The 123,360-nt window shown below is 42.8% G+C and overlaps 2 protein-coding genes across 2 annotated transcripts; both read right to left on the reverse strand.

Moving 5' to 3' along the window:
• Nucleotides 1-18,239: 18,239 nt before the first annotated feature.
• RAB28 (RAB28, member RAS oncogene family) lies at nt 18,240-79,881 on the reverse strand (the record flags this gene model as incomplete). The annotated part of the gene is made up of 7 exons (XM_084266713.1): nt 18,240-18,921; nt 25,440-25,517; nt 28,359-28,462; nt 59,282-59,411; nt 67,287-67,375; nt 72,575-72,671; nt 79,804-79,881. The coding sequence occupies 7 exons, from the start codon at nt 79,879-79,881 to the stop codon at nt 18,829-18,831; spliced, it is 669 nt and encodes a 222-aa protein (XP_084122839.1). The 3' UTR covers nt 18,240-18,828.
• A 25,144-nt stretch (nt 79,882-105,025) lies between these two features.
• On the reverse strand, nt 105,026-106,367 carry NKX3-2 (NK3 homeobox 2; the record flags this gene model as incomplete). Its single annotated transcript, XM_084266743.1, has 2 exons — nt 105,026-105,501; nt 105,950-106,367. 2 exons carry the CDS (start codon nt 106,365-106,367, stop codon nt 105,026-105,028), a joined length of 894 nt encoding a protein of 297 aa, XP_084122869.1.
• Between the last annotated feature and the right edge of the window lie 16,993 nt (nt 106,368-123,360).

Raw genomic sequence — 123,360 nt, forward strand, 5'->3', positions numbered from 1 at the left:
CGCCTTTCTTTCACATGTGTACTGCTCAGGAAAACCTTCCATATCTTAAGCAGTAGCAGGTTTTACTCTGACTGCCATCCGTGGATTGATCTTAATATCCTGAATTTCAAAGGATCCATTTTGATGGTTAAAAAGATCCAGAAATTCATTTAATGGACATGTAATTGCTGAAGAGGCTACAATTTTAAAGCTATTCATCATGCTTTTAAGTAGTTTATTACATGTAACTAGCCCATTTAAAATTCAAGGAGCTTTGATTTCACTAATATTAATATTTGTCCTGAGTTAGTACTAATGATGGATACTCGTGTGAAACGATCCCTTTTCCTTCATATATCTGACCTGCAACCACCCAAGCTGTGAGCCCACTGCAGATGCACCAAAGAATCCATCTTAAGAGTCGCAGTCATGTGTAGTTATTCCTCTTTGCTTTGTAAGTTATCAAAACAGCTGTAGGAGTTTGGGGGGAAATGAGCAGTTTTATATTATTGTGTATTCTAAATAGTTGACTACTCAGCCAAAATAAACTTTGGCCTTCTGGTAGCTTTAAGGCAGTATTGGCACATGTGAAACAAAACATACAACAATACATACCACGATGAGTGCCAGATGTTCACAGGAGAAAACACACAGCTGTTGGGCTTAGATCACCTGAACTGTTTTAAAAGCCAAAGGCACCGGTCACCTTTGTTGAGCTGTCAGATTAGCAGAGGGACTGCAAAGACTGGAAGCAAGGAAAGGGTCATCTCAGTTACACTGAAGAATGCCAATTTATGCCTCATCACCCAGCTGACATGTACAATTCCTTATGATAGACAGGACTGAAAGGAACTAATTTGTCTTAAAGGTACTGCTAGTCACGTTGAAATAATCTGGTTATAGCTGAATCTGAGGGTTTCTCAAGGTTACTGAGAAACCCAGCTGACTCCAGTTCTGTTCTTCTATGCAGAAACAGCATTGAGCAACTCAGCAAGAGGTTCTTGGGCAAGTCTGAATTTCACCATGCCATGAATTACAGGCAAATGGGCTGCAAACCTCTCAGTTCTTTGTAATAATACAATAATAGCTAGGAATGAGGGTTATCTTACGTACACAAACATAAGACAAATACTGGGTGATGCATATCCCTACAGTAGAGTTTCAATAAAGATTAATTTTGCAGATTTATTGCAACAAAAAAAAAAAATCATTAAGCTATTAAAGGTGGAGTTACCCCAGTGCTGAGACAAACTCTGGCAAAACTGGCCCCCAGAAAGGCACTTCCCTTAAAAGGATACAGCTACAGGACTTTAAGTCATTTTGATGAAGACCAGTTGTAAGAATAATCACAACGTTCCATTCCCTGTGCTGAACTACAGTAAAAGCAGTAAATATTTTCCTCTGTTTTCTCAGCATCCAAACAGCAGGATCCTATTCTTCTAGAAGGATTCAGGGGTTACGGTGTTCAGATCAATGATCTGAAATTCTGTTGGTGTGCACAGTCAGAAACATAAGCACACTATTTTTAAATCACAATAATTAGCTGAATAATCTATTTTTAAGCTTAGTTTTGTTGAGCTCTTACGCTGTGTGTGTATCCAGCTTGACAATCTGTCGTGTTTGCCACACGCTTTTTCAGTTATTTCTCTGAAGTTCAATGGACCAGTTCCACAAGTGTGTTTATCTGCTCATATTCAAATTTCTATGCTAACTCCCACTAAGATTTGGAGATTAAACACTTCCAGATCCTTAGAAATCACAGATTCTGCTGAACTTCTCACCTCTGCTCAGGACAATAGTTTTGTTCTCACTTTCTCTTTTTGTTTCTCGAGTTCTCGGGGGGTTGGTACTCTATGATCCTTGGGGTCTCTTCCAACCCATACCATGATTCTATGATTCTAGAAGCATCCAACAGAAACACACAGGTTTTGAAGGAGCTGAGCTATGCTTATGGTGAATCTAGGATTTTACAGCTAAAAGCCTTAAAGGTGTTTTTTCAGTACAAGTTTACTCGGGGGCAGGGGAGGAAGCCAAATCAACCAACTCAGAAGACATATGCAATTGGTGTCTTTAGGTTTCACGTGCCTTGCACAGCTGTAAATGCCTGGCAATGGAATAAATGAACACAGACACAACGTGCAGGCAAATACTTCACAACCATAAGTAGTATCACTGCAAATACTGGAGCTATTCACGTCCATCTATGAAGAAGTGAAGACAACTATCCTTGCATGTTTTATTCTCTCACCTGCTTGCTAATTTTATTATTTTTACATCATCCAAATATGAAATAAAGCTCAGAGAGGTGTTCTTGCCTGTAGTAAGTATGTGTAAAAATGTGCTCGTGATTAGCACAAAGAAACAAAGTTCAAGCAAAAGCAAACCCAGCTCCTATCCATGTCTCAATTACTGATCCCTGTATGTAGCTGACACTACCTACGACAGATAGCAGGTCTAGGATGCTTTCTCTACTTTTGTCTTTCTGATGAAGTCAAAAGTATGCTCCACACAGTGCTAAACTCATGAAAGATTTGAGTCCAAGAGCCCACAGATGAAGTTCCTTGTTCTCAGTCTCCACAAACCTTTAACACACCCGTGCTGTGTTTCGATTCTGTGAGTGGCAAAATTATGCACAGAAGTTTTTAGCCTCTGTGTATCCCACACTTACTCTGTCCTCACTCAGAGCCAATATGCTCTAATATTTGTCAATAAGCCAATTAAGTTCTGGTAGAAAACTTGGGATGTATTAGAGATTTGCTGAAAAGTTCAGATCGGTCTTTATGAAGTCAGATTTTATGCATGGAGTCCATGAGCCCATCTGCTTTCTGTGGGGTATGAGAGCCGATGAGATTGTTACAGTTTCACATTGGTCCCTAAATAAACACTGCAGTTCAATCCATAACCTCACTGGTCTACAACATGCTTATTACCACAGGTCTGACACCACCCCTCTGAAGATGTGATTACCAAAACCAGGTAATATAAAATGGATATACAATATGGAAATTAAAATAAAATCAAAACTATCGTCATCAAATGTAACAAATATCTTAAATATTTTCCTGGCTGTATAAATCTCATGGGTGGCTCCATAGAAACCCTCCCTTTCTATTAAGCCTAATAAATTCAATGCTTCCTGGAGTTGTTGCCTCAACTGAAGATTTTAATTGCTGTAACAGCACAAAACATTTATTCATACATCTGGTTAAGATTCAATTTCTTTGACAAATTTAATCAGTGTAATTATCTATTTGACAGAAGTGTAGTTAGACAAGGAGAAACCTCAACAAGATGTAATTTACATGCTTCAATTAATCTTTCTAAAAATTTGTACAATCTAACAGATGGATCAAACTCTATGCAAGTATTTGACCAAAGGCTATAAATCAACAGTGACATGTTTTCTTTCAGGCAGTAGCTTGAGAAATTAATATTGTTTCACAAAGTAAGACAAAGGAATTGTAAATCTTACACTTATAATAGCTCCCTTCCTCATAAAACTATCTGCTACCTAGAGAATATTAATGATGTAGCATTCTTAACCATCACAAAGAAAGGATAGGTTTAAAATATACCTTGTTCTTGTTAAATAATTTTCTTTTGTTCCTGTAAAGAACTTCATAGTCCTGCATCACTGCAAATTAATTCACAGTAGCACTGATGAGCAAATAGCAAAATTCCCCAAAAGGCAAACAGCACAGTTACTGTCTAATACCACAGCACACTGCCAAAGCAGAGACAATTCTCCAATCTCATGTTCTTCATTAACATTTAGAAAAAATGTGAAAAAAAATTGTGACATGAAAACAAAAACTGATCGAGGGAGATGGTATTGTTCTAGAACAGGCTCCAATAGGTGATTTGTGCTGTACAGGAGGGAGGACTACATCACTGCTGACCCTGCCCTGTTACAGAAGGCACCACACTACTGATTGCCCATGGAGGCAGCGCCTGGGCAGCCCTGGCCAGGGAGTCTCTACTGCTCCACAGCATTGATACCACCATGCTGGGGCTCAGCACACCTACAGCAGGTTACTAGAGACCAGCTCTGAGGGTACAGGCTGAAAGGCTCTTGGTTTAGACCAGCCTGGATCTCCCAAGCTACCTTTAGAAGGAAAAGTAAACTCACTGCCCCACACACAACAACCAAAATACACTAGCTGAACTGCAATGGTCTGTAGCAGGTCACTGTGTTACTGCTGTCTTACTGCGGGCAGCACTGTGTGACCACTTGGCCAAGCAGAGACGTTCAGAGCACCCAGAGGAACTCCCCACCATCCTCCCCCAGAGGTGCAGAGGGACACCTGCCTAACTAACTGTGGTGTCACCAAGGAAGGGGGTCATGTCCTACCCGAGCTCCTGCAAAGCCTTGTAGAGATGGCCAGAACTGCTGCCTCACACAGAGAGATGCTGCTGATCAGCTGAGTAATGACATCTTCCCACAGATCAACCTAAGCAGCTTCAGCAAAAGTAAATAAAACACACATCTCTTCCCTGCTATGAGAACGAGCACCGTGTCTGAGTAGGATGCCCAATTCGTTCACTATTTAGGCAGCCTTTGAAATAACACCTTACTCACTAGCAGAGCACGCTACGTCGCTGCTGTCCCAGTAAGTCTGGGACAGTAAGTCTACGATCCAGTAAGGCTGAGTGACAAGTACAACTTCCTACTCTAAAGTACCGCAAGTGAGAAGCCACAGGAAGAAAGTTTATCCAGCATGAAAGTCTCTTGGTTGTGACCTTCATCATTCTGCACTGAGAAGTTACAGGAGCTTTGACAAGAAGGAAGGAGCCAGCAACGTGCAGCGCAATCCAGACTGTGCCGCGTAGAACTGCGTGGGAGAGAGAAGTTCATTTACATCTTCCACTTGTTGCATACATCTTTCCATCTGCCTCTGAGTCAGCACCATCCCCCTCAAGGCTGATACAAAGCTCAAGAGGAAACGAAGCTGCTCCAAAACGTTTTCAACCTTAATTTATCAAGCCAGTATTTAAAAACATCTGAAGTTCGCTCGACTCTAAAGAAAAGGGGGCTGGGGGTACTCCTTCCTCAACCACGAGTGTACTTCAAAGGTGCACTCTTTTCACTTCAATGCAAAAAGCAGACCTGGTGCTCTAAAGCTACAAAGCCCTAACGCCCTTGATGTCTTAAAGATTATTTAAAATCAAATCAAATCAAAATTAATACCAGATGGGGAGGGGCAAGGAAGCCAGAGAAACTGGAAAAAAAAGATATATTAACATTCTGTTTTATCTGCAGTTATTTTTGGCATTTCATATTGGTACTTTAATTTTTTTAGCCTTCAGTCTGCTATGACTAACTAATTCCAAGCTTAACTGGTAGTGACTATTGGCAATTTCGCTCACTTCTCAGATAATCACAGCAGTTAATTTTTCCAGATATTTTATTTAATAGCGCTAGGCAAATACATCAAAATTTATTTGCAAGTACTACTCCCTTGTCAATTACTACTCCTGCTGATTCACCGCACTGGTATTCGCACCCCGCGTGTTTACTTAGGCCTTGGATCCCGCTCACGCTCATGTTCACAACCTACCGCTCCCACGGAGCCAGCCAGCGGGACTCTGCACGGAGTGAAAGCTCCCCCGTGCAAGCCATGGGTACAGGCAGTCGGGCCTTGCATGTACAAGGGGAGAATCCCTCTTCTTTAACAGCCTAGAAATAACCAATTACAAATCCTCAAGCAACTTGGAAACAGAATAGGACAGCAGATTTTCTGGTCCTAAGCCTTCCATCAGGAAACCAAAAGGAGCAGCGTGCAAAAACCAGTGAACGGTCCCAGGGCATGAGGAACTTGCTGCAACTGGCATAAGGAAAAAAGAAAAACCCCCCGAGTCTAAACTTCATTCACACAGATTGCTGACTGAATATTAAGAACACACAGATTCCCAGTGCAGTCTGTCTGTAGCAGCTTGGGATAATCTTGAGGGATGTATTTAAGAAGCCGACAAGGTCTCTTTTTACAATAGTTCTTGCTCAATCTCACTGAAAACCCAATTAAGATGTAAGATGCTTTTCTTTAAGGGCTACTGTATGTCATGTGGCAGCCTCAGCTCCACCACAGCGTATTTATTTATACATGTTATATTCAGTGTATACTACACTATATTATATTCAAGGAAGCCATAGGGAAGGACATCAGGGCTCCAAAAGCCAAACACTGAATAGGTTGCAAGAAGCCAGAGCTCAAGTCGCCCGCTCTGCCATAGCACCTCCTGCTCACACACATGCATTTTGACACCATCTCCCATTACACAACCACTCACTCTTTTCCCAAAAGAACCCCTCCTCTCACCCAGATACTGCATATTTCCCTCCCTCACCCAGAAAAATGCCACATATTCTGCTATTTACTGCATGAACGCCTTGCTGTGAGGGCAGGGTTCATTTCCTCAGCAGCCAAAGTGGTGTTGCACATCCCCATAGCAACTGAGTGATTGTACCACACATGTATTTTCACAACAGCCCTGTCTCCATCACTCCACTTAGTCCCAATCCCCTTGGCAAGCTGCTGCCTTCCACAGTTTCTCACACTCCGGTCACCCAATTCCTTGTGTAACCTCGGTCTCAGCCACACCTAGAGAGCAAGGTTTCCATTCAAGTCATAACTCCATCCAAAACAAAAGTAAAAAAAGGTGGGATTTAGGCCTTACTTCCTTGAACCCCTTCTGATGAAGCTCCTCTCTTGCAGACCCGCTCAAGAGGACAAACACCATCCCCAAACAGCCAAAGTTTAGCAAAACTCTTTTTTTAAAAAACTGAATGCAGGGAGTTGGGAGGGGTAATGTAACCTGGTAAATCTTTGCAGAAGAAGCTGCAGCAGCACTGCTGATAGTTTTTATAAAACACCAGCTTCTTGTGCAAAGGAATGTGAACTGGGATTAAAATCCCACCCTGGAATAGAGCGCTGCACCAGCTTGGCAAAGGTTGGGGGGACCTTTGTTTTACACCACTTTAAGGAGCGGTTCCCAGCAAGTCCTGCTGAGGAAGGAGAGGTAACCTACAGAAAGCAGGCAGTGCTAACAGCAGCAGGGAAAAGTGCTGTTTAGGTGTATTTTCTACACTTCTCAAAAAGCAAAACATACCACACGTTCTGAACCGACTCTTGCCATCTATCCCTGCAGGTCTGAGGTTTTCAAACTATAACAGCAATATGAAATTAAGAGCTCAAGACTGTTTGGGGTTTTTTAAACTTAAACAATGTTACAGTTTCGTGTGTCTAAGGTAATTGGGAAAAATATTCTTGGAAATCTTCTCCTGTTAACACATATGTTGGGCAGTGAGATCAACACATTCCTGCATGCCGAGGAACAACTTGTGCCGATGAGCTGGTCACTCACTGACACAAATCCAGATTGCCTTTATAGGACTTGTGTTACTCTACATCCCTTCTGCAGGTTCTCCTCAACCCAACCAGCAGTTGTATGTCAGGACCCAGGCTGGATAAGCCAGACACATCAGGTGTGGGAGCACACCTTGGATCAAACATCCCTTCCATAGTGTCTCTGCTCACAGGTTACACCAGCTTCTAGGAGGAAGGCACAGAGTGGTGCAGGGAATGCTGCACTAATTTAAATCCTTACTGTCCTGAAACCTAGCGGCCTGCTCTCTGCTGGCCTCTCCACCACTGAGTCCCAGCATCTTCTCTAAGCCTGGAGAAAATCCTGGCACCATCTGCACATCTCAGAGTTCACAGTCTGAACCTAAATGCTCAAGGCCAAGGCTGATGCTCTTTAGGCCAGATGCTGGAGGCCTGTCTGCACACCTTTGGGCACTGCTGTACCTCTGAAGCTCCTCTTCACAGGACACCAGCACAGCTGAGGACCTCATAAACCCACATGAACAGTTTCAGTTTTGCTGACCAAGCAATGCCTCTAACTACAGCAGCAGCTCTGGTAGCAAACCCCTGTGTGAGACATGAGGCAAAAAGCAACTTCTTTTATCATCTCCTAAAAGAACCACCCCAGCAGCATCAGCTTCTAAAGATCTCATGGCAACCAGGAGCACTCAGTCTTCACGGGAAGTGTCTCCACCTCGTAACCTCAGAGACCACGACTTGCAACTTTAAGACCAAGTAAAACATCTCAAGTTTAAAAATAAAATAAAATAAAATAAAAAAAGGAGCGCCACACTGACAAAAATAAAATCAAAAACAAAAATCCGTGGGTTTATTTCAGCTTAATCAAATCCCTGTGACTTTTTAGAATGTTTATTCAGCCGGTCTGGATTAAAAGTAAGATCATCAGATGTAAGACTCTCTCATAAATTACAAATTGAAAGGTGAATGACTCTGAGTGGAAATGGTAACCAATTAGTATCTGAGGCAGGAATCCAACTCTTACAAAATCCATCTCCTGACTATTAAGTAGCAGATTAAGTACTGCATGGATAAACCCTTAGTCCTTTATGCATCTATTATTTATTAAAATTCAAGGAAAAAAAAAAAAAAGCTTTGAAGACCACAGCATCTTAGTGTGGAAACAACTGTGAATCGAGCAGCCTCTACTCTTTTGCCCTAACTAGTTGTACTGCTGGTGGTTTTAACACTTTCTAAAACAGGCATCCTTCAGGGGAAGGATGTAAGCCCCTTCTATTAAGCTTCCAGCTATCTCCTTGGCTTGTGAAGTAGTAATCTGGGATTGAAGTAAAAGAAACCTTGTAGTATCACCACACAGGAGGAACGGCTTTCCCAGGGTAGTACTGTGTGTCCATAAGAGAACCAGAGAGAGAAGCCCAGGTCTCCTGGCCATGATCCAAGATCCCCATCTGTGAAAACTGTCTCTCTTTTTAAATGTCTGTTGACAGCATTTATCTAGAATTGCTTTTCCAACTGAGTATCTGCCTAGATGCCATCAGCAAGCACCAAAGCACCAATGTTTCAGTCAGTAACACGTAAGTTCCCGTGCAGTTAACACAAGCTAGCAGTGACAGTTTAGTTGATGCCCTCAAACATGAAAGTAGCATCCCCAGGTCTTGCCTCCTACATGGAAGACGTTGCAACACCACCACGCAGCTTCTTCTACTGTGGATATTACCTTTTATGCCACAGAAGAACCGTCCTGAAGAGTAGGAATCTGAGGACTCCATTTGGTCTCTCTGGGAATCCAGATCCCATTTGGCCTCCACCCAGAGATGTGAAAACAGAAAGGCTACTCAGCCTTTACCAGAAACCAGTAAGTAATTTTAATGAGCAAAATCTGCACCAAGCATCACAGATAGTGCAGAAGAGCAGACCTACAGAGTTTCTCATTTCCACCTTCTAGAAGTGCACCATACCTCAATTTACCCTTACCTTTCTGCATCCACGCTTGCCTCCTGACCCCTGCTTACAATGGCAACTCTCTGGGGCAAAGCCATCACTTCTTCCTGCATCTGAACAGCATCAAGCTTCAGGAATTCCAGATCACAAATGAGATTTTACCACTTTTTGATAAATATAGCAAATAAATATCCTCCCATATTTCCTCTAGTAAACAAACAAACAAAAAAAATCCCCAAAACACAAAGGGGAGAGGAACACTTTGATTTGAATGATTTGACCCAATGTATATCATTTATACAGCATAAGCATTTATATACACAACATACAGCAAATATAAATTAACAGGCTCTGCCTAGGGATTGCAGCTTCTCTACAAGTGGACAACTTCAGCTTTTATGCAGGTAGGCACAATTACATTAGTTTCTGGGGCAGCCTGATGCCCAACTCACTTTTCTCATGTGGAGAGGCTTATGAGCCAGGAGCAATACTGCCTGAGAAAGCTCCTAGCCAGTATGGGTTTGCCCTTGTGATACACTCCCTTCCTCGAGTCACTTCTTCACCCCCAGATGGAAAGAGAAGAGAAAAACCAGGTATGTTAAAAACAGCAACTGCTCTTCTCATGAAAAATGAAAGGCCAGAAAACCCAGGGAGGAATGTAAAGTATTTCTTTGCAAAAGATTTCAGATAGGCTGAAAGGGCACCACTGTGCTTTTCCTCTCTTTTCCCTGTGCTCTTCCCAGAAACCAGTACAGAGGGGAAGGGTCGAGTCGTTTTATACTGAAGGTAATCATCTTTCTTCATTTCATTTAAAAAAAATACCCCCAAAAAACAACCAAATAAAACAAGCCAACCCCAACACATTATTTTATAGAGAAAGAAGTTACAGAGATCTGTTTTGAGACCTTGGGGTAACTCCAGCCCTGCAATCAGATGCTCAGGCATCCAGTGTCTCATTTCGGGCCCCTCCAAAGTATCCCCTGTATGGAACACAGTCAGGTCTGTCTTTCATTGCCAGATGTTTTTTGATGAGGCAGCTGGCTTGGCAAAAAAGAGGGAAATTCTTCAAAATCGTTATTATCTTCTGAGTTTCTGCCACTAATAGCAACATGCAAGGAAAACAACGTGAAGTAGGAGCCCAGGCAAGGGTGTGTTTGCAAGATGACTGCAGGTGGAATCGGGATGGAGAGGAAGCCAGACGATGGTAAGAAGGATGAGAAAAAGGTCACTTTTCTTTACAACTTCTGCATGGCCCGAGGAATTCAGGTCCTAAAGAGCTACACGTTTTCCAGCTTGAGATTCCATGAAAAGTTTTCCTCACTGAAACACTGACCAGAGGTGCTTCGATGCCTCAGCTCACTGTCCCCTCCACTGTGCCTAAAGAGCGAGTGTCTGCTGGCCTTCCATTCTCTTCTGCTCCTCTTCCACTCTTCTTCAGCTGGATCATTTTCTGGGTGCAGATTATAACACAGCCACATCCATAAACGGGCCACTTCAGGGACATTGGAGTGAGGATTTACAATGCTGTAGGCCAATACTCCTGGGAACAGACAAGTGCTTTGGAGGACTGACAGAAAGAGCTGGTTTCTGTATCTACTCTCCAGTCATCTTCCCATTTCCCTTCCCACTCCCTGCCACTGCAGCCCTTATTGCACCATGTCATTAAAGGCAGAGGTGAGCTGTGGGCAGGCATGCCACTTCTGCACCACAGCAGCATGAGCTGCAAGGGTCCAGCATTTCACAGTGCTCTTAGACCTGCTTAATTTACTGCATTGATGCAGTCAACGTAGCCTGGAGACACCTGTACCTGAAATAGAATATTAATAATTGATAATTGTTGATAAGTTTTACCCACGTGACCAAATACACACTTCTTGCAGAACAGAAACATCTGAGTTAAAACAGTAGAAACAGGTGAGGGGAGAACCAAATATTTACCTAAACTGTGCTAACACCAAGACATATATACAAACATAAGCATACACTGATATTTATATTTATTCATGTGCACACGGGCATATGTGTGCATTAAGCAATATCACTATGCACTTCAGTAGGACACAGTAGAAGAAGCACTCAGAGAGATCCATGGTCATTGCTGAGGATGAATGCAGTTGGCAAGTATACATCAGAAACCACTGCCATGATGGAGAGGGGAGAAGGGAGGAGAAGGGACAAGGGAGGAGAAGGGACAAGGGAGGAGAAGGGAGAAGGATCCTGCTTGATGCTTGCAATGTCTGGACAAGGTGCCGACACTCAGGATGATGCAGAAAGATCCAACCTGTTGCCTCAACTAAACCACTACAGTAAGTTTAGACTCACCTAAAAGAATAACAACAACAACAACAACAACAATGATAATTTAGAAAAAGTAAGTTTGGGTCTTATCCAAAAGGCAGCAGAAGTAATTCAACTGCTGGTGACATGCGCAAATCAATTGCCTCTCAGCCAATTAACTTACACCTCTGTGACTGAGGAATCTGGCTGAACCTTCCCCAAGCACACCCAGCTGTGCTTCAGCATCACCCCTGGCTGTCACCTCGCTCTGCTGCTGGGACCTGGCTGGCAGTGGGTGCCCTGGGTGGAAGAGATCACAAAGCCATCTACTCAGCCCAGCTGATGACTGTACTGAGACAGTTACCCACCAGCCTTCAACTGCTGGCCATTGAGACAGATTAGCAGAAACAGGCATTAAAAAAGATGGGGAGCACTCTCCTACGACTCTTGATTACAGTCAAGCTTCACTGGCACAGATACAAATTGTGCTTTTAAGTCTGAGAATGCACAACCTGCTGAGTACAGGCTTATATGCATCTGTGAATTTCTGGGTGATAAAACCAGGAAAGAGGTTAAACTGGAAGACTTTCTTACGTCCTTTCTTACATCAGTGTGTGATTCCTGGGGGATATGATTAGTTCTTTTGTAGTTTATGCTAGGTTGTGAGCTCACTCACTGTTATAAATGGGTTGTCTGTATAATTGTTACCAATTACATGCAAATTGCTGCTAAATGGCACAGACAGCCCATTTGTGCCAAATGTTGGTTTACACTTTGCTCTCTTTCCAAGACAGTGGGGAGATAAAAAAGCAATTGGATTGATGAGTGGGATGTCAAATTTTCTCTCCAGTTTCCATTATGCAGTTAAACATTGCCTCACCCTCCTTTGACAAATACTGGCATATATCCAGAAATCACACTTCATTTTTTCCAAGATGGTGATCAAATGCCTCCCCAAACCTGAGCAAGAAGTACCCGTTCTTGTTTATCCTCTGTGTCAGATCTGCAATTCAGACACTACAAATGGGAGCTCCATGTTTCCCTGCACTATCAGCCCGGTGTTTGGGTTGCAGTGAGGCTTGCCAAGTGCCTCCAGATTCTCTGTTTCTGATTCTGAATGGTCCTGAGGAGCATCTGCTCCAAAAACAGCAACTCACCCAATGTCACGAACTGCTCTGATCACACAGCTGAGCCCTATTGCAACTGTTTGGGTAATTTTTTTTACCTTCTTTAGCATGCATAGTACAAGAAAATATCAGAAAAGAAACTGAATATATGAGAAATGCCTTTTTTCTTTTTATTTTTTTTTTAACTTGGGAGTGGCTTTACTTTATACCCTTCACAATGGGCAGAAAATTTAAGAAACAACACTGAAATTCCTGAAAGAACTTTAGCCTCAAAGGCATTTATTTCAATGCAGCCAGATTTTCGGTGTCAGCAAAGTATGCCAGAATGTATTTAGCTTCAAGTGTGTACTTAAATAGTATAGACTTCAAGGGAACTTAAATACATGCTTAATTTTGAGCATATGCTTAAGTGCTTTTGGTGAATAGTACTGAACCACTGCATTCACCTCTTTGTAAAGGAGAGAATGCTTTCCAAAGCAACATTTACTTCTCAGGGCACGGTGTGTGTCTTTTAAATCCTCCTTTGATGTTTCTTGGTCTACTTTGTTTTTAAAAGCTCACCAGAAATCAAAAAGGATTAGTAGGTCATGATCCTGCAAGCTACCTGGTATGGATCAGCCCAGGAAAGGACAGAAATGGAGTTTAGCTAGCAAAGGAAAAATGTTTGCCTGGAGCAGTTTGCAGGACCAGTTCTCTCAGGCACAAATGAGCTAAAAACAGCTTAGTATTTTATCATGTATTTACCAACAAAAATTGTAAAAAGGAACAGTAGAAAGCAGAATACAGGAAATTTAGCAGATCATAACAAGTGAAGGTGATCATTAATTTGCATTAAACACCTCCAACTGTACCAGTGATACCTCATACAACATAAGCAGGTTTTTCCCACTCGTGCTTTATATAAAAAACTTTCCTGAACCAAAGTATAATCACCACATTTTGATTTTAAAACAGGGGCTTGATTTCAGGTTTTTTATAAAAACACTGATTGCCAAGATGACATTAGAGAGTAGAGGTAGAAAAAGTCTTGAAAGTGAAATTAAAAAAAGAACTGGATTCCTATTTCCTCCAGAATTTAGTGCTCTAAATGTGGTACCTGAGCAAACACAAGCTCTTGACCTCAAATCTATATTCTTCTCCGAGGTTCATCCACTAGGATAAGGAACACTGTGTAGCGGTTAAATACAAAACAAACCTGAAATTGGTACCTTCTGAGGTTTGGGTCTGACCAGCCTTTGAAACAAGATTGCTTTCAGTCAATTGGTTATTTCAGCACTTGACATCACCCCCACATAAAACAAGGCAAATGGCCAATTAGCTAACTGGAAGGTTTCCAGTTCAAAATGGTGCCAAAAGGAACGAAGATGAAGTGGAGTAGAAAAAGAGGGAAAAAGGAAAAAAAAAAAGTTTAAATTGGCTGAACAGTCAGCTCTCTATGGGGAGCTGAAAATAGAAATCAGTTCATGGAACTCAGGAGCTTCACTATCTTCTATTTGGGGAAGATCAAACTTCGGCATTTGCAAGTTAAACAGGGATCCCCAAAGGCTTCCAGAGAGTACTTTATAAAAAGAGGTTTTATATAGGACCTGTGTATTTTGCAAATAGAACTGCAGCACATTAAATCCTAATCACATTCTATTCATAGCATCTGAAATCAGAGTAGAAATTTGCTTCCTACGGATAATTATCTGGACTGGAGTTTTAATCTCATATGTATGCCATTGCCCCTGTGCCAACATGGATAATTTGGGGCTTTTTCTTTTCAGCAGCATTCAGCTATTTTGACGTTTTAAGTGCTTCTGAGTTGGCTTTAAATAAAGACAGCCTAAAGAAATCAGATGATACACTAAGCAGCAGTACTTGAACTGAGAAGGGAAAGAATACAACATTGTAAAATAACCTCTTCACTTGGGAAATAATGCTCAAATTCCAGAAGGAAAAGTAGTTAATCATAGCAGCTTCATAAATACAAATGCTGCTTTAAGTCCATCCATCAGACCCCTCATACAAAGTCCTAAGTTACATCAGAAATGAATGCAAGTATTGTAAATGGGGAAACTTCTCCTGCAGAAAGTTTAGACTTCCCTCAATGACCAAACATCAACAGGACAGTACAGTTCTAGTTAGATATACCAGGATTTACTTCAAAAGATTTCAGCAGCACTTGCCCTTCCTGGCAACACGTGAATCTTTGGTTTTGGATCAACACATGAAATAGGGACACCTTCTAAACGCTACTTGCTCTTACAACTCGTATGAAAAGGCCACAAGCACCATGAAACAAAGATTAGAAACCTCTGGTGAAAAAGCAACCACATTCTTAGCATAAAATAAATGCAAAAGGAAAAAAAAATTATTTCAACTTACTTAAATTTCCACCATCATGAAAAACCAAAAGAATAGCCAACTTTAAATATTACAACAGTATTTTTTTCATTTTAAAATTATTATAAAATTTCGGCTACCAGGTTCACTACCTGGTGCATTTCCCAGTGTTTACTCTGACAGGCAAGCCAGCTCTGCATTTATGACCCAAAAGCCCTCTAGCTCCAGTGAAAGCCACACAGTGCTCCATGGAACAGGTTTTTATGGTAAATAGATGTCTGAAGATGCAGATAGATAGCACCAACAATTTTCAGATTCCTCGAGGTACACTCAGTAATCTTGTAAGCATCCTTTAAAACTTTTGTGGTTTTTGGGTTCTTTTAAGGTTATTCCAGTTAAAAAGAAACCCTGTGTGTTTTCATAACTTTTATGAACCGCCAAAAGCAGAACATGTTCAGAGAGGAGATCACGAACTCATCGCAGGTTCTGGCACTCACAGCAGCTGGTCGTAAGGGAAAATACCTTCACACCGCTGCTTGTGAGACTTCATTTGACCTCAACACATTTTTAAAAATAAAGAAACCAGACAAGAAGTTGCATGAGCCTAGGAACACTTCAAATACAGGCTCTGAAAGCACAGGCTGCCTAGCATACAGCCAGGCACCATGTACTTACCAGCGTCCACACATCACGCGAGACTGACCCCAGCAAGGAGCTGAACTGGGGAACAATTTTTAGCTGGGGAGCTGTTACTGAAATGATTAGTTACAACAGTTCTGAGCAGGCAGATCACTTCACCAGCGTGGATCTGTGTAAGATCAGGGCCTGAACATGTTTCTTCCCTGCATCTGGCCTCAGCTTCAGGAAAAAACATACTTCCCCCCTGCCTCCACCCCGCTCCCCATGTCACTGGACATTAAGCATATGTCGCCTCTCGTTCGGAAAGCATTGCATTATTTAACTTCATTACTGTTTGTTGAATTGCTTTCAACCAGTTCACACCTTGCAATAAACTTCTAAGTGCATTAATATGGCACATGCTTAAACTCCACCATATGTGAATCACGGGGATCAGCAGCAGGACGTTACTTTCAGAAGGAGACCAGGCATTGCCTGCCTCCCCTTATGCACCTCTCTAAATTTGCTTCTACCCCACCAGTGAGCCCTCCCCTACGGAACAGCATCTCCACCCTCTCTCCGCGTTGTTTAGTCCTCCAGGAATATCTCCTGACCTTCCAAGCTCGGCCTGGTGGAACTTGGACCATACTGGTGGCAGAGGCACCCCCAAATCTTTAACTACAGCTGCTGCAGCACTACAAAAGCAGCTAGCAAGCTCAGCTAAGGATTTAGACTGCAGCTGGAATCCGAAGGCTCAAGGTGGGGTCCCAAGGGCTGAGCAAAGAGCACAGCTCATTTGTAAGGATTAAAACGCAGACAGGTAATGGATCTAAATGGGGAGGGAAGGGTAGGGAAAGGCAGGGAGAGTGGAAGTCAGTATACAATACAGAAAATCTGAGGAGGTTAAGAGGGGCAGCAAAAGGACGGGCTAGGGGCACAGAAGACAAGAGATTCCTGCTTAGCGTAAATAATATACATGTATGGTAGGGAGGAAGAGTGAGAGCAGCTTGGAAATGTAAACAAAAATATCCTCAATGGATGTAGGGCTTTCACACAGAAAAATGGTGACAAGATCAATGGGAATAAAGCACAAAAGGATGTACAAGTCAAAGACAGCTAGAAAAACAGGCACAGAGACATAAAAGATCAGGATGAGACGGAGACATAAAATCCATCTGTAAAATACCTTGGACTGGGACACGTATCACAGCCTTTCACACTGCAGGATTACCCCACACATAAAAGTGGTTTGTGCTATTCAGGATAGCAACAGGCTTTGCATAGCAAATTGCAACAAAAGCATTTCCTTCTGAAAAGTGAGATTACAGAAGTTTTTAAGAGAAGCACTGGTTGTCTTTTAAGACCATGGTACTTATTATCACTTGGGAAGCAGGACTATGACGTTGCCTCCCACTAGAGAGACAGCTCCAGCCATGTGGCTGGGCCAGGATGTGCTCAGCTCCTCAGAGAGGGGGCAGTTCTCATGAATATTTGAACACATGGGTAGAGTTCAGGACACAAACACACAAAGAAATCTAAGGGTTCAAGAAAAAAAAACTTACCACATGCTTTAGGGGGTATGAACTTGCAAACTCACCAGCTAGTCCAGAAAAGCTGTTTGAACATAAGTTCTCATCTGGTGGTAGAGCAAGACTCTTCACCTTCAGGTGCATTTAACTATAAGGTAAAGCTACACAGTGGGACACAAACTCTGCAGGACAGGAGCAAAACCAGGGGCTGTAACACTGGAATGAATTCTTTACTGCCTAGTGATGAACAATTTCTCAATATCTCAGCCTGTTTCTTAAAATTCCCCATATTTGAATGGTAAAAGATTACAACACAAAGTCATTATCGTGGTTTTATAAAACTGTGTCAAGCTGCATGTTGAAGGGTTTAAAAATGAACTTAGCTTTTCAAAGAACTTAGAATATACCAAAATAACAGCACATTCCTGTCATCTGCAGTCTTTCTTTCAAAATAGTTAGAATAGCTCAACTATTTAATTAAACTATTAATAGTCCAATAGTTCCAACTATTAAACATTTGCTTGAACAGCTTAACAGGAACACTCTCTTGAAGTACCTTATCATTTTCACTTGTGATAGACATGCTTCCTTCAGCCTCATTAATTTTCTAAACCTCCAAAAGTTTTGTTGTACTTTATTAAAAAAACCCCACACACATTCCAGAGTTAAAACAGGAAAATATTTCTAGTTTGGAAACAAGTTGGCTTAATTTTTTTTCCTCTTCTTAGCTTTCTATTCAGATGTGTCAGCAGAGGACTGCATGCCTAAAAGGCCACTAGAAAAGGAACAGAGGAGAAATGTGATGATCACAGAGAAGACTGTCATTTACTTTGAACTAGAAAGAAAAGAATACCAGGCCAAAAGTCAGTTTGTTATTAAAAATGACTGATCCTAATTGATCTATCAACAGTTTCTAATGCATGCTGAATATATCACTCAACTTTTACAGCCTGGACTGTTGACTGAGGTTCATCCATATTCATGAAGATATATGAGCATATCTACTACTGCAAGAAGTAATGTTGATGTGGTAATAAAAATACACAAAACCACTAGCATTTTTCAAAGCATCCATGGAGACAACTTGAGACTTCAGGAAAGTAACTAATTTTATATTACAGCTTTATTTCAAGCACTGTATCTTACTGGATACAATTTATACATTTTGCACTATACATATATATATATATTAGCAGAATACTTTCCAAATTATCCCTAGATAAAATACGTTACGTACTTAAAATTATTCCAGCAATAGGTTTTCCAAGGTACATTTTGCTGAGTGTTCATGTCACAGGAGAAATCAAGAGAAAAAGAAAATTTAAAAATGCTTTGGCAAGAGACCCTTCCACGGTGATGTCTTTAAAAGCATTTTGAATGCAGGGCTTCCATTTTTATTCCGGTATCAGTCAAATAGATGGAGGAAACATATAAACAGTTCTCCTGCTTTATTTAAATATAATTTAAAAGAATAGAGATCTTAATCTTTCAACGTGTGTGGTCTCCATCTTTGAATTCTGGCCAGCTGAGAAACTGCCTGCTGCTTCTCAGCGTACGACGGTGCAACACGTTTTTGGAACCTCTAATTGCATTGTTGTGGTGGTCACTCTTAAAACCAGGTGTGTGGTAATCCCACAGCCTGTGTCAAGGTAGGAGGACGGTCAAAGGTACAAACACAGAGGAACTGCATGGTCATTGCACAGCACACATCGAGCTTCTAGGAGGATTAACTGTTCTTGTCACAGGCTCCTGACTGTAGTTGACAATATCTGCCTTCACCACCCTCTGTTATAAAAGAAAACACAGTAACAATCAGAAAATACAATCTTCCTGCTGGCAAAACATTCCACAGATATTTTACTATGAATATTAAGGGAGAAAAATTTGCCAAAACAGACACCATTAAGTTTTTTTCATTACCTTACAGAAAGTCTTATCAGGTGCTACTTCTCATCCTAAATATCAGAGTGTCCACACTATGCAGAAGGAAGTGCCTTGGTAGCTTTTCACACCATCACAAACAGAACACGACTTTTTTGCATAAGCAACAAATACAGTTTTACTTCCATGAAAATAGTTTTGTGTGGAAATAATAGAACAGTATTTGTTTATAAAGGCCATGGTATGCATTCTTCAAGAATAACTGCCTAAAGCGTAATCAGAAATTGTATGTAAAGTTGTCTCTCTGTCTTTAAGCACTTGATGAGAAAACATGGACAGAATTCAAAGCAAATTTCAAATACAACCATATTTCAAAGCAGTTTTGATAGACTGACTGACTAAGGATTAAATTAGCATAAAAAGAACCTCTGCATAGCATAAACATGTATTTTCTAACACGGATCCAACAGATATCACCCAATCTATTTACAAAGCAGGAAATGAGATTCAAATTTCGTGTCTATTTCCATCTGAGGCAGCTATGTAGCACTGTGAATATACAGCACTAAGGGCCTTCCTAATAAGGTAACATGAAGTATTTCAAAGTTTCTATGAACCATCCAGTTATTAGAAACATGCAATTGTACACAAGAGCTCCAAATTAACCCATTATTATGCGTATTACAACTGCTTACCAATAAAAAAAACATATTTTCCCCAGTAAAACTCACTGTAATAGTTCTCAGTTCCTGTAAAAGCAATGCAGCTTGAAAAAAACAAAACAAAGCAAAACAAAACCAAAGCCCCAAGTTTTCCATCAATACCTGAGCTACTGCATTGAGCAGATTTTGCTCTTGCAGTTGGAAGTGCTGTGACGTTGGTTATCTTCTTCAGGATAATTCACTAGTTCTGCCCTGACAACATGCTGTTAATCGTGTACCAACAGAATGGACAGAGAGCAGGGAGAAGAATGTAAAAAGAAAAGAGAAGGGAAAAAAATGGGAGAGATTGATCAGTAGTTGGAAAGAATGAATGAATGACATAGACTATGCAGAAGCAAAATGAAAGTGCATTTCTTTTCAGGCATCAAGATCAGCATGTCTAGCTGAAAGCATCACTATCAGCATCAGGGATGCTTCTCATGCTCCTTCAAGGACATGCCCTTTCAAAGCACCAGTGTGAAATATTCATACATGCAATCAGATAAGTCTATTAAAGCAAGAGAAGGGACAGGATAAAAAGGAAGGCAACTTAGCAAAAGAAAAGATGACAATGGCCTATTCCTTTAAGTCTAAGGCACTTAAACATTACATTAGTCAGCTTCCTAACAACAACTGCAACAACTGCATTAATCTACACATGCCTCTTTTCCATGGCATAACTACGCATTGTAACAAAAGATATTCTCAAAAACAATGACATAAATTAACAACCTCACATCTAATTGCTGCAAAGCTTTAACTTAGTTACTTCATATCAAAATAAAGTCTCTCACGTTTCCCCTCAAATGAAACTGTTGACATTTTTCTCACCAGTAATACAGTGTTCAGGCCACGGGGGGAAATTCATAGAACAATTTCAGCAAAGAAGTAACAGAGGCGGTAGGTGTGCTATGAAAGATACCCCTACCTTTACACAACGTATTTTCAAAGCTAAAATGATGCAATATATGACTAAATACTATTATTTTAAAGGAAACAAAATATAAATTGGATTATATAAACGTATAAACAGCATATGTTAAAGGTTACCTCTGCAAATGAAACCTCTATGTCAAACAAGCAACAATAACTGAATTGGCTGGTAAGGGATCTGGATTTATTAGCTGCTGATGTACTCTTCTTGAGTTGAATTGATCACATTCATATTATCTTATCTAGTGGACAACACTCATGATTTACTGGACTCCTGGCCTGATGTTATCAAGGGCAAGGTTGCCAAATACCATGTAAGGCAGTAGTTGGAGTCCTAGCATTAAACAGTGTTATCTGACCTCACAAGACCTAGTTTCTTCATACAAATCTTTGGACTAGAACTGAGGGGGTGGGGGGAAAAAGGGGGGGTGGATGGCAGGGGGGAGGGAGGGAAGCCTTGCAATCAGTAGGCAATTAATTTCTCCTCAAAACACTGGTCTAAATCCCATCCTGTAAACACAGGCAGGTTAGTGACCCATGCTTAGGCACAGTGTAGCAAGCAACTGACTATCATAAATGACTTGGATTTTCTCAAGGAATTTCATCTAAATAAGAGTAAAAAAAATACCATTGCAACATTCCTTTTATTAACTTAATGGTAATTAAAAAGCTGGGCTTCATTGTATCAGTTTTTATGTCAGACACTTCTCTGCAATGGTTCAAAGCCCTGCCAATCATGAGAAATAATCTTTCTTGGTGCAGGTGCTCTGAATTCCAGATCTGACTTATCTGCCAAACATTTTATTGCACAAAGCTGGCACACACACCCTAGTTTGCCAAAGTGGCATTCAGTTAAAGAGAAAACTACACATCACTTACAAAAATGCTAGCTCTTGCCAATGCCAAGGAACAAAGCTGTACCCCATGCAGATTTTACACTACGGTTGAAAGTAAAAAACACAGAAAGAAAAACATTTGATTAGTAAAGAATCTCTTGCCTCAATTTTCTTCAGACCTTTGCAATTTAAAAGGGAGAGTATTTTGAGGACTGAAAATAAGTCAGAATCTGCGATTTTCTTACTTTGGAACTGTTCCACTCCAAAAACATGCTCTACTTTCCAGCCACACATAAAGAGTAATCTAGTTCTTTGTTTCATCACAGTTTCGACCAAATAAAGGTTTGATTAACAGTCATCTCAGCATATTAACAGATAAGGTTTAGTAGCTCTAGCTGAGATAGTTTAAAAACTTACCACCCCCAAATGTCTGTCCTATTCCTCTGCTGGACATCTCTGCTGCCAAAGGAGAGCTGGTGGAATGCAACGTGTACTTGCACCTCATCCGCTTCAGCACAAAGTCTGGCAGCTTGACTTAAAAACAACTTTCAGCAGCAGTTTAAGCTAAGCTGCTCAACTTCACCCTGATGTGGCCAAGGCACATGATCACCTTCCATTTTCTGAGTCTTCTGTGGGAGTGATAAATTCCAGCAAAAGGGCAGTAACAAACGGCTTGGGTTGCATTAGTATCTTAAACTGCTGCAGCTGTTTTCTAAAACAATGTTTGATAAATAATTCCATTTCTAAGGCTTGCTCTTGCAGTTAATTCACAGTTTTGCTCTTAACTGAAAGGGGACCAAGAACTCCATTCATTTTTCACAAGAGCTTCTGCAGTTCTGCCAGTCAAATCTCAACAGGCAGGAGTCAAGGCCCACAAATTCATGCAAGTTAAAGAGCCGTGTTTGGGAATGTTACTACTTATTTCTAACCACCTGTGGGTCACTTCTAAGACCTTCCTAGTGACTGTAACAATTATAATTCATTTTAAACACAACAAATATAATCTTCAGGCAGAAAAGTTTTAAAATGTGAGAAATCATTTTTAAAGAGTATTCTCAAGATTAGACAATCAGTAACAATGAAGAAATGCATAATAAAGCACAGTTCACATACAGCATTTCAGTGTTGGCATTTCACACAAACTCAGTATTTCATCTCATGCTTTGTTACACCTAGGTTGAATGAAGCCATCTGATGATGTTCTCTGACAAACATGGTCAAGCAACAACCTCCTCATTGGTCAAAATAAGGAAATGTCACATTACACAAATTTGGAAAATTCAAAGACATCATGCAGTGTGTAAATAGCCCAGATCTGTAAAAACTGAAGTGTATTATTCTGTTTAAAAATGAAACTTAAGTCAAAACTTGCATACTTACTGGTTTAAAGATGACTTGCATTTACTATTGCATTTCCTGTTGTTTCTTTATAGCATTTATCTTGCATTCATCTATCTGCCTACTTACTTTTGTAGTCTAGTAGCTACAGTATTAAATGCCTACAAATTTTAAGGAACACATTCACATAGCTGTCCCACAACTTAAGGAAGCTCTGTGCTTCACAGAAACAGGGTGGGGGGGGACGGGATGACACATGGACAACAGGTAGGGAACAATCCCAACCCAAAACCCAAACAACAAACCACCCCTACACTATGTCACTATGTAACCTGTACCTGTCATACCAGAAGCCTGTGGTAAGCCAGAAACTTAGTAGTGGCAACATCATCTTACACCACCTCTTCCACCCAAGAGACCAGCTCCATGCTTTTGGAAAACAGCTTCAACACATTACTCCAAATTAGACTTTCCCACTGCAGGCTAACAAATTTCTCTCAAGAAATGACCTTCTATTCATCTCCATGAGGATATGAGGGCTAAAGTTTTCTTTCTCTGATTTTATGCAGAGACTTTACCTTTCCTATCTTAAGTGCCCAAGGTATTTGGTTCCATACAATCAAAGACTCGTTATGTTCTAAATAATTTATATGCAAATACTGATAGAGCTCAGAACAGATGGATAGTGCCTTAGTAGTAAAACATTGCTGAAAAGACACAATATTTATCTACCTACAAATTAGAGCTTTCTGAAGGTCCTTAGTGTTGCTTGTTAGGTATGCCCTGTATTTTAGGATGTTGCTGTTTGTAATGCAGCTTTCTAGTTAACCACCTCAACACAGACTAGACTGTAAACACCACTGGGCCAAAACACTTTCAGAAATTACATATTTACTGTGTATCTCACAAAGCAGGAGACCAAGCTGCAGGTAAGAAATGTTTTCCCTTTCTTTTAAATAAATTTGTTGACTTATTTTGTGGTACTTAAATGTTTAACATAGGTACTAACTAGCAGTTCCAGGTTATTACACCACTAGAACTTCCTTTTGGAAGAGCTTCTTTTTGGTTCAATAAGTACATTTAAAATAAGTGTATTATAATCTCAACTATCATTATATACTGAGGGTGACCTCAGTAGTATAATCTTTGTTTTTGAGATTTCTGAAACTGGGTTTGTATAAAAACGCTTTGGTTTAAACCTATGCACAGAGTCTTCCTGGCAGGAAAATTATTTTTAGAAGCAGGAACTAGGAAGAAGGAGGTGGTAAAGGAAAAAGGGTTATATTAGAAAACCTCTTGCTTGCTTACTGGTACAATTAAAAACATTTTCGATCTCCTACCTTTCACTGATAAAAACTAAGTGCTTCCAACTCTGGTAGATATAGTTAAGCAAGTACTCACATTTTAAATAACAGAGTTACAGTTCAAATTTTTTTAAATATTGAAAACATTAATTCATAAAGTCATAAACCAATATTCCCATTAGGGCTATTTTGCATACATCCATTACTGAACAGCACGAGTTCAACAAAGCTCTGCTACAGTTCAGAGAAGGACATGCAGCAGGGTTTTGCCACATGTTCACAGTGTATTCACATCCCAACTCACTGCTAACCAACATAAGAGAACGTGGGACAACCTTCTTGATGGCCTTCCCACTTATTGCTGGGAAACATTCTCCTCCTCCTCAGCCCTTTCTTACTGCAGAGCAAATGGCAGAAAAACTCCCAAGATAAAACAACACGAAGAAGAAAAGACAAAGTGCAAGGGCAGAAACTATGCAGCTCCTTTAGGGGAAGAGTATTTGGGACAAGTACAGTGAGAAAAAACAATTGCAGATGCCTGGAAGCCATAACAACAGATTTCCAAATGCATGATTTCACAGGCCTGCTTGCTGTTGAGAATGGGTATACCGAATCAGAACAGGATTCATTTCTCATCTGCACATCGGAATAAAACGGGAAACAGTGACTACAGTCATTATTCCTGCACTGAGGCTGACAGTGACTACTGAGGAAAGCATTCTTGTGCTGTATTGCACAGGTACACAATGAAAAGTAAAATCTGAGATTAACCAAACACAGGATTTGACATAGTTAATTCCTGACTCTGTGAAAGACAAATAGTATTTTTTTCTGTGTGACCATAAGATTGATTTAGAACATTTCCACTCACAGAAACTTATGTGTTCTATCACTTATATTTGTACCGTTCTAAAGTGACATTTGTTTCTAAATATCTAATGAATTTTAAAAGTACAATTATTACAAAACCTGTATTGATTGCATTAATGTTTAGGAATTAATGTGTATATACGTGTCTTCCGTGATACCTGTGTATATATGTATGTTTTAATTTCTAAAATAAGTACTATTTTTCAGCTCTCAAATTAAAGTTCTTTCCTGATTTTTTTGAACATACATTTCCTGTTTCAGCAAGTTTATCATGATGGGCAAAAGAAAGTATTTCTGTAGTTTAAAAAGCTGATGTGAAAGTAACTGTCTTCCGAACAATAGTTGCAGCTTATTTTAAAGGATAGTTATTAATTTGCAATGAGATTATTTTTTTAACACTAAATAAAATACTGAGAGAAAACATATTTGTGGAAAATCACCTGTGATTGTTCCAATTCTGCTTTGTTTAATTTGATGCCAAGTATGTCAGCAGCGATTCTCTGAAAACACAGGAAGACCTATGGAAAAAAATTAAATTGCACTTAAATGATTAAAACCAGACATCCTTGAGGTTCTTTCAAATATATCAAGCCATTCTTAAACTGTAAACAATGAGATATACAAAATTATGACCTGTGCAAAACAGATCTGAAAATAACTTCATCTGGTACATTCAATTTTGTTTAAAAATTGTAGAAAGTAACTCAACAATGGTACAAGGAAGGAACAGTATGCTGCGTTGTTAAGCAACACTTTTACTCTGCCTCCAGAGACCTGAGTTTAAACAAGCTTTTACACAACCCACCTCTCAAGTACTACACTCAGTGCTATAAAATATGAATAAGGGTATTCAGTAATGTTTAGCACAAAAACATACTACCAGAGTATTGTGCAGTAGAGAGGTAGGTTTCTGAAACTGAGAATAACTCAACTGTGCGTCAACTCCACCAAAATCTCTAACACACATTTGAAAGACATTAATACTACAAAAGCCAAGCAATGATACATCTGTTCTGAAGAGTCTGGCAAAACATTGAGTGCTGTACTGAACAGAAGGTCTCTAGGAAACAAGCAGGATGGTGTACAGCAAGCAACAGCCTTGCAGAGTTAGAGTTTGGACATGGTTTGACAGATAACACAGGGTGGCAATGCTATCTTAAATGACTCCTCTATTGCATCTCAATCCAGACCACCAATATCTGTATTTTAAATGAGATTAAAGATTACCACAGATGTTAAAGAGAAGCAGTTTATGCTTGCACTGCTGCTCAACACTGTATTGTCAAGCTACACCTACATGGTAATTCCACTGAGCTCCCAGTCCAAACTACTCACAAACATTGCTTTCATCCTGCAGCTGTCCTCACTGAAAGGCAAGGTTTGTGAAGTGCTTTAAGTTATTTTCAATGGAACCCACTTTTTACACAATCTTTTCTTACACCTGACTTGAAAACCAGTAACAAATTAGTGGCACAACCAACTAGCCATGATAGCTTCCAAGATAATATCTCTTTCTCCGAACTACTTTGTTGAGTACTAGTCTATTCTACCAACACTCACACAGCAAGAAAGGAGATCCTGGACAGGCTGACCTTTTCCAGAGACCTACTTAAACCCACACCTGGCTCTCAGGTGTACTGAGCTACATCACCTGCCATAAGGATGCTTAGTGCAGAGAAACATCAGTGTTCAGTGCTTTAGTTATGCAACTTGACAGACAGTAAGACAGTTATACTAAATCTTTCATGAAAGTTTTTCTCCCTTGAGGAGGCTTTTCAGCTTTCCTATGTACATAAAATTATCTTTTGCCAACCAGTCTGTTGGAAAGATCTGAGGTAAGCAAAACTGATCACTTCATTTATCTTAACTGAGTATGTAAGATTCCTCTAGTCTATATCCACAGTAGCAATGGACAGCCTCTTCTTAAATCACTGTCTAGGGTAAACACCCTGTCTTTCCTGCACAATTACCCACATACATGGAGATTTGGAAAGGTCAGTGTGTGCTAACAGTGAAAGAGTTAACTCAAATCTATACTGGAACTAAAAATGAACTACTGTGAACTATACTGCATACTTTCTTAGTAGATATTTACACAAATTTCTGGTTAATGCTTTCTAGGTATGTTCAGATTTACTTCTGGTTTTAAACAGTAAGGTAAAAACATTACAATCATTATATCCAGTGGGATGCTGCTGTAATTCATGAAGCAATTAGAAAGAGGTAATAAAGATTCCTTCATAATCTGTAATGTTAGGTATATCAACCTCATAAAAAGAGATGCTTTTATTGCCTATTAACAAATCCCACAAAAAGGTTGTCTCCTTGAGAAAGGAGTCAATTTTATCAGCAGCACACTTCATTGACTGAATTGATTTTTCTTGTTTCTAGCACCCAAAACCTGAATTTTCACACTTTAAACAAAAATTTATGCCACAGATTTAACACAAACTATAAGGAGAATCAGGATCCACTGCATTTGTAACAGCACTATTGTTAAACTTTAAAGAATATTATCTTAGAAAATTAGGTAAATCGAATGTAGAAGTTTCAAAGAGCTTAAAACAACAAGCAATTCCAGTTAAGTTACAAAATTATAGTTCCATATAATTGAACATGGTCTTACCATTCAGTAACATAAAAATAAAGTGAATTATGTTGTCATAAATAGGAGACAGATACAGGACTGTTTTATGGGAATGACAAATTCATCAGGCATGTGACAGAAATCAAGCAAAACAATACAGTGTGATTTAATTTGACTGATACAGTCAACTGAAAGAAGCTTTTCTTCCATAGGCTTCCAACTAAAACAAATAACACAGTCAGCTCAGAGTCAGAAGATTGCTCAAAAATGTGCTCTGCAAAGCATTACGAATACCAGAATGTTCAAATTTCAATGGACCTGCAAAGGAGTGTGCCTCATGGCTCAGGACCCCTATTAAAAACTTGGATCACAACAGGGTCTTCTGACATTATCAACTGTGGGAAGTTTCTGTACTGATGGTCTCTAAATGAGACTCCACCTGGATCAAAAGAGTTTGTTTCACTGCAGGCTGACAGCAAAAAAGACCCATTTCATCTCAGTTCTCATGCCAAATATATAAGGTGGGCTATTAAAATCTATACCTTAATCTGTAGATTGGATGAGAAGCCACTGTAATTGATAACTAATATATATACTTATAGAAAGATCTGTTTTTCAAGCAAGCAGGTAGGCAAAAAGGACCAGCAGCAGCCAAAGTTCTCAATGGTCGTATATGTGAATTACAATAAAACAGCTACATCACATCCCAGAGCAGCAGCTTTCAAAGCACAGACATCTACAAGGATTTTATGATTGTATTTTTCATACTCACAGAATCTCCTGTCTTGGCTGACACGAAATGGCTACTGAAATTGTTTTCCTGACAAAATCGCTGGTGCTTGTCAACCTTCACTGTGCGCATGTGCTCCAAGTCAACTAAAAAGAAGTTGAAAAAAAGGGAAAATTACTACAATGCAGCCCACTTGGTTACCTGTCTTGGAATTTTTCCCTTGGAACAACATTAATATTTTCTTTTACAGACGTATGCAAATATAAAGTTCCTTCTTTTTATAGTAATTTGCAAAAAAAAAAACCCAAAACTTAATTACCTCGTGTTAATTTTATTTACCAAACTCAAAATAAAACACAATTAAATTTACATGGTCAAATGCAACGAATTAACATGTGAAATAAAGGACAAATTTACTTCTGGAAACATAAAAGAAATGTGTAACAACTTCACTGCTGAGTCCCTACAAAATCCTGAGACAGTAGTAAATTCTGAGCATTCTGTTTGCACGGATGATGCATACTGGAGATTCCAGTGTAATCTAAAGACTTTTACAAAAGAGAGTCCCCCAAGCACATCTGAATCTACATACTTTTTCTAAGCTAAAAATGCAAATGAGCTATATGGAATTTTATTGCAGAACATGGCAGAGCAAAAAAATTCACCATAATAAAAAATGAACTGAGTAAAAACATTGATGCTTAGTTACTTGCAAATGAGGATTGCAGTTCCACAAAGGTATGGTTCAGAAACTTAACAACAGGAAAACGTGTATTTCAAGAGTCACATGCATTTTCATTTTAATCATCTCACCACCACTGGAAGGGAAGGAAAGCAAAGCTTTCCAATGGTATTTTACATTGAAAAGCACTGTTTGCTTCCAAAACAACATGGAACTCAAGTCTTGCACAGGTTTTATTGTGTGCATTCCAGTTTCTCCAAATCTGATCCTAAGGTAACTGGAAACTATATTGAACAGTTTCTCTTTTTATTGCATTACAGTTCCTATAAGGGTGTTGACTCAATGCCGTCAAATTATAAGGCAAATATATTCAGAAGGATTTAAGGACAACCAGGCTCTTTGAGTCAATACAGGAAAAAAAAACTTAAACTGATTTCCTGAGGAAGGGACCCAACTGACTTGTAAAAACTTGTAAATTTGCAAATCTAGTAAGCCTGCATAATAGTGTCATTTGATTATCAGCTGAAAAAATGCTCTCCTACTACATAAAAGGCTTTATTTTTAAATGATATTGGAGGTCTTTAATTTGTAGGCTCTGGAGATTTTCTCTTGGAGATTTTCAGTCTAACAGGGGATTCCTACACCCCATTTATAATGCTTACCTTGGTTAGTGTGGAGTTTTTGCCACATATTACTGTTCCTTGCACATCAGTAAGGCCTTGTTTATAAGAACAAGCCTAGAATCATCCAGTTACCACAGGCATTAATTTGTGAAGGACTAAAATACTAAGCTATTAACACTAATGTTTGTAGTAGTTTTTCATCATACTAAACATAGAATAGTTTCAGAATAGGCAGAACAAATAAATTTAGTTAGATAAAACCCAAAGTCGGTAACAGTTTTGTTGAAAACTCATGCAGTACACATAGTAGCTACTTAGCTTTTTTTCCTCTGAAAAATAACTACCAGAAGAGAGCCATTGTTGAACCACTCTTAAGAATAAAATACAGTGTACTGCTTAAACCATACCATTATTAACGATTATTTTTACCCTTCACATACTGGCTTTAATCGCAGCTTGGAAAACACAACAGTGAGATTACTCTTTTGGGAAAAATATGTACTTATTTTCTTTATTTTTATTTGATGAGCTCTTAAAAGGAACCCCAAGGCCCCATCAGGAGGAGTACTCTGTCCAGAACTGGGGCTCCCAATACAGGAAAGATGTAGAACTGTTGGAGAGGGTTCGAGAAGCCACAAAGATGATCAGAGGGCTGGAGCACCTTCCCTACAAAGAAAGGCTGGGGGAGCTGGGCTTGTTCAGCCTGGAGAAGAGAAGGCTGTGGGGGGACCTCATTGCACCCTTCCAGTATCCAAAGGGAGCAGAGAAACAGGAGGGGAATCAGGTTTTTTTAAAAAGGACAGGGGAATGAATTAAAGGTAAAGGAGGGAAGGTTTAGATTAAATATTAAGGGGAAAGTTTATTACAGAGAGAGTGGTGAGGGGCTGGAACAGGCTGCCCAGAGAGGTGGTGGATGCCCCATACCTGGAGGTGTTCAAGGCCAGGTTGGATGGGGCCCTGGGCAGCCTTGTGTAGCTCCAGGCCTGGAGGTTGGTGGCCCTGCCTGTGGCAGGGGGGTTGGAGCTCTATGATCCTTGGGGTCCCTTCCAACCCATGCCATTCTATGATTCTATGAACCTTTACCCCACCTCCATTGTATTTCTTTGACTAAATGTAAACTCCATAAACATACACACAATTGCAATAAAAATAAATAAATTGTTAGCATGTACACAGTATCCCTCTAAAATACCATGACATACTTATGCAAATCCATAAAGACAAGCTCACAAACTACAATCTCTCAAAAAATCTCTTTCCCAGAAAGGAAAAAATAGGGAGCATACTAAAAGGTAGATGAATTTACAAGAAAAAAAATGCCACTGATGTACTGCAAACCATATCCCTAAAATGAGTCTTGTTTTCTATTTGAAGAAATATCAAGAATAATATATTGATAGCAGAGCATATAGTTTGCTGTGGCAGAGAAATTAAAAGCACAAAGGATCCTAGAATCTACCAGACTGGAAGTGAAAATCAAGGTGAAATTATGTTTCTGAATTTTGTGTAATTCTCAGTCCCTCTCCCCATTTACAAGTATTTCACCTTGTGCCTTCTGAATCAGGGGCAGTCTGCTGTGAACTGTACGGTTACTGTTATGCCAGATAACTGCCAGGTAACTGTCCATGTGCACACTCAGCCCACAGTAAACTCAAGGCAATTCATGTTACATTAGCCCTCAATGAAAGAGGGCACAGTTTTAGTACAAGAAAAGGGTTTCAAGCGTTAATAAATATTTAACTATAAAAAGGTGCAGTTTGCAGTCAATGAAAGACGACTATGCTAACTCAAGTTACTTTGCATTGCCACAGGCTAAGGGCACAGTCACTGAAGATCAGCTAAAACACAGAGCATAGTTGCCCTCCAGTACCCCCTCCTTTTTTTGGTCAGCTCAACAGGAAGAATTCTTAGCACACTGGGAGATAAGTCCTGTCCAGCTTTTATTTAGACATCACAGCACAAAGACTTTAAGGAGGGATTTGGAGGAGAAAAATTATTTTCTAAAAAGATGTTTATAAGGAACGCAGGGACTTTATAGAAAGAAAACTAACAGCTGGCCAATGTGGGCTCATATGATGAGCCAATTAACAGCAGGAATAGATATCTTGGGATGAAGGATGATACTAGAATTCACTTAAGCCATGAAAAGTTTAAAGGCAAAGACAAAAAAGTTTTGGATAGAAAGAAAGAGAATCAGATATGTAAATATAGTTTGATTTTACAAACCAGCAAAATGATCTTGCAGAATATTCTAAATGACTAGATAACATTGCATTGGCCAAGAAAAAGTAATTACTAAAATTAAGATGCAAAATAAGGACGTTTTAACTGGGGTAATGGTTATGATAGGCCATATCTAACAGAGGTCTCAAAGAAAGAATCTGAAAGATTTGGACGCACATCAAACACAAACATTCAGAGAAAAGCTCAAACAAAGTTTACATGTCAGATGGAACAGTCATCCTCCTCATCTGAAGTAAATGAGAAAGACAATGGTAGGGGAAAAGAGCTCATTTTTTACCTAGAATTTAAATCAATGGCTAGAAATTCACAATGGGATGTCAAAGAGGGACACAAGGATTTTAGTTTGAAAAAACAGACATACTTATTTGCAAACACAGACATTACAGCACGCAAGTGCAACAAAACAGTACTTGGATTATGTGCTAGGACACAAAATCTGCTAACTGTATTAATAAATTATGTTTTCTGAGCATGAAAAGTCAAAGCTACCCCAAGATGTGTAGATTTTACAGAATGCAGTGAAAAGGTTTCTTTGATTTATCATGTCTTAAAAATGGGATCAAGACGAATGGCACTTGAAGGTAGCATGCCAGCAATCAAAATGACAAAGGAGTATAAGAACATTGCTAATTCCATGACTATACTGGAACTGCTTAGTGTATTTGCATTGAATTGAATACTTAAATAAACCAGATGAAAACTGAAATCAGGAGAAGCAGAGGGACATCATGAGTCATGAGAGATATCAGTCATTGTTTTACTGATTGGCCTCATAAAGACAAAAAAAGGGGCTCATTAGCCCCCCAAAGTCATTTTGATGTCCCTAAAAAAAACCATCCACAATACGGCTGCTGCCATTGGCTCTTTTTTATGCCTGAAACACACACTAAAAAGTTGGTGTGACAACTACCAAAAAACCCAAACACCCACCCCCTCACCCCCCAAAAAAAACACCCACAGAAAAGAAAACCCAACCCAACCACAGTTGCCAAATATCTCAGTTGTCTTAGTTGACCTCTTCTGCAACTTAGGTACAAAGTAGCCAGAGCTGAACCTTTTGCTTCTCTGGGATCAAACCAAACATTTACCTTTAAGCTTGGCTGGTGTGAAGAGTCATCTCCTTAACTAACAGATCTATGTATGTTTGGACAGACAGGCATCCCCAAAAGCTACTGGTTTGATTAGGAACTTGAGTATTTCAGACATGGCTTTCACCAAGCCAGACAGATTCAAGTGAAAAAAATCTCACCTTGTAGATGAAACCAGCATAGATCAGTGTCTGCTGCAGCAAAAGCAGGTATTTCTCGTGAACTCTGGAGAGTTCAGGTTTGATTTGTAGGTGAGACTAAGCAGAGAACTACTGAGGTGAAAAAAAGAAAACAGCATCTAGGAGCAAAGTATGAAACCCCCACAGAAATCCCAAAGATACTCCCTTTCAGGCATTCCTGAAGATGTGAGGGGAAAAAAACAGGTAAGAAGAAAACTGCAGAAAAGGAAAAAGACACAAAAACCATCATGGTCACCTCTGTGAAGGGAAAGGGATATTTCAGAAACAACAAGGACAAAATAGTCTGTTCAGTTTGGGACCAGAGAGATTTTACTGGACCACATCTTCATTTATATAAACAACATTTTCATCATCCACTGACTTCCAGCTGTTCATCACTTATTTGCAGTAAAAAGCTGATAGCCAGTCCTAACTTAAAATGGAGGAGGAAACTATTTTAAATGTCTGAAACACTACGTATCATGACAGAAAAATTCTGAGCAAACACTTGAGACAGCATAAACAGTTATTCAAAGTCAAATCTCTGTGTAACTTTACTTGAGAAAGTAAGAGCGAGTCACTGAAACTCAGTTTATTGGGTAGTAGCAAGGGAATACAAAGACACTAGATAAAGTATTAGATAAAACACAAATGGGTCCTTTACAACCTGCTTCCACACAGCCATTCAGTTTTGACTGAATAATTCTGCTATTTTTTGACTTGAGACCTACTTGAAACCACTAATGGTTAATGCTAAATAGGTTTCTCTTACAATATTTAGATATATGTGCCATTCTTGTAAGACAAAAAAAGACTTGCAACAAGCCACACAGAACCACTGTGAAAATAGAAATTACCATTTCCACCCCAGTACACCACACAAATGTGGAAAACCAACAGCCAGGCAGCTTAAATTCTCCTTTACCTCACCTGCTTCCCTGAAATGGCCCAGGAGATATATAAAGAGCTCACCAGAATTTCCATCAAGGAAAAAAGTGAGATACCAACCACACAGCTGTATTATTTTCATGTAACTAATGTTAAGACATGTATAACAATCCACCAGAGTAACACAACTGGCACAGACATGAAGCCAGCAAGCATTTTCAAATATGTCTCATCAGTTAGATGAACAATGATCCTGCTGGTTTTGTTACCTTGCAAAAAGCTGAAAAACTAACAGTAAACTGTCACTCAAGGAGATAACTGCACATACTCTAAAAAGACAACAGAAGATCATTTATGCAGAAAAGGAAGCCTGCTTCTCAAGCTATTTATCTCTCTTTCCCACAGGGCTGCCAGTCTCTTCTTTCATAGCATCACTGGAGAAGAACTCCATGTAAAACTAATTTCTTTTCTTTTTTAAAGCCGGAAAACATCCATTTTGTATAAATCTTCCTTTCAGGTAATTCTGGAAGAAACGCAAATATATAACTTGCACAGGTACTTCCAAGCAGCTGAAAAAATAGTGACAGTACTTGTTCAGAATGGCATAAACAGCTGAGATCCATGCATAATGCATGTTAAGCAAGTCTGAATGGTTAATAGTTTGTTGGCATTTCTCCTGGATCATGAGATTACACTTCTAAACTATAAAGTACTGTACAGTCATGGTAGATGACTATACCAGTGATAACTAACCCATTTTCTCAGCCATATGTAGGAAAAGAAACATGAGACAGTTCAGAGAATTTCAGTAAAGGGATAGCTCTCCTCCCCAATCTGACCATCTTTCACTTCCAAAGCTTGCCCTCATAATGTCTGTGAGGGAATCAGTTACAAAGGGGCAGTTCTCCTCTCTAAGCTAAACTTTTATTGATAATTACCATATTTGCCATTAAAATTGGTACTAACACATAAATGAATTTACAACTATATAGGTTTGTAGTTATGCATATAATAACTATTTTATATTTTAATATAATCAAGGTTACTTTTAAATTTAGAAGTAAACATCTATATTAATCAGGGCACAGCACAAAAATATATTCTTTTATAGTTCGCTGTGAAAAACGAAATATAAATCTTTCCACAAAGTATTTGCAGCTGTTCACACAAGGTATGCAATTACATAATGTTTAAATAATGAGCTATCACGATTAGCCCACACAGACATGACAAGTAAAATGCTTTAATAATTTATTAATTTGATTTACATGTGCTTAAAATTATGTACATATTTTCTCTTCTGAAAATACTCCAGGGTCATAAAAAAAAAGGGGGGGGCTGTATATGACAATCTCGTTTTCATCCTTGTTTTTGGTATAATTTCCGAATGATTTCTTAAGAACAAACCTAGCTTGAGCCCTTGAAAACCCAACAGAGTGATGAAGATAATACTGTCATACAGTGGTAGCTTCCTTCTGCAATACACTGATCAACAAGCACAGAAAGTTTCATTTCAGAGCACGAAGGTTCTGCCTCTCCCACGCCTAAGCAAAAGTGCATGAAAAAGGGAATAAAAAGGGGATTTCTCTAAGATGGGCCAAAATATCCACTGTGATGAAGAGTAAAACAGAAATCACGATGAATACCGGGAGCAGCTTTCTGGATAACAGGATTTACTGCTCAATTTATCACACCTTTACCCCACAACAGCTCAGCAGAGCATGGCTTGGCAGGTCCTGCAGCCCTGGCCGCAAGGAAACTCTCTCAGGTCCCTTCTGCCCTAAGCAGTATCACCCATTTTAAAATTCTAATTCTACCATCACTCTGAAGAAAACAGAAAAGGAGAGAAAAGATAGAAGAAAAAAAACAAACCTCCCTGGCTTTTTAGCTTTTTTTCCCCTCCAGTTTACCAGCAACCTATTGCTTTCCTACTGAAAGATGGGGCTTTTTCATTACACCTTAAGGCATATTTGAATGGGTTACTTGGACCTTCAAGCAAGTGCAGTTTCATTTTCTAGACACAAATGTTCTTTCTGTGTAAATAAAAAAGTCATCTTATATAACATATCTGATGTGATTAATAATAATCTGGTCTACAAACAGAATAACCACCAAACTTATGCTGAAATAGTAATAAAATAATTTGACAACAACTTGTACTGAGTCTGCAGTACTGTCAGACTTTGTGTGTTCCTTAGGTTTCTAAAAATCAGTTTTGATTTGGTACTTTTTAAATTACCACAACGCTCACTTCTCGAGTATTCAAACCTAAGCGGTGGAGTGCGAACTGCAGCTTTTTGTAGTTAAATTTTTATTAATAGTTTCAATCTTTTTCTCACACTCAAATTGTATAACTGCCAAGAAAAGAAACCTCTTTCATGGAAGTCCTGAAAACTACGCCACTGCTCTGATTTAAGGAAGCTCAAAACGAAGTATAAATATAGTTCCAGTACAGATTTTCTCAGTAATTTTTTTAGGTTATCAAGAAAACATCTAGAGTGTTGATCTGGTTATACTCATGTCAGACAAACTACATGTCACATTAACTACCTCCAGGAAGTTATTCCAAACACAAAATAAACTGTTTATGCCCCTTCTCAGATAGATAGCATGACAGATTGTTATTAGTTGAAGACAGATGAAATACATTAATTTGATTGCAAGCATGTGTTTACTTTCTCACTGTCATGTACACTCTACTGCTGATGCTTCCCTATGAGGACACAGTAACAAATCAAACGTTGTATTATAAGACTTGCTAAGGCAGAATAACAATAGCTGGTGCTGCACTTTAATACTTAAAAAACTATACTTAACTTTTCCAGCTACAACAGGAAACCACTGGGTTCAGAAAGAAAGAAAAAAACAGCCCTGATAGCTTAAAAACTCTTGTAATTTACACAAAATGTTGTAACACTTCCTCCTCTTAAAAAAATATATTATTAAAGAAAAATAGAACTCTCTAAATGCTATGATCTGAGCTCCTTCTAACCAAAAGACAAATTCCTACAGATGTAAGACAAGAAAATGTGTACCTAATCTGGGAAGTAAAAGGTGGGCACTTCCCGGGTCTTCTGCTAAAAACAGAAAAGTATCTTGCCTGTGAAGTGAGGTTTGCCTGGTTTTATGCATACTTCTCTTATGGGCCTCCACGTGCTTTTACAAAGCCTACGTGTAATTCTCTTTCCTCTAAAAGAATGACATACAAAGAGGAAAAATGTGTGATTAGCTCCTAAGAGTAAAGGCACTACACACAAAATCAGGTTGATAATGCTAATAGTTTGTACTAATACAGGACATAGGAAGAAGGAATGTGTTCTGCATGACACGTTCGGTTTGATCTGCATTTATGGAAGTAGCTGTAGTCTCAATATTAAGTTTCCTACATAAAAACATACCATATAAAATGAAAGTTTCAAATACTGTTAATTAATAAAGGTTTCCAGCCTGTTTCCTAAAGCTTAAACCCACAGTGGTTCTTGTGGATCTTTGGAAGACAAAAGCCTAATAAAGGTTAACATTTCCAAGATTTCAAATAGATTTCAACAAAAAAACCCAGAAGAGCACCCAGAAGCAAACATTTCCATCTCAGCACACCGAGGACAAAGTGTGACAGGAGTCTCACCTAATAATAAGCATATAGAATGTTAGGTAGATGACAGGCTGTTTTTAAGAAGATATGTTAACCTTTGTAAATACAAACAGCAGGCATCTTTTCATAGCAAAGTAAAATCTCTTATGAAGAAAACAAAAAAGAGAGGAAAATAAAGAATACACCCAAGTTTCTTTTCAAAACTACGATGACAGATGACTGGTTTACACAGCTTGAAGAGACAGTTAAAGAGAAAACAAGAATATTTTTTTCTCAGCCAGACATTTCCCATTTTCATTTCTCAATGAATTCTTGGCAGAAATTCTTGCAACCATTTATCACGTGACCGAACAGACCAAGAGATGCTGATAGTTAGACTGATCCCTTCTGCTCGGCACCTACACTCCTTGTACCTACCCCTAATGCAGACATTTTTGGAAACAGTTATTCAAAAAAAAAATTATCTTATTCAACAAATTGAGTATTATATTAGGATTAGAGCAACTCTGCCTTGTTTTGTCTTTTTAAAAGGGTATCATAAGGACACAGAAGGCACAAGAGGAGAACAGAAAGCACGCTTGACTGTCATCTCCCCACCCTGCAACTCGAGTGCCTAAGTACATCAAACATCTATCTAGATGGCAGGCAGTGGCATAGCAAAGAGACAGCCAAGTTGACTTGGTTAAAGGTTAAAGAGACATTAACCTGGGCACAAGGAGTTCAGACCTGGCAATACAGACCTCTGCAGATGATTTTTACCACCTATCTCTGTTCAGCGCCTGCAGCATCCAGACCCACATAAATGCAACCTTCGGGTAAGCTTAACAAACCACGGGAGGCTGTGAATGAACAATCATGAAACGCTGTTGTGCTGTGGAGAATGAACTTCAGAAAATGACTGTCACTCTCTCTCAAAAGCATCACCTCACAGGACTTTAATGTTCTCTGATTTACACCTTTGGTTAATTAGTTTTTACTTTCCATGAAGAAATTACAAGCTTGTTATGCAGACAGTCAAATTCTTACCTGACCGTTATCACCAGTTTATCAGCACTTTGCAATTACTACCAGACCATATAGTGACTAATTAACTTACTGGTAAATAGCTGAATATTAATTCTTATTTTTACAAATGGAAAAATAAAATATACATTAAAAGGTAAATTTAAAACCTTGCCTAAGGTCACATGAAGTTTCACTGAAACTTTGTGCACTAAAACACTCATCTTTCTTTAACACTTGTGTTCAGGCTTCCTAATCTTTCTGCAACTGTGAAATTTGATAGCAATTAGTTGTACTTCCTTACTATGTTAAAGCTGTTAATTTGAATTCAAATATCATTATAAATAGCCACTTTCTGGGGACACGGAGAAATGAGAAATTAGCTGGGACAGAAAAATCCCCTCCCTTAATATTTTTCTTGCTACATTAACTATAAAAATCATTGACAGTGATGAGCACAGCAGAGGAACGACACTAAGAAAGGAAAACAAAACCAACCTGTATTCACACAAGCCACAATCCAAGATGCCCAACAACAGCTGGAATTCCAGTGTCCACCAGCACACTCTAATACACTGGCATTAGACAGTGAAACATCTGATTAAACTACAAATTAAACAGTAATAGCATTTAAATGATGCAGTGATAGCATTAGGGTGACCACATCAGAGAAATTAAAATTCTGTTGATTAAGTACCGTAACTCAAATGCAATACAGCATTAAATACTTTTTTGTCTTTTTATCTCTACAATTCCAGCTGCAGCATGTCTTCTCATATTCTTAAAAGTTTCTACACATAATAAACACAGTATTTCACTTTTTGGATTCAGGATCCTTCAGAAACACAGTAATTAAACATACTCAAAAAAAAAATCACCCCATCAGGTCATTTTCTAATTGACAATGTTTTAGTGACACTAACAAGAAAAAACTTATACTATTTAAAATTCTACATCTTTCTCTTACCAACTTCCCCCTTTACACAGCAACGAACAAGAAAGGCAGAATTACCTGATTCATCACCTTGTAAGAATTTTTAGCACTACAATGACTTCAATATATATTTTTAAATATTTGTATGAAATGCCCTGGAAAAATTAATTTCTATGAGCCTATCTTTAAAAAAATCCATTTCCCTTTAGATTACACATTACTGGTTTTGATAGTAGTTTCCTAGCTTCCCTATACTGAACTTTAATGACTGCTCAAGCTCTCAGAAGCAAAACTTGCTGGCAGACAAAAAATAATAGATCTTTCTTTGATTCAATACGAAATTATTTTTATCGAGGTTAGTGAAACAACATAAATGTTTAAATTTATTTATTTAGCTGAGTTAGCAACAAGTGCAGGACTTTTATGGCCTTTTTCACAAATTAATTTCTCTCATATTATTAAATATACTTTTTAGGACACAGGATCAAAAAGTGTAAAAAAATTTAACAAATTCAACTATAGGTATTCTTATTTTTTAATTTAACAATTTCATGAACTCAGCAGAATGTAAAAAGAGATATTACAGCACTAAGACTTCTGAAATTCCAAGTTGAGTTCATTTTTTTTTTTAATGTTAAGACCTTCGTGAAGACATAAAGCTGTAATGTACTAAACATTCAGAAGATGGTGCTAGTCCAATATATCTGCAAGCCATGGATGGATCAGTATTCCTTTGCTCTCAAATATTTTCTCTAATTTTGATGCAGATACTACATCACTACTGAATTTATCAATCTCAGGAGAAGGTATGTCATCATCAGTTAAATATTAAGAGCACTGCTAAATGATTTATCGTTCTAAAATTCACAAAGAGTTAGTGGATTGACAGCCATCAAATATAAAGTTCGTTATAATTTCATCAACTCAAGGTCCTGGGATCTCAATGAAAACTCATACAACATGTCACAGACCTTACTTTCAGTCACTCACACCTGTCCACTTTTGCAGTCAACAGCAAGACTTTCTGGCCACAGATTCAAGCCCTACTGATGCAACACCAAAGCTAGAAAAATCTCACCTACGTGACCCACTCCCTGTTGTTGGCTCCCACCCTCATGCCACAGCACACCGTGCTCTCTTCACCTACTAAGGAAGCCAGGCAACTCCTATGAGCTTATGAAGGTCAATGAGCTGATCCACATTAAAAATAGCCATTTCTTTTCCTCAAGGTTCTGTTTAACCCAGATCAGGTCACAGAGCCGATTTCCCAAGGGGTAGCAGTGCTACTGGAAGCTGTAAACCAGCTTCACCACAAAACCAAGCGATTGTGGAACTGTGGTTTCTGTGAGTTCCAAAGGGCTGAATTCCTTGTCAGCATTCAAAAGGGCAGGCAAGTTACAGTGGGTCTCACTATTTCGTATGAAAAAGTGGGTTTTTTCAAGTTATTAGAGGCAGATATTTCCTTAAAAAGAGATTAGATGAGGTCTGCAATTATAGACAGAATACAAAAGAAACACCACCTACCTTCCCCTCACCAAATCCCCACAAAGCGTTAGATACATCTGCAGTTCTGCCTATAATTCAAACACTCTACAGTGCCTTGTGAGCTAGGTACAGTTGTACAAGTAATTTCTTCCAAAAATAGTAAATCCAGACATACTATAACATCAAGCAAAAAGCTTTATCTTTACATAGCAGTTCCTAAAACGGTGTCCTTAAAATAAGAGAGGAATGTATCTCAGAGTAATATATTTCATGAAGCCATGGAAATGAACTATGAATACAAAACTCCTTCCTAGAAAAAAACATTTACTTAATAAATAACACATCCTCATGGACCCACTTCAGCATTCTTGATGGCTTTTGCTGCATCCATCTATACAGACCATTTCCAAAGGTATCCTTCTGTTGATTCCATGCTGAACAGCCATGTTAATAAACTGGCTATCCTCTTAAGTATGATGCTTTTATCCAATACCCTAAATTACTTGCTCCTAACAGAGCCAATTCAGGTCAGCTCCAGGGCCCTTCCATGCTTGATTCCACTGTAGCTTCCAGCAGATGTAATAAAGAGTTGGAGACACTTAGCATTTCTCCTACATACCCCTCTTGGAGCTCTCCCACAACAAAAATTATAAATGAACATGAAATCATTCATTGGGATATAAAACCAAGCTTTAAATGTTCAAAGATCAGGCCAAGTCAGTATTATTGTTATTACAATAAACCTCCAGCATTAAGTAATTTCTAACATCAGTTCTTCTTCCAAACTTTCTTCAATGTAGAGGCAAGATTGGCACATATCTGAGTGAAATTACTCAGTTACTAGGCAATTTATTACTGCTTAACTGTTCCATGTGTATCAAATCCTGTTTGACAGCAGCCCAGTTTTTCTCCCATTTGGAAGCTTTCACAACTAATTATTACCAAGCCAAACTGTTTTCAACTGGCAGTTAAAAAATTAATAGTACAACTCAGCTTTATATTAAATTATTTTTTATAAGAAAGTAAGACCGCTTAGTAAGGAAACATAACATACTTTGATTAACTATAAAAGGAGAAATTAAAACTAAACATATTCAGATCCCTGATGATATTTATCAGCTGGTTCTTAAACTGAACCACAGCATTTCAAAGGCTACAAAGAACAGAATACAAACTATTTGTATTTTAACAAGATGAGTTCAAACCAGACAGTAGAAGTGGGACTGTACAAACCTCTTTCACATTTGCCAATTCACATATTTCATTTCACTAACCAGTCATTCAGACAAAAAAACCCACCCTTGAATTTCAATCAATGAATGAATCACTGTTTCATCATTCTATTGAAGAACTGTTCTTCATGAGCATATAGTTTGTTTCTTCCTGACATAAATTTTTATCAAGATGTGAACACTTCATTCCAAAACTTAATTAATAGGTTATCATTGATTTAGATACTGAGAAAAGGCTACAAAAGCTCTTCTACAATATTTGTATCTACTATTTTTCCAAAGAAAAAACAAAACCATCAAATAGCAGGCATGCCAAGACAGAATATACTCAGCTTGCAACATTACAGTACTGACTAGTGTCAGATGAGCAAGAGGAACCAACTCCTCAGGCCAGCTACAAGTGACTGAACAAAAATCATTACCAACTTTGTCCTAGGCTTTAAAGCTATGTAATGCATAGAGGACTCAAAGAATAAGTAATGTACTTTGCACGTAATTCAACTGTTACACATCTAACAAAGCAGGGTCCATATTCTTGCCAGAGCTAATGTAGCCATCAGGCTTTGCAGAGCAATCCAACTCCCACTTTTGTCTCTAAATCAAAAAAAATCAAATTAAAAAAAAAAAAAGCATAAAAAACTACACAAAAAAGAAAGCTCCCATCAAGAAAGTTCACTGAAGCGGCTGACCTGAGACTAGAGTTAGAGAAGGAGTTTCTTTAGCAGCTTATCATAAATAGAAATTCAATGTATGGTCCTATTTGTCTCTTTTCCTTTCAGAAATGAGAGCAGGAAATTTTTAGGGCATTCTGACTAAACACCAAAAAAATGAGAAAACCAAGAAATTGGAAGTGATAAACAAGCTTTTTTGGTTATTCTTGATTGCTAATACGAAATCATAATATATTTCAACATATAAAGAGAAAACAATGAAAAAATAACTTTGGAAGAATTTACACTGCTATCCAACTCATCTTCACACAGCTGCCCATGCAAAGAAAACATGGGCATATTGCAAAGAGACATGTCAAATGAAAGCCCTACTGAACCTTCAAACCCAAAACATTAGGCTGCACACTGTAGGTTACACTCTTGGGGGCAAAAGAGATACAAAAGGAATACAGCAAAGGTTTGCTCAAAAAATAAAATTGCAGCTTTGAAGAAACTTTAAAAGCATTTCTGATTATTATAATCAGAATTATAATATCAGCTGTGCTGCTCCACAAAAAAGGTCAAAAGATTTAACTAGGAAGCGTAAGTCTGGGGACATCTCACTTTGGTGGATCAGCACAAGTTACCACTCAAAGCTTGTTCTGTGGTTCTGTGGCACACACACATAAGCTTGTATCTGTATGACACACATAACCCAGGCCAGTGCTACAGCCATGCATTTGCCAGGCTTTCAAACTGAGGACAATTCTCCATCTCGGTGCATGCTCTGAATGAGTATCAGTGCATGCTGACACAGTAATTAGAGCTAAGTGAACTTACTGTCACCCTACCAGAGTGGGACTGATCACACCTCCTCAGAGTGCCAACATGTACATCGCAGTCTCGGTTAGGAAATAGATCAGCTAGGACACATCCAAAGAAAATTGCCTGTGAAGATTCCCAAGGTACATATACATGGTTATTAGGTGACAAAGCATTTTATACTCTAGCATTTTGTACTCTCCATAAAGACAAAATGTTCTTGAATGAACTTTTTTTTCCTCTCTGACAGCTCCTTCCAGTACAGAAGGTGGACTGAACAAGGAACAGTCTAAGTCTTTCCTCTTTCTTTTAAATATTCAGCATGATAAATGCCCTGCATGTTGTCCAACTGATTAGTCAGATTTGGTAACTCAAGACTCAAAAACGAAATCCTACAATTACCTCAAAATGCTTAAGTCATGAGCAGGAGCATAATGCCTGCAAAACACGACACGAGGGAAGCATTATCCTTCTACGCTTAGTCTTGGAACTCTGGAATTTCAATGAACAAGATCTCTCATTAGAATCAGATGGGGACAGATGTACGTACATGGTGGGTGGGCATGGGTGGACATCAGCCCCTCCAACCTCTCTAATGAGCAATTTCCCCAGATTCAAAGTAAAATTTCATAAAAAGTTAAAGAGAAATGGCAAGTTGCCTCCTATTACCACTGGCCTAACTGCTTGGGCTGCTGCTTCTATAAAACGCAGGGTTTTTTTTCAAAGAAAATTATTGTTAAAACCATTTGGCTCAACGTGAAGAGCTATTGAAAAGTACAGTCAAACTGGCAGCCTGCTCTTAAAATTCCCCCCACCACTTTTATAAGTATCGTTTTGCTTGTGGCTTTTAACAGCTGTTCACACACGCCTAAGCTAGATGTGAACTTTTATTTTCCCAAAACTAAATGGGAAGCTTTAAACAACATCTGATTTAATTTTTTTTTAATTAAAAGTGGAGGTTAAAAGGACCATGGAAACGGATGATGCAGCTGTGCTGATGCTAGGGAAAAGGATTCCAGAACAAGAAGTGAGGCAGAATAAACACGCAAAAGAAATTACATGAAACTAAGTGTGCATCACACTTAAGTGATGTTATTAGCTAATGGGAAGTTAACTCCAAGTTTCTTGAGAAATATTTTCCAAAATTAAATTAAGTTGTATTTTGCAGATAGAATTTGGCTAATCTACTACGTTCTTCCCTCAGAGCAATCCTAAAATTAACTCCAGAATGAAGTGGCTTCACGAGTTCCACTATTCCCAAACACATTGAGGAACTCAGAAAACTCAGACACACAACTCAGGACTAAGTCACTAATATAATATTTACTGGTCTGGCTCTCAAAATAATTTAACTTCCCCTGTATTTAGATGACTTCTTGGAATAATTAAACGTTTAGAATCTGATTTGCAATGGTACTGAAAGTGTGAAAGATGCAGGCAGGCATTCCTAGAGGGACTTATTAAAGCAGCAAAGCAATTACTGGGCAGCTAGACAACGGTTAAACCACATTTCAAAATCCCATCAGACAACCATCTCTACATTTTAGGTACCAGCATATTCACAGAAATTCTTCCCTCTTGGCCTCATTACTTAATACTCAGCAATAAATAGCAAATTCAAACAAACAGACCACAGAAAGGAGAATAAAATGCCCTGTTTTATTTCTACTTGTAGACTTTAAGTACAAAAGCACACAATGACAAAATAATAATTCCCGATATCACCACATATTTAAAGAATCTTTTCTACTAAACTCATAGGAAAAACATAAAAAGTATTTTTAAGGCAGAAAATTCATAGGATTATGAAGGAAATGCCACATTAATCCACATGGATTACATACCCTGCAGACTCTAACAGCTCCAAAAGAAATCTTTTCCAGTGCACTAGTACAGCTACTATTTAAACCAAAAGACTCTTAGTAGTTCATCCAGCAAGTTTATTCAGCCAGGGAAGCTGCTGGATTTTTAATTAGATGTCTAATACACTAAAAAAATATGCAAAGTAAGCCACACTTCTCAAAACATCATTATTAAAAAAATAAAAACCTGGTGTCCATATCAGGTTGATGAAGCAGCACTCCCAGAAGATCTACGAGCAAAAAGGAATACCTACAACATTAAGTGCATTCCCTTTGCACCAAGCACAAGGGACTAGGTGTAAAGAGAATGGAGAGGATAAAAAAAGCATAAGGAGGGAGGCATGTAATCCAGCCTGGACAGCAGAACCTAACAGAGGGAGGAAGGTAGAAGATTTTAGTGATGCAGTCATCTGATTGCCTCCCGTGTCCACCCACATGCGAAAGACTCAGGGATGAGAAATAAAGTGTTCAAAATATACATGAAAATCTGACCTAATCAAAACCAGGAATCCAGAATACTCTACTCAGGTCCAATAAAAAACACTACAACCTGGATTTCTGCCCGGCGTTCCTCTGGGACAGAACTTGATATTGTCTTTGATGATATGAAGCCTTAATTTCTGTTAGGTTAGCTCTTGCTGAATCCAAGGCACAGCCTGACAAATGAAATGCAGGTCACAAGTAAAATATTTTATGCAGGTGCATATAAATTACATTTGTGCACTTTAACACATCAAACATAACAACTAAAAGTTCACCACAGGTAAACACACCGATAAAGAAAATATATTCTAATGTTTCTGAACCTTCTACAAGTAAAGCCATGCTTTAAGAACTGAGATTAATACACTGCACACCACTGACAGATAAAATGATTCATAGTGCACCGATTAACATGATTGATACTAGACAGACCAGAAAGAAAATTCAACTTCCAGAAACACAAAGTGGTTGTAAGTTGACCAACAGTACTACCTTCAGCACTACAAATATACATAAATCAAATATAAAAGTATCAGTCAATGAAAAGACAGAAGGAACTATTAATGAACAAACATTTGGCAGAAATACAGTTCCTTAATATTCCACCAGTCAGCTGGAAAAAAAAAAAGTTTGGCCAGAAATTGATACACACTACAAGAAAGACCACAGAGAGGTACCCACACTATAAAATGCTCAAAAGCAGATGGCATGGAAATAGAAAATGTGTTGTTCCAATAGGATATTTCTTCATCTAAAGGATACCAGAAACTATCTTCTCACTCCTGTCAGTAAGTATGACTCTACATGTATCAGAAGGTAGCTCTGAAAAGAAGCACAGAGATTTTCCTGTCTTGAGGATTCTTAGCTGGAAGTGTTCTCTTCAGGTTAAACAACTATATAAGCACACAGAATCCTGCAACCTAATAAAGGCATAACTCAGTGAAACTATTCAAATTTGAATGGAAAGAAAGTGTAACCATTTTCATCAATAAAGCAATATCATCTGCTCAGGACAAGGAAAGTGGTTTTATTGCATGTTGGCTCAGTATTTCCTTTGCACCTTGGTTTCCTAATCTCTAACTGTCAAGAGACTGACTGCTAATGGCAGCAGGGCTGGGGATGTTAGCAGTCTACTCTGCTCGAGAGAAAAACTGATGGTCTTCTCACAATGATCTATTCTAGTTCAGGCTGAATTACCAGACATGACGAAAGAATTAAGAGTGCAGAATATTAGGACCTGTGCCATGCAGATTATCAAACAGGGTTTGCGGCTAAAATCTCTGAAACAAATCTTGGTCACACCCACATGGGGATAAACCAGGACATGCTTGTCAATAAGATAAAGGTGGAGGTTACTCTTCAGTGTAAACATCATAATTACAATAATCATTCTGTGATCATTAATTTTGAAATTAAGGGGGGCTAACAGTTGTCTTGTTAAAGAGCTAACCATGTATTTCAGCTTTGGAGAAGACAAGACATTTTCCAGGCCATTTTGCTCTCTAGTGCCTTGTTTCCATTATTAGTTCAGGAAACTTCAGTGTTCTTTCACTTCTTTTGAAGCCACCGCTTGAAACAAGTCAGGAGAAGGGAAAACTGTGGGATTGTGATGTTGCTATAGTACTTACTCTTCCATGAATAGTAATTACTCTAGCAAGTGTGTAAAGCAGACAGGCACAGTTGCATAAGGCTCAATACAAGTTTTATGAACTGCAGAAAAGCATGATTAGTATGGGGGGGGGGGGGGGGAAGCATGTTTCACACTTTTATTGTAAAGAACATGAGAATCTCACAGAAACTGCCAGAACAGATGTTCATAAATTGGACCCTTAATCTGCAGCACTTTCCAGGTTTTAAGCTATATCCACTGGTCTGTAGAACATATTCCTCTCTTTTTAATATAATTCTTCTGTTTAGTTTTTTTAATAAATAAGTTTATGACTTTAGTAGTGTTGCCAGCTGTTCAATTTTGATTTACTGACAGAGTCTGCTTTAATATATAGTGGCTTTTGTGGCTTACCCATATAGATTACATTTTAAGCTTCAAGATATCACTATAAAGCAGCTGGAAAAAGTACTGGCTGTGCTCAGAAACCAGTGTTATTGCCGTGGTGATCAACCTCTTAAACATGCAACTACACCAGTAACTATTCACTAAAAACCTTTAGGATACACTATTCCCAAAATAAAACTACAAAACTTATGGCATAAGAGGAGGTCATCTTAACATAGGTGGTTTTAAAAAGCCAGCCCACTAAAACAGCATCTAATTAGGTCATGTCTTAGCTGGCAATACAGATCACTACAAACAACTGTTGTTTATTGTTTCATTACATTGTTTCCTTTACTTGTACTGTGTAACTTCAAACAAGAAATATAAACACTTCCCATTAAAAAAAAAAAAAGCCCAAACATGCAAGTTCAACCATTATGAAGTTCAGGCATTTTCAGTAATGGTTCCTGATAGAATAAGCAGCAGTGTAGAAAGTTACAGTGACTATAGCATGAAGTTACTGCAGGATGACAAGAACTATCAGAGTAAAGAACAAAGTAAGTAACTTCTAGGAAAACCCAGAACCTGTCTACACCCTGAACTTGTATTCCTTATTTTGCAACTGCTTTATACAATGCTTTCCATAAAATTTCTTTACAGCACTATGTACTGAATACTGCTGTGAAAGAGCTGTCAATACTTTTCATACAGAACCATTTTTAACCTCCCAGAACTGCAATATAACCAGACTAGGCTTTTGTTCCTGCATTATCTGCAAGTGCAGGGTAATGTTATTAAAATAAGCTACTACAACATTATTCTTAGAATTGAACAATGGATCAAAGTGAAAAGTTCTGGACACTCTTTACAGTTAGACTAGACCAGAGTTATCAGTCAGAACAACTAGGTGGGTTTGTTTGGATTTTTTTCATTGTACAGAAAACTGCTTTTTCTGCTCCAAAAAGCATTTATATTTTTCCACATAAAACTAACTCCCTAAAAACTTCTAAGCAAGAAAACAGAACAGCTTGGTTTAAAAAGATCACTATTGTGCCTAATGAAAGGGGCTGGTTTGTCTTATGCTGTTTTCTCCCAAATTTGAATTTGCCAGTTGCACATTGCTCTCATGAAGTCTACCATACCCAGGAGAATGTGACACATCATGGAAGACCTAAGGGGAAAAATAAAACAAAGCCAAAACCAACCTTTATATCCACAGCACCAGGAGCACAGCCCATAGGAGAATGGGAGAAGCATCAGCACTACACTTCCCATGAGACAGCACAGTGGCATCACCAAATCAAAATACTTGAAGCTTTTCCTTAATGATTTTGAAGGGGGCTGAGGAGACCAAAATGCCACCATCTTCTTCTGCGTGGGCAGCAGAACACAACAGTATTTTTCATAAAATCAGAGAATCATTGTGGTTGGAAAAGACCTTTAAGATCATTAAGTCCAACCTTAAAACAGGTTTACTGGAAACAGTTTACTGGAAACAGTTCAGCTTGATGAACAACTTTCTTCCACCTGCATGCTTACAGCAAATTACTTTCTAAACTTCCCTAAATGTATAAAGTATGTTTTCAGCAACTGAGGGTGTCTTTCCACGGCATCAACGGTATTCTATCTGCACAAATCCTATTTCTTCCAGCTTCACTTTAAATTATTTACAACAAGAAATGCTTAAGGTTGCATTGGAAAGTTAAAGTTGCCCTCAGTATACATAATGACTATATCCCAGTATTTTTCAAAAGCAAGGCTTTCTTAAGACATTTTATTATTTAGTGTGTTCCATTCAACTACTTAGTTTGCAGCTTTTTTTTTTGGAGGTGTGTATGCTTAGCATCTGAAACAAAAGAACAATGATCCTGATGACAGTTTTCAAACTCTGTTATACAGGAATGCTTAGGAATGACTTGTCTAGTCAAAGCCACAAAAAGGTAATACTATTCCTACTTCTACACACCTGATTCAAAGCTTTACTGAATTCTACCACCTACTATTATATTACTATGACATATTCCTATTATCATACGTAATTAAGTAAACATACTGGACAATACTTAGCACAAAAGAAAGACCACATAATAGTATATGTATATATATAAGTAATCAAAAATATTACAGTCTAGGGGCTTGCAATGAAAACATCACAGTAAACTTGGAGCAGCTCATCGAAGTCACTAAATGCCCTTTACATTTACACCTATGTAAACAATCAAAATTTATCTTAAGGTCAGTGATTCCCCATATTGAACAAAAGAATTCAGAAACTGTGAGATGGCTCCTTTTACAGTTTTAACTTATTTTTTTTTATGTATTAAAAACATTAATCTGGATGAGAAGGGATGGTTACTCCATGTGTTTGGAGCATCAAAAGATAAATGTATGGATTGAAATTAAGCCTCCAAAGGTTTGGCAGAAATTACATATTTACAGTTCCCTTGACATATTCGTAAAAATATACTGTTGCACTGTTAAATAAGGAAGATAAAACTTTGAAAAGAACGAGTTCTGGGGGAAAAAAAACCCACACAACAACAGCAACAAAAAAAGGAGTTAAAGCTTATATATGTAATGACAATTTCATAGGGAAGTCAGTACTCTTTAAATAGAAGCTATGTATATTGTATATAAAGCTTCAAAATCAACAAACATTTTGAGGTTATCCTGCATATCATGAGGGCTGGAAGCACAGAGTATGAGTAACACCACTACCTGTGTTTAAACCACCTGGCTTGTCTCAGTGAACTATCAAGATCAAATAACGCCTGACAATGCCATAGTAGTTACACCACTGGTAAGAACTCCACAGTCTCTTATTACACAGACAAGTAATGAAATATCTTTTTTTCCTTCAAGAAAACCTGACCTGCAAAATAAACCAAACTAGATAGTAGAAAGAAACTGCAGCTCATTCAGAACCTTATTAAGACATGCCATGTCTAATACTGGAGCAATGAATAATTCATAACCAGAGGTGCTAATGTCATGAAGGCATTAATATGCTTAAAGATCTATCAAAGCACCACACATTTAGCAGAGTGTACATGTTCCTCTGCTGAAACAGGCATCATAAACTCAGCATGTCTTCTTGTATCAAGAGTACGGTGCTGTAACCGTGGACTAAACTTAAAATACATATTATATTCTGCTTCTCTAGCAAATCCCCAAGAAACATTATAATCTCCTGACAATTATACAATTTGAAAACATACATATAACATTCACCATAATTTTTCTTCTTCATTCTGAAATCTCCACGCACATTAGTTCAGACTATACCCCTAAGAGACACTGATGTGAACACTACTCATTTATCCATCTTCTGTTGTATTTTGTTCCTAAAGGATCTGAGAGCAAATTATTTTGAAAACAGCAACATTGCAAGATGATCCTACAGTATTATCTTAGCTTTAATCTCTACAAGAACATCAAACATTTAAAAACATTTTCAGGATAATGTTTTGAAATCGCATTTTTCAATGCACAATGTACTACAAACTCCTATTAATTATATTAATGGAGGTTATCCATTATGGTTATTCCCTGTGTTAGCACAGGCTCTAAACTGAGCTGAAATTACTGGTTACTTCCAATAAATGTTTTAAATTTTTATGGTTTATTGAAATAAATCAAAAAACCTAAGTTTTCCCTGCTGATGCAGAAGAAACTTCTCTTCCACATTTTCTGCCTGTACATAGTAGTAAACATATTCAATTATTATATGCTTTTCAGTTGAAACTGCAGAATACACATACTGTGCAAGTGTTACTGTAATTATTAGTCTTGACTCCAAAACTGTGAAGCATTACAAAAGTTTACTGACTTAACTAGCTTTTAAATGGAAAATAACGCTACAATAGCACTTGTCTTTTTCCTACTTTGTCCAAAATCCTACTACTAATGCCCTATTCACACTTGAAATTTAGTTATCCTCTCTCATCAACTTCCTTCAATAATAATATATGAGAATATATTTCCACAGTAGTTAATGGAGACATTCCTACAAATCAATGTGCTGCAGTGATACAGAAATAAAAGCTTATTTCACTGTAATGATGCTTCCAGACTTCCCTCAAGTCAGGTGGTTACTTGCAGTTAATGATCTGTGACATACCACACAAGTAGTCCTAAAAAGACTTATTATCCACTGCATGTGCAACAATATTTGCTTTATGGATGGCTAAATGAATGAAGACATTCAATGTAACTGTAAAAGTAAAATCAAAAGAAAACTTACTAGTAACATGTTTTCTTTGAGTAAAAGAGCTGTGAACATTTTCCATTAATACTTAACCTTTTGCTGGAGCAGTGCAACCACATATAATGCTTGAATCCATAAAGCCCAAGAGCTGCTCAGGGTTAACACTGATTAACTGCCCCCAATCAAATGTTAGAACTTTTAAAAATTTCAGAGCGCTTCACTCCCCTAATGAAATCAAATTGCATTTATGTCACGTGGCAGAGGCAGGAGCAGGGCAATTTGCAGAGAAAAGAAATTCTGTCCTAACAACCAGTATCTTTTTCAATCCCATAAAATATTCACAAAACTGACCGATTTTTAAAACTACTTATTTCATGCTGCACTGACCTACATTAATATACTAATAGAAAAGAATAGAAAATTAATTTTAAATAAGGTACAGCCCAACAGTATGGTATCTCCCATGACTCTCAAACTGGGCAGACATTCACACATTTTCTGTTTATAATTTTTTTCATTTACTAGACTCAGCTTTTGTCCACCATATGTCCACCGTAGATTAACTATTCCCTTAGGTACAATTAAGGGCTTTCCATTTGTTGTAAGAAGACCTAAGTATGAAGGACGCAGCCAGAAAAAACATTTCTACCTAAACCAAAAACAGAAGCACATTCAGCCTGGACTATGGTTTATGCAGCATCTTTTTTATTAGATGTATGTCTACATTGCTAAATAAACTACAGAGCAAAATCCATGGAAACAGTAAGAGATCTCTCAGCATTTCATTTGTGTATTGTTGCAAAAATAGGATATATATACTGCTCTAACCTTTGTATTTAAACAGTTTACTTCTACTTCCATATTTCAATGACATCCTTAAAGATTTTTTCTGAATTTAGGCATAACCATTAGTGAATGAGAATATATTATTTACTGACACTTCTGGCACACTGGTGGTTTGAGTTTCAACTACACTAACAATGCTTTACCAGGTCCTTGAACTTGGTCTTAGTTCTTGGTTGATCTCAGCAGGCAAAACTTATGTGTATAAATAAAAAACCAAAGTGCAGCCTCAAGTTTTTAAGTGCAGGAAGAAGAAACCAAGTTATTCACACTCAACCCAAATTTAAAAAGCCTAACATCAGAACAGCCTATCAGCTGGACTACCCTCACTGTCTTGTTAAAGTACCACATGGTCTGAATGAGAAAACATTGATTTTGGCAAACAATTTGTACAATATTTAATCTGTCCTGGTTCAAATGAATGCAAGTTCATTGATTTTCACAGCATATACCTGCTGTCTGGCTGTACAAATCTCAAACTCAGATAAGTGTTACAACCTGAAACACCTGAAATTGTGGGAAAGATGTACATATTATTCAGCTTCATCCCTGTACTGAATCCCATACTGCAGCAGAACACAAATCAAAGAGCAAGTTCAATACTAGGATAGCTAATCCTATCAGTGTTGAGCATCAGAAACTGGTCTTAAAACAGGCAGTGCAGAAAATTATGATAACAACATCTGTGGAGCAGCATGACCAAAAAGATTTCCCCTTTCTACTCTTTTTTTGTCAGTACTTTGGCACAGGACACTTGGCTCTTGAGAGCAACCTTCAAACCGTACCCTTTAGACATGCTCCAGTAAGGGCTGCAGCACTGGAAGAAAAGTCCAAAAGTCTAAAAATCTGCCTTTAACCAGGTGATTTAGTGGCTGCTATGTCCACTGTGATATCCTATCCAAGAGATCATTTCATGATCATGGATGATTATTACATGGAGATTGGGGCCAGATGGAGTACATACACCCAGATCCTTGTGATCCAGCCTGCCAAGTGTTTTTCCTTCTCAGACATATTCCATCATCTAAGTAAATAACACACAACAGCAAAAGACTTTCCTTATTTTGTTCTGTATCATCTTCTGTGCACTCAGCTACTTCCTAAAGAACAACACTTGTATCTCTGTGTGGCATATATCAGTTTAGTAGACTTGCCCACATGGCAACTCAACAGACATAATTAGATAGATCACTTTGACAGCATTGGTAGCCAGCACCATTAATGTTAATGTCAAGGATGATTCAGGATCAAAACCTCACAAGACAGATGCTCCCTCAGACAAGCAAGGCAATTTTTTCACTCAAAATGTGTATGGTCCTAGATTGCTCCCATCCCTAAAGTAATACAGAGCATGTTCAGACACTGGGTTGGAAATATTATTATGGTAAATAAAAGAGCATTTTCACCTGTGATTTTCCTTTTCATTAATTTTTTGTTTAAAATAATATTTTAAAATAAGTTACACGACCATTGAAACAAACCCATAAGACTGCAATTTTCTATTAATCTTACAAGTTTGGTGAGAGAAACATTCTATACATATTTTAAAACAGGGTAGCATTCTACATTTATTCAAATGAGTTGGTAAATTGACCGTAGCACAGGACAAGGTTTTCTTTTTAAGGGAGTCTCCACGTATACGTAGTTTACCCTCCAATCCCAGGAGCATGTGTGAGGCTCAGGTGACTGGACCTGCTGTCAGGCATACAGGAACTTTAGTTTAATCAAGCATAAAACTCTAAAGAACAAGGGTCTTTGCATTTACTGCTCAACACTCATCTTAATTACAGGTGAAGGACCTAACAAGTGCAAGGCCAAAGGAAACAAGAACAGAAAACAGCTGGGAGAGGTTGGTAGGGACAAGAGAATGAATGTATAGCTCTGAATTTCAATAAGCAAGGATCTCAAAAAGGGTATTAATGGAGAAATCTTCTTAGTACAATGGGGAGACCTAAGTGCAAACGGCAGTAAGGGACTGGGTATGTCCTGTTACCAGCCAGATTCACATTAGTACACAGTAAACCAAACATTCGTTTACAGGCTGAAAAATGTTTCTTTCTGCGCTCAGATAAGATAGGTAAAAACATTTACGTTGTATGTAAATGCAAGTTAAAGGGGACACTAAAATGCAACCTTTAAACTTCACAGTGTAACAGCATACCACTTCCTGTTCAGAGATAGCACTCCAAGATCAATTAATCATGGCTAAGACGAACAAATGGTCAACATTCTTAATTAGTGTTGATGCATTCTCCTCCGTGCCCTCATCTGTCATGAAGACTGTTTAAAAATCTGAGTTATTAGTCTTTATTGAGGAATGGATCTGGTTAATATCTCTTAAGAACAGAAATCATTCATCCATCCACTATACACTGGTACCTGATAATTTCTACCCCCTATATAAGCCACAGATAACCACCGCCCTAAGACCATCTTGGTGGCTATAAATCAAAACGAGCCTAGCTCCCAAGCAACCTGGGTTAATTTTTGTTTACAATTTATCCACTGAAAATGTTGCTACGACACTTGAGGAGTCTGCTTATAGATTAGTGCAGGGGAAAAATATATAAAGTAGTCGAGGTAGAAAGGAAAGAAACAACATCAGTCATACAGAACACTATAAAACCTCCCTAATTCACACTAGCTAGAAGATCCATTGCAATTGCTGAACTTTGTCAGTACCAAATTGAAGCAAAGATCCTAAGTGCACAAAACACAATTCATTCAATAACTATAGTTCAATTTATCCATAACAAGTCAAAGTATTTATAAAAAGTTTAAAATTACTGCATTTGCAGTAACAAAAGCATTTGTTAATCTTAACAAAAGGTTCGCTCCCTTATTTCTGGTGCAAATGAAGTGATATTAGCAAATAAGCATGCTTCATATTTACTTTGTGGCATTTTAATCTTATTTAATACAAAGTATATCACAAGGAAAGTTGATTTTAAGATATAAAATCAACTGTAAATTTTTGGATCATTAAGATCTTATGACTTACAGCTAGTAAGAAAAAGAGAAGTTCTACATTATATTTTACAATTCCTGTATTGTTTACCAAACAAAAACATCTACAAACCTACAGTAAGGCAGAATTAACTGATAATCAGGCACAAGGGCAGGAAGCAGATCTGGGAAAAAATCTGGACTCAAATCAGTTTTCTAGTCTCTCAGACCAAACGTGTAGGTCAGGCTGTGGAAAAAAATGTAAGGCAAGGAAGAAGGAATGAAAATAAAACTAAGCACCCAGGAGGAACTTAAATAAAGTACTGCTTTCACAAAGCAGGACTGCATCTCTGAAGATCCTGTTTTCCAAATCAGTGGGTAATGACAATTAGTGGGTAATGACAGTTCTTCACTTTAGCTAGTCCTGAAGAAAAAAAGAAAAAATAGAGAGAAGGGAAAAATAAAAAAAAATTAAAAAATAAAAAAAAGAGGGATGAGGAGGTCTCAATTCATACTGGTATATTATTTTCAAATAAATTTCTGATGGATGAGAGGCAGGAGACTGATTGGAGCTTTGTGTGTAGAATTTCCCTTCCCAATGTTTCATGAGTAATTCTTAATCTCTCACCATCACATCAGGACATTTTAATAAAGTGCCACCACTCTGAAGTTAATTGTCATACTTTACAGAGGCTCACAGTAGCTTACAGAATTCATGTTTCTAATCTATTGCAAGGTACAATAAAAGAGAATAGTCAAAACTAGGACTGATTCATTTAAATCAGCACTGAACAATTTCAAGCTTAATGGAATGCTGAAGAAATTCCTGCAAATTAAAAACTAACATAATGACTACAAATTGATAATCAAAAACACTAACAAGACATGCAGATTTATAGACAAGCTAGTACACAATTATGCACCATATATTGCTATACCTGAAGTAATTTGCTTTCAATGACAAAAATTACCCAAAGAAATTATTTCCATCTAACAGGATTCATGTGCACAGTTTTTTATCATTGTGAAGAAAAGTATTTTTCATTGTTTTCTTCCAAGCTTCATATTGGGTTTTTTAACTATACCTTTGTTCCTATTTCTGAAGCACTACAGCAGAGATCCCAGGTGTATTTGCTCCAAAATAAAATGATACATATTTCTTTCAGACAGTATTAGCACATGAAAATGGTCAAATGAGAGAGCCTAAGCCAAGCTAAGTATACTTTAAAAAGCAGCACTGAATTTAGATCAAGGTTTTTAAATGGATGGTTTCAGCTGGGCTTCCAAATTCTTATCTGGGTATCTAAATACCAACCCAATGCTTTCAAGTTATGAATGAAAAGCGATTTTTAAAAGCTTTTATCAGAAAAAAACGTTAAGCATTACCATAACTTGCCTGTGGATATAGACACTTCTGGTCTTGAATCATACTTGGGTATTTTCCTAAAGGATGTATATAGCATGGGGCTCTGGGCAATGTGGTCTAGTGGAGAGTGTCCCTGCCCATGGCAGGGGTTTGGAACTAGATAATATGAGGTCTCTTCCAAACCAAACCATTGTGTGATTTATGTAACAATAGGAGCTTGACTACAGTTACCTCTCACAGTGGAAACCCTCCCAGATATTCTTCTGCTATTTTCAGAAAAGCAATACACTTCTAAAAGCTTTATTTTTGTCATACTAAAATCAAGCAAAAAAACCCTCTGTAAAATATAAAATCTCCATAAAAATAAATTTTAAAAACCTCTGTAAGCACCATCCCCTGCAAGCTCAACATATGCAACAACAAACATCCTTAGGACCAAGTGAAAGCAATAGTTTGCCTTTTTTCCATATACAAGGTAGCAATCATACCATCCCTTCAGCTTTTTTTTTTTTTTCATTAAATTCAAGCCTTTCAACTAGTCAGTGTCAGCCTTTATGTGGAAACTCCTCCACAAAGCTGTACTCTGCCTGCAGATGCTCCCAAGAAAATACTTGGATTTTGAAGAATTGCAAGCATGTAGACAAGAAAAAGATATGTAAAAGACATAAAACACCTTCAAATGGAAACCAGAATCTGATTTTCTACCTGTATGGTACTATTCCAGCAATATTTATATTGTTATAGAATATTTTACTGCAAATAATAAGATTGCAGAACTCCAGCTAGGAAGTCCAATTTGGGGACAGAATATAAGTATCTTTCACTTGAATTTCAATAGAATCTGTATTATTGACTCTGGTCTGCTAGAATACAACATTGTCTATGCTATACTTCCAGAAATGCTTCCAGAATTTATGTATTGTAACTCTTAAAAGCTTTTCTCTTCCTACATGAAAATAGTCTTTCCTAATTAATATCATAAAATGTTACAGCATCACAGTAGCAACACTGCAGTGAATTGTTCCATATTAAAGTGCTGTTTCTACACTGTTTTCACATGCTTCTACACAACACTATCTTCAATAGAAAAAGGGTAAGAGAGCCAAGGTCAAGACCCTAGGTATGCTAATAAGGATATTTCTCTTAAGTTTTCTTCACTGGAAATGGAAAAACGTGGAATTACTCTAATGGGGAAATTAACTAGGTGATGGTTATTTAAAGTGGCATCCTTTGGTGGTCAGCAGAAAACCATTACATCATACTTGCATGAACAAAAAGAGGATGGGTTAAAAAATTCCCAGAAGAGCAGGAAACAAGTGACCATGTGCAAAAGTACAGATAGCATGCAACAAAAAGAAGCCTAGTAAGCAACTCTCAAATACTATGCCTAGAGCACAGTGTAGTTATTTTAAATAACATATACCATTATATACAATAACATATGCCGTAGAATACTTCATTTAGCAGTCTCTTGACATATGGAACCATGAGATATAAGTGTTATTAGATCCAGAAATGCTTCCCAGTTCTCTGTGCTAGATTTGTATTGTGGTTATATGCTGAAGCCCTATCAAGTTCAATCATGGGTGTGTTCTGCTCACCAGCTAAAGAAAAGATGGGCAGAGAGGCTGCAGGCTTGGCAAAGCACGACTCAGCAAGTCCCTCAACCTAACTGCCCAGAAACTGAATCCTAAGGTACACCCAAATGTGTCATCTGTACACAGCAACAACACACAAGACATCACTTAGTTTCAATTTACTAAAGATATATGCTCTGTGCGATTTCTTCAATAGAAAGCAAAATCTAGAGGTTTTCAATTAGTATTTAAATACTAATAACTTACTTTTATTTCCAACCAAGGCCACAAGTGGCTGTGTTTCTGATTCTTCAATCACTTTTTTTACTGCATTGTACCAATCTTCTAAATTTTCAAAGCTTTGGCCATTGGTAATATCATAAACCAAGAGAATACCCTAAATAAATAAAAAAATACATTTAAAATGTTACTGGCTAGAAAAATATTAAAATTACAAATTGTAATAATTATCATCATCATCAAATAAAGCATTAACAAATAATGGCATTGCGTCTCTTGAGGAACAATCAAGGAATTACAAACTTCTGCAATAAACACATTTTATTAGAGTATTTCTCCTGCATTCCATGTGTACCAAATTCAAACACTAACTGAACTACAAGGGCAGAAAAACTGGCAATTATTCAGTAAAGAATACAATTATTTATATTAGAAATGCTCCAAAACGTCTACATTTTATGAAAAACCCAAAAAGCACTTCATACTAGTAAAAATCTTATTAGAGGACTTTCATTTTAGCTGAAATTATTGTTAGCTTCACTCTTCCATATTTGAAAAAAATGAAAAATAAAAGCAGTTCAATCATACATTTCTGCATGTTGCCAGACTCTAGCATCTCTGCTCTCCTCTGGGAAGAAAGGCCAGATGCCTTCCTTCACTGTTGTAAAGGAAAAGCAAGAAGTACTGTGAAACTTTAACATTTCAAAGGAGAAACCAAAAGTGTGGTCAGAAATAAAAAAGAAGGGAGTGTCGTGTACTTCAGAGGTTTTGGGCCAGGTTACATGTAACAAATACTCAAAACAGAGATTACAGAGCTAGTATTTTATAATCTAAAGCACAGCCTATTAATAGCCCAAATAGAAATTAAGTAGGGGAAAAGGTGAACCAAGATCAGCTCTCACAAACCACTTTCCTCTCAACTATTGAGTCTTCTGTCCTTGCTTTCCACTACACCCTAAAAAAGTTTGTTGTAAATGAGGGAAAAAGTCAGAATTGGCTTCTGTTGCACTTGTTCTCATGGTGTTCACAACTGCAAAGGAAAAAAAAAAACCCAACAACTGCAAGCTGTTCCTCACCAAAAAAAAAACAAAAAACAAAAAACCCCACAAATATTCTAAAACACCCCAACACACTGCATACAAAATTAGCTGGTTCAATGACCCACTGTCAATAGAAAAGATTTTTTTAAGTCAAGTTTTTCAGCCAATTTTCTGGGCCCAGCTTTACTGGATAGTTTCATGAGGAGTGTCTTAGGTCGTAGAATAGAGTGCACACTTAGTGAATTAATTTCACAGCTGACAACAAACTGGTAGAAATTGCAAGATTATTTGAGAAGAATTTAGATCATATGATGAGAAACAATCCAAAAATAGGATGTAATTCAAAAAGTACCATGACAAGTTCAAAGGAAGCAATAATCAACTGTTCAATAGGAAACATCTGGCTTTGGAGCAAGTTCTGTACAATAGGATCAAGGAGTTACAGGACATAACAGTTGAATATGTCAAGCTTACTGAGATCCTTTCAATTCCTATTTCACTATGACAACGATACAAAACTCTCTTCTCCTTCAATGCCATCAACTCCTTGGCAAAATGAATTCTTGTTCCATATGCTTATACGGTTTCTACTAATTTCTGAGGAACTGCTTTCACTAGTTCCTTCAAAGAAATTAGGAATTATGACACCCATTTTCTTCCTTGCTATCTTTCCTCTTTTACTTTACCAATCAAATCAAATATGAAACATCCACTTCCCTTTCCCAGCTTTTGAACAATTTATTCCTTAATATCTTGAGTCTCAGTTAACTTCTCCTGGCTACATTTATAACTACCCAAATCCTGGGCATATACATATTTGTCTTTCATAATATAAGCCAGGATCTAGGAATGACATACTGATGCTATTACATGCTCGGTGAAAAAGAAGAAACACAAGCTGAAGGACAGGTATTTTAAAGGTTAAAAAAGCCCAGACATAATACTGGAAGTTGTAAATGAGAAGGCACACATGGTACACCTTCATCAGTGATCAAGTTCTCTCACCAGCTTTCAGAAAAGCAGAGCAGACTACCTAAACCATCTTAAGTACTGAAGAGTTTAATCAGAGTGAGATGCAAGATAAAGTTAATAAAATCTGAGCATTTAAGGTTGGCCAACTGTTTCTAACTAATTCTTCATCAAAATGCTACTCTGCTGCATGTCCTCTAGCCAACCGTGGCCCACCTATGCCTTTGGAAGAAAGGGTATTCACAGAGGATTTACTGTGAAAGAAATTATTGAACAAAGTTTGCAACTACAGTTCCTCTTCTCCCTGATCTAAAACATTGTCTCTAAAGCATATTCTGTTCTTAACCAGTCTTTTTTTGAATAATGCTAATGTTTCCTAGACTTAAAAAAACAAATATGGTGGATAAAACATCTCAGAGATGGGAAGAAATGGGAAAAAAAAAAGAGCAGTATGGCTCCAGGTCATACAGGATGCTTCTTGCTTAGACTTTTGCCACATTTGGACTCTATAAACAACTTAGCACAACACAGTTAATTAATGAAGAACTAGTCATCACTCCATAGCTAAAATTTATTTCACCTTTTTTTATTTAGCACAGAAAGCCCATCACTGCTTTCAGAAAAATATATCCTGTTTTCCACAAACTTACAGTTCATGGAGCACAGAATGACTAGATAATATAAAAGCTGTTATGTCTCTACCTAAGGTGGAAAATTAACACTGGCTTTTGTTACAAAAAATAGTGAATTTCCCTGCCATTTAGAAGGTTTGAAATACATGGAGGACAACATGCCAAGAACAGCATGTTAATTCTTTAGTCTCCAGCAACGTGGCAAATAGTCCCTGCTTGTGTAATTACACTCTGGTAAGAAAGACATTTTGCCTCCATTAGTGCATATGTGAGTGGGTTTTGTATTGGAATTATAGAGTATTTTCAAAAATAGGTCACTGGAAACTGAAAATACTGCAGAAATTATTTGCTGGTCTTTAGAGAAGGTAGAGTCTGCAGTACTCTTATTCTATTAACAAGCCAATTTATGAGGTCACATATGCCAACTCTTAAAGATACTTTAGATACAAGGATGGGGGCAGCAATTACAGGTAAGGGATGGGAGTGATTCTGAAATATTTACCACACAAATAGCAGCAATGATATTATACAGCAGAACTGTGATTATGAAACTGGTGTAACCAGACACTAGAAAATCAATGTTTAAAAGGTGTCAAGTTTATGTCAGGATTTGTCACAATAAAAAAAAAAAAGCTAAAGAAAACACTAATTAAGACCATGTGTTCTCTTCTTCAGTTTTATCCTCAGCTGCCCTCTTATTATTTCTGACTCTGGTATATGGGAACTAAATTAACTTTCGAATTTCATTACTATTCATTAAATACAAACCCCCAAAATTCTAAATTTTTTTCTAGTCACAGAATATTCCATTTAGCAAAGAGCAACTTCATTATGATATCTTGCACATCTGCAGAAATGCTGTTTTTACAAGTGAAAAGTTTGCAGTCTAAATATACTTACCAACTGTTGTCTGTGCTGACTACAGTCACATACATGCAGTTGAGTTGCCATCACTGAAGGAGCTGTCAGCCCAGCTGTGCTAACTGACTCTATGATTACTCTTAGACTCTCAAGTCTCAGATCATAGAATCACAGGGGTTGGAAGGGACCTCGAGAGCCCATCATGTCCAACCCCCCTGCCAAAGCAGCTCCCCAGCTTGTATTGCACAGGTCGGTGTCCAGACGGGGCTGGAATCTCTCCAGAGAAGGAGACTCCACACCCCCTGGGCAGCCTGTCCCAGGGTCCCTCACCCTCACTGGGGAAAAGTTCTTCCCCATGTTGGTGTGGAACTTCCTGTGCTCCAACTTGCAGCCATTGCCCCTTGTCCTGTCCCCACAGACACTGAAAAGGGGCTGCCCATTTCCCCCTGCATCCCATACTTAAGATATTTATAAACATTAATAAGGTGCCCCCTTCTTCTTTTCTCCAGGCTGAACAGCCCCAGCTCACTCAGCCTTTCTTCATGTGGGAGATGCTCCAGGCACTTAATCATCTTAATCATCTCTGTAGCCTCCTCTGGACTCTCTCCAGGAGATCCCTGGCTTTTTTATCCCAGGGAGCCCAGAACTGGACACAACACTCCAGGTGGTGCCTGACTAGGGCAGAGTAGAGGGGGAGGATCCCCTGCTTCGACCTGCTGGCCACACTCCTTCTGATGCTCCCCAGGATCCCATTGGCTCTCTTAGCCACCAGGGGAGGTAAATGTGTCAGTTTTAATTGCCACTGACAGAAAGATTTTTATTAGCACATTTCATTTATAAAGACTGAAGTGCTCTTTTTCCCCCAGGTTTCAGAGTTTTCCTGACCCATCAGTGACATTCAGCTACCAAGACAGGATGCAGCAACTATGTGGTTCTGAATGAGCAACACCAGAGAAGATTTTAAAAGGGGAGGTAAAAAAGCAACTGCTTCAGGACAGCAAGTGAATTGCTGTTTGTCTAACTGCAACCACGTAACCAAATTAAATAGGTTCCCATCCTCAAAGAACATCCCTCCTAGCATTCTATTTTAAAACATGGCACAAGAAATCAGGGACCTGAGTCAAAAAATGGCATCTTAAGTGTGACAACCAAAAGATCTACCCTAGGTAACTGATGAAGCTCTCGTTCAAAGAGGAGGAAACCTCCAGTGACAAGGTTTGCAGCAAAGTATAGATGGATGCTTCACTTTACTAGCCCTGGTATCCTGATCAAATTTCAAGCAAGATCAAATGAAATGTAAACTTTCTATTACGTTAACTTTCTCAGTTGCTGTAGATTCTCAAAACTTCCACTTCCAACTGGTCATCTCCTGAGCAGAAAACCAAGAATCCAGCCACTTGTGACTTCAGAATCTCATGATGATCAACCAGATGAAGTCTATTCAAGGTTCTCAGCATCTGCAAATACTGGATTAAAGCATGATGCATACTGTAGGCACACTGCAAGCTATTCTGCACGTGTGCCTTACATTTGAATGATTTAGATTTGGAGAACACCTGTAGATGAACACAATTTCTGCAACAGATCCAAATCATCTACTCAAGTGTATGTGTACAGCTTGTGTACTTTACAAACAAGATGTTTAAAGTCCCAGTCACACCACATATGCTGTCCAATTGCAACACACCACCAGCACACATACTTCTTTTGTAGCAACCTTAGTTGGAATCACTCCAACATTTTAATGGCTTTCTTGTACTGGGGAGCCCAAAATTGAACACTGCACTCCAAATGTAGCTTCAAAAGTGACAGAGAATGATAATCACTTCCCTTGATTTGCCTGCTTCATTCTTACTGATACTGTCCACTATTCAATTAGCTTTTACCATAGCAGGACTGCATTTGTTCCCAGTAGGTCCCCCACCTTCTTTTCTCCAAAGCCATTTTGCAGGATGACTGATATTGGAAAGGTCTTCTAGAGGTCATTCAGTCTAACACCCCTGTCCAAGCAGTGTCATCTACAGCCAGTTTCCCAGGACCATATCCAGATAGCTTTTGAATATCTCTGAGCATGAAGACTCCACAAGCTCCCTGGGCAATCTGTGCCAATGCTTGATCAACCTCAAAGTGAGAAAGTGCTTCCTGATGTTCAGAGAGTGTTTCAGCTTGTGCTCATTACCTCTGGTCCTGTCAATGAACACTACTAAGAAAGCCTTGCTCCACCTTCTTTACACCCTCTCTTCAGGTATTTATCTATATTGAGCTTACTCTTGTCCAGGCTGAACAGTCCCAGCTCACTCAGCCTTTCCTCTGAGCAGAGATGATCCAGTCCACTAATGAGCTTCATGGCCTTTGACTAGATGCTCTCCAATTTGATTCCCAGCCTGCATAATATTATTCTAGCCCAGGTGCAGGATTTTGTATTTGTCTTCAGTGAACTTCACAACTTTTCTGTTGGTCCATCCTGTCAGTTGGTCACAATCTATCTCCTTTCCAGTGTGCAAACTTACAAAACTTCCATTGTGCAAAGAACTAGTAAAAGACATGACTCCAGTAACAACCCCTCAGAAAATAACTCAAACCAGGCACAAGTAAGACATTGAGCTATGGACCATCTCCCTTTAAGTCCCACTGTCTACTCATATTTTCAGACTCCTCTATCTCTACATTCTGTCTATAATAATATTATGGGAGACTATGCCAAAGGCCTTGCTAAAGTCAAAGTAAATGACATCTGTTGTTCTCCTCTCCAAAGAGCCAATCATCTAACCACAGAAGGCAACCAAGTTGGTTGGGCACAATTTACCCTTGCTAATTCCATGCTAGGTCCTCTCAATTACTTTCTTGCTGCTTTGCTTTCCATTCACAAGAATTTTATACATACTTGAAAGCTTTTTCTTTCTAAATACTCTTTCTTGTTCTACTTTCTCTTTCCTCTTCTAAAAAGCTACAGATGTTCAACATGAAATAAGCTTCTGCCTAGAAACAAGCTGAAAGTAGTGCCTTTCCAAATCATTCATGGTGTTTCATGAACAGATGAAAATAAAGATAGTTTTATGTGTCTTCAACAGGTGCTGTCACAAAGCTAACAGAAAAGTGTGTTGCAAGTCAGCTTTGATGATAAGAAACCTATTACAGACATTGGCAATACCATGCCAACAATGGGGGAGAGAATAGTTCATTAAAAGATTAGGGTTACAACGATGGTTGGGGGCAGATTAAAGGAGAAGAAATTCAACGTAGTTCTTTTGTTAATGTACTCAGAATTACTAAAAATCAAACTTTTTTAACTTTAGGCTTACTGATAGCAACTTTTTCACTACTTTGGGGCACTGGTATTAACTTTTTGACCTGCTATTGCTGATAAGAAACTCCTACGTTTATTACCAAATTCAATACAGAAAAGGTTAATAGCCTTTTATTTCCTTCATTGAGTTTACTTTGGGCATATGGCAACAATTTGTGATTAATCAAATTCCTCTGTCATGGAAGCCACTTTCTCCTGTTGCTTGATAGATCTTTAACAGGGCAGCAAAATGTTTTTTATTAAAAAAATAATAAAATGCTATAAAACAGATGCAACAGCTAAAAACATTCAGACTTTTTTTGCAAGTGACAAAACGTTAAACTGACAAGTTTGTCTCTATCCTATTAAATAATAAATCTTTATCTCCTTAATTAGCAATTCCTGTGTTGTACTTATTAGTACAAAGTTTCTGTCCAATGAAAGTTATAGGATTCTATACTCCTACTGCTTAAAGTATTGGGGGAAAATAGGCCTGTTTGTTTTCTTTTCAGATAAATATAGCATTGTATAATAAAACATGTTATGCCTATTGTTCTCATTACAAACTCCAAATTAAGGAACAGAGTACATTTTAGGATCACTCATGTTAAGAACTTTGGCATATACTACATCCTCCTAAATCATCTCAAAACTCAAGACACTGTTATAATATTTAGATCTTACTTAATCCTAGCATTCACTTTAAGTTACTTAGTTAACCTCAAGATAAAATTAATTTTCATTGGATAGGAGCTCTGCAAAAATATTTAGCTACCTGGTTGCCTCCTTTTGTTTGGCCTCCTATAACCCCTGTTGCATGTATGAGTTTAATGGTGTAGGATTGCTCTTAATTTCCTCCTTCTACTTTTTCCCCCCAGGAGGCATCTGTTCTAAAAGCAGCCACTATATCTACCATGTGGATATCCAAATAGCCTTTCGTATAGACTGTGATTGCTTTCCTTAACTCAAGACACAAAGCACGGAAACATACATCTGTTCTGGAGAGTTATTCAGATCTACAAATGTGCACCCTTGCTTTGCTTTTTAAGTCAGCTCTAAGAAATTAGCTATGTACCAAAATTAGACTTGAACACTAGCATCATTTAAGTTTAGGTAAAGCAGAGAGTCTACATTTTTGCAATTTATAAAACAATAACCTGTAAGGCATGTATAACTTTAAGAACAAAGTTGCAGTGAATTTTATAGGATTACTGTATATTCAATTATCATCATTTATACTGTACCTGAGCTCCATAAATATATTTATCCAGCATTTTGCCTCCTATTGTTTGCCCTCCTACATCCCACACTTGAAGAGTAACATTCAAATTTCCTAAAAAAGAAAATGACACAGACATTGTGTAACCTAGAAAATTCAGATACAAATAAAAGATACATTATCAGTGCATATTTCAACACCAAGATGACTTTCATCTGGAAAAAGTGTCACTTGTGTCCAGCTACATCATTAAGATGCAGTAAAGCTATAGCTAGATATTAAGATATTTCATATTAACAGAAAAGAATCGGAGTTGCATAAAACATTCCTGACTAGAAATTGTGTAACATACTTCACTGAAGAAACATGTAAAACTTTACTGAGAAAGTTTTATAGCACAGTACTTGAAATTGAAAGGTTAATACAATTAATACCAACTCAACCACATTATTTCACATCCTATGTCCCTTTCTCATCCCCTCTAAATTTTCTTTACAAATCTAGAAGCAGGGACACTCTAACTGCATTTTGGTAGTGGTGCTTTTAGTACTAGTTAAAGAATTGTAATTAACATGGGAAAAAAAAGGGAATACTGGCAGACATCTAAGGTCAGGAAGCAAGTTATGATTGTTTTCTCCACCCACCACCCCAAAGCAGGCAAGTAAACTGGACATGATTTACAGAATTTTATCTTCAAACAATCCAGACCAAGAGTAGATCTTCCTTTCTACTCTATACAGTCTCTAAGCTACATTGAAACTGTAACACATTTTCAAAAACTAAGTAACAAAAAAAAAGCCCCAGAGTAAATACTGAATATTTAATATCCAACAAGTCATACGCATTCTGCAAGCTAATAACTCAGAAACCCACAGACTAAACATACACATGGCAACCTATGTCACCACATGGATACAAACACGTTAAAGTATAATTTGGCTCATTTTGCATGGTGAGAACTGTTTTCAGAACTGTGCTGACTAGCTGGAAGCACCAAAAACTGACACTGTGAGGCCTGATGAAATTTTCTCTAATCTATATACAGCTCACATGACTTACATGTGAATTCTACATACTCACAAATAATCAGAACTGCCCATTAATTTTATTCCTAGATTTAAAAAAAGTAAATGCAACAAATTCCACATTGCAATTGAGAGTCAAGTGAAAACAAACATACTCTTTCGGGCTGCTAAAAGAGATACATTCTTAATTCAACTACTTTATGTTTTGAACAACTTATTTTATACAATGTGATCTATTCAGCCAGCAATTCATAACTAGCATATGAACATTAGTTATGCTCCATGGAAATGTATCATCCCAACACTTGGTGAATATAAACAGCAAATTAGAATTATAGAGCTGAATATGTGCTACTTGTGTTATTAAATATACCACATTATATTTTTACAATGCATCTTATTTCAATCTGGCTGAAAGCACAGATTTCCTAAACTGCTACTCTGGCCTCAAATATATTGAGATGCATGTGAGACAATCTACTCACAGAACTTTTAAACTACACTGAGTTTTAGCTAATACTAAAGATAAAGAATTTCTACAGGGGGCTTAGTAAATACATCATAAACTCTCCAGTTCAATAAAGTCCACCTTTTATAGGAAGCTTTTTTGTTTTGACAGTGTGTATACTACGTATTAATTAATTATTTTTAAAGCTTAGAACATAAGTGACTACAAACAATGCAGGAAAGTCTTCTATAAAGCATCTGGTGTGGACAAACTCCTGAATCTGCAGTCTGAAATGACAATGCATCATCCCTGGGTAAACAAACTAAACATGTTCAAAAGCTTACCATGCTGCAGTATTCTACTTCTAACTCAGTTGTATGTATTTTACTGGAAATTTACCTTGTCATTCATGCCAGCTACTTGCTAAAAAAGCTTTATAAATATTATCACTTTTAAACTCAACAATTTTCAGGTGTCTCACTCGGTGTTCAAATGTCTTTAAAAGTTTCTAACCGTTTTTCCTCCTAGGAGCAGTCCTCATGCACAGCATACTGGGCTTAATTTCATGCAGTTACCAGGATACTATCTGAGCAACTGTAATGCAGGAAATTAAATAGTCTAACAGTGACTGAGCAACTTAAAAATCTACTATTACTAATTATTTGTTTTCCTTTACTAACAACAGAAAAAAAAGAAACCAAGGGAAAAAAGGTTGAAATGTTCTTTTAATGTGAAGTGGTTCTTAATTAAGACCTCATTAACTAGTGAAATTCACACTGATCATTCCATGTGCAACACATGTCATTCTCCTTTTTTTTTCAATTCGGTCCTGTGATATTTGCTTTGTGCTCAGATTCACTTTTGAGGGAAGGAAAATAAAGATGTCAGGATCATTCTGACTGAGAGAAAAACTCCAGATGATTTGCCTACCAAATATTTAATTAAGAACTATGATAGAAGCACATGAAGCTTTCTGCCAAAGAGTTTGCAATCTTTTATTTTCTCACAGATTTAAGAGGAACATACAAACGAGAATGACAAGACAAAAGGAAGTGTGCACAAGATGACAATTCTTAGAAACAAGGTTAACATACCAATAAAAATAACTGAAGAATCCTATAAAAAACAGTATGTAATACACTGATAAGGAACAGAAAGCCACTAGCACTTCTCTACACTGTAGAAAATACACACACAGGCACAAAGTTAAAATAACTGAGGCAACACAGCACAGGTATCTAGACTATTTCTGGTATGAACTGAAGCCACTGGGCTGATTCAGTAGTGATCCTGCAGAAGTATAAGGTTAAGCAGTGCACCAAGTAAAGTGCTGCACAGTCAGGATGGAACTAAAAACACGAGTCTGCCCACTTCTGCACTGACGACTTAATAAAAAAATCCTTTTAACAGAAGAATCCTGTTTACTGGACTGCACCCACAACCTTCCTAAAAGTATTTGACTATGGCTCTTAAGAGTATCTCTCTGCAGACCCTCTGACTAACAGATACGCTATTTAAGCTGTAAAATCTGCACCGTGGCTGCATCCAGACTATACAAGATACTGCAGGAATAAATACACCAAAATTGATTTGCATTTGAAGAAAAAATATCTTGAGCCAACTGCATGCAGAGAATTTGTCAACAGTTCAGCACTGAAAGTCATATTGTTCAAAATTAATCAAAGCATTTACTATTTGTATTAAACCGTAGTGTTTTAGTATGCAAAATATTTAATGTTTTCACTGCAGAACTGTATCAGTTACTAAAACAACTGGAGACAAATACAGCTTTTAGTTTTTAAAAAGAGAAGGAAAAAAAACCAGAAAAGCAGTGCAGTACTTTAACAAGCTAAAATGCATTTCTGATGTAGGCTAATGAACACTTCTGCACAAATCTAGAAATCAGTAATTTTAACTTCTGAAATCTTTGCTTACTTTTAAAGAAGAAAAAATAAATCAAACACTGAGCCACAGTTGTTCATCAATACTCCTGCTAAATAAGAGAAATCAAGGCGCTTTTTTTCCCCCTACTGATTTACACATTGTAATTCCTGTGCAGTGGTATGAATTAACCTTTCAAGTAAACACAGCAGCTCTGCAAACCCGGAACTAATCAAGAAATTAGAAAAATCCTCTTACTTAAGTAATGCTTCCTATTCCAGTATTTAGGAATTTTACCTCCCTCCTCCTTCTCTTCCCTCCCCCTCACTCCCCACCACTAGTTCAGCTTACCTATAAAACACAGAAATCCATATATACCTAAACACATCCACAGGCATAGGCAAAACCAGAAAGACAAACCACAGAAGAACGCTCCTTCCTCAGTATGAGCCCATTCCAGGAACATTACTATTTTGTTAGTGATAAACAAGGGAAATAGATGTACAGACTTTGCTGCTGGTTTGGTGTCTTTTCATCTACATTCTGAATTTATTTAGAAAATAAACTAGAAGAAAGTAAAACATGAATGAATCAATAGTTGAGAATTTTCCGAATTTTCTACTCAGCAAGAATATTTAGAACCCCAGTAATGTACTAATAGCTTCTGTATGCTTAACAGCTGGAAAAAAACTTGCAAAATACAAGTTCTCAGCATGCACACTGCATGATTTGTGTACACATTCCACTTGCAAGTACTGCTGTTAAGTATTAGGCACACTGGTATTTTTAGAGGCATGAGCAGGACAATAAAAAAATTATTCTGTTGATTTTATGGAGAAATAAGCACTGAAATTTGGTACTTTATCACTCACCAGGTACTAAAAAAAGTAGAGCAAAATGGCCAAACCAAAATACTGAATGCAGGAACAGTCTGAAAAGATTATTCTGTTTCACTTAAGAAAATATATAAACATGATCAAGAAATTATTGGCAATGTAATTTTAACAAAATAAGTTCAAGAACTTTATATATTTTCTTATAACTTCAGGTTGTAGTTAAAATGCTTCATTGCAGGGTTTACTTCCCTCCTCACCTTCCACAAAGGAAAAACAACTACAAACTTGTACCAACTTTATCAAATCTCACAACTTTTGATGATTACCATACTTTTTCTAACTTCTGATTTCTCAAACCAGAAGAGAATGCATTTCATTAAATACTTTCACGCTAAGAAATTGAGCAACCTCAGGTAACTGAAGACTTATTTTTACCCCCCCAATTGTTCAGAGGCAAACTTCTACCAGCAATTATTCTTTTACAATTATTTCTTTGCATTTTCCATGCAGTGTACTGGAACTGGCATCTAAATAGTTTCTTTGCCGTCGTGAAGTGAAACATCTTGAATGCTCAAACTGTATTTTTATGAGTGCCGAGGGACCCTAAATTTTAGTGGTCTATTAAATGCCAGCAATTTCATGCTGCCTTGCATAAAACAGCATTCACATATTAGAGCCCTGCGATTCCATAGCTACATTATGCTTCTCTCACACAACTCAAATACAAGTTGCATATTTCATTTAAATAAAAAAAAAAAACCCTCCAACATTTTTCTTTCAACATGCATATACTTTTTTTCAAGGAATATCTTTAAAAGTTCCATTTCATTGTTGCACGTTACACTATCCACATGGACAGCAATTACACTCAAGCAAAGATAATACAAATCATGAATAGCATTCCTTTTATTTGATTTCAGTGTTTTACCAAAGATATGCTGCAAATGCATAACCCTTTGTCAGCTGGCAAGAACATACTAACATAATTTTCTCTGAATAACCTAATTTACTTTGCCACAAAAAGCCCTGCACTAAGCTTATTTAGCATAGATTACTCTGAAGAATCTGTTTTTGTGAGTCTTGCTGCTGCCCAACCCTTCACTGTTCATTTTTATTCTCTTACCTGGCAACGTTATCCTTTTCAAGAAGAAGTCCAGTCCTATGGTTTGTTTGTATTGTTTTCCAAATGTCTCTTGGGCAAAACGTGTGGCTAAGGACGTCTAAAACAGAACAATATCAAATTAGGTTGTCATTTTAAAGAGAAAAAACGATGTTAAAGCAGAAGCATGACATACAGTTAAGCACTCTTTAAATCAATGCATTCAGGCAGTCTGCATGGATGGGGATTGACAAGCATTCAGCCAACTTCAACACAGTAAGATAACCGGCAAAGACTACTCATTCACACAAGAAGCACATATTTCCTTTGTATTTCACAGGCACTGTGATAGTCATATTACAAAATATTAGACAGATTTAAATGACACTATCCACACTTGAAAAGCTTATTATTGTTTAAAGGGTTCATTTCTAATACAAGGTACAGAACAGGCCAACTTTCTGGGAGGGTAGAGAGATCGGGACAGTGGAGAGTCCCACAGGAGCTCCAAGGTGTGGCAGGATTCCTGCCACTGCATATCAAAGTTTCAGGATCAGGGATTACATGAAGTGTAAAATAGGAAGACTATTCCTTGTAGAAAAATACACTCATGTTAAGAATGCACTTTTGTAGACACATTCCTTTAAACAGAACTTTGGAAACATTTCTTTAATTTATATTTTTGGGGGTTTATGAATGTAGACCAACACACAGTTGAACTATATAAAGAATCAGCTTTTACTACATAAAAGAATACACATCTAACTTACATAAAGTAATAAAGCATTTTTATTCTTTCACTAGCAATTTAAGTTCTCTAAGCAAGGAATAAAAAAGAAAAAAAAAAGAGGGGCAGGGAGGGGAGGAGAAAAAAGCCCCACAATCTAAGCTAAAAACAAAGGAAATAAGAAAAGAGCAAATTACAAAGCATGCCAAAGTTTGTATTGTGGAAAAAGTTAAATACTATACTAAAAAGGGAAGTCACATAGATACAACACATCCTACATCAAATTAGTGGCACACGTATACAAATCTCTTGCTGACATGGAATATAAGACCAAAATAACTGCAGGGAAAAGAAAATCTAAACATGGGGGGGGGGGGGGGGGGCGGTGTGCATGTGGGTGCAAGGGGCAGCCCAACAGCCTCACAAAACCCTTACACTGTCAAATAACTCAAAATGGTTAAGAAAGATTTCAATTTTTTGCCAGCTTTTCATTCATCAAGACCCAAAGAGATGAGTCACTTCAATTGTTATTAGAAACTGCTGTTAGAGAATATTTAGTTTAAAATGCAAAGCACAATAAGGCCAAGAGATCTGAAAACTGAGAATAGGCAAGCTCTAATAATAGAACACTTATAAAAAGAGATCTAAATTATGCTAAAAAAGTCAAATGTATGCAGAAAGAAAAGGTAACTTAGTATTTTTTTCATAAAAACATGGGTCACCAGAGCTCCAGCATTAAAGCTCTAGTATGAACAGGCAAACATTTATCCAACTATTAAACTACTTGTGAAGTAAATAGCACAAGATTTATTGTTTTCTTGTTTCTATATCACTTTTCTATTCCTATAACTGTCGTATATATTTTGGTATCAGAAGATATGCTTAAGAAGTAATCAAAAAATACATTAAGGACTATGGCAACATTTTCACGTACTTCACTGAACTCAAGACCTGAGGAGATTAAAAATAAATAAATGGGGGGAAAAGCAAGTAAACTAGAAATAGCATGAATATACTTATGTGTTTATATCATTGTGGAAAGGGTGAAGACCACAGAGGATGAATCGTGAGAAGATTTTTCTGCCTGCAGCTACGCAACAGGAATGGTAACAACATGAAGAAAATAAAGTTCAGTACAGATTTAGACTTAGTACAAAGAAAAAAAATCAGTAGAGCTGATTCTTTCAATCACATCAGTTGGCATGTTTAGGTTACAAAGACATTAATTTTAATCTGTCATGACCTTGAAGATCTAGATAAGAATATTATAAGAATACACCATACACTCGTCTCCTTAAAATTTTCCTTTTCAGAAAAGTGACCAGTACCCAGAGTACAGATTAACATATCATCTGACCATATCATAGTTTTCTATACTCTCCAACACACTAATTTAGATGCCCATTAAATAAGCAACCACTCCCTTCTTGTTTTAAGGGCTCAGTAAATATTGGCTTTATCACTCTGTGACACTCAATATTCCCTGAGGGCTTCTAGGGGTGTTAGGAAAAATAAACAACATACATTCAATTAACAGCCAACCAATAAGAGAAGCAAGTAATCAACAGCATGGCAAAGTTCTCTTTAACAGTTTTTCTCTAGCATGCACTTGAATGCAAAGGAATTTATAGCAGAAAATCATTGACTAAACCCTTTTTAATTTTTTTTCTAATAAATGTTAGAGCTCAAGGAAGGTGTTGGATTACCAAAGTCCTCTACTTATTCACAGAACAAGCATTTATCCACAAAATACTAAGAGCAACAGTTGAAACTTCTCCACAATAGCAAAGGGAGAAGGGATGTCAATGCATAGTCAAGTACCTCTACAATGCAAACACTCCCTTCAACGTGAAGCTGCTCTCAGCCAGCCTTGCCATAGAAGATCCTGCAGAGTTCTGCCCACAAGGATATATGTTGACTACAGTCTATGTAAAAAGTAACCAAAGTTAAAGTTCAGGACAGCCACAGCTGTTACAATGAAATGACTAGTGACCATTAAAAGATAAAGATACTATGCTCCATCCATAAAATTTCAGCCATTCATCTCGAGATCAGAGAACAGTACAACACCAAGAAATCCTCATTCTCTGACATCTCTACTAAGACAACCAAGACACCAACTTTCATACCAGCTTCTCCATCAGACCCAGCTTGGCAAGTTCCCACATTCACTTCAAAGCACATGTGTATATGCTGTTCTGAATAGCAATACACTGCTGAAGGGTGGTATTACAAACGTCCTCCTTCCAGACAAAAAGAGGTCTTTGTGTTCTAACATCTAGCAATCAAGACAGCAGTAAAAAAATAATACATAAAAATTACAGTATTCCAAGCGCAAAACACAATGGGGTATTTGGGAAGGTGTTCTAGAAACAAATGAAGATGCAATTAAACTTCCCTGGTGAGGCAAGATAACTCCTTGCTTCTATTTTTCAATGTCAACAACTCATAGTACAAACTGTTGATACGATGTTCCTAAATACCCACATAGTGAATAAACAGGAGAAAAAAAGCAAACAGTATTTATGAAATAGTAGCAGACACGCCAAACAGAACAAGCAATGATAGCCAGGGCTAACAAGCTGACTACTCACAAGGACAACACAAAAACTTCTAGAGAAAACCCTGACAGAATTAATTAAATTAATAAATTAAGTCCTGTAGCCGTCATTGCTTTCTGAAAGCTTTCTAAGTGTAGTATCATAGCTGTAAGAAAGAAAAACTGAAAACCAAAATTAAATGGGACTGAAGCACATAGGTTGTAATTCACATACCAACTTTACTAGTCAACTGAGATGCCACTTTCCCAAAAGCAATACGTATCCATCCTTTCCCATTCTCATCTAACAGCATCAATGCCTTTCTCCAACCACAGCAACATTCTTCCCCCTCAGTCACATCCCAGCCCTAATGGCAAGAATTTTAAGACAGAGAAAATAAAAAGAAGCACTAGGCTAAATAACTAAATGCTTTCACTAGCATAAAACCATGTAACTGTCCAACACAGAGTATTTCTGACAGAGAACAGTCTAGCTGGGGAGGGGGGGAGAGTATATTTTTAAACAAAGGAAGTAGTTCTGTCATCTGAAGCTGATGCCTTTCCACTCCACTCCCAACTACTGATGAAATTTCGTTCACTGGGAAAGATAAAATTATCAAGACTTCTTGACATTAAATGTGTGTCTCTGAAGCCTGGTCAATCTGCAAAGGACCCTTCGATGCAATTTCCATTTGCAAGACTAAACAGTGACAAGGCTTTTGTCAACACTGCTGAAGTTTCAGGCCATATGTAACAACAAGATCCAGAATTGACACAGTGCTTAAAAATCTGGCATCCTAAAGAAAAGGTACAGCAAACGGTACACCACTCTCTATTCCAGCCTACATTTTAGCTCCCACAAATTCCCAGATGAGATCAAGCATTTGCTCTTTCATTCTCATCATCCACCGGTAGGAGGAGAAGAAAAAGGTAGGATGTTTCTGCTACCCTACTTTAGTCCCAGTTGCAACAGATGGCAGAAGTGCAGGACCTCAGCTGCTTTGCTCCTCCCACAAAACCTATTTTTCAGGACCTCCCTTCACATGAATAGCTCAAAGATTCACTTCCAGAGGTCCAACATTTTTTCAGTGGTATTAAATCTGAGTAGTTCTCCATCAAATCAGCATCATTATATACTTCCATATTAAGCCAATCTGTGCATAGCAAGAGTAGAAATATCTGGATCATAACATCATTTCTGTCAATCCATACTAATACTGCTGGTTTATTTTAATGGAAGATCATGCTGGCTCAGGAACAGTGGGCTGATATAAAACCTAGATGCATAAGGCTGGTGTGTGTATGTAAGTTCCATCCTGTAATCAAAATCAAAGAGCAAACTGCTACTAGTAATTGCTGTTTATTTTCATCTCATATTGTCCACGCTCCTGATATCAGATTATTTTCCTAGTTCATCTAATTTATTAAAATCATTCTCTACTTTATTTCTATAAAGCAATCTTGTTTCCCTCAATTTTCAACAATTTACCATTTCCTTACCATCCTTATTTTACCATAATACCCTTACAGATTCAACTCTCACTCCTCTCATTCCTTCTTCCATTTTTACTCTTCTCTCCTTAAAGCTGGCTGCAGCAGTGCTTATTCCTACCCTTACGATTCTAAGTATCCAATTATTCATTCAACCACCACAAAATAAATTAACAGAAGCACAACATCCCTCCCTTGCCTCATGGACAGAGCAATTCCTACCTAGTGAAAACACAAACATTTCCCTTAGCTTGAACTGACATTGATTTGTTTTTAAACTGCTACTAGCCTTGCAGAGAACCTGAATCACATTGCTTCAAAACAAGGGGTGGGGAAAAAGAAAACAAATTTACTCCTTCAGCCAGCTGACCCACAAAGACACAACTTTTTTTGCCCTGGAGAACTCAAAACCAGTCACCCCCCAGATGGCCAATAAGGAGGAAATTTTTTTTTGGGGGGGTGGGAGGGGAGCAGGAGAGGGAGCAATATAAAGAAGTCAAATGTGAACACCTCACACTAAACATGAGATGCAATATTTCAAAAGGTACATTCCATTATTTCCTACACTCCTCCTGTCTGACGACCCCAGCGGCAAAGGAAGAGAAAAAACAGTGTCTTGCACAGTAAATGAGAGGCTAAGTATGCGTATGTGTAAAGAGCAGCTGTGAACCAGATGTGAGAGGAAGGCTATTTGGAGTTGAAAACATATAGACATATGCATGTTTCAACAAGTAAGCGGAACGAGCAGCCAACAAAGGAGAGGCACCTCAACGATTTAGTCTTCTGAGGTGCTTGAAATAGCACTAGATGCATTTTATCCTTCTATTCCATGACCCAATCACTTCTTTATTTTTACAAGATCTTACAATAAATCTATTATTGCAAGTGCTTGCTGCTAGGCCATCAGGATGGCTGGAAGAAGCCTCTATTACAGCATCATCTAGGGGGGACGAGAGGAAAAGCAGCCCACCATAACATAGCTGCTGTTCATGCAAAATAAACTGCACTTGAAGCACGGGATTCCTAGAGCCAGCAGGAGATTCAGTGAGTGGCAGCTCCCACGTGAGAGGTAGGAACCAGCAGGAATATACATCAAAACTCAAGAACGCTTGAAAATCTATGTTTGGCCAGAGGTCTTGCCACAAGGCACTGAACAGCAGTAGTGAAAGGATTCCTCAGTTTGAATGGAAAACTCCTGGGGAACGCCACCAGTGAAACAGCACTTCAGCTGTCAATCCCGTGCATTTATTATGCTCTCATCACATAGTCACTTGGAATCGCCCTTCTACTGACTCAGGTGAACACAATACCACTTCAGACTGGGGTTCGAATCGCTAGAGACAAAAAACATCTTGTTTCTTCATAGAGCTCTGCATAAGTAAGTGAGCAAAACCACGCACAGGCTTTTGCTCATGGCAGGCAGCTCATTTCAAACCACCTCCAGGAATACTGCTTTTCATCTGAACGATGAGGCAGGCAGACCAGACTTTCTGCCTTCCCGTGGTTTTAAGTTAACAACGAGGAAAAACTGTATTCTTCAAATATACACACTAAAATCGTGAGATATACAATAAAATTACTAAGGGATGCAGGCCTGCATGCTGCAACAGACAAGCAAACATCAGTGACCATTCCCAGGGTAAGACAGCACCCTCTCTTTTGACTTCTTTGGTCTCTATTTGTCAAAATTCCTCTTTTTGAAATACAAGTCTAACTTGTTTATAAACAAACTGCTTATAAATAGTAGTTATGTTGGTTATAGATTTAAAAAAAAACCCTCTTAATCACAAACAAAAAGTAAACAGATCCATTAGCATCTTTCAAAATGGAATCACCATGGCAAAGAGATGTAAACTCCTCTCCACCTGGGGAGCCTCTCAGCTCCGAAAGGAGGAGAGCCTGGAGACCCAGCCACACAACCTTCCCTACTCGCCGCTTCAGCAGGAACCGCGAATTCACCTGCTCGGCCCCTGGGAACAACGCCGGGCTATTCCAGCGACTCCCGAGGAGCGATGACCCGCCACCGGTGCGCGGGGACGGGCGGGAAGCGCGGACCCAACGCCAGTTACGTTGTCAGCCGCTATTTTTACTACGGGAACTGGATTATAAGCCGCACGCGTCTGTTTGTGGAGCAAGTCGCATCGGAACCCGAGAACGGAGAAGGCGCGGGCGGCCCCGGAGCGAAGCTGCTCCCCCCCCGCCCCGTCCCGGAGAGGAGCCCGCCTCTGCCCACCGGCCGGGGAGCGGCGAGGGCCCTGCTACGCCCCCCCGACCCCACACACGCTGGGGGGGAAACGGGACACGAAGGGCCGAGGGCGACGGAGCAGCTGGTTATCGCGACAACGGCGGCGCGATAGACCGGAAGCCGCCGCGGGCTGCTCCCTCCTCAGCTGGTGAGCCCGGGGGGGATCGCTGAGGGGCAAGGCCAGGAAGGGGGCTCAGGGCACCGCGGCGACGGAGAGGAGCGGGGCGCTGCCGGCAGGGGCCGGCACTGACCTTGCCAGTGGTGCCGTCGCCCAGCACCACTAGCTTGAGCTGGCGGTCCGGACTCTCCTCCTCCTCCGAGTCCGACATGGTCTCTACGCCCCCGGCGGGAAGGAGAAGAGGCGGAGGACAAGCGGGAGGGACGGGGCACAGGACCGAAGAGGGGAAGGAGCGAGCGCCGCGCTCACGAAGCCGGCGGCGATGCAGAGGCCGGAACCGCCATCTTCCCTCCGCGCGCCCGCCGTCGCTATGGCCCGCACGGGGCGAAACCACCGAGAGAACGGAGGGAAGGGGGAGAAGGTGCTACAGCAGCGAGCCCGGCGGCCGGTGCGGGCGCAAGCAGGGGGCACCCGCGATGCCTCCGCTTCCGTCGTGTGTGTGTGTGTCCCCCCCCCGCCTCCCCTCCCAGAGGCCGACCGAATGGTTCATCCCATCTCCGCTAAGCGCGGCGATGGTTTAGCCCCTAAGTGACGCTCCGCGCGGTAACTAAGGAACGTTGAGGCCAGAGGTGCCGGGTGGGCGGGGCAGGGGCGGGACCAATGGCTCCACCCACCCGCCGAGCGCACCGCTCGTCTCCTCATCATGACAAGCGGCCGGCCCGCTGGGTCTCAGGGCGCTGCCCGGGGTGGCTTCAGGCCTCGGGAGACGGGCCGCTCCGGCCGGCAGCTTGAAGGGAAAAGGATCTGGGTCATGTAATGCCCAGAGGGGTTTCCCGCAGGGTGGAGAAGCGCTCGCCAGCGGGGCTGGCGGGCAGGGGCCATCCGCTTTTAACCGAGCGGCTGCACCCCCCCCTGCGCGGCTCTCAGGCCCTTTCCTTCGTGGCTGGGCAGACGCGTTAATAGGTTTTTAAAGCACGGTGCTGGCGTAGCGAGCACGACAGCGAGCCCCGAGCCGAGCCCAGGCTGATCCCCCAGCGCAGCCCTTCCTGACGCTGGAACTGCCGTTCCTGGCGCTGCCCCCCCCTGCTGTCCCCCGGGCAGACAGGCCGCCGCTGCCTGAGGCGACCCGCTCGGAACTCTCCCGCCTACATGGACAGCTGGGCCGAAGGCTGCCTGCACGGCCCCGGCTGCCCTCTAAACGCGCACAAAAGCTGCTAACGGGGTTTATTTGCGGAAGCCTTTCGCATACTGGAAAGCTTGGCGGTGTCTTGGGTCTGTCGTCTCCTCCGTAGGCGAGACAGCTCCGCTTGGTGCAGCCTTGCCCTAGGTTGGCTTTTCCAGGCTTCTGGTTACTCGTGTTGCTTTCCTTTGGCTCCTCTCCTGTGTGCCAAAACCAGGGTACGGTGCTTCGGGTGAGGCCTTAGGAGTACTGAGTGCTTCACACGTCTTCCATACAAGACTCCTGGTTATATATATCCCAGTGCCATGTTTGCTTCCTTCACGGTACGACGCTGCTGACTCCATTTCTGATTCACTAAAACCCCTCTGAATCCCCTCCTGTTCACCGGAATTTCAACCATCATGCTATCCCTTCCAACTGGGTTACGTCTGCAACTTTAAGAACCAGATTTTCTCTTCCAAAGTCATTAATAGAGAGATCCTATAGTACCAGATCTCTGCCAGCCACTGCTTGACCCGGCCTTCCAATACGCTGAGTGGTGTCAATCCTTTGGGCATAGTTTATGCAGCTTGAACAAAAGAGCCAGCTAAAGCTATTTAAAGTATAGACGTGCTTTAATGGATTCAGCATTGAGCTAAAAATTCTTACAACAACTTTGTGTAATGTCTGACTAGAACGCATTCCTGTTGCAGTCGGTTTTAAATCCGTGTCAGAAAATTCCAATATTACAAGCACACTGTTTTACTCAGTCCTCAGCAGGATCAAGAAGATGCCTTATTACTCACATATTCAAGTGTTTGCAGAATTGGGGCCAAATGATTTCCTAATGACATTCTGGAAAAGGAAAAAAAAAGCAGAAAAGTCCTTACTTTCTAATGGAAAACCAGACACATCTTCGTCGCTTTCTTCATACTTCAAAACAAATTAAGCATGTTACTCATCAACTATTTTCCACTTCAAATCATGTTTTAGCCTAATTATACTTCGAGTTCCCTTAACTAGGAACTCCAGCAAGATCAGCATCAGGGCTCCGCTAAACAGCATTTCTGGAAGGAAGAGCAGCAGGGACAAACAAGGCGTTTTCCTCCATGATTTCTGACACACTGAACAGTTATATGATTGCAATTAGACATTTAAAAGTTCCATATCTCACATCAGGGCAGGAACTTGTCATATTCCTGCCAAATCTGCCTCAGTCACATTAAGAAAGAACATAAAAATTAATTCAAAGCTTCCTGGCACTTTGGGGAGAAGCAGGGTTCTTTTTAACCCCCAAGATGAAAATTAGATGGTGTCAGAGTGTAAAAGCAGGATGATCAGAGAGGAAAGCACTCCAGGTATGCAGACTACATGTATTCTCATTTGAAATAAGACAAACTAGTGTGTGTGTTACAATACACATCCCCACACTTTTCCTCTTGGATAATATCCATTTTTCTTCCACAAATTAGCCGAGCTTAATAAAAGTTGACATCATCATCTAAACGAGTGAACAGGATGGAAAGAACTGTTTCATCTTGAACACAGCATTGATGGGCCTAAAGCTGTCTTGAAGCTGTGTATCTGATATTTTTGAATAAGCACATATATATTAAGGTATCATTTCAGAAATAAAAAGAATACTTGATGCTGTTGGCTACCAAGAAAAATGAATGGAAACTACCCCCAGAGACAGCACAGTAATGTAATCAGACAAGTCAGCCCCAAGGAACATCCTTGCAGTTGTTAAATGATGACAGGGATGTACAAAAAAATCCTTTTTTGCCATATAAAAAAAAAAATCAGTGTGCAAGACTAAAGCTGCCAGTGGACTTAATATTTAATTAACAATAAAACTACAAAAGAGTGTGATTTACCATTATTTCACTTTATACTGGCAGAGCAGAGCAAAATCAGACTACAGATTTTCATGTGTCTTGTTTGTCAATGGTCAGCAAGCACATTAACAGTATGGTTATTCTATGGGGAGTGGTACAGATTGTTGGTACCAGCACATCCCCCCTAGTAAGGGGATTTGAAAAAGTGTTTTTGTCATTGCAATCTTAACCACTTTGTTATTTGCTAAATATGAACAGCATCTTACAGATGAAAGGAGGCTAGTCGTGAACAGCTTGGTACTTCACAGGTAAAGGAGATACAGGAAGCATGTTGAAAAGTGCTGGGATTAAGAAGAAACGTACTGCAATCTGGTTTGGTTTTTATTGGTGACAGCATGAAATTAATTTGAAACTCTTCTGCATTTTTAGAATATTAAGAAAAAAACAAGCCCTTGAGCAGTGCCTTTGAACAGAGCTTTCACTGAAAAATGGCCTGGGTCACCCAGCGACACAGCAAATAAATACATACTGTTTAGTGGACATTTGGTCAGTGTTTTGATATTTCCTCTTTTGTTTTGCATTCTACCTTCTATATACCTTCTATATACTTTTTTTCTTTATGAAGAAAGTTCACTGGTAATCCACAGGTACTTATGAATGCTGCCAATACTGAGTGAGGTGGCAACTGTTTAAAAATTCCTATATTTCATTTAGGCTCCAATTAAGAAACTAGTTGTATCCCCATTCTCTGACAAGTTTTGGCCTATTGGCTTAATAATTTTCTACTGAATCAAATCGACTTAATACGCAAAACCAAATGGTATAGACAGTTTCCCATCTCTGTACTTCAGAAAAAGGGACAGAAGTACTATATGACTTAACATCAGTTCCCTTAACCAATAGTTCTTGATCTGTGAAGCCCTGGGTGCTTGAAAACGCCTTGCAGGAGTCTGTGGAAGGTTGATGAGAAAAGCAAACCCCAAAGGCTTAGATTTAGCCTATGTAGATTTTCACTTTCAGTTGAGGACTTTTAAAAGAGTCTGTAAGACTGTTAAGTGGCTGCTGCTTTACACCACTGCTAAACCTTCCACCTTTATCAGCTGGGCAGGGAGTTTAATAAACGTTTTCAGTTGGTTTGGTTCTTCAGATTATCACTGAAGTTGTTCCAGTTCAGTTTTAGGTGAAAAGTCTTGAGTATTCGAAGGCTTGGCAGCTCTCCCTAAGTGGGATCACTACAACTGCCAAGTGAGGTTTAGGGGGACAGTGGTAATGGAGTGTGACAGGAGAGGCCAGAAAGGTTGAGGAGAGGAGACGGGCAGCAGCGGCGGAGTCAGAGGTTTTATACAGGTAGGGGAGGTGGGCTGGGAGGGTTGAAGTGGGTGTTAGAAGAGTCTGGTGCTGAGAAAGTTCTATGGAAATTTCTGAGGGTCAGAGACAGGTTGGAGAATCTCTTATTCCCCTTCCACAGTCCACCATTCCTGTGCAACATCTTCCTGCCTGTCACCTGCTTATTTCCATGCCTCTCTTGGATGCCATCAGTGCCCTCCCTCAGGTCTTCCCTGACACCCTCCTGGTCACATTTTTCAGTCCAAGCCATTGCTTTGCATTTCTGCTGTTGCCTTGAGCTGGCGATCAGAAATATTCCTCACACACACACTGTTGTTTCAATTTAATTAGAAAACAGCTGTTAGTAATCTGCTCCAGCTTGAAGAAGAAACACCACAGTTCCAGTTTTGATTCCTTTGCCCCCTTGTTCTTAAGCTACCCTGGCTAAATAACTGTAGCATACATTGTCTGCTATGTTTGTAAATGCAGATTGTGCTGATGCAAGCTAGACCTTTGTGAACATGGGAATTTTTCACAATATAGTATGAGGTTGCATTTCCTACCTGCACGGATCTACAGAGGAGCCAAGAATCACTCCCTGTGTGGGAAATGGCCTTATGCTTCTCCCAAGCACTGACAAAAGGTGCAAATCGAGCTGAATGAGGAGGAATTCTGGGCTGACAGAAAAAGGAACAGCATGTGTGAGAGCCTGCATCTTGTTTGCCACCCTCATCAGGAATGCGGGGTCATTAGCTATCAAGTCATCTGTGTTGTCCTCGTCAGTGCTTGATGGAAACACCACATTTCTCAGAGTGACTGACAGGAACTGTGTCCCCTGTTACCATTACAGACCATTCTTTTAACTCCTGTTGTGCTGTTCCTTCCTGTGCTTACACAAACACGTGCATTTCCTTCTCTGTAAAAAGGCATACCATTTTTTCCCCCTATTTCACCTCTCTGTAGCTGGGACCCACAGACCTTCCTCTTCAAGGTGGAAATGACCATTACACCTATTCGAACAAGGAAAGCATCCTACTTGAAAAGAAATTAAAATTGTTAAAAGTAGAATGTGCACTAAAAACGAGTACATGTGTTATTATGTTGGCTTTGCCACTTAGCTCTGGAGCAAAGAGCAGCTGTAACTTTTAATTGCACTGAAGATTTGCAAATAAAAACCAAACTGTTTCTTCTTGATCAGTATTATTTCTGATGTCTTTACCAGATAGGTCTTTTCTTCTTCTGCTCTGCTTGATTACTGTGCCTTGAGTCAGACTCCGTGATTAATGTGGCTGGCCAGACTGACAACTGAGTGGAAATGGTAAATAATCTCTTGTTTTTATACACGTCAAAAAACAGCTCCTACTCAAGTTGGAAATCTTTGCTTTTGAAAGGGCATTCTTCCATCTTGCTTCCTGCTAACCTAAGGTCATTTAAGGAATAACTGCTTTAAGTGCTTGTTGATTACAGTGATGTAAATGTCTCTGGCCCAGACACCGCGGTGAACAAGACTTTCCACACAGGAATATGGTTAAACTGAAGGCCGCAGCTTTTATGAACTACACTGCCTAATAAAACAGGGAAGAACCGCTAGCCAGCTGTTCCCCACAAACTACCCAGTAAAGTGGGACCAGTGAGGTTCACCAAGCACGAGACTATGGAGGCCAGGCTAAATGTTTAAGAGAAGGCTAACCGCATCCTCCCTCCCACAAAAGGGACCAAGGCACATGGTCCCAAACAACAGATCTCCTACACTGCACTGGGGGGAGAAGAGTAAAGTTAAGTATTAGCTTTTTCTCTTTGTGTAAGGAAGGTGCTATGTTTTCCCTGCATTGTGGAAAAGGAAATAGCTAACTGACACCTGGCTGGTATTTAAGATGTGAACAGTAATTCTGGCCGCAGCTAGCATAAAAACCCACATTGGAAACTTGCTCTCCAGTTGTGTGAATGCACAAACAAGTTCTCTGGCCTTTCCACTAGCCAAATTTGCTAGTAAAGCCACACCGTAGTTTCAGTGTGGTAAACACTTTTTCTCACCATTGAAGGGAAGCATGCTAGCCAACTCGGGAGTAGAAAACCCAGCAGCAGCCAGGCTAAATAGCAACAGTTAGAGAAAGAGAAGGGATTACTAAAACATTCAGAACAAGAACTTATTTATAGAGGAGGCAACTGAAATGCACATAAAGTATGTCTGACTTCTACTGAGTGTCACACAAATGTGAAGGTTCCTACCTTAACACAGAGGATCACTGGGAACTCCTGTTCCTTTTCTCCAAACCAGAATGCTTGCTAGGAGAATGGATAAAGCTCTCTTCCTTGTGAAGCTGACCCGTTACCAGACCAATAAACACCCATTAGGGTTATTTTCTTCCTTTCATAAAAACATGAAAAATAGTTCTAAGCTTGTACTCTAGCATCTAGGACTGCAAATCTGGAAGGATCCATGTGAATCATTGTTGTCCTGTTGTAAAATTCCTGAAGGAAAACATCATGTTCCATTACAAAACTGGGAAAGTCATTTTCCCCCTCAGCTGGATGGGGGACGGAACCAGAAGGGCAAAAGTAAGAAAAGTCAGTAATTGAGATAAGAGCACTTTAATAGTTGAAGAAATAAAACTAATAATAAATCCCCTTCCCAGCTTCCTGTGCACCCCCAGCCACTCGCTGGCAGGGCATGAAAAGGAGAAAAGGCCTTGGCTCTGTGTAAGCCCTGCTCAGCAGTAACTAAAACATCCCTGTGTTATCAACACTGTTACTAGCACCAACACAGCCCTCCACTAGCTGCTGTGAAGAAAATTAACTCTGCCCCCAAACCAGCACAGGTACATGCACAAGCACAGCAAAAAAATTTAGTTCATTCACCACTTCCCATCACCTGATACATGTTTAGGTGCTTCATGTAAGGCAGAGTCTCAACATACGTAACAGTGACTTGGGAAGACAAGTGCCATAACCTCAAACATCCCACCCCTTCCTCCTCTACCCCCCTTCCCCCCCCCCCCCCCCCCCCTTTTATTGCTGAGCACTACAATTAGATAACTGTATTTGCTTTTTTTTTTTTTTTTTCACAAATAAATCACATTTCCCATGGACCAAGTATCTATCTCATTCTCCTTTAAATTTTTTAGCTATGATACCTTCTCCTTGTTACTTCTTTCCAAGTGTGTGATCTTGCACTTTATATGGCTAAATCTTATCTCACTTCAAACCAGTTACCCAGCCCTTTTAGCCCAGTATTTTGAGCCTCCTCTGTAGCTTCCCAACATCCTCTTACTGATTAATCAGCCTGATCTTGCTTTTTGTGGGCAGCTCATTAAGAACTGCATTACACAAGATTTCACCTGAAGCTTATTGTCAGGGTAGCCCATCCCCTGCAACCTGATACTTCTTTCAGTAATATCCATCATCATTTTCTCTTTAGCTAAGTCTCCCATCTTCACGTTACCTACTGATTTTCACCTCTCTGGTTTAATGAGTAGGTACTCTCTCTCTGTTAAAGTCTACATAAATGATATTTACCATATCACCCTTGTCTAAAAAATCTTTCAGCAAAGAAAACTGTCATGTTAGTCTGACACATGAAGTAAACCTGTGTTGCAATGTATCCTATTTTCCACTTGCCTGGAGGTCTTTAATTATTCTTTTTCACACTGTACTTTGTGCCAAAAGAAGTCCCTTGGTAGTACATCAGTAAATACCTTTATATAATCCACCAATTGGCAAAGATATTATCTGCTTGTGAACAATTCACAAGAAGACAAACAATTTTCTAAAGAAATTATTAATTCAGATTCCTTTTTAAGACTCCCATGATAGCGAATATACCCCTTCCAATATTTTTACAGACAGCCTCCCAACTATATTCAGTATTGATCTCCATCCAAGGCATTGCACAAACAGGAGTTCAATGAATCTCAATGTGGGAAACCCACTGTAATTCCTTTCCTGGCAAGTTTCTCTGACCTGCTCAAAGTCAGCTTCAAAGGTAAGCTTGGAGTTCAGGGTTCCCTACCTCGACCTTTCCAAAAATATATTGATCTCCAACACTAAACTGCAGATGTTAGTCATGGCTGTTATAATGAAACATGCAGTTCTGTGTTCACCACGGCACATACCAACCATGCTTTCGGTGTGCTCAAACCTAATTAGTTCCCCAGACTCCTAGGCTTTACTTTACTAGTCTCTGTATAGCATAGGAAAATATTCTGGGTTGTGATCCACTTGGCAAAACTTGAATCCCTATTCCAAGAGCATTTTTCCAGAAAGAGATCTCTCTAGACTTTGAATTATTTTGATTATGCATCTGCATAGCTCTTCAAGAAGCTCCCATGTTGTATTGGGAAAAACCATTACCAGTCTGATTACAGAAGGACTCAGCTGGAAAGAGGCAAGAGACTGCTCCTCTGCTCCTCCAGTGCTTGTCTATAAACATCACAGCAGCTGGAAGGTAGTGATAGGTCTGTCTGTCATACTCAATAAAATTGTCTCACTGTTCCTTGTCTCACTGCCCCAGGACTGTGGCAAGTTTCTTTCTTTATCCCCAGATTGCAATTGGGGATTTTTAAGGAACAAATATGATCTATGGGCTACACCCAGCTACATCACCCGGTGAACTGAGGTTTTAGCTGCTGTGAATGCATGAGCAGTACAGTCAGGTGTACACCTCAGTCTGGAATTGCTCATCTGGATGCACACTTTCCTGTGAAACTTTATGGAAGAGGTAGGTTTGCGCTGCCTGCAGGCACCTGAGCCTGATTTTCTTGCGTTGGCAACTATTCTAGTCCAAAATGACTTTGAAATGTCATTTAGTACCTTCCTGCTCAGGGGGGGTGCTGCTGTTAGTGGCTATGTAAGATACAGGGCAAGAGAGGATGAAACTCAGCGTTCCCTCCACAAACCATCCAGCCACTCAGCAGCTGTGCCATGTCACCGCAACATGTCAGTGAATGAAGGCAGGGATGACTGAAGCGCCAACTACTCTGCCAGAAAACCATCCCCATTTGAATAATTAAATGTAACATGTCCTACTTGGTTTTGAAATGTCTATTGTGCCTGACAGGCATTCATACCACTTCCCAGTGTGGCAGAGGGCTCTGACTCAACATTCGGAGAGCAAACAGCTGCAGCCCTTCGCTGTGTTATTTATCATCCCCACCCCTCCGTTATTCGGTACCACACCTCTGCCCACAGTTACCACAGCACCAAGAGATTTGGCAGCAATGAACCTCACACTTCACCCACACCGCAGGCTCATGCCTCTGCATGAACTCATCGTCATCAGTGACTTAAGCCATGACAGTGAAGCTGGGCACAAATCCCCGCTGCCACTTCAGCTACTGTGACATCTGGCAGACTGGAGAACTGGTGTGCTGGCTGGGCAGCTGGGCATCACAGTCCCATTCAGCAGCTGGCCAGCCCTAGCTCTAATAAACACGCTGTCTTGGATATTATTGATATTATTTGACAAAGGAGAGCTCACAGCTCCATGGTAATGTGTCTCAGCTGGAATGACAAAGGGCTAAAATTTCACATACTTTTCCTGTCCATCATTCCTTTTCCACATGACAAACTCAAAATCAGAACTGACTGCAAATAATCCCTACGTATGACCAGCAGAATTACATATCTGGAGTAACTGATTTTCAAAACCCAGCTTTGTATTGATTTTCTTCTGATGTGGTACCAAAAGTTATGACTCACCCAAAATGCTTTCACTCAATGCTAGGCTATGTGCTCCCAAACTAATTTCCTCCCAGTAAATTTTACATGTTTGAGGGCAGCTCATTTACCGCTGCCAAAGCTATAGGTGTTCTTGATGGAGCTGGAATAGCTTCACGGGATGATTATCTCAGATGTGTGTTTAGCCAGACTATAGAGATGTATTGGCAACCTGGTAAATAGAGAAAATGGTAGAGACAGTGAGGAGAAGCACACCAGGAAAAAGTAAACAGACAGAATTTAATGTCGAATTCTGTACTCAAGTAGACCAAGATGAAACCTTGCAATTAAGGTTTTGAGAATATGCAATATTCTGAAAATATTGTATGTGTGTTTTTCATAATATTTCACCAGGTCCATGCAATAAGCAGTGCAAGCTCTCAGTGGATTTAATATATTGCCAAGCTGAACATGAACAAGCTTGGCAAAAATATTAAATATTATGAAAAATATACATGTAGAGTCCTGTGAGAACTGAGATTCGGACTTACAACTAGATGAGATGGGTCCTTAATCTTTCTGTGGTTCCTTGTAATTAGAGCATGCATTATCAGAAGAAAACGATATTTGATGATGTTCCTTCCAAATGGACAAAGGTGCAGTCACACCTACAGCCACACACACTGGGACTGCTGGAGCACGTCAAGTGAAGTGATCTGGGTTTGAGATCCCCGCTGGCAAACACAGACATGTTGGATGCTGTCCCTTCACTTGGGTGCTTCAGTGGCAGCTGTCATCTCCTGGGGGAAGAAAAAAAAAAGCAAAAAGAGCTCTTATAAATGTTGGAGCTGTTTGGCCAAGTTCCTGCTATCCTTCCCCTACACAAAACTACCATCTCCTCAAGCTCTGTTATCCATTAAAATGTTACCAGAGATCTCCACTGATCTCACTTTGTCATGCAAGAACTTTCCCAAAATATTCCCTTGCTAGATTTCAGCTTTAACTGATAGGTGTTAGTATGTTTTCATGTGTGCTGAATGTCTGTCTCAAGTGCAAAACAAGGGTCCTTGAGCCAGGCTCTTGCCATGCACATGCAAAGACTGTTTTTTTGGGGGGAGATCAAAGAAGAAAATCTGGCTGGTCTGAAGGGTGATATCACTGCTAACCCTGGTTTATTTTCTGCCTGGTGAGAATGAAGAGAGGAAAGCTTTATACAGTATACAGTGTAAACACAGCAGAGGCCATGAGCCCGTCAGCCTACCATTGACATGAGACGTGCATACCTAGATCCTGACAAGGACATTTTGTGAGCAAAGGCAATTATCAGGTTTTGAAAAGTACACACCCAAGAATGGCGAATGCTTTAGAGCTGTGCTTGTACAAGTTGTGATTCAAAAGGCTGGAGGCTTCAGTCTGAGCCACTACGATTCAAAATGACAGAGACTTACGAAATTGTATTGCTCTGCATTTAACAACCTCTACATTTACGAGCTGTCAGTTTGAAATGCTGAATAACTCATAGGTTAGGACACTGAACACCAGTTTGGATTCCACGTGAAGTTCATTGCTTCCTACTTACAATCTTTCTCAGACACTCAGGATAATCCTTCAGTCTTTTGTTATCTCTCTTAACTCAGCTTTGGCCCCAAAAATATATTGACTTTGCAGGAAGGTGCGGGAAAGACATGTACCTTGTTGCCATTAAAAAAAAAAAAACCTAATAATAATAACAATAGTATCAACAACAATAATTAAAAACTCCCTTTCTGCTTCTTTAGTGTGCTAATATGAGACCAGTAAAGCAAATGTACCATCTACCACTTGGTTGCTCCAGCTGTCTGGATTTTTTGTTAATTTACGGACTCAATTATGTAGACTCTTAAATCCACAGCATTGGTGGGTGGCAAGATAGACGGTTAATGAAGAAACATAGAGTCAGAAACTCCTTTAATGCCCATTTTATATGTATCTTGGGTAACATTTTTAGGAGAACAAGGATCAAAGATTGTAACTTTAAGAAAGTCTCAAGACAGGAATAAATGTACATGGTATTAAGGCACCCCTAAAAATTATGAGATGGCTAATATCCCCACGATTCTGTGGTCTGTTCTAAAACAAAAATATTAAGCCAAATGTTTGGCTCTGTATAATAAAAACAGATTATCTAATGGTTTCCAGTGGGAAATATGAGAAAGACCATTCATAAAGACTGTGTAATAGTTATGAATTATAAAGACTTCCTCATTTTCAGTATAAACTCAGACCCCGATAGAAACTGTTATTTATTCACATGCCCTCAAAGGGACTGCACGTGGACATTTTTAATTAACATTATTTGCAACACCTTACTCAAGTTGTTCGTTATTAATTTGACATGTTTTGAAGTCCTGACCAGAAAGTTTTCATCACTTACTCTAATTACACCATTCTTATATGACTTTAATACTTTTAAAGGGACACAGTGATTTGCAATCTTATAGTTAACTCTAATTAAAAAAGAAAACCAAGTTTAAGTAATCTAAGTCATGACATACAAAAAAAAAAAAGGTTAGGAAACATGAAAAAAAACTTTGGGTGTTTAACATGCCTCCTTTGTAAGGAAAACAATAGAGAATTTAAAAATAAAGGTAAAGTTTGACAGCACGTATCACCCTCAGTTCACCGTCATCTGTCCTCACCGTCCAGATGTCAGTGCCAGTCAGTTCAGATGATTAAGCTAGGGTAAAACTTCCTTGCCTTAGCTTGTTTGAAGTATTTGCCTTAGCTTTTCTCTCTCAGGCTACAGTTCTACCTATTGAAATAATTCACTAAACTGTATGGTGAGTCTGCAGAGATTTGTCTGAGGTTGCAGTGATGGTAGCAAAGGCAGAAAACATGATGGACACTATTGGCATGACCTTCGTGTTTGTGTCTACAAAGGATAAATAAACTCTACTAGTTGCTGCTTAGACACTGGTAAACGTGACTAGAAGAGGAGTGCTGCTGCAGAGAGACCTGATTATCAGCAAAGCCTGAAGTTGTAACATGACAGACACAGAAAGACTTGCTCATCTATTGAGAAGATCCATCAGACTCAATTATTCTTCAACTTCGCTCTAAGCAAAGAAGTTAAAATGTTGAAAATAAGCATCTTGAAACGGGCGCTTGGAAGCATGTGTTGAAACTGTGGGCAGATTCAGCTACACCTTTTGTCTTTGCAAATTGCACCTCCAAGGCTCTGGGTTTGTAAATAATAGCTGAAGGTCTAGAACACAAGATGGCAGTGTCAGACACCACGTACCAAGCTAGCAGGGGACCACAGGCTGGTTCAGCTGGATCTCTTGGGAGGGGGGCACAGAAGCAAGCAGCTGACCTCAAGCCTGAAGTCTTCGTGTTTTCCTTCATACCCCTATGGAACTCTTGCTAGGAAGCTGAGAGACCTTTCTCTCCCAACCATTCCTAGAAAACACCCTGCAGAAGGAGTACAGGAACAGCACTTTGTGTGGAACAGCTCTTGCTCCCACAGTTATCTGAGATCTCCAGGTTTAAGATGGTGTGTTAAGATGTAAAATAATAGTTATCTTGCAAAGTTATCAAGGAAAACAGACCTTCTGTGGCTGGAACATTGCTTTACTTCCCCTAGGGTTATACTAGCAGAGAATGGAGATAAGGTTTGTTGGGTTGGGGGACGCAGAGGCAATTGCTTGGTTGGTTGGGGTCCTTTTTTCTAATTTATGTATCACCAGTTTCTGTAGCTGACTGGAGTGACACAAATCCTAAAAGCCTAATTTTTACCAAAGACACATAGGAAAAAATATTTTTCTTGGAAATTTATCATTTTGTTTTAATTAAAATTTGTTAGTTCTTTTGTCTTATTGCTTGTTTTAGAAAGCTCACTATAATCAATGAGGATGGGCGTGTAAAGGTGATCTAAAATGTGGCAAAAGCCCCAGACCAAATCTGGCAGAGATGGAGCTATCTGGAATCCAAACACCTGACAGAGTCTCAGTGGAGAAATAAACTTTAAATACCATTTGATCACACCAGCATGTCCATACCCAGTGACAGTCATTAACGATTATTGTTCTGCTGAGTTAGGGGAATTACTGGGGTGTTCTTGATGACTTCCCTGGCACTACTGAGTGCCTGAACCCCATTTCTGCTCCCATTGAGGGACACGGGTCTATTTCTTTGTATGATGCAGTTCTGGACCCTCCAACCTCCCAGGTGTAACCACACAGAATTTTCCCTGAGTGTCATTACCTGAGCAAGGACTTGAGCACTTCTCCCTTTGGCCTAAAACCGGGCAGATCCCCTGTGGGTGAAGGGAGGAGGGATGAGATGGTGTTTGAGGATCCAGGTAGTGCAGACACAAGTGGGAGAGCTCTGTGGTATTCAGGGCCCTGCAGAAATAAGGGCCAGTGGGATAAAGCATTTGGGAAGGAAGGTGGCAAAAACAGGGAGTTGGAGTCCCACATGCTGGAGGAGAGGGGAGAAGCGAGGATGCAGAGGAGGGACCCAGCTCCCAAACTCCCTGCCCTCCCCATCACCTGCCCCACAGTGCGTTTGGGTCTCCCTGGGGACAGAGGCATTTCAGACCAGCCCACCTTTCCCAGGTGAGAAGCTCCCCTTCCTGGTTGTCAGTCTGAATTAGCTGACTCACAGTGCCCTAAGTCTTCATAGGTAGTGGGTTGCTGGGCTTTTTTCCATCATCTTTACCTCGGAATAGACAGCTGAGAAAGTAGTTTGTTTAGTTCTTGGGGTGATCTGCAATAGCACCTCAGACATGCTGTGAAAGTTTAACTAGGAACAAACCTCCTACTCAAAATACCTCGCCGGGAGCTGAGAAACCTCAGACAGGCAAATCCTCTAGTCCTCCTTTCCAAGCGCATTGATGGAGAAATCCTTCCACTTTCTCGTTAACGAGACCATGAGAACCACATTTCCTCACCCGCAGGTCTCCAAGGCAGGGTTCGGGTGTGTATGCTCTTTGCGGGGCCGTTTCGCTGCGGTCACCGCGGGGAGAGGGTTGTAGGGGTGAGGACTTTCTCCCTCCCTCCCTACAAGGAGCGGGGCCGGGCGGTGCGGCGATCAGGCCGAATTCAGCACTTTCCCGTCGATGACAGTTCCCTCTCGCTGCCCCGAGACGGGGTCCGCCGGCGGCTGCTGGCCCGGCGGCTCCCCCCGCCCGCATCCCCGTAGCATCACCCCGAAGGCTCGCCCCGCCCGCATCCCCGTAGCATCCCACGGCGGTCCTCTCGCCCCGCCACCGGCGGCAGCTTTTTCCGTGGGTGCCCCGCGAAGAAACAGCAGAGAAAAAAACAAAATGAAGTTTCTAAAAAGAGTGTAACACTGGAGATGCCGGGTTCGGGTGGGTTTTAAACTTTTGGGGTGAAGGGAAGCGATGCCCAAGGCACCGGGGGAGGGCTGTGTGCGGTGAGGCTTGAGTTGACGAGTGGGTTTTGTAGAGGCGTTCAGGGGGCACGACAAGGGGATGAGGGCACTGAGAAGCCCCGAGAAGCCCGCGGCGTGTTCGGGCGTGCAGCCCTCACACCTGGGATCGCCAGGCTGCTTGTCCCACTGGAAACACTCCTGCCTTTGCGGGACCCTGCCTGCGCTTCTCTGACGCTCTGACTAGGCCTTTTGCTGTGTCGGTGAGCATTGCGCTGAGGGGGAGAGCAGCGCAACGCCTGGATCTGACCTTGTTTGGTCCCTCTCTGCCCTTCCTTGCGGCTGTGACTGCGATACCCACGGTCAGTCGCTCCCGCCGAGGGAGATGGTTCATGCGCCTCTCCAAACCTCAGCGCAGCGGCAATAGTTAGGGCTTAAAAAGAAAGCGATGCCTGCCGATCTGTGGAAACGCGGAGTTTCTCGCCCTGCAGCCCTCGGTAAGGACCTTGTGCTGTGGGTGTTGGCGTCACAGTGTGGCAGTGCGGGAGTTAAAACCAAAAGCAACGGCTTCTTCATTCCTTCATTCATTAAAAAAGACGTAATCAGCCAGGGTAAAGTCTTGCTTTTGACAAAACGTGTCCCGGCGCGGATGGGCTGTGGGCAGCGGGTGGGTGCCCCGACGGCCGGGGCCGGCCGGGAGAGCGGGTCTGGGGCAGCCGCGGAGGCGCGGAGCTGCCGGCCCTGCTTTCCATCGGCTTCCACAGAGAGACCTTCCATCGGGTGCATCGGGTTTCCAGGGACCCGCGGGGGTAAATGCCCCAGGAAAGCCGATGGATGCGGTGGGAAGCTCTCCGCGCCCCTTTTTTACAGCTCAACTCCTCCGCCACCGCTTTCTGCCTGTCCCACATTGGAGGGTTCAAGGCCGCACTTCCCCACGTCCACGAGGATCGGGGCTCTTCGCCTGCGCTGGGAGCCGGTCTCCGTTCTCGGTGCACACAGACACGCAGGGGCTTTCCCAGGCGCGTTGGCGATGAGGGCGGCGGGAAGGGAACAGCCCGCAGAGATGCCTCTGACTCCCGGATCGAGTCGCTTTCCCGGCCGGGGCTTTCTTCGAGGTGTATGACCGCCCCGAGGCCGAGCCCAGCCCGGTTGCCCCAGGACAGCGTCGGGGCGGGGAGCTGCGGGGCCGGCCGCTCTGCGTGGGGCTCCCCTCTGTCCCTGCCGACCTGCCCCACGCACGGCCACGGAGCCGCCGGCCGGGGGCTTGCGATGGCAAACGGCCGAGCTCCAATGGCCTGGGGGAGGGCTGGGGGGAGATGGGGCGGCGGGGGGGGGGGTAGTGGCATCCCAGGTGCCCCTCTGAGAAGAGAAGGGCTTGCTGCAAATGTCATCAGGGCCTCGCCGCCTCGCCCGGCGCGTTTCAGCCACATATGGTGGGTGGATTTAGGTGTCAAAAGCCGGCGAATTAGAAATGGTAATTGTCCGTCATTATGGGTGAAACGCGATCTATCACAACAACTGGAACATGTCTGGGCGCTAGCAAAAATAATTTGAATGATTAGCGATCATTATGGATGTCAAGCCGCGTCCATTAAGTTGTATGAAGAAATTATCCTTGACGTGCGAAATCAAACTACAAATACACAGGCCTGGCATTGAGGAGACCCTCCTTGCTGGGCCGCGGGAGGCCGGGAGCAGCCCGGCAGGGCGCTGGCAGGGCCCGGGAGCGGCGCCGGGACGACCGCGCTGCCGGGACCGGGACGCCGGGCGCTCCCACCCCGCTGCCCGCGGTGGGTGTCCCGGGACGAGGGGTCTGCCCGGAGCCTGCGTGGCCCTGCTCACGGTGGGGGGGGGACACAAGGGAGATGCGTTCGGCCGCTCAGAGGTTTGGCAAGGAGAGGGAGGAGAGGGGCAGTGAGCCGGGCGGGATGCGGCGGCGATGGCCGGCCAGCCCGAGCAGTCAGCGAGGGAAATGATGGGAAGGGTATTCTGGAAGATGTCCTCTGCAAAGAACACGTCTGCATCTCACGTAGTCACACCAGTCCTCGGCAGGCGGGGACGTCCCGGGACCCACTTCCCCAACTCCTGCGGAGGGGCGGGGGGCACAGCGATCCCCGGCCCCGCCGCTCTCCCCAGCTCGCAGCCGGCGCCGCCAGCCCCCGCTCACCCCGCCGCGCCTGCCCGGCATAAAGGGCTTTGCCACCGCTCTGAAAGCGAGAATCTTCCCAGGCGAGAGAGGTTTACGAGTGATTTCTACGTTGCAAAGGTTGCATTTTAATTTTTCCTAAGATAAAATATTGTTTTATTCCTTTTAAAGTTCCGTCCTTAGGGGGAGGGCTTGCGTTAGATTATTTTTTTCTCTGCACCCTCTCCTTTCGTTTCTGATCCTTCAGCGAAATCATTTGTATTAAAAAAATCTTTTAAAAAATTAAAAAAGAAAAAAAACATATTTATCAGTCCTTTTCCTTTCTGGAAAAGTTATGCCATTGCAATCCCCCAGCCATAACCTGACACGGACACCCAAGTACACCTTCCCAGGCTCCGCGAATGAATCCACGGCGCGGGCAGCAGTTTTTAAAGCAAAAGCTTTTCCCAGACAGCGAGGAAAATCGTCCTTTTCTTCCAGGCATTTCATTTTTTTCTAAATCTGATTAATTACTAAAAATTCAGGCAAATTAAAGGGACCTTCAGAGCCACTTGACAAAGTGACAGACTGCACCCCTGCAGAGTGATGTTTATAACCAGCAAGTGAGCGCATACAGTTTTCCCATGTTATGGTAGTGGGAAAACGTAGTATGTCCGTGGAAGTTCCTCCTTTCCGATTATTTTTTTCTTAACCGAATAAAGGAAACAGCGATTTTTTTTTTTTTAATTAGCCAAGTAAAAAATATTCGCTTTGTTTGTTCATTTAGAATTACTCTGCCACGCTGAAGACCCGAGCGGCGACGCCGCCACCTCGGTAAATCTCCTCACCGCATCCCCCACGGAGAAAACCGGCCCCGCGGCTTCTCGGCGGAGCCCTCAGTGCTCCACAGCCGCCTCCCCCGTCCCCCGTCCCCCCTCCCCGCCCTGCCGCCGCCCGCATCACCCCCAGAGACCCCGCGGCCGCCTCCCGTTACCGCACACGAGTGCCAAGAGGCAAATCCCGGACACGACCCGTCCCCTCGTTTTCTCTGTCCCGAGCAGAAAATCCCGGCTCACACCTCGCCCTCAAGCCCAAGTGCTGCCGGCAGCCGGCAGAACACCCTCCCCTCCCTCCCTTCTCTCCCAGCCTACCCCGGCTTTATTCGAACCGTTTCCAAATCTGTATTATTCCCGCACAAGCCAAAAATAATATTAGTCCTCTCCACGCGCATTTCATCCCTAATTATCACTCGGGTCCTTTGCGACACAAAGAGTTTCATCAGCCGGTTTGAGCGCAACGCAGCGCAGATCCAGGGGCGAAGTGTTTTACCCCTACCCGGGAGAAAAACAGCGGGGCGGGGAGGGGTTTCGCCGTCGGGCGGCTTTAACGGGGAGCAGATCACCAGTGCCGAGCCGGGTCCTCAAACCACCGCAGCCGAAAGGCAGGGTCGGGCTCTGAATTAGAGAGCAGGAGAGACAAGCGTCTTCCTGAGCCGCCACCGTTTGCAGGGTTTGATTTCCCCGCAGAGCAATTCAGGAAACAAAGCGGCAACCCGTGTCCCCCGAGCAGCTGGCCCCTGCCCCGTGGGAGCTCGCCCCCGGCCCGCTGTCCAACACCCCTCCCCGCCGCTCTTCATCCCTGGCCCGTCGGCGCCCCTGCTCGAAAACTGATGCCGTCCAGCCCCGAGCGGCTGAAAATCGGACTCTTCTTTGTCTTTCCACGGGTTTTACGGTTTTCTGGCGGTTCTTGCTCGGTGTGGAAGCACTGTTTCGTTTGTCAATTGACCGTGCATGGAAAGACTGTCTGTAGCCTTTTTAGCTCCCCTTTTTTATTTTTTTCTAAGAAAGAAAGAAAGAAGAAAAAAAAAAAACCGCTTGAAATACCTACGAGCACTACTATCTGGATCTGTGTCTTTATTAACATCTGTGTCCCTAGCCTGGTGCAAAAGACATCAGTCACCAGTCCTGGGCAACTTGCAGCCCTTTGGGGGCAGCAGGTAGTCCCTGCAGGTCGCCTTGCGTGGCCAGCGGCGGGGCAGCACCCCCCTCATTCCATCCCACTCCCCCTATCCCCTCCCCGCCGCTCCTTGCCCGCCGCTCCCACGGCCGAGCTACTGCCGCGGCAGAGGGGAGGCTTCCCTGGCTCAGCTGCTTTAGCGGAGGAGCGGTTGCGGGCTGCCGGCAGTGTCTTTCGGGAGCCCAAGCGCCGGGCTCTTTACTACGGAGTCATATTTTCAGCCAAAAGACACGAGTGCACCGGAGGGGTCCCCCAAATCGGCGTAACCTGCGGCTCTGCAGCCACCACTCCCAGCGCCTTTTTTTCAAGGAGCGCCTCGACAGCTGCGCGCATCGCCAGCATCGCTTGGGACCGGCCTTGTGGCTAACACCTCTCTCAGCTCTGGTACAGAGCGGGGGAAATGGGCGAAGGTGTCAAAACCCTCATCCTCTGGCCAAGGTTTTCCTCTCGGGCCCGTAGAACCCGTCTGGGAGCCGGGCAGGGCAGTGCCTGTGGTAGCACCTCGCCCCCTTGGCCTGCCCCGAGCTGCTGCCGGCCCTCTCCGGGCATCGCGACATGCCCTTCCCGGGCGGGCCAGGGCGTGAACTCGTCGTCTTGCTCCGGCCCATCCCTCTGGAGAGAGTCAGGGTTTTCGTGCGGAAGTTCTCTCCCTACCTTAAAAATAAAATAAAACCAAACCATGTTTTAAAAAAGAAAAGAAAAAATAATAAGAATAATATATAAAAAAGGACAAGTCCCACCTGCGCGTGAGCGTCCGCCCGCTCCGCTCCCGTGGCCTCTCGGCGAAGCACCGGGCAGCCGCCCTGCGCAGCGGGTGCGGAGCGGGGCTAACGCACCCCCCCGGGGGTAACACACCCTCCCGCAGGAGGCGGCCCCAGCGGGGCCGGGGTCTCCGGGCAACCTCCTCGCCCACCGGCGTCTCCGCTCGCCCCCGGAGGAGGGAGCGCTGCCCCAGCACGGAGCGGTGCGGGGTCCCGGCGCTGAGCGCCGTGCGACTTGGCTGGGAACTGTCTCGTTTGCTCCCTGGTTCACCTTGCTCCCCGGTTAATCACGTTGTTGTCCTCAGCAGAAAACAACGCGAAGGAAGAGTTCACTTTCCGGAGGTTTTCGGACAGGTTAGGAGCAGTAGCAGCCCCGAGGATGTGGCCGGGGCAGAAAGACCTGACCTTTATTTTTCCCATCACCTCGGGAAAAAACAGGCTGGAGCCTCCCCTGTCACTGCCTCAGGGCTACCCTGCACGCCGGGGTCCGGCTTTTCTGTCGCCTGGGTGGACCCTGCTCCGGCAGTGTGCCCAGCGCTCCCGGCCCACCGCGGCAGGAGCATCCCTGCCTTGGGCTCGGGGACCAGCCAAGCGGAACCGCTGGTTTCGAGTGATCTGGTGCTGCAGCCCCGGGGAGCCTCCGGGAGGGCAGCGGGGCTTCCCCGTGTCCCCGGCCCGCGGGCCGCCCTCGGGGCGCCTCGCCTTCCCACTGACAGGAGAAGCGGAGCGGAAAAGTGCCTGCCAAAGCCCCGGGCCTGCCGGGGAGAGGCCCTTAACCTCCGGGCCACCTTTGCCCCCTGCTCCAGGGAGCCCCTGGGAGGCTGGGCAGGTGCTGTGCTGCCCGGGGGACCGCCGGTGCTCCGGCATCTTCTGCTGCTTCTCTTTCTCCCGGGGACGCGTCGCTGGTTTCTACCTGACAAGTGAGTGTGTGTGGGGAGAAATCTACGTGGTTTCCTGTTTTATTACCCTGCGAGCGAGCAGGAGGTATCTAAATATAGGCAGCCTCCCGGTTGCAGAGTTGGTCTCTGCGCCTGTGCCAGTGTTTAATCCACAAACACAAGCGCCTATGGAGACATATGCAAAGATATACACAATTTACATTACATTTCAACAATCGAATGTCTTGTAGCTGCGGTAGTTTCTCCCCCTTTTCTCTCTCTCTCTCTCTCCCTCTTTCTATTGCGACTATTTTCTCTCTTTAAAACTGGAGCTTGTCCACGTCCGGATGGAAAAATATTCCCACGGCTCCTGTACGGATTCGGTGTTTGGGAGAGAGGCCGAAGTTGGGAAATATCGTTAGGGAGACTATTTTCATGTCGCAGCCGTGGTTGTGCTGATGAGCTGAATGCGTGTTGGGTGTTCGGGGGCGGGGAGGAATGGAGACAGCGTGCCAGAACCCAAGTTCTGCTGATAACTTGAACGCCTTGGTTGAGGTACGCGCGGGTTACTAGGGGTTTTGTCAGTAAGGAAGGACACGGAGGCTAAGAGCATTTGCTCTATATTTCAAATCGTAAAAATATCAATATAAACAGGGATAGGAACGGCTTCAGATTCTGCTAAAATCCCATTAAATAATCAATCAATTTTCCCCGATAGAAAATACTGACGTTTCTCAAATATCGGATTTCGTCCACGCCAAACGAAGACACCCTCGACGCGTAAATATTCGATATTAAACACAATCCTAACATTCAGTGTAAGTTCACTCTCATAATCTTTTTTTTCAGCAACTTCTGTCTGGAGTATAACGCGTCATAGTTTTACCGGCTTCAAAGAAAAACAGTTTGAAGCTTTATTCTGCGTGTGCCACCCAGTGTTACAAGCCGGGGAACCCCGGGGAAGCTGTCATGACCGATGCTTTCTTTTCATATCAGGAGGTTTCCTACAACATTCGTCAGCAAGCACCAAGCAAAATAATAAAGCACGGCGTCCTACGGGGGAAAAATAATAATAATAATAAAAAAAAGACAGACCCCCCCCGCCCAAAAAAAACCCTAAAAAAAAAGGGGGCTTCGAAATAATCCTCTGTCTCGAACAGGGAGCCCGATGGGAACCATATAACTATCTCCGCCGAAAGCCACCCCCGCTGCCTTGTTTCTCCATCCCTACTGGGGCCAAACCCTCCACTGGTGTAAATTGTCCCATCGCAGCTGGGGCGGGAGTCAGCCCCTCTGTGTCTCGGCGCGGGGCTGCGGGCAGAGGAACATCCCCGGGGGGCAAGAAAAGGAGCAAGCGGAGCTGTCTGGGGGGCACAGGGGCTTCTCGTCACCTCCCCACGTGAAAAACTTCCCGAAATTTTTCATTTTCCCAGGAGGGGAAGCGGTGGGAAAGGCGGGAGGAAATAGTTTAAAAATAAAAGGAGACAGCCCCCTCCCCCCCAAAAAAGAAGAAGGGTTTCAGGATCGGGCCTAGTAAGTGTCAGTCCTCCCGCATCCGCCGAGGCCAGCCCCACAGAGGACCCTTCCCGCCAGGACCGCTACATCTGGAGCGCTCCTTTCCCCGGCAGGACTGCGGAACGAAACCCAAACCAGCGCGTTCCCCCGGTGGCACGACCGCTGACGGCTTTAGGAGCAGAGAGCTCGCCCCGAACCCGCGCGGGGCCCGGGGCAGACCCCGGGGAGCCGCCGCCTCTCCCCACCGCCCCAGGGCAGCCGGCGGTGCCGGCACGGTGCATCTCCCTGGCAGGGCAAACGCAGCCAGCCCGCAGCGCTGGTTGCCCGAGCCTGGGGAGAGCGAAGTGGCCACCGGGGAGTGCCGGGCAGAGAGGCGGCTGACGAGAAAACAGCCCGGCCGCCTCGTAGAGCGGCTCGCAAGGACCGCGGCCGGGGGGGCGATGAAGCAGCATCCTCCCCGTCGATTCCTCCGAGCCACGCCGGAGGGAAACCCGTGCGACCCAGCGGGGAGGGAGAGGAGCCGGCGGTGAGGGGAAATCGTTGGAGCCCGGGCGACGCGGCCGGCTGTGAGCGGGCCCCGGCTGGGCTCCACCGGCGTGGAGAAACTACAGCGGCCATCGCGGGCTCCCGCTGCCTCTGAGCACCGCTGCACGGCCCCGGCCCACCGGGTAGAGCTGCCCACCCCGGCGCGGGCTGCCCCTCCCGTCTAGCGGCGCTGGTCCCGGCGGGGACGGCAGCCGGCGGCGGGGATGCGCTGCCAGCACCGTGCGGAGGGCCCGGGCTCGCCGCGGAGGCTTGGAGGGTGTTCCGTCCAAGGCGGGAGGCTGCCCCAAGCGGCTGTCGCGGTTGTGTCGGGATACAAACGGCCTCGGCCGTTTCGCCGAGGGCTTCGAAGCCCCATCCTGCAGCCCCATCCGGAGCCTCCTCCTGCCCGCCGAACCCCGGTCCCGGCCTCCCTGCCAGGCTCCGGCAGCGAGAAAACAATCCGCCGACCCACGCACTTTCCCCGGGAGCTGCCAGGGGTTTTAAACCCAGACGGCCCGTGGAAACGGGCAACTGCCGGTCCACCCGGCCCAGCCCGCACAGCGAGACCGCTCTCGCACGATAAAAAAACCCCGATTTGATGCGCCCGCGGCTCTTGCGACGGCACCGGCAGCTGAAAACTAAAGCAGCGATCCCGGCTCTCCGGGAGGAAGGGGCGGGGGGGTGGGGGGGATATCGCTCCGTCCTGGACACGCGTTATCAAATAACTCCTCAAGCCACCCAGCCCGAGACCCTTCGCTTCCTCCGCTTCCCACGGAGGGAACCGGCACCGTGGCTGCACGGTGCACACGGGCAGAGCGGCCTTGGGGACCGGAGAGCGAGATCCCCGCCAGGCCCTACGGTCCCCACGGCCGGAGCCGCCGCCGGCCTCCGTGCGAGCGGGGCAAGGAGGGAGGTCTGAAGTCGGCTGCGAGGAAGGGTTCGCTGGGGAAATCCGTGTCGGCTTTCAGAAACGACACAAGCGGCAGCGCCAAGTGTTAAACTAAAGTTTATAAATTAAAAAAGAAAAAAATAAAACAACGAAAAAAAAAAAGTACAGCGGGTAGCTTACAAACATTCACAATTCATTTGAAGTAAATAATCTAGTTGAGTGCACAGTGCCATTAAAAGAGAAAGGGAGAGGGGAATAAAAAAAAAAAAGAAGAAGAAGAAAAGCAACGAGTTACCTTGGAAAAAAAAAAAAAGAGAGAGACTGTAATTACATTGCTGAGCAGATCAGAAATCCCCGCCCCTGAAGGAGAGGTCTGCAGAAGAACTTTAAAAGGCACTGATGGTATTAAAATTTCCCATTACATCGATTTCTTAAAAAGCCTGACTAGAAATATTCACATTGAATATAAAAATAATAAGAACAACTTTAATACAACTGGAAAGTGCGAAAAAAATCCGTAACTCCTCCCTCCCCGAACACGGAAAGATCTCAGGAAAAAAGGAAATTAGAAGTCTGGAATTTCGATATAAGTCTCACCCTTTTGTGACATATTTATCCTTTGCCAGGGATCATGGAGTACAGGAATAACATGGACAACAAGGGCTGGGGGGATCTGAAAGAGGCTTCCTTACATTCAGTACCATACAAGGCACTCAGTTTGCAACGAGTTGGAAGACCAAGGACTCAAACAAGGCGTCAAAAATAATCTTCCTTACAATCCACCGAGGGAGTCCTTGATCTCCTCTTTTGAGCTGCATTTGGTTTTGGGGTTTGTTTTTTTTTTCCTCTCCTTTTTCTTTTTTTTTTTTCCCTCTCTTTCTCTCTCCCACACAAGATCGAGTCTCTACCAATCCGAAGCGAAATAAACCAAACAAAAAGTCTACACCAAATACACTGACAACATGGATACCATGAACTAGTCGTGCCGAATCGCGAGAGTCCTCGGCTGGTGGGGTGGGGACAGAGTGAGGGTCGGGGCGGGTTGGCCAAGAAGTCCTATGTTGGAAGAGGAGAGGGTGAGGAACCATCCAAATAATATTAATAATAAAAATAACAATAAAATAATAATAAATACTGTCCGAGGCACTGAGAGCTGCAGCTGGGGCTCTGGATTTGAGAAGATGGATGGATGGATGGGTGGATGGATGGGGGTGCGGTGGCAGAGGGGGGACGGGTTTCCTGGCTGCCAGTGTGTGTGGCCGGGGGTGGGGGGTGGGGGGTGTTTGTATGTGTGCCCCTCACTGGGTGCCAGCGGCTGCGGCGCAGGTGGACAGAGCCCACCCGGGCAGGCAGTAGTAGGGATAGTAGTAGGAGGGCTGGAGGGAGAGCAGCGAGGGCGGCCGCAGCACCTCGCCGGGGTGGTACTGTCTCTGGTCGTCGCGCACCAGCACCTTGACGGCCACCTTCTTGGCGGCGGGGGCGGCAGCCAGGAGGTCGGCAGCCATCTGCCGCCGCTTGGTCTTGTAGCGCCGGTTCTGGAACCAGATCTTCACCTGCGTCTCGGTGAGTTTCAGGGAGGCGGCCAGGTCGGCCCGTTCGGGCCCGGACAGGTACCGCTGGTGGTTGAAGCGCCGCTCCAGCTCGAAGACCTGCGCGTGGGAAAAGGCTGCGCGGGAGCGCTTCTTCCGCGGCTTCGGCGCCGCCGCCTCCTCCTCCCCCGGCAGCAGCTTCCCGCACTTGCCCGCTCCGTCCTCCTCCTCCGGCGGGCTGCGATCTGCGGGGCAGGGCGAGAGCAACGGCGGTCAGGGCAGGAAGGCACCGGGATACCCACATCCCCGCGCCCCGCTCCTCGGAAGGGCCCGCAGCCGCCCCGGTGGCCGGGCGCGCTTCTTGCGGCCAGCCCGCAGCGACGGGACGGGCGGAGACCCCTCCGAGACGCCCACTACCCCTCCGCCGGCAGCCGGGGTTTCTCGCTCTCCTTTAAGCGCCGGGCGCCTTCCCGGGCCGCGGGCGCAGTCTGGCAACGGGCTGCCCCCCCCCCGATCCGCTCTCCCTCGCCCCGCAGGACGCGTTTCGGGGACTTTTTAGCCCCAGCATAGCCCGGGCCCGTTGCACAACCGCCGGCGGAGAGCCCCGATCATCTCCCGTTCTCAGCCGCTCCCCCGGACCCTCCCGCCCTCCCCGCGCGGGTGCGGAGGGGCCGCCGCCGGGGCCGCCCCTACCTGAGACGGCGGCCGACATCTCGCTGTCACTGAGGCCGGCGGCGTCCCGCTCCGACGCCTCCGGGGGGTGCGTCTCCTCCTCCGCCGCCGCCGGCGGCCGCCCCCCGCCCGTGGCTTCGGCGGGGCGGGCGCTGCCACCGGCGCCCTCCTCCTCGGATCGCCGCTCGCCCTCGGGGTCCTCGCTGAGCGCCGAGTCCGAGTCCCAGCCCGCCGGCGTCCGCGGGGCCGGGCCGCGGGCGGCGGCGGCAGCGGGCGAAGGGAGCGGCGGGCCCTCGGCGGCGGCGCCGCACAGCCGCCAGCCGCCGGCCGCTCCCGGGGGCGGCGGCCGCCCCGCCGCGTGGCGGGCGCGCTCCTCCTTCTTGTTGAGGATGGCCTGGATGGAGAAAGGCGTCAGGGCGTTGCCGCCGCGGACGGCCATGGCCCGGCGGCGGGCGGCCCCGCGGGCGAGCAGCGGACCGCGCCGCGCCTTCAGCTGGGCGACCGCATCGCCGACCGCGGCCGCGCCGGTGCCGGGCCCTTCTCTGCCGCCGGGAGGGCGGGCGCCAGCGGGGGCAGCCTCTCTGCGCCGCTGCCGGCCCGCCCGCCCATAGGGCCGGGGCCGCCGCGCCGCGCTCCGCCGGGCGCCGCCGCGGGTCCCTGGCGGCGCGGGCGCTGCCTCCGCCCCGCTCTGTCCCGCCCCGCGCCCGCCCTCTCCTTTTTCTCCCGGCGGCGCTGTCATCCCTCACCGCCGCCTGACAGCGCCGGCCCCGCGCCTTCCCATTGGGCAGGCCCCGCGCAGCCCGCCCGCCGATTGGCTCCCCGCCGCGGGCCGATGCGGCTCCGCGGGGCGCGCGGCGGGGCGCGCCTTAACCCCTTGCGGCCCGCGGGCTCCCCCCGCGCCCCGCTGCCGGCCGGTGCCGCCCGTGGCGGAGGCGACCCTCGGAGGGAGGGTGTCTCCCCTTGACGGAGAGCGGCGGCTCCCACCCGGAGAGCGAGGGACAGGAGTTGCAGGCTGCTTCCCCTCTCGCCGTGCCTCGGCCGAGCCGGGCGGCCAGCGCTGCAACCCGCCGGCGGAGAAGGCTCCGGTCACCGGGGGAAACTTGGCGGGGGAACGGAACGAACGCGGCGGGCTGGCGAGCGGCCGCTGCGTGCTGCTCGGGAGGAGAACCTCGGGAAACTGCTGATTTCAGGCTCTGCCGGGGACCGCGACGCCGGTGCCGGGAGCGGGGCCGTGCGCTGCGGGGAAAGCGCCCGAGCCTCCTCCGGCCCGCTCGCCTTCTGGGTGTCAAACGCGGAACAGCCTCGTCTGGCGACGGCAACGGCCTTTTCGCCCTTCCATTTGGTTAAAAAAAAAAACCCCAACCCCGCGGTCCGTTTTATATTAGGGACCGTCTTCTCTCCACGGGGCTTTTAAAGACCGTTTCAGGAGGGCGGTTTCCCCCAGAATAAAGGCTGCTTCCCTCGAAACCATTCGTGCCCCGAAAGAAAATGGCCCTAAACAAGAAGCTTTAGAAAACTATTACACGCACGTGAACCGCATCGATGCGACGCCGTGCCCCCGGGCATCGCGCTCGCCTTTATTTCCGACGGTATTTGGCATCCTCAGAGCTGACAGAACGACCCCCGGCACGGGTATCAGCCGGGTAGGCGAGAAATGAAATGCTCCGCGCCCGTGGGTTGTTGGGTTGGGGTGGCTTTTTGTTTTGCTGCTAGGGAGGAGAGGCAACGTAGCGAGGCAGAGGATATCAGAGTGATGGCCCCAAACATCACGGCTTTGCTTCGTCAGCCGGATCCCCGGTGTGTTAACCTGCTTCTTCTCCGCCACCTCCAACATTCCCTTCCCTGATCCCGCGGAGGTGAGCCGGTCAGCCCCCGTTTGCAGTAGAGCGCGAAGCCACGATAATCGATTATCAACGACTCCGGCACGAATTAAACGTTTGCAATCATCATTCTTACCCGGGAAACAAATGAATGAAATAAATAATGCCGCTTTCACACGCAGCGCGATGCCTGAGAGCACTTTTGCGTGACCGAACGAGGACAGGCTTTAGCCTTCTGAACAAATTCGTCCCGCTTTAATAATCTTCCTTGGGCTCCTCGTTGTCCCTTTCCCTCGCCCAGGCATTTCCCTGGGTAGCCATCCCTTCTGCCACCCAAGACTTCGGCACTACAATACACTCAGAAAGCATCCAAAGGTGATTTTTTTTTTTTTTTTAATTATTTTAAGACCTGGAGGTAAATAAGAGGCATCTGGGGAAGCTGCGAGAAATCAACATACGACGAGATATGTCGGAGGAGTAGGAAGGGAGCCCTGTGCGGACATTTTAAGGGGTTCTAAACAGCCGAGAGGTGAAATTTGGGGTGTCAAAGGGGATGGGTAGACGGAGACGTGGGGAGAGAGGTGCGGGTCGGGAGAGCAGTGGTTTGGGTCGACGGCCGGACAGGGGCTCTGGGACACAGTGGGGAAGGGAGCTCCGAGCAGGGCTGGCCGGGGCAGCTTTTCAGCGTGTGTTTCTATTTTTCGGGCTTTGCTCAGGTGCAGCAGGAGGCAGAGCAGGAGATGCGGCTGTTTTGGGGCTGGGGGAGCAGGGAGAAGGATGGGGCGCTCTCCCGTCCAAGCTCCGGCACAGGCACTTTCCAGCCCACGAAGTGCCTGATTTACAAGATTTCGTGTCCAAGCTCTTGGAAATACCTGCGGTTAGTTTACAACGGCTGTAATTCTTCTGCTAATTTACCCATCTCCCTCCCTGCCACCCCATCTTTTGTTTCCTTCCTTTTTGTTTCCCTTTCTTTCTCTTTTTTGTTCTCTACCCTTTCCCCGCTTCACGGGGCGATCTCCGCCGCTCTTTCCGGCCAGAAGACTGCTGTTAGGGGGAGGAAATGCCTGGGGAGGAGGCCGTGTGGAGAGCGAGCAACGGCGGGGCTAAAGCGCAGAGGAGCGGCGGAGGGAGGCCGGGCAGGGCCGGCGGTCCCGGAGCTGCGGCGGCCGCGGACCAGCTGGGTGGTCCCGCCGCACCCGCCCTCCAGCCCCGCCGGAGGAGACGGGCAGCAGGAGGGAGGGATGGGGAGAAGGAGGAGGGTGGGGGGAGAGCCGCGGCCCCGGCATCGCTTCGCACTGACCGCCCGGGTGGAGGACTCGCAGCCGGCTCCCGGCCGCCCTCAGCTGGGCCAGCGCCGGAGAGCACGGGCTCCCTCCGGCCACGGCGTGCGGCGGGCACAGCGGGGAGAGCGCAGGGAAAGGTTTGAGGGAGACGGGAGGAAGCAGCCGGACGGGCAGCCGAGCGGGCAGCCCAGCGCCTGAAACGGGGATGTCCGCGGCGGTACGATTCCCACCTCGCTTCCACCCCTGATAAGGGCTCCGCACCCTCTCCCCTCCTGCCCCCCCCACCTCCTCCCCTTCTCCCCCCCATTACCCCGCGGATTGGAAGTAGGCAAACCCCCCGTATTGCGAGGGATCCGCCGTTTTGCAGACGCGCATTACGCGCCGCCGTGCCCCAGAGCTGCCTCTCCCTGCGCTCACCGGAGACCCGACCCCCCCCCTAGTCCGACACCCCGCGGAGGAGCCCGGCTGGCCCCCCGCGCCCTGCCGTATGCGGCCCGCGGCGCAGCCGTCCCGGCGCTGCCGGCAGACGGGCTGCCCCATCTAGAGGCGTCCCCGCCGCACTGCCCGGCCTCGGCCGCCCCTCGGGGCTGCGGGGTTCGGCCGCGCTACCCGGCCCGGGGCCGGACTGCGGGGCCGTGGTGAGATTGGAGGCGGGAGTGGGACAGGGCGATGCCACCCGACGTGGGGACACTGGTGGGGACACATCCAGTGCCAACGCACGGTGCGGGCTGGGAGAGCGGGAGCGCAGCCTGCCTGGCTGCAGCGTGAGGGGCTTCTTACGGTCACCTGAGTCGTGTCTCTTCTCCGGTGCGAGGAAACTTGCTCACGGCAGCAGGGGGTATGTAGCACCCGGGGTGATGAACCGGGGAAGGATGTGTCCTGCTCCACCGCCGCCTCATGAAAGCATCAGGTGAACACGTGAAAGTCACCGCACAACATGCACCAAGAAGGTGGCTGCAAAACCTTAACAACGCCTTTGTGAAGAGCACAAACCATATGATTCGCCCCGCGTCCCCTTCCTCCCCCTCACTGAGCCCTTCTCAGGTCTGAGCCAGGCCAAAGAGTATCACTGCCCAGGGCTACTCCACGCTGTAGCCCCGCTCTTGGCAGCACTTCCCAAAGCCTCCACCGGGGTGATACCTTTGCCATAACTAATTAGAGGTGAGATATTTTTTTTCCTAGATAGAAGCTGTCTCCCCAAACTTGCCTCTGTTTCACCTCCCGGTATTCATACAGAAATGCAAGTCCTTGCAGAGTCTCCTGCTGGGTCTCCCAGGGGTGTAGGTGGAAGATGACAGTGGTACAAACAGTGCTTCCTCCGATAAAGAATTATGATGTGAATCCCCTGTCACTCTGCTGGTGGTGGGGAAGATTTGGTTCATGGTTTTTACCTTGCCTGTGCTCCTTGCTGGCCATACAGCACAGGCACATAAACCTGTGTCCTGAACAACTTAGTGGTTTTGCAGGAAAATCTCAGGCCACCTGCTTTTGAACTGGTTTTGAGTGTACTTATTAAATTGCAACCATTTCTTTCCAAGCAAAGGTAACTGTGAGTGACAGTTGTGCATCTCTGAAACAAGGTCTGAGCAGGATTCCTCCGAGTGCTTTGGGAAGGACCTCACTGCTGCAGCACCCAGCCTACAAACTGCTCTTTGCAGGCGATGTCGAGATCCCGTGTTGCTGCTGAGATATCAACTCCAAGATGCTTCTGGACTTCAGTGTGAGGCTATACCACCTATAATTAAGAGGAAAACCTGATTTTTAGAACCCGACTGAATATTAAACTTGGAGAAGTTGCAAAGGTAACGCTGATGAGGAGAACTTTATTCTTACTCACTTGACAACCTTTCAGCTCAGAAGGTTTTAAAAGTTGGTTTGCAATCCCCTTCTCTGCTCATATTCCTTATATGGGGAAAAGCCTGTGTCCTGTAAGGCTGGGCAGCTCAAACGCAAACATTCCTATAGGAGTTTACAACCAAACTGAAAGGAACACTTGAATCTTGCTGGTTGCATATATACAGTGACACGATTTGTCCCAGTTTTATTGTGCAGAGCTGCTGTTTCTGGGAAAGCCGATGCAAATCTCCTTCTTGTTGCTTAATTTTTACAATAAAAAGGGAAGACTTGGCATGCAGAGTTACCAGGCATGAAAACAAAGCTTACCAACATTTCATTGCACCTCACAGCAGTCTTTCTCCTGAACCGTTCCTCCTTGCAAGACCCTGAAATGGGAAAAAAAAACCCCAAAACAACCCAAATACAGATGATCTAATCGTCATGCTCCCAAAAATGAATGAAGATGTATGGTTGTTTCCTCCACTCTGTGCCAGGAGGCCACTAGCTGTGTTACATGCATCCCACAGCTGCCTTCAGGGGAGACTATTGGGGGTTGGACCCGATGATCTCTCGAGGTCCCTTCCAACCCCTATGATTCTACAATCTTGTGAAATAAAGCTTCTCTTTCTCTCCTTCCTTAATTTCATGCTAGGTTTCCTACTCCCCCAGTAAACTGCTCTTCATTCCTCATCTCCTCATCTTCTATCTGTAGGATAGAAACACAACCTGGACAAGAGTAACTTTGTTTACCAATAAAAAGCAATCCAGCATAGCCAAACGGGCAGATGTATCTCATAGTTGTTAATTAAATCTCTAGAATTTTTCTGTTAAAGAAATACTGTGTTATTTAGCCTGTGCATTTAGCTTTTTTTGTCCGTTTCAAACGATTTTAAAAGGAGGGGGAAGTCTGTTTATTTGCATTCTCCACCAACAGAAAAATCCAAGTAGAAACAAGTTGAATGACTTATGCCAAAGTCATATGTGTGTGTGTGTGTCATCCATGCAGTGTCTGGTCTATCTACTTGTCCCAAATTTTTCTTCATTGTTTACTAGGAAGTTTTAATGAGTATTCACCATATTACAGTAGCTGCCTTTTCTCTGTGCCAGTCTCTGGACTTTTATGAACACTCCCAGCACAGATTAATCATTTGATGTTTATTTAGCACATTATATGAAGTCCAGGTTTCCTTTACCATTGCTCCTCAATCTCTAAATAAGTAATAACCTTTCCTACTTTTTGTTTGAAATAGCTGAGCTCCCTTTTCATGTACAATGGGCTAACTTGGTAATTAAATCAATGGCTACATTGGGGTAACATTTAAATGTTTATATTGCCTCTGACGCTTAGGTAAATCAGGTAAGCCTGCTGGCCTCTCAGGATACCGAACTGTTTACATTTATAAAGTGATTTCATGTCTTTGTCTAAGAGTTACATCTTTATTCGACAGCAAGTCAATGGGCATTTTATGTTGATTTTTTCCTCTGCCTTTATTATCTGTGTAGGGAGTAGACACCCATCAAAGGTAATACATCTGGGAGTGCCTGGCACTTACCCATTACAGCTTTTTACAAATGACCAATTACTCAGAAACCAAAGGAAAACCCGAGGTGTGGATTCATGAGGTAATTGAGCAGCAGAGCTGGTCTGGTCCCTGGAGCATACCCATCCCTCCCTTGAGAAGAGAGGGGAGCCAGGAGGGTTACACTGAGTGTCTTGCCCCACGGCAGCTCCATTCACTGATGGACTCCAGCCTCTTTGAGAGCTTTTTGGCACCTCTGGGGCAAAACAAGACCCCCAGCTCTACATGCTGTGTGACAGGGGGGTCCACGCCTTACACAGCCACAGTGTTGGCCTTGCCATGATCCATGCCCAGTAACCCATGGTGGAGCAGCCAAGCCAAGCTGTTTGAGCACAGAGACCTTGGATCCAGTGTTGGGTTTATGAAGTTAGGGCAATTAGCAGCTTTGCTGTGGGAGTTGTTTCCACTGGCAATGATTTTGTGTGCACAGTGACTGTACATTTCATCTGAACACAGCTTTTACATTAAATCACTAATACTTTTGGCTTGCTCAGTGAGAGTGCAAACACTTACACAAGCTTCACAAGTAAATTAGTGACTCTGTTTTGTTCAGTTCACATGCAAACTTAATTGGCTGCCTGACAATTAGCAAGCACGACACAAATTGTCTGCAGGTAACTGAAATATTGTACATATTTTCTCTGTGTATCTTAGAGAATAGACTTTGGGCATGTCAATTATGAATGACTGCAAATGTGCACCCTGTGTTGTCCTTATGACATTCAGTTCTCTGCTCTCAGAATTCCCATCTTCATTAGTATTGCCTTTGCCTAAATTTAGAGATTCTGAGCTCCTGAGTATTTTTATGGTGTGGAGGGGAGCACAAATACCTTGCTCCTTGGTCTGCTTTTGGGCAGGGATGCTACTACAGCTCCCAGAGCTACTTGCTAACACAGGGTGACTTCAGAAGCAGGTCTGGGCAGGTCATGTAACTGATTTGGTGTAAGGTAGAAGCTGCTTTTATGGAAGCATCAGAACACCTGGATAGTGAGATCCTTTCAGTGAGGAGAAGACATGAATACCTGCTGTGGAGCTGGAAAGTAGCTCAATGTCATGACAGGAATCATTCCTAGCCCAGGACATAGGGGTTGGAAAATGAGAGAAATGGGAAAGTCTGGGCAAAGTGACCAGAATGGGTAGCTTCTGTTAAACATCCAAATCTAACTTGTCACACTTGAGTAAAAAATGTTAAATATTCCTCAAGAAGTTTGATATGCCTGTAACAGACCCCCCTGGAAGGGACCTTCAAAATCATCAAGTTCCAACCCCTGTGCTATGGGCAGGGGCACCTCTTACTAGAACAGGCTGCTCAAGGACCCATCTAACCTGACCTTGAACACTTCCAAAAAGGGGGCAGCCACCACCTTCCAAGGCAACCTGTTCCAGTGCCTGACCACCCTCATACTTAGAATTTCTTCCTAATATCCAATCTAAATCTACCCCCTTCCAATTTAAAACCATTCCCCCTCAACCTATCCCTACATGCCCTTCTAAAAAGTCCCTCCCCAACTTTCTTCTAGACCCCCTTCAGGTACTGGAAGGCTGCTATAAGGTGTCCCCAGAGCCTTCTCTTCTCCAGGCTGAACAATCCCAACTCTCTCAGCCTGTCTTCACAGCAGAGGTGCTCCAGCCCTCTAATCATCTTTGTGGCTCTCCTCTGGACCAGTTCCAACATGTCCTTGTTATGTTGGGACTCCAGAACAGGACACAGTACTCCAGGTGGGGTCTCATGAGAGCGGAGCAGAGGGGGAGAATCACCTCCCTCGACCTGCTGGCCACACTCCTTTTGGTGCAGCCCAGGATGTGGTTGGCCTTTTGGGCTGCGAGCTCACATTGTCACCTCATGCTGAGCACCTCCAGGTCCTTTTCTGCAGGGCTGCTCTCCATCACAGCATCTCCCAGCCTGTATTGACGACATCCCATCCTCTGGGCATGTCAGCTCCACCGCTCAGCTCGGTGTCATCTGCAAACCCGCCTCTCCATCACTGCATGTACCTGCATTGTGCCTGCAACCCTCACACCGGGTGGGTTCAGAGCCCTGCACGGTGCGTGTCCATGGACGGAGGGACGGGACAAGGTGCTCCTGCTGGAAGCGGCGCTGCCCTTCCCGCACGGAGCGGTGCCCCGCAGCCGCTCAGGAGCAGCTGGGGTGAACGGGGGGGGGGTCAGGAAGGCCGGGCAGGTGGTCCCAGGGCCGTTCGGATGCCGGCTCCTCCTCGCTCCTCTAGCCCTTTCGGGTCTGTTCTCACACCCCCCGCCCCAAACCCCGCCAGGCTCCGGCTCCCTCCAGCTGCAGCGGAGGGGGCCGCGGGCGGGCAGGCGCCCGTTGCCATCTAGCGGCCGGTTTGGGTCTCTCCCCAACCCACCCGCATCCCCCCCCAACCCCCGCGGCCGCTTTTCTGTGGAGCGTTTGCACCATTCGCCATCCACCCAACACCCCAACCCCTCCCTCCCTCCCTCCCCAAACCCGGCTGAGCCACCCGCACAGGAACGAAGGGGCCGGAGGGGCCTGACGGAGCGTCGGCGGGCTGCAGGCACGGGCAGCTTTCGCCTCCTGGCAGGTGCCGGCTTTGCGAGGGAGAAGGATGGGCAAGTCTCAGAACCCTCAGAGAGGGACCTCGGCCCTGCTGGCAGCGCTCCCGAGGGGTTCCGCAGGGATTGGGGCTTCACCTCTTGCTGGCAATGATTCCAGCCCCTTACGGATTGCTGGCATGTGCGGGAAGCTCCTCTCGCTGTCAGAGGTCAGGAGAAAGCTCTTCACCGAAAGGGTTGTCAGGCACTGGCACAGGCTGCCCAGGGAGGCGGCTGAATCGCCTTCCCTGGCTGTGGTGAACAGGCGGGTAGAGGAGGTGCTCAGGGATGTGGTTTAGCAAAGGGCAGGTGCAGTGGGACTCGATGATCTCAGAGGTCTTTTCCAACCTGGTCATTCTGTGAGTATAGTCTAGTGTGCCCACTCCTGCAGATTCCGACCAGGCCACGGTGTGGTACTCTAGCTGTTGGGCAAGCACAGAGACAACACTACTGTTCCAGTGGATAGCACAGAATCACAAGGTTGGAGAAGACCTTTGAAGATCATCAAGTCCAACCATTCCCATCCTATGCTAAACCATATCCCTAAGTACCTCATCTACCCTTTTTCTGAACACATCCAGGGAAGGTGACTCAAGCCCCTCCCTGGGCAGCCTGTTCCAGGCCCTGACAACTCTTTCAGTGAAGAACTTTCTCCTAACATCTAATCTGACCCTGCCCTGGCACAGCTTCATGCCATTTCCCCTTGTCCCATCTCCTGTCACCTGGCTGAAGAGACCATCTCCCACCTCTCTACAACCTCCCTTCAGGTAGTTGTAGGTGGTGACAAGGTCTCCCCTCAGCCTCCTCCTCTCCAGGCTAAACGCCCCATGTCATCTCTCTCTCCCCAGCCAATGAAATTGGGAAGAGCTGGTGCAGATGGGCTGTGTCAAGCCTGATGCCCTTGAACAAAACCAAGAGTAATCCCGCTTCTTTCCCTGTTTTAAAAAGATGTCAGTCGCTTTCTCATTCTTTTCTTTTCTTTTCTTACAGAAGAATAAAAGATGAGAGAAGATTTGTGAAAGGAGTGAAAAGTGGGAGAGGAGCAAAGGAACGAGATCCTGAAAGGATGTTGTGTTCACTGGTGTTGTCTTTGAACAATGCTGTTATCTCAAGAAATCAGATGGACAGATCCCAAGAGAAGAGTTAGGTGAATTTACTTAGAAAAGTGAAATAAATAATAATAATAATAATACCCCAACCCCAAACCATTTTATTACTTTCTTAACAGGGAGACAGCTATGAAGGAATGGAAGAATTCCCTCTGAGTGCCTCAGCACAGCACATCCCCACATCCAGTACTGTGGCAGTGTTTGCTTGTCTTTGTGTCCACTTATGATGGATTATTTGCTTTTTGGATTAATGCCACTGCAGTATATAATCATTGTAGCAAATATTACCCAATTGTACTTTAAGTACTTGGTACTTACACCCTGATCCTATTGATGTTTGCAGGAGCAAAACTTCCCCAGTTCTGAAAAGACAATAGAATTGTATGAACATCTATTATGAAGCTGTAATGGTACCTGGATAGTGTTTTGTTCACACAAGAAAAATGGACCCAGCAGGATGTGTGTAACAGTCAAGCTTTGTGCATGTGTTATATGGCACAGCTGCCTTTCTCCTTTCCTGGCTACAGGTGAAGAGGCTCCCTGGTCTGTTAGCTCCAGGCTAAGGCAAACTAATGTATACCTGCAAAGCCTGACTGCAGGGCAAAATCCCAAGCCCTTGTATGAAAAAATACAAATAATAATAATAATAAATTCATAGGTGTCTTAGCAGTGGGGAAAAAAAACCCCTCATTTTTTCTCAATGTAGAGCACTCCTTGTTTTATATGTTTGTTTCTAAACAGGAAAGTTTTGCTTTATGCTTCTTTCTAAATTGAGGCTTTTGTGTCATTCTTCCTTTTTCTTTTAGTGGGGAAAGAGGGAAAGAAAACATAGGAAAGCTGAGAACAGAAATGGTGTCAGTTTTTGAAAACAGCAAGGTGACAGAACTGGATTAAGCAAAATGAAAGTCCTGGAGGGGGTAGCACCCTGCTGTGGAGAGGAAATAAAAGACATAAACTGCTAGAGAGATTTTCACGTTAGGAAAAAAGCCCATTTTCAATCTAATTAGTAACAAGGGTTTGGTGACAAGGGGGATTCCCACTGCTGGAGATCTGGAGGGTCTGTCTAGACCTCTCATGTATTTGGAATAACTTGGAACAACCTGCCCACTGGACCAACCAGTCCTTGCCTCCTCCCAAGAAGAGCAGCTACCAGGCAGCTGCTGGTGCCAGACCTCCACAGAGAAATGAACCAACTCATTGCGACCTCCAGCCCCCTCTTTGGCTGCCCCCTCGCACCTACTGCTGCAGGGAGTGGGGAAGGGGAAAGGTACAACCTTCATGCATGTTGCTGGTGCACTTTGACAGCCAGTGTCAGTCACCCAGCCCCGCTCTGATCCAGGACAGGAGCTGGCATCTCACTGGGAACGTGCCCATGAGTGCAGGAGTCCTGTCTGACTTTTTGATTCCAGCTTCCCCAAAAGGATCTCTCCAGTGCTTGAGGGCTGCAGAGAGTTCTAAGTTCAAAAATAGTTGAAATGTGTTGGTTTTTTTTTTTTTTTAAGTTTAATTTTTTTCTAAGTGGCCTTATAGTGCCTATTTATTTAGCCTGAAAAAAATCCTGGCTGGATAGGATTAAATAAGCACTGTATTCCTGAGCAATTCTTAGCTCTTGTTTATGTAGAAAGAGCAGAGTGAACCTATCATTGTCTGAAAGGAAAGCCACGTTCCAGGTCTCTGCTTGCTTTGGGCACTGGAGCAGGAATGACTATTTAACTTTAACATTTAAAAACTTATATACTGGAACTGGTCCTGGAGCATCATGAACGTGATCACTGAGTGTTTTTCTCTTATTAAGAACTTCAACTATGTCTGGATTTATAGAAATCAACGTCTAGCATGTGTGACATCCCAATAAAACCCAGAAGAGGCAGGGATGTCATTAGAGGGTTACGTGGCCCAGCTTACAAGACAACATTGATATTCTTCTCTTATTCCCAGCAACATCCTCAGTATGTGCACAGAGGCACAGCCTGTGCTGCCTGGCTCTTGGAGGAGCAGAGGGACCATGTTTAAAAAGAAGGTTCAGTTTTGGTCCATCCATGTGGCTCACTAGGGACGACCCCAAGTACGCTCAAATACATGGCAGAGTTGTTGATTTTGGCTCTATTCCCACTGGCTGATTAATCCAGGTAAGAGCTGCACTTTGTTGTGTCCTTCCAAGAGGAGAAGTCCCAAACAGAGCTCACCATGGCTGCAGCAGGTATGTGATCACCAGACTGAAGTCCTGACAGAAAGGTTTGTATTTCCCCAGTGGAAAACTCACTCATTTGTGGACATTAGGGATCAGGGCTCTTGGACAGCTCTTTGACCTTGCAGAGTACCTTAGCTTGCTGAGAAGAGACATGGATGGGAAGGGCAGAGATGCCCCCACAGGACACCTGCCTCTTCCCTTCTCTGTTCACTCTCAGTAGAGTTCTGTTGGTGCCTGTGAACACTCCTGAAGTTGCAGGTTTCACAATTGATGGTTGTGACATGTTGAGAAGAGTAGTACATCCCCCCCAGTGACATCCCCCCCACTGCTCCCACAGGGGCTTTCAAGTGCCAGTGTATTTTGCTGCCAACCCACACCAGATACACAAAACAAACCAGAAAACCTCATTGTGGGTGATGCTTTCCTGCTCCCTGATGAGCACCTGAAGTGTATCCAAACCTATGGTACAAGGGAAAGGGGATTCCACATCCCCTCCCTGCCACCTGGCCATCTTCCTTGTGCAGGCAGCAGCATGTGCACAGCCCCAGCAACAGCTGGTTTTATAAACTGGCCCCATTAAAAATCTAACCCTCAGCCTTGTTCTGTAGAGGACATTTCAGGCTTCCTGGTGCAGCAGCCTGTACTGTGCAATTCAGCACTAGTGTGAGCCATCCATGTGCCCTCATGGCCAAGAAGGCCAATGATACCTGGGGTGCATTAAGAAGAGCATGGCCAGCAGGTCAAGGGAGGTTCTTCTCCCCCTCTATTTCTCCCTGGTGAGTCCACATCTGGAGTTCTGTCTTCAGTTTTGGTCTCCCCAGTTCAAGACAGACAGGGAGAAAGTCCACTGGAGGGATATGAGGATGATGAACTGAAGGATCTCTCATATGAGGGAAGGCTGAAAGAGCTGGGTCTGTTTAGCCTGGAGAAGACTGAGATGGGATCTGATCAATACTTACACATACCTAAAGGGTGGATGTCAAGAGGAAGGGGCCCAGTGACAGGACACGGGGCAACAGGCACAAACACAGGAAGGTCCATCTGAACATGAGCAAAAACTTCTTCACTCTGAGGTGACAGAGCACTGGGACAGGCTGCCCAGGTTGTTGTGGAGCCTCCTTCTCTGGAGATACTTGAAACACACCTGGCTGTGGTCCCGTGCAACCTGCTCTAGGTGATCCTGCTTTACCCAGGGAGTGTTGGACTCGATGATCTCCTGAGGTCCCTTCCAGCCCCTACTTGTCTCCTACTGCCTTGCAGCAGCAGCTTGAGCTACCCTGTCCACGAAACCCCACCCTAGGCTAATTAATTGCACGCTCAGTGCCAACAATCTATTCCTTCCCTACTAAGTTATGGCCATTTCAAACTGTATTTTTCTTCCTTGGTTGTTTGGCAAGAGCGTTATGTTCCCAGCTTTAAATACAGCTATCTGGGGACTCCCAGAGAGACATTTATTTCTATTTTATTATGTTTTTCTTTTGGACTTTCTTCACAAAGCCAGCAAGGCTAAGAGCTAAAAAGCTGAGATTTGAAAGAGAAAGGGGGGGGTTTTAAATCAGACATAGCCTTTCAAGGAATTTTGGTGAAACACCAGACTCTGGAAATAAAGACTAGAATGTGGATAGAATTTCCTTGGTGTTTAAACTTTCATGTTTTAGTAGAAAAAACACGCTGCTTGAAACAGGCCCAGGATTTTTGAGAAGCTGATGGAAGTAATGGACTGTGACGTACAGAGCTGGGACAAGGAATCCACTGCAAGAAGGGAGCACACTGTCTTTAAGAAGTTGCCAAAACCTGCAGCAGGCTGACACGGGCAATTTCCTCCAAACTGAAGCTACAATCAACTGAACTAGATGGAGGGCTGTGGAAGTTGTGAAGGTAACTCTCTTCTGAGCCAATCTGAGCAGGCAACGTTGAGAATACCTAAGTTACCAAGAGCTTGGAGCGATCACATGCTGTATGAATATGCTCATATTAAATCATAAAACTGAAAACATTACCCATTCAATTCCATCTTTACAATACAAGCAGGTACAGCTCCAAAGAACTCTGCTGCTTTGGAAGGACAGGTAGAAGTCACTCACAGAATCACGAGGTTGGAGAAGACCTTTGAAGATCATCAAGTCCAACCATTCCCATCCTAAGCTAAACCAGATCCCTAAGTACCTCATCTACCCTTTTCTTGAACACATCCAGGGATGGTAACTCAACCCCCTCCCTGGGCAGCCTGTTCCAGGCCCTGACAACTCTTGCAGTGAAGAACTTTTTCCTAACATCTAATCTGACCCTGCCCTGGCACAGCTTCATGCCATTTCCCCTTGTCCTATCTCCTGTCACCTGGCTGAAGAGACCATCTCCCACCTCTCTACAACCTCCCTTCAGGTAGTTGTAGGTGGTGATAAAGTCTCCCCTCAGCCTCCTCTTCTCCAGGCTAAACACCCCCAGCTCCCTCAGCTGCTCCTCATAGGATTTGCCCTCCAGCCCCTTCCCCAGCCTGGTTGCCCTTCTCTGCACTCGCTCCAGGACCTCAATGTCCTTTTTATGGTGAGGAGCCCAAAACTGGACACAGTACTCGTGTATTTCCACTTCAGGGCAGCAATCCTCTTCAGAGCAGTGACTCTCAGCATCACAGGTCCCACTACCTCTTCTCAACAGAGTGACAGATGTGAGAGAAATCTGTGGTGGCAAATGCTCCTTTCCCCGTGCAGAACTTGATACAGGTATTGGACTTTGAACACTTTCAGTGTTGACACCCCAGCCTGCATTGGTCTTGCACCACCATGTGCATCTGTTGGCAGTCACTGTGACCTGCAGCACTCACTGCTGCTGGTTGCTAAGTCTTATGGCACAAATTTTTACTGCGTTTCTGGGTGGATGAAGGCAGCTGAGGACAGTATGCAGCCTCTGAGGGATCAGGGCCAGAGGTTGGTCTGTACACAATGCTCTCAGAATGAAGTCTGAGAGGGAAGAAACAGTGAACATGTATATTTGGGATGGATGTCATAGACTCAACCCCGCCGCCCCAGCCTACTGAGATGTGTTACTGGAGAAGCTGCTGGAATAGAAAATCGAGGCATTCAGCCATCTGCCAGTATCAGCAAAATCCTTGTCCCAGCTGCTGAGTGTACCTACTGACTTTGGATCAGGTTCTAGAGGGGAAATTTCACCAGTTGCAAGAGTTAGAAGCTTGCCAGACCCCATCAAAAGATGAAAACAGCAAATGAACTTCTACTGATGACCCTTCAGTTGGTTTAAAAAAACACCACTAGAGAAAAAACCTCCAGCCAAACTCCATTTGTACAATTTATACTCTATATAGTAGAAAACACCATAGTATTTTAGGTTGAAGACACTAAAGGGATGTAAATAACCTCGATGTAGAATGCACTAGAAAATATGAAGAGATGCTGTCAACTAGCCAACAATCAGCTGGTTAATGCAGGCAGCTGAGGCACAGTAAGCAGGACTCAAGTTCTTGCTCTGTAAAACTCAGTGGGGGAACTTGAGCTCCATCTTCCACCAGGACATCTCTGGTTTGCTCAGTATTTGAACCGTCAGAGAACTGAAGCAGTTCCAGAAGGAGCTAGAAGAAGAGAAAAAAAAAGAAAAAACAGAACAAAACCAGACACTGCAACATAAAAAACACAGCCAAAGGGTTTGCTGCAGGGTATCCTGCACAACCAACTGCCTCAAGCAGATCTCTTCATCCCTTTGAGGACATGGAGCAGAACAGTGCATTCTCCAAGGGCAGGAAATTACAGTGTCTTTACACCTATGTTAAGGTTCAAGCTGGACTGCAAGCCTAACTTGTGAACAAGGTGTCTGCACCTCCTGCTGCACCCAAAGGAAAGCCCCACTCCTCTGCCCCCACCTCCAGTGTGGGAGGCACTGCATGAAAGACTTGGAAAGTGTAAACATTCAGTGCCCAAGCAGAGCACCACTGTGCCATGAAGGGTAACACTGATTTAGGTGACAGACACTTGAAACTACTAAGCAACAAACAACCCACCCCCCAGCAGTTCTCACATGGATTGACAGTGATGCGACCTGGCAGCAGCTGTGTTAGTTTCCTTGAGAAGGAATAAGCAGCTGGTGTTCTCATGCACCATGCAGTGAGTGAAGCATGAGGAGTAACTTCAAAGTGTGTGGAACTGGCACTTCCCCCCATTTAAGTGCTGCTTTGGCTGAAAGAGAATTCCTTTGAGGCCTTTGTACTATGGAATAATTCAAGGAATGAGCAAAGATACATCCCGTAGACAAAAAAGTTTTCCTAAGTGTTACCTATTGCTAAGGAGAAGGACGGTGGAAGAGACAGAGGACAGGTCAGAGATTGTCACCAATCTTCAGGGTTATACTTCTTTCTCTACTGAGGGCATCAGGCAGCAGTCAGGGGAGAGGATCCAACAGAAGAAGGAGCTTGGGCAGTCGTATCCATCAGAAGGGATGTACCTGTGAAATATGTAAACAGAAACTGTTCTGTCAGCAGAGAGGGGATGGAATGAAATGCCAGTAACTTGCCTTCTGCACCTCCTGAGTCAGGTGTAAGGGAACAAAACCAAACTCCAAATACAATCAAAATTCTCAGAAGCACCAAATAAAACCCCAACAGCTCCATCTGTTTGGCTTTACAGAACAAGGGCCAAGTAGAAATCTACAGTTTTGCCCTACACATGCTGCAAGGGGCAAAGGGAAAAGAGGGGAAAAGGGGGGAAAGGTTCAACTTACCCTACAACTGCCTGTGAAGAAGTGCATAAGTATTGTGTCCAGTACTGGGCTGCCTGGTATAAAAAGGACAGGGATCTCCTGGAGAGAGTCCAAAGAGCTACAAAGATGAAGAGCCTGGAGCATCTCCCCTATGAGGAAAGGCTGAGTGAGCTGGGTCTGTTCAGCCTGGAGAAGAGAAGACTAAGGGGGACCTTATTAATGTTTATAAATATCTGAAGTATGGGATGCAGGGGGAATGGGCAGCCCCTTTTCAGTGTCTGTGGGGACAGGACAAGGGGCAATGGCTGCAAGTTGGAGCATAGGAAGTTCTGCACCAA

This window comes from Gallinula chloropus (genome assembly GCF_964237585.1).
Source record: "Gallinula chloropus genome assembly, chromosome: 7".
Taxonomy (NCBI): Eukaryota; Metazoa; Chordata; class Aves; order Gruiformes; family Rallidae; genus Gallinula; species Gallinula chloropus.